The sequence below is a fragment of the Centruroides vittatus genome, unplaced genomic scaffold (genome assembly GCF_030686945.1).
Source record: "Centruroides vittatus isolate TY-2023 unplaced genomic scaffold, ASM3068694v2 scaffold_1015, whole genome shotgun sequence".
Taxonomy (NCBI): domain Eukaryota; kingdom Metazoa; phylum Arthropoda; class Arachnida; order Scorpiones; family Buthidae; genus Centruroides; species Centruroides vittatus.
Genome location: NW_027122666.1, coordinates 2,701,393 through 2,830,952, shown reverse-complemented (window position 1 = coordinate 2,830,952; position 129,560 = coordinate 2,701,393). Strand labels below are relative to the sequence as shown.

At 27.4% G+C, this 129,560-nt stretch overlaps 7 protein-coding genes and 1 long non-coding RNA gene across 11 annotated transcripts; 4 read left to right on the top strand and 4 right to left on the bottom strand.

Moving 5' to 3' along the window:
• The first annotated feature begins 23,597 nt into the window (after positions 1–23,597).
• On the top strand, positions 23,598–31,357 carry LOC136986224 (sarcoplasmic calcium-binding protein 1-like). Of its 2 annotated transcripts, none has more exons than XM_067283715.1 (7): positions 23,598–23,725; positions 26,207–26,301; positions 28,679–28,731; positions 28,821–28,934; positions 30,516–30,645; positions 30,792–30,895; positions 30,969–31,357. In XM_067283715.1, the coding sequence occupies exons 2-7, from the start codon at positions 26,247–26,249 to the stop codon at positions 31,098–31,100; spliced, it is 588 nt and encodes a 195-aa protein (XP_067139816.1). In that variant the 5' UTR covers positions 23,598–23,725; positions 26,207–26,246; the 3' UTR covers positions 31,101–31,357. The 2 variants fall into 2 exon arrangements, with proteins under 2 accessions (XP_067139816.1, XP_067139814.1); XM_067283713.1 differs by having other exon boundaries at positions 23,603–23,725; positions 30,516–30,663.
• An 8,822-nt stretch (positions 31,358–40,179) lies between these two features.
• Syn2 (Syntrophin-like 2) lies at positions 40,180–79,833 on the top strand. Of its 2 annotated transcripts, XM_067283893.1 has the most exons (16): positions 40,180–40,473; positions 52,608–52,760; positions 55,312–55,368; positions 55,460–55,517; positions 63,542–63,585; positions 68,600–68,726; positions 69,894–69,961; positions 70,826–70,956; positions 71,035–71,164; positions 73,416–73,454; positions 73,727–73,843; positions 76,790–76,861; positions 76,927–77,079; positions 77,758–77,850; positions 78,041–78,151; positions 78,222–79,833. In XM_067283893.1, exons 1-16 carry the CDS (start codon positions 40,450–40,452, stop codon positions 78,321–78,323), a joined length of 1,479 nt encoding a protein of 492 aa, XP_067139994.1. In that variant the 5' UTR covers positions 40,180–40,449; the 3' UTR covers positions 78,324–79,833. The 2 variants fall into 2 exon arrangements, with proteins under 2 accessions (XP_067139994.1, XP_067139995.1); XM_067283894.1 differs by lacking the exon at positions 52,608–52,760.
• Positions 79,834–82,065: 2,232 nt separating this feature from the next.
• On the top strand, positions 82,066–85,532 carry LOC136986247 (probable glutamate receptor). Its single transcript, XM_067283744.1, has 8 exons — positions 82,066–82,505; positions 83,617–83,720; positions 83,784–83,874; positions 83,941–84,102; positions 84,172–84,325; positions 84,391–84,608; positions 84,677–84,960; positions 85,027–85,532. The coding sequence occupies exons 2-8, from the start codon at positions 83,629–83,631 to the stop codon at positions 85,289–85,291; spliced, it is 1,266 nt and encodes a 421-aa protein (XP_067139845.1). The 5' UTR covers positions 82,066–82,505; positions 83,617–83,628; the 3' UTR covers positions 85,292–85,532.
• Positions 85,533–85,799: 267 nt separating this feature from the next.
• On the top strand, positions 85,800–88,396 carry LOC136986281 (probable glutamate receptor). Its single transcript, XM_067283776.1, has 8 exons — positions 85,800–85,859; positions 85,932–86,035; positions 86,138–86,228; positions 86,315–86,476; positions 86,992–87,145; positions 87,213–87,430; positions 87,494–87,780; positions 88,147–88,396. Exons 1-8 carry the CDS (start codon positions 85,800–85,802, stop codon positions 88,394–88,396), a joined length of 1,326 nt encoding a protein of 441 aa, XP_067139877.1.
• Positions 88,397–88,904: 508 nt separating this feature from the next.
• Positions 88,905–91,008, bottom strand: LOC136986214 (transmembrane protein 205). The gene is made up of 4 exons (XM_067283700.1): positions 90,594–91,008; positions 90,314–90,498; positions 90,069–90,232; positions 88,905–89,788 (listed from the first exon to the last, which is right to left on the bottom strand). Exons 1-4 carry the CDS (start codon positions 90,662–90,664, stop codon positions 89,495–89,497), a joined length of 714 nt encoding a protein of 237 aa, XP_067139801.1. The 5' UTR covers positions 90,665–91,008; the 3' UTR covers positions 88,905–89,494.
• Positions 91,009–98,013: 7,005 nt separating this feature from the next.
• LOC136986212 (uncharacterized) lies at positions 98,014–98,685 on the bottom strand. The gene is made up of 4 exons (XR_010882441.1): positions 98,566–98,685; positions 98,373–98,480; positions 98,250–98,294; positions 98,014–98,178 (listed from the first exon to the last, which is right to left on the bottom strand). It is a non-coding gene; the product is annotated as an uncharacterized lncRNA (long non-coding RNA).
• A 1,628-nt stretch (positions 98,686–100,313) lies between these two features.
• LOC136986185 (uncharacterized) lies at positions 100,314–101,328 on the bottom strand. The gene is made up of 4 exons (XM_067283663.1): positions 101,177–101,328; positions 100,668–100,903; positions 100,548–100,592; positions 100,314–100,473 (listed from the first exon to the last, which is right to left on the bottom strand). The coding sequence occupies exons 2-4, from the start codon at positions 100,895–100,897 to the stop codon at positions 100,407–100,409; spliced, it is 342 nt and encodes a 113-aa protein (XP_067139764.1). The 5' UTR covers positions 100,898–100,903; positions 101,177–101,328; the 3' UTR covers positions 100,314–100,406.
• Positions 101,329–103,930: 2,602 nt separating this feature from the next.
• On the bottom strand, positions 103,931–106,595 carry LOC136986297 (uncharacterized). Of its 2 annotated transcripts, none has more exons than XM_067283794.1 (4): positions 106,509–106,595; positions 105,831–106,228; positions 105,709–105,759; positions 103,931–104,234 (listed from the first exon to the last, which is right to left on the bottom strand). In XM_067283794.1, the coding sequence occupies exons 2-4, from the start codon at positions 106,220–106,222 to the stop codon at positions 104,105–104,107; spliced, it is 573 nt and encodes a 190-aa protein (XP_067139895.1). In that variant the 5' UTR covers positions 106,223–106,228; positions 106,509–106,595; the 3' UTR covers positions 103,931–104,104. The 2 variants fall into 2 exon arrangements, with proteins under 2 accessions (XP_067139895.1, XP_067139894.1); XM_067283793.1 differs by lacking the exon at positions 106,509–106,595 and adding an exon at positions 106,302–106,369.
• Positions 106,596–129,560: the final 22,965 nt, after the last annotated feature.

The window sequence follows — 129,560 nt, the reverse complement described above, 5'->3', positions numbered from 1 at the left end:
TGCTGCAGTAGCATTTAGAAGTATTAAGGTATTGATAGAAATTAAATGATGATAACAGTAATCAATCTCGGAAAACTTGATCCTCAAAGCTTTATTTATGTCATATTCGACATATATGACAGATGAATCGATCAATCGTTGCAACTTGTGTTTTTCTTTTCTCAACATGTCACACAATCTCTGTTAATTATCATTTTGGAGATGAATTTACTCTCTGGAGGATAAAATTATAGTTAGATAACAATTAAAAACGGAATTGAGATTGTAATTTAATATTTAATTACAATTTTTAAACTGATTAAGCACTTTAGAAAATTCTAAATTAAACTTTATTATTAATTTATAAAAACCTTAATTTAATTTCTTCGAAAGAATGGAAAAATTTATGAAAACAAATTAAATAAAAACATATTTTTGTTTTTACCTTTATAAATATTCATTGTTTAATGTAGAACGTCTTGGAATTATATTTTATTTTTTATTTTTTAGTAGTTGAAGAGTCGAATCGAACGCATTTTTGTAAGATTAATAGATAGGCAGGTATAGTCTGCTAACTGTTTTCCCTAAGGAAATAAGTCTAAAAATACTAAAAAAATAAAAATGTTCTGCATACTTTTAATGCAAACTGTCATTAAACTTTCTAGTCTGGTGATAAATGTCCCATAAAGGTGATCAATTTTATTGTCCCATAAGGCTATTCACACTAAGGTCAATATGGGGAATGTGTTACAAGTGTGCAACAATTTCTCCATCACAATATCTTTTCAGATATAAAAGAATAGCTTAAATCAATCACAAACTTCGAAAATTTTACTTTGTAAAATTAATATTTTCGTTCAGAATTACTCCCGTATTTACATGTATTACTGTTTTAATCAGGAGATAAATTGTAGTGTTTATTAAATCAGATGATACATTAACATATTATGGGTTTGAACATTTGACATTAAGGCTATTATCTATCGTTTAACTATACACTGTTATTGTCATCGTGCAATTTATATGATAAAGACCCATCGTTTAAATATTTTTCTGGTATATTACTATAATTATTCATAATAATGAACATAAATATCACTTGTTATGAAACAACATTATGTACCATCATCTGCCAGGATTATTTATTCGTTAATATTAGTTACATTCAACTTTTTTACATTGATAACAGCATCATCAGACGTAAATTATGAGAGAGAAGATTAATTTCTGATGAATTTAGTTATTAATAATCTAACATTACCATAAATCTGCAATTCATGTGGATAAAAACTGCAGTTTTTTATGTAAGAATTATATTTTTAAAGCATTTTAATATTTAAAAAATTGCTCGCATTATTGTTAATAATATGATAAGCCACAACTAATCAATGTATTTATTTAAATCTTTAAGAGAATATGCTATTGTTTTAAAGAGTTTTAACATAAAATATGTTCAAATTATTGCTTACAAAATGCTAAAAATGAAAAAATTTTATGATTTCGTTATAAAAAAAAAACTTTATAGAATGATTATCTGAAGCTTGTAGAATCCATAAAAACGAGAAAAAATACTTTAAAAGTATTTTAATATAGAAAAACAGCCATAAAAATATGATAATATCACTAATAAACGACATATTTTCTTGATGTAACCGTGCTATTATATCAGAAACAATGCAAGTAAGATGCTGCCATAACATCACACTTTTCCCCTAATATTCTCATCTGTAGATGACTAACCCCTTCAATAAGGAATCGTAATGCCCCACTTTACTCAAGGACAATCCCTACACCAAACAGAAATTTTGATCTACTGTAGGAAAAAAAATTATATAATTGAAGATTTATATGGGGGTTATGTATAATAGAAATGAATAAATTTAAATTCCGTTCGAACAAATCCGTGATGAATTATAATTGTCAACTGTTAGTGAGTTAATTAATTTCTGTTAAAATTGGTTTCGATTATAACAGATTAATTTAGAATAAGAGATTGTTTAAATAAGTAGAATTATGTTGTCCAGTTTAACAATCAATATTCAAGTATGTTGTAATTTGCTTGTATCAATATCGAGACAGTGTATCTATATTGTTACGTGCAGAGTTGCACAGATTCCAGTCTGAAGATAAGAATTAATGAAAGTGAAAATGTTAAATCATCTCATTAATCCTGGAAGATGAGGATTTATAAAGCGATTTAACAGATAAGCTTAAGCTTTTATATGAAAAAAGATATTTTTCTGCCCGTTTTTTAATTTAAACTTATACGTTAAATTAATCATCATTAATTTTAATCTTTAGCGCTATTTTCTAAAAAAGATAATTAAATTCATTGAAATTAAACAAAAATTTTAATATGATAAAAGTTAATTTATTTAAAAATAACGAATTTTTTGCAAATTTTAATCTTTAATATTTGTTAAAGACGGCGAAACTACAAAAAATCGTAAATATAAACATAGGTAGTTTTCTGCGTATCACGTAAGTTAAAATATATTTTAAAAACTCTTAAGAATTAGCTGTCAAGTCAGTTACTTAAAGAACGATTGGTTGATGAAATTGAAATATTAATAATTTTTATTTCTTTAACCAATTGTCATTAAGTTAGTTTCATTTCGAGCCAATCATCGTTCAAATCTTTTACTTTCGTCAATTTTAACTCTGTCTCGAAAGAATATTGTATACGTCGTAGGTTTTTACTTAGAAATAATACATTTTCTAAATATTAATTTTTAAAAAGTTATAAACATGACTAAACTATAAAAATTGCATCTATAAAAATAGATCGTACTCTTCGTATCATATAAAGTACAGGCCTATAAAAAAATTTTAAGAAGGATTGGCTAGAGAATCATTTGCTTGACGACGATTAGTTCAGGAAATTAAAATAGAAATTTTTTATATATTTTTTAACCAATTGTTGTTAAGTTAGTCACATTTTCAACCAATCTTCGTTCAAATCTTCCACGCTTGATAACTCATCTCCATTATAGGAAAACTCATATAAAGTTATTTATAAATGTTTTTTTTTAAATAAATTTAATTATATATCCTTCATTTATTTGCTTGTGTTTTATTTTACATATTATTTTTAAAAATTTAATATAAGTTCTATTTAAAGTTTATATATTAAAATCCATTAAGCGATGTCTTACTAGAGATGTTATGTGAAAAAAAATATATATTTTTTTTAAATAAAGAAATACTTGTGTTAAGTGAAAGATTTCCATTCGTGCATTAAAACTTCCTAAAAAATAATAAAAAAAAAGACTAAATTTTTCTTAGATTCTGAATACGGAATTGCATCAATGAAACACGAAAACCTTAGATGAAGGAAACATTCTCACACAACGGATTTTTCAATAAAGGAACAAATGAAAAATTCTTCTCTGAATTTATGTATAAATATATACAATTTTATCTGCTGAATCATGCAATTTTTAATATATATATATATATATATATATATATTATCAGTAAACTAAAATTTTCACACTCAACCTGACTCACATTAATCAAAATTTTAGAAAAAAATTCATCACTGCATCACTCCTTTTCTTATTACTTGTGATGGAGAGCAACCTTCATGATGAGATTTGACATCCACGAATGAATTTTTTTATTTATTTATTTTTGGGAGGAATAGAATATATATATAATCCGATTGAAAAAAGCATTGAATTTTCAGTCAATCCAACTATTTCCGACTCCATTAATAGTTAGGATTTAAGTCGTCACCCCGTTAAATTTAATTCTTTCGACCCTCTTATGGCAAGAAATGAAGAGATGAGGAGGAACAAGAACTAAAATCAATTTATTTCTAGTAAAATGCGGTGCAAGTACGATTTTAGAGAAGCACTTAGAAATTTTTCTAGTGCAGAGTGGCGTGAATTTGCCTACTTATTTAATCAGAAATTTTACTTTTTTCCGTCCTTGAAGTAAGATTTAGCAAGGGGAAAAAATTGTAAATTGATTATAAACGTCCATAGATGAGTTCTCTAACTAAACTGAAGCTGGTTCGATTTGTTAAACTCTGTTTTATTGTAATAAAAACAAGCGAAGTACAAGCCTCTCTAAATTGCTTTGGATGGAAACGTGGTTAGAATTCCCTGATATGGGGAAAAAACGAAAAAATCCTTAAGAGGACAAACTGCACGGTCAATCATAAAAAGGACTAAAGTTGGTCTACCTCTTCCACAATAAAGAAATACCCGAAACTAAAATACGACGTCATAAAATTGCACAGCGTGTCCTTACATCTAAAATACCTTACTGCTTGTTGAGATAAAGAGTTTGGAAACTAAATTCGCTTCTATAAATGCCACTTAAATTTTAAAAAAGGCCACAAAAAATTCGTTAATTTAATAAATTTTTAAGATCATTTCGGTTAAAGAATGATACTTGTCTGGTTCTGGTGAGGCACAATATATAAAAGTCAGGATAACTTTAGATACTCTAACTCACTAATTGAATCCTGACCTTTCTTCCTGATTGAAGTTGGATGAGTTTCTAGTCTATTGGGCTGTCTCTCGACACAATTACTCATACAAACACCCACAATACTCGATCGAACTTGTTTAAAGACCAATCAAAAAATCCGATTTAATGAGGCATAAAAATTAAGTGACCAATTCATTTATGTAAGTTTTATTCGTCATTGATTATTTATGATGTATTATTTTGGTTTTAATAGTAAAATTTATAAGAAATTTTCTATATAATGTAATGTAATTTAATATTCTTATCACGGTTATTTGTAACTTTAAGTAAGTCCCATGATATTTTTACTTTCTCGCTATGTATAATAGAGGGAAAGTTTCGCGATCGGTCAACAAATTCCCATCAAGATTTTTATATATATTGGGCTCAGGGAATCATCAAACGTCGAAATCTGCAAAAAATTTGGGGATTTTTCTATATGTAGGGATGTTTATGTGTGGAGGGGTTACGATTCTGTTCACCCAATTTGAAGCTTAATAATTCCTATGCCTTTTGCCGAAAATTTCTAAAATTTTGCAGGAAGATTTGTGTATTAGGGAAATTGATGCTATTAAAATTTAGTGGTTAGAGGTCAAAAGGATGGGGAGATAGAGAGAGTCACGTGTCGAATCTCGAGTGGGGTCGGACTTAATGAAGATTATACTCGTTATACGAAGATTATACTAGCATTTACAATTTTTTTAATATAAAACTCACCTCTATCCTCAAAATTAAGCTGTTTGCCACTTTATACTAATTAATAATATAAAAAATTTTTATATGCCGTACACAATTTCAACTTTTTTTGCCGGGAAAGTTACACAACTCATTGCTAGAGTTTTTTACATAGAAATGTTATAAAAACAGTGAAATTACATAAATTCAAACAAAAATTTAAAAACGTTATACACAGTTTATGCAGGTAAAACTTTATTTAAAACAATTTTAACGTAATTAAGTTAATTACGTTATTTTTTTAAAAGTATTTCTCACCTTTTACTAACTTCTTATTTCTCTAGCAAGTGTAATCAAGCCATATTCCCTTTATGAGATAATCTGAGAGTTCACCTTTATATCCCAGAACCTTCTAAACTCATCCAAGCTAACATTAATACTATTATCTGTTTCGGAAGATTGTTACTGTTATACAAATTTCATAAAAGGAAGCGGAACTTTCTCTCATTAAACACTACATTCTTCTGCATCTTTAACGCATAAACGAATAAAACTTCTTCAAATTAATGAGTTTCAAACTTACGCATCCTTTAATTTGCTATATAATTTAATCTTTTTTTAAAATATTTTTTTAGTAAAAAATCATGAAATTTTGCTTACTGATAACAGTATTTTCTATACTTCACACGAATGTAACATTAAAGATACAATTTTTTTCGAAGGAGAAGGGGGAAAAAATGAATAATTCAATCTTACATTTTGACAATTCTTGCAAAAAATGCTGTGATTAGAGTTTATTCCGAATTGAATTTTCGAATTTTTTACAAATAAATTTACAATTTTTGTATAAAAATACGAAAAAATGCCATTAAAATCAATAGTAAAAATACAGGCGACAAAAACTCCGTTTTTTTAAACGTATTAATTAAGAAATAAAGTTAAATTTACAAAAATTGTCAATTATATTTAATAAATAATTCATTAGACAATTTATTTCTTTGAATTAAATTAATAATTTCTGTATATAAAGGTTCTTCAGAATGTTGTCTTCGTTATGATTAATTGAAATTATCTTTGAGGAAAGAAGGGAACTTACAACGAATAATACATGAATATTTTAATAATTTTTTATATTTATTCTGTAGAAAATAAATACAAAAAAAAATAATAAAGAAAGTATATTTGTTATTTAAATTGGATTTATCTCATTCTGATAAAGATAATGCTGTTATTAGTGATACAGTAAAGATAGCAATAATCATCATAAATGTAATTACATCTCCAAATATTTTTTGTTTTCTTTGATCGAATATAATAAAAATATGCACCAAACCTTTACGCATAAATAGATTATTTGTTTATTTACTTATTTTTTGTGATTATAATTGCTTAATTTAGTTTTAAATATTAAAATCCAGCCCTCATCAACGCTCTTACACGAGTAAGGTTTTGGTTTGTTTTTATATAAGATATGTAAATTTTTAACGAATTTATGAATATTTACTTAATATTTACTATATTATTCGTAAATATTTATACATAAATTGATAAAGTTAATAATTTTTATACAGTCGACTCTTTAATAACGGACACCTCTAAACGGCGGCCATTTTTTTCAGGGACGTTACCTTTTGAAATTCGTACGAAACAGCCTGCAAACAACGGCCATTTTTTATGTTCTCGTCAGTGGCCGTCGTTTACAGGTTTTACTGTAGATATACTTTCTAAAAATTATATTATTTTATTATTGTTGTTAATTTTGCAACCAATAGTATATTTGGCCAAACTATTCGGCTTGATTAATGCACGTACAAAAATTGGGTCGCAAACCGCATTATGGAGAGGATCGCGCACCCTGCTATCTATTGGCCCGCTGTTACTACGCTTCGCCAATCAGGTTAATTCTTGACAGTTGTAGCGGACAGACATGAGCGTCATGGCAGTATGTGATAAGTGATGATATCAAATGTGGATAACAATGAAATGACCTACACGTGTAAATAACGGGAAAAGAACAGAGAAGGACCACGAAGTGAAAATGTGAAAATAAATATGAAATTGAGTTGATAACATAATCGAACAAGTCGAGGCAGCTTATTGGCGCGAAATTCGAGCCCGTCAATGCCAAATAATTGTTCTCGTAGACTTCGGAAAGCTAAATGCTTGTAATGAAAGTCACTTAGCGTGCACGGACGAAAGCCTGAGGCCGTTCAGGCTATCTAGTTGTCTCGAATCTGCAAGATCATAACTGTGACTTATACCGACGTCCTATCTGTCTCTTTTCTCCTTTATCACCAGGCTAGGAGTCACGTAATTGTAAAATGGGAAATCTTTTCTTAGCACGCCTAAACTTTACAAAAGGAACATACCCTCAAATTTTTAAGTTTCTAGCACCAGTAGTTTTGGCTCTGCGTTAATTATCCTCTCAGGACTTGTTCTTTTATATACGAGTATATAGATGACTAAACTACATAATAAGTAGGTAGTTTTCATTTGATTTGTTACCTTTTTTTGATCTCTTAAAAAAATAACTTAGTTATATTACTTTTCCTTTGATCTTTTAGATAAATAAGCAAAAAATTGCGCTTTCTCGAACTTGAAATGTTTGTTCAGCATTAATAAAAGTTACCAAAATGATTAATTTACTGTGTTTTTGTTATTTCTTACTCCTGTTTTTAGGTATTTGGTATTCGGCCGAATAGTCCGAGTACCGAATAGTAACCAAATATTCATTGCATAACTAATTATTGTGTCATTTAAGCAATATCAAAATACTGTTAAAAGAGTTAGGTCATTGTTGTTTTCAGCAATTTTTTAAGGAGTAAAAGTAAAGTTTAATTGGATATAATTAAATTTATTTAACTTTTTTCCGTATAATTAATGATTTTTAATATACAGGTTGGCCTAAAAGATGTATAAACATTGCTTTTAGCCTATAATCTTGTTACATGTTTTGTTTTTCAGATAAAAATTAGTCTTACAAATGGAAAATATAACATTATTCTAACATTTACTGTAAATTATTAAATTAAAATTAACGAAAAAACTTATTAATAACCAAAGTGTGTAATATCCTGTATAATTTTTATTACTAACTTTGAAATTCACTCCCTATCGATGATCTTGTAACAGTAAGGTAATTATTGTCTTTAGCTTATATTGTAAATAAAAATTTACTTGAAACTTTTGCAAAATAACCTCTAAACAACGGACATCGCTAAACGGAGACCAATTTTTAGGCTTGTTACATCTTGAATACGTACAAAATAACTTTTAAACAACGTCCAATTTTCAGGAACTTTTTCTTGAATGCATGCGAAATAACCTGCAAACAACGGACATTTCTAAACTAAACTATGACCAATTTTCAGCAACGTCTCTATTTTTATACGTATTTCTTTTTTTTTTTTTACGAATTAATTTTTAAAGTTCAAGTCTCCATCGATACACTTGTACAGTATAGTACGAGTTGAGGTTTTTTATCATTTCTATTTTTATTATTAGTATTTTCCTTTTTATAAAAATAATGCAAAGAGTTTTTTAAGAATAAATAGAAACAAGAAGAAGGAAGAAAAATAACAAAGCTAAAATATTTTTAGACAAAAGAAAAGGAACAAAAGCGAGTTTCCAATTTCGTTTTCTTGAATTCTGACTTGGATGCGACATTGTTTGTTTCAAGTGTCGAATTACAATTTGTAAAGCATCTTAGATAATTGGCATTTTTAGAAAAAAAAAAGAAAAAAAAGAGAATAAAAGTTTAAAAAATAAACACTGCTATGTTTGTTATATAAAATAGCATAAATAGATAGTTAGGAAAATATTTGCATTCTGTTGTAAACTGTTGTTTTTACAGTTAAACATGTAAACAACGGCCATCTCTAAACGGCGACCAGTTTTTAGCCGCGTTTCTTCTTGAATGCGTATACAAATTAACTTCGAAACAACGGTCACCTGTAAATTACGGACAATTTTCAGGAACGTTTCTTTTTGAATGCAAACAAAAGTAACTTCCAAACAACAACCACCTTTAAACGACGAACAGTTTTTAGCAACGTTTAGCACTGTACAAATTAACCTCCAAAGAACGACCACCTCTAAATTACGACCAATTTTCAGCAACGTCTCCATTTAAATGCATACAAAATAACCTCTAAACTGGGATCAATTTTCAAGAACGTTTCCTTCTGAAATGAATAAAAAATAACCTGTAAACAACGTCCACTTCCAAACGGCGACCAGTTTTCAGGATCATTTCTCTTTGAATATCTACAAAACAAACTCCAAATAACGTTCCTTTCACTGTCCGTCGTTCAGAGGTTAGGCTATAACGTTTCAAAATAAATTTTAAATTAAATTACCCATGAAAGAAGATAAACAATTAATTTATATTTTTTAAAAACTAAACGTTTGCCAGAATCTTAATTTTTTAGTTCAATATTTGTATAAGTCAACAAATAAAAATTTATGTTTAAAGCAATGAATTTGCTTTAATTCTTTCTTTATTTGTTTATATAAAATAAAATAAAATAAAATAAATTTTTAACTTTAAAATAAACTTGGAATTTATTTCAATTTATTTAAATTTAATATATAAATATATGCGCAAATTTATTAGCAGAATATTTAAGTGAAATTTCCTCTAGTTTGAATGATAATATATATATATATATATATATATACATATACATGTAGTCTACGGTGCTGTACACATATATATATTATTATTTTATTGCTTCAAGAAACTTTATGCATGAATAAATAATATCAAGTATTTTTTTTTATAGATTTTATTTCCTATAAGTTATACACGAGCTCCAAAAATCTATACTTTTGAGAAGAGGCCAATTCGCTGTACACTTGTACGCTAAAGTAAATAATTTATATATATATATATATTTTTTTTTTTCTTTTCCCTTCAGAAAAATCCTGCAAATTCCCAAATTAGCATGACACGAAGCATCTCGAAATTTTTGCTCCTCATCCTCTCTGCCAAACCCCGAAGGGTGATGTAGGATGTGTGTCGCCATCGACGTCACCGGAGTTGCCATGGTAACGGATGCTGCACCCCGTTTATGAAATAGTTGTGATCTAAAGTGTAGGAGAGGGGGAGAGGGGGAGGGGCGAATTAATGAAAGGACATAACTAATGACGTATTGAGGCATAGGTGAACGTTCTCTGCCCCCTAAGCATTTATATATGAATATACATATGCAAGAATTTTGCTTAATGTTTTGCAAAATTATTTTCTTAGATTAATATTTCTTTCTTATTTGAATAATTAAAGTATTAAATTTCTTTGATTTATTAAAGGAAAACTTTTTTTAATGTTAAATTATTATTATTGACTGCTAGAGAAATGACAATCGTTCCTGTCCGGATTAGACAGGTTTTAAAGTGCGCATGCGGTAAAACCTGTCCAAAACGAAATTCGTATAACACGAAAACCCGCGTAAACCGTAAAAATTCTTCGAAACAGAACGATTTAGTGTTAGAAAGACCTTTGTTCAAAGACATTGAAAATACATTCGGTGCCGCGCAATTCCGGCTTACACAGGTTTTACTGTATATTAACTGCTTATCGAAGGGTATAGATGGTCTTTTTTTGCAGTTAAAATCCTTTAACAGGGGCAGGAGATTTGTTGCAGATAAAAATAATAATAAAAATAAAATAAAAAAGTTCTTGTTAATAGAAGAAGAGGGAGAATTTATCGAAAATCTATACTCTGATCATTTAAACCTTCAAAAGCGAATTTATGCAAGGGAAAAAGTGAAAGTAGAAGAAGGAGGATGGAAAAATATCTTTTAACTTGTTACAAACGATTTATTAATCTGTTCTTCACGAATTTAAAAATTTGAGGAGATTAAATATGGAATTATAACTGTAATTATTATTAATTTTTAGTTAATTTAACAGTAATCAAAGGAGGATTTATACCTTAAAAAAAGTCAAAATAAAATTCTTTATCGATTTAATATGATGAAAAAATATTTAAGGAAGTGTTTAAAGAAAATTTACTTTGTTTCCGGAGCTTAAAATATGTAAAAATTGCGCTTGAAGTGGTTTAAAAATTGCATTTTTTTAACATGAATTGTACGGTTTGACTGTAAAAATTGCATTCTTTTTTTATTTAAATTGTATGATTTAACTGCTAAAAATAATACAAATATAATTATCTATTAAATTTTGGAGTGTTTTAAATAGTATATAAAGTTAAAATATTTGAATTGTGTACGAAAAAACGTGTATAAAGTTAGGATCAGACAAAATTACATTGTTTTTAACGCTTAAAATATACATAAAAACTAACGAAATTATTTAAGAATTTTCAATTTTATAAAAAATTATACTGTATAATTATACAAAAAAATTAAGTTTTAGAGTGTTTTAAACAGTTTATAAGGTTAAAAATGTTCAATTTACATGAGAAAACAGCATTATAAACTAGAAATTTACAAGTATAATATGCAAACCGGTCCAAAAGTTGTGTTTTTATATAAATATACACGTTCTAATTATGTAAAGAATTGATTTTTATCTTTTTAAATTAATTTCTGGGGATTTTAAACAGTTTATAACGTAAAATTTTTTATTTTACTTTACAGAAAATGTATAAGATTAGGCGTTGTATATAAATCTTATCTCTGGTCACGGACGGTGTATACAGTAATTGACGTCGGATCAACTTCAATTGCTGTTGGGAGTGTAACATAACCAATACTAAAACCATGGAAAAAGTTATCTAACAGAAGGGATACGTAGGTAATATATCATCTAGTTTTTTCTTTATTTATGCATATAAACAAGGGTGTAAATTTATCCTATATAAACCTACCATAAGTTGAATTATTTAAGTCTTTCCTATACAGAATTTCACCTCATTCACTTAAAAATTTATAATTTAATTACAATTTATGTAAATTAATCTTCCTCAGGAAGCTTCCTTGCACATCCTTACTTCCTTATAAACATATAAACAGGCTTGCAAATTTATAATATACAAACCTAGCATTCGTTACAGGAAGCTCATTGCTTCTCATATTAAGGTTACTTCCTTATAAATGTGTAAACAAGTATGTAAATTTACCCTACGTAAACCATTAGTTAATGGCTTCCTGTAGAGAATTTGAACTTATTTACTAAATTACAATTTAAGTAAATTAAGCTGCATAAGGAAGCTTCTCATATTAAGATTGCTTCCTTATAAACATATAAACAAGTATACAAATTTACCCTACACAAACCACCCATTACATAAAGATTTCCTATACAGAATTTAACCTTATTTGCTTAAAAATTTACACTTACATTTAAGTAAATTAATCAGATAAACATATTAATAAAACCCTATAATTTCTGGCATTTGACATTTGAGAAGACCTTTTGGTTGCAGCATTCCTACTTAAATTTTGTTTTTTTTTAATATATATATATTTATATACTTTATAATATAATTTTTTATATATTTTTTAAGTTATCTGGGACATGGGAATTTGATTTTATTTCGAAATTGCATCAGAAACTTATATTTCAAATATATACAAACAAGCTTTTATCAGGTCAATAAGAGAAGTACAAGTAAGGATGCAGCATGATGAAAGTTTATATTATTAAATATTTATATAAAATATATAAAAATATATTTAAAAAACAATCATTTCTTATAAATTTTCTTATATTACATCGAGTTATATCTGTTGTTTACGAAGCATCCCTCTCTATACGAGTCAATAAAGCATTTTTGTCTTCATCCCATTTATCATTTGCTTCCGACCCCATTTTCTTTCATCTTTATTTTTATTTTTATTTTTAATAAAAATAATAAATACTTTACACGAATCATAAAATAATATTATATTTTTAAAATTTTTAACGGATTTTATTAAATAAAATTCAAGTTTCTGTAAATTATTAATTTTTTAAAATTTATTTATTAAAGTTTTTTCCTGGTCATTTGATACACTAAATTAGAAAATATTATCCTTTCTTACAAGCTAAAGTAATTTTCTGAAAGGTAAAAAGTCTGCTTTTCTTTGCTTCTAAATTGATTTACTGGGCCTTAAATAAGATAAAATACAGTATGTAGGAGCTGTGTATCTGAAAACCTGTCTAAAACGGAACCTGAATGAAACGGAAACTTACATAAATGGGAAATATTCTTCCATACGGAGCGATTTTGCGTGCTTAAAAGACCCTGTAGGTTGTATGCATAAAACCTGCGTAAGCCGGAATCACACGACACCGAATATTTTTTCTAATTTGGCAGGTTCCTGTTTAATTCAGGTTCCATTTCGAACAGGTTTTACTGTATTTGTGACTCTTCTCCAGTTCCAAACTAATTTACTAACCTTAAAGAATATAAAGTACTGTACAGTATATAGGCTCTATATAGCCTACTGTATACGCTGTATACTGTAAAAACCTGTGTAAACCGGAATCGCATGGCACCGAATATTCTTTGATCCGTTTTGGCAGGTTTCCGTTTTGAACAGGTTCCGTTTCTGACAGATTTTACTGTATATATGACTTAAAAGCATCAAATAAAACTAAATTTAATAAATTAATTGTTTTTAGAGAATTTAATGTATATATTCTGTAATAAAATTTAAAAAAAAAATTATTTTATAAAATAATTTAAAAAATCTTTTTAAATAAAAATATCTGAAATAAATTTATTTAAATTTAAAATTTTTTTAAAAACTTGTTTAATTATTTTAAGAATTTTATTTTATTTTTTTAAAAGTCTTTATGATTTAAATTTAAATAATTAATAAAATTATTTAATAATAATACTAATAATGAAAACAAAATATATATATATTTTTTATTTTAGTATATTAAAATGTAAATTATAAATATATATTTATTAAAAGTAATTTAATATAATTTTTTCCCCTTTTAAAATTTTATAAAATATTATATTAAAATATAAAAGATAATTTTAATTGCTTTAAGGATAAATTATTTTTTAATTATTTAACCATTCTCTAAACTTTAATTATAGTAAAATTGCGGATTAATACAGTGGAACCTGTGTAAACAGGACTCGAACAACACTAAATATTTTTTATGTTTACACAGGTTTTCGTTTTAGACACGTTTTAATGTACGCTTAAAGAAAAAAAAAAACAGAAAAGAGTTGTATAACTTTCCCGGCCTAAAAAGTTAAAATTGCGTTTGGCCCCTCTGTTATGCGATTGTTTTATTTAAAAGTCTTTTTATATTGTTAAATATTAGCTTAATTTTGAGGGTAGACTTGAGTTTTATAAATTGTAAAGGTTAATGACGTGTATTTAGTCCGACTCCTCTCGAGATGCGACACGTGACCTTCTTGCAACTCCCCACCCTCTCGACTTTTAACCTCCAAAATATAGTAGCATTAATGCCCTTAATCCCCAAACCTCCACGCAAGATTTCAGAAAATTTTCGACAGAAGGCACGGAAATTATTAAGCTTCGAAGTAGGTGAACAAAATCGTGACCCTATCCCTAAATACAGGGGGAAAAAAATCTAAATTTTTTGAATTTTTCGAACTCTTGAGTCCAAAAATGTAAAATCTTTGGGGGTCAATTTTTGACTGGTCGTTATACTTTCCCTTTGTTGTACAGTACATAACATCAGGGGGAAAAAATGTATTTAATAATGTAAATACAGTAAAACCTGTCCAAAACGGAACCTGCATAAAACGAAAATTTACTTAAAGGGAAAAAATTCTTCAAAACGGAGCGATTTTGCGTGTTAAAAAAAACCCTGTTCGGAACGGAAAAAATATTCGTGGCATGCTTGTCCGCTTTACACAGTTTTTACTGTATTAGAAAATTTGATTGAATTATTCGAAAATTAATGAATAATTTTATAAAAGATTAAATGTCTTGTGTTTATTGATCTTTGTAAATCTGTCATCTTTGAATTCGGTTTATATCAAAGTCAAGGGAATTATTCATGGATTATTAATCCAGGATTATTCAAAATTTCAGATTCCTTTATAAGATCAAATGCTAAATTAGTGAATAATTTATAATGAATAATATTAAAATGCAGAAGAGATGAAGCTCTCAAAAAGTGACCCCACATAATTTTTACATTTTTGGAAGGCTCGTGGGATCTTGAAACGTAAAGAAATTCAGAAAATTTGGGTTTTTTTTTTCTTTATGTAGGAATATTTGTGTGTATGGGATAGGATTTTGTAGGGATTTTTCTGTATTTATAGAGGCTTGTGGGAACACAATGTTATAAGGATTTTTCTATATGTATGAAGGTTAATGTGTGTGGGAGTTACGATTTTGTAGGGATTTTTCTGCATGTATGGGGGCACGATTTTGTTTACCCACTTTGAAACTTAATAGCTCCTGTGCTTTTTGTCGAAAATTTCTGAAATTTTGCATGGAGGTTTGTATATTAAGGGCATCAATGCTATTAAATTTTGGAGGTTAAAGATTCAGGGGTTGGAAAGTTACAGGGGTTCACGTATCATATCTCGAGTGGGGTCGGATTTAACGAAGATTTTACTCGTTATTAGTATTTACAATTTATAAAACTCATCTCTACCCTTAAAACTAAGCTAATATTTAACAATATAAAACGATTTTTAAATAAAACAATCGCATAACAGATGGCGCCACACGCAATTTTAACTTTTTTTGCCGTGAAAGTTACTCAACCCTTTACTAGATTTTCTAAAATAAAGGCATAAAAAATCTAATGTTTTAATGCAGACTTACATTCATTTTCTTTCTCTTTTTATAAAGAAATGATGATATATAAGAAAAAAAAAGGAGAGAACTTTTTCCATTTGTGATAATTAAATGAGTTAAGAGAAATGACAGTGTTTGTCATGCAGAATAATTTATTATAGCTTAATTGAAGCATTTAATTTATGTTGACAGTTAATTACAGAAGATAAAGAATCTTTCTTGCAGTCGAAGAAAGTAGTAATAATAACATTGCCATGAAATCATGAGTTATTTTCACTAGAGAACCTTAAGAAAATATGTGCACGAGCTTTTCCTCATCCTTATAAAAGTGCTATTTTTTTTAATAATTACAGAAAATTTCTTAAAAATTATAAATAAATCAGTTTAAAATTAGCATGTTTAATAAATAAGCATGGAGATGACGTAGCCAAGTTAATTCTGTGATGTGTAATTTCTCTTTATAATCAAAACAACAGTTATTTTGATAACCATAAATATTTATAGTTATTATGATGAGAAGTAATATTGTAGATGATTTAACAAATCGGTTTTAGTCTGCGAGTGATTCATAGAACATAATTTATTTGATTTATGTCCACCATTTGCAGGATTTATCCGAGTTAAGTCTCTTCAGCAATGGAATCTACAATCGAATTTTCACTCGTATTTTTTTAATTTTCGAATATAAATAATGATTTTTTTACATTAAATATCGATGTAATTTATTTTTAGGAGTGTTAAAAAAGAGATTAAAAAGTCAAAAAAAATCAATTGTTTGGCTCCAGATTTATTTATTTTTTAATCTTCTTTTTTTTTAAATCTGAATTTAATCTTTTTATTTGATTTTAATTTCTCTAATCCTAGATGTACAAAATATAAAATTCTAAAAGAAAAATTCTGTAATGCTACGTTGCAAATAAAACCCCCGAAGGATTGATTTTCCCTCTTCATCTCATCCGCTGATATAAAAATATATCAACATCCATCACACATGCGCATTACATCGATTTACATTCAATTTATCCTCATCACTGATAGAAAATTATGGGGGGAGAAACCAATCTAAAAACTTGAATATTATAAAATTCCGTATGATTTTTATCATCTCATCATCTTTCTATCATCAATCATCAAAATATTTAATATATTCATACATTTTAAATGCAATTTTTATGTCTCGATGGTAATCGCATGATATAATCTAGTTTATATTAATAGTGATTATTTTATTATAAAAACTGAATTAATTCCTCTTTTAAGGGTCTTATTTTATGTAATATATTTTACAGACTGATCCTTGTTTAAATTTATATTAATAATCTTTATAAATCTTATGTCCTAAGAGAGTAGAGAAGACATTTTACTCTAAACATTCTCCCAAATCCTTCTGTTCTATAGAAGTTTACATTTTTTTTTTTATCTTGAAAACAAGATTTTTTAAAGTTGTCTTTTATTGAACTGTATATAAATCGGTTTAGAAAAAGTTAAACTTTATAAAATAGATTATTTCTTGATTCGTATGATTATTTTTCCTCTTTTTCTCTTTATTTTCTGAACTACAGACGATGCTTGTGTGTAAGCTTAATACTTACAACTATATTTTCAATATGTATCGTGAAAATATCTCTAATGTGAGGAGTTTAAAAATAAATATTCGATTTTTTTTATAGAAAAAACATTTCCTTTGCTAGAGCAAAACATCTAGAGCAAATGTGTGAGTCAGTATGCTCAATTTAACTTCTCCTCATATAGAACGTCTTAATAATCAAATTTATAGAATATCTGCATAAATTTATGGAAAATTCTATAAATATTTTTATTAATTCTGTAACTCTTTGCCATTCAACTAAAATAAGAATTACATTTAACTTATCTTAAACTAAAGAAGCATTCTTTTCAGATAGCTTACAATTAGGTAATTTACATTTGATCTCGCGCTCCATTATATATTACAGCATCCTATTAGCATTCTATCTTTTCTCTAAGCTATAATTACTAGATATATCCTTACAATATTTTAATATTATCATAAAAAATGGCATCCTTCACACGCTACTCAACTTATGCTTACACAAAACACACATTTAACATATGTTAGATAATTAGAGAGATACCTTAACCTGATTTAATTAAAATTCATTGTTAAATGGCTATCTAAAAACGATTATTGATTATTATTATTAAGCAGAATGTAATCAAATTATTCTTAAGAATAAAATATATATATATATCATGTGTATATGTATCAAGCTTTAATCTAGGATGATACCTATTATTTTAAGCTGGTTTAACTTAGTAAAATAAGATATTAAAACGATAGCAATTTTTCTCTAGTTTGACAGACATAGAAATGGCACATTGCCAAAACAGTAGAACTTTACTAAATTCAGTTCCTCAATTCAAAAATATGAAAAATTTAAACTCCAGAATCTCTTGACTAAAACAGTAACTCGCTGGTTGTTGTGCCAGAAAAATAAAAAAATAATAATAATAAGTAAAAAATAAAGGAAGTAATATATATATATATATATAATTTTATTTGTTACATATTATACTCCAAAGTTTTCATAACGAAGTTATAAAGGTAATGTAAGAGAGAAAATTCAACTATTATTCTTATTCTATCTTATGTTACTATTATTGTGAAGGAGTGTGATCATCTCTAGGGAGGTGGTTTGTCATTTGGTACTGTTGTACAACTATCTCATGATTTTCCCATTTATCCTGATGGATACGAAATGTTCCCTCCTTGGAAATGAAATGGTAAAAATGTCATTTTAAAAAGTCACAGGAAAAAAAATTAATTTCTTTGCCATCTTTTAAATTATGAAAACCAAAAAAAAAAATAAGAATGGAGCTCAACATAATTTTCACAAAATTAAATTACTTTGACCTCTTATTTTCTATATATTAATTTACTTTTAATGCATTTTCTATTTTCCACGTTACTTTAATTTTTTTTCCTCCCTTCCTCTTCATCTTTATCTTTATTTTATATATCGTTAATCTGCTTTAGAATAAGGTTCTACATCTTTAAAAATTCCCATTTATGCAGGGATATTATTAATCAGTTTTTTTATTATTTAATAATAAAAAAAATATCGACGTTAAAAATTGATTTATTTGAAATTTAGTAATATATTTTATAAATTTTTAAATATATAAAAACTATTTAAATTTATGAGCATAGAATAACAAGAATGATGTATTATATTTTCAAAATTTAAGTCATAAAACCTTAATTTTAGATGATTTAAAGCATAGGTAAGCTGCATAAGAAGCTCATTTTTTATGTAAAATAATATATATATGTGTGTGTGTGGGTACGTATATATAAAATTCCCTCCCCCTTTCTAAGGATTTTAAAGAGGGGGAAAACTGGATAATATGCTAAAGAGATGCATCTGTAATCGTTTGAATCATTCTGAAATGTTTCAGCCTTTCATATTCGACATCAGTTTTCGCATTTGCAAGTAGAAAATGCTAAAATAAGAAGAGAAAATGGATGTATGCCTCAGATAAAAATTTATTTAAGTGAAATTTATGTATTAAAAACGTTTAACTATGTAAATGATTGCTTCCTATAACATTTTAATGGATTAAAACATTTTTTGTTTTTAATGTTATAACTTAAATAAGTATATTTTAAGCTTAGAAATAATAATCAAATTTTAATAAATGTAATATATATAAAGAAAGAATACAATAAAAACTTTAATTTATGGAGTAAAAATATAAAAAATGGATAAAATTATCCTTTAAAATATTTAATTATTTTTAAGCTTATCGGCCCTTTCATAAATATTTAAATAATTTCTTACAAAAATATTTAAAAATTAATTGTGATACAACAAATTCGATAGCATCGCTCTCACTTTTAAAACTAGAGCAATGCATTTTTTATATTATAATAATTTCTAAATATTTATTATATACATATATAACTAATTACATAATTAATATTTAATAAATATATATATATAATTTTTAAAAAGTAAATTAAATTAAACATAATTTTACGGCTACAATTATCATTAAAACAATTATCCTTCTCCATACTGGCAGAAATCCCCCAACATTACATTCAATGAACGTTTCCTTGAAGTAAACTTCACTTCATAACATAAATTAATGCAGTGAAGATGTCATCTAGGAGAATACTTTGAAAATTTTCCTGACAATTAAGCATTAGAATAATTAGCATACCTAGAATAAATTTTGTTATCCGAGTGAATATTATCATTTCGGTTTATCTAAATAGTTTATTTATTTAAATAAAGTCTTTACTTCCAAGCAAATGCTATCGATATTAGGAGAATCAAAGCTTTGGCTAAACAACAAAGCAATGAGTAGATTTAACGCTCGTCTTTTCATTTTCTGTTAGATTGTGAAGGCAGACCAGGGATTTTACAATATACTACAAGTAAAGAATGAGGTTTGTACTTACCATTTGGCAACGACGATTATCCTATAGTCACATCCTCTATGTAAATATTAGTGTCTTTGTTAGAAGACGATGTTCACACAACCAGCACATTATCACATCACACCAGCCTCTGTGGCTGCACTGCCACGTGGGGATGTCTGATCTTCGCGACCTCTGCATCCTATCGTCAATGCTAGTCTATTGATCAATAGTATCTCCTTCTCTTCCACTTTTTTATTTTTCTTTTTACTGTTTACATCATTCTTACACAAATTATGACAGTTTAATAAGAAGTACAAACATATGTAGGACTCAGATACTTAAAATTATAACGTAAAAATCATGTGATGATATTTTAAATAGGGGGGAAAATTATACGATTTTGAAATATACTAAAATTATCTCGATCAATTTTGTCATTAATTGTAATTTAATTATTTTTAAAATTTAATTGCCATTAAGGTCAATAGAACGCATTTAATTCTTTAATTTTTTAAAGCTATTTTCACTTTTATTTTTTTATATCGATATAAATTCAAAAAATATTTTATATATTTAGTAAACTGCTAGCTCCATCTCTTGGATTTTAAAGTATATTTTTATTTTACTAAATTATTAAATTTTTAATTTATTTTTACACGTTATATTAATAATAAAAAAGGGTAAAAATTAATTTTTAAAAATATAATAGTTATACATTAAATAAAATAATAATAATATTTTATTTAAAAATGTTAAATTATGAAATTATTATGTAATATTAGAAACAAGTATATATATATATATATATATATATATATATATATAAATGTAATATTAGAAACAAGTATAATTTAACATTTATTAGTTGTCAATGTATAAATATCTTGAATTCATTCTAATTATGAAATAGGAAATTCGCCTGTAAATCACGTTTCTCCACATTACATCAGAAGCTATGCAGTGAAGCATCTCTCAACGTTCTCTGTTCATTAGCTCGAATCGAACTTAAATAATACATAAAATTATGTTGTATAAATTAAAAAAATACTAAACCTTTTAATTTATTATAAATAATAGTTTATAGAATTTTAAGAAAAATAAATAAATTGTAACACCATTTTATATAGTTTTGAAAGCATTTTAACTCTACGTAACGCAGGTAGAACAATAATTAATTAATGATTTGATGTTATATTGAAACAAAATTCAACATAAAATACTTCATTAGATATTTGAAGGAGTACCCTTGTTTACTAATTATGTATTTAATATTTAAATAAAAGTTGTTTCCATTTATTTCATCCCTAGACAAACATACGTTTTCAATTCCATAATTTAACATCAAATCGGTGCTCTTAATTAGCTCTTTTCGTATTATTTCCATCACGATCTAAAACGATATTAAAGCATAATCTTTACATATTCAAGCAGCAGAATTTATTATATTTTATTATATAGCTACCACTCAATTGCCTTAATAACTATTTCTTTGGCAGTCTTTATGACTGGATTATTATCATTAATTTTACCATGAAAATACATCCCTAACAGTTCTTCAATAAAATCAACAAATGACACATTTCACACACTAACTACCTATCTTTCTTAAGCAATTTTATCTCTTCAGCTCATTAGCTTGTACTTGGCTTATCATGTTACGAGTGCTTAGTCTTATCATCTATGACTTCTGTCACAGCCATCCAACCTTTCCTTAATTACCAATTTTCTATATAAAAAAATAAATAAATATATAAAAATGTTCATAAATTCCAATTGTCACTTTTTGTGACAAATTTTCTAAGTTAATTTAAAAAAATACATATATTAATTTTTTAAATAAATAATTTTATTTTGTTTATCTCTTGTTGTTATTTTCATAATGTTAAATAATTCAATTATAAATTTATAAGTTTGAATAGTTGGAAATGGAAATAGTTACGTTTTAGTCCACCAGATGACAGGACAGGCGTTTTGTGTGCTTAAAAATAAGAATATTTACGAAATTCTTAAAAATATTAAAATGTTTAAATGCAAATAATTATTTTTAGGAAATTTAAATACTTTTTATTATACATTTTTAAAATGATTATTTAATTTAAAAATTCCTACTTAAAATTTAAAATTTTTTTTAAATTTACGTAACGTTCTTTTGACGTAATAATTACACAATGACGTATTTTAAATAGTCCAATAAATTTTCGTCAAATTAAATTTTAAAAAAAGAAAACTGAAATTGACATTTTAACGTATTTTTTTGTAGCACGTGGTTTTTTGTGGGGAAAAATACGAGATTATAAATAATAGAAAAAAAAAAGATACACTCGTAACCGGAAATTTAGTTTTTTTTCTTTTATTTAAAGAATGAAGTTTAAATAATTAAATATGTTTTCACAAAATGCCTTTTTATCTTATTAAATAAGTTAAAAATGCGATTGATTGGTAGAAGATGCTATTTTTTAAAGCGTAAATTTTAAACAAAATACATTAAAGCAATATAAAAATATTCATTTCTTTAGCTGTTTAATTATGCATTAGATGGATATTCTTTTTATTTTAAAAGAAAGAGAAGATAATTTTTTTATAATGTAAATCCTTACTAAATGAGATTTCTTCCATCTTCTCCCTTCTTAAAAATATAAACATCATTTTAACAAGATTGAGTGTACAGGTAATTGCTTTAGAAATACTCACCTGCTGATCAATCTCTAATGGTATTTCTTCGTTAAATTAGCATTAATTTCACTAGAAAATTGATAATTTTTAAATCCTGTATACCCACATCTATACACTTATTAAAAAATAAAAGAAAAAATAAAAAAGCGTTAGGGTGATAGATAAATCCGTCTGTCGACTGTCTGACATAGTTTTATTTATTTATTTTCTGCCGTGTTTAATATGCACGGATGGGTAAATACTAATAAAAATTGAAGCTTGTTTTATTGAAGATGCCAAAGATAAATTGAGAACTTTACACCTGTCGCAGGAAGAGTGGAAGCTGCATTAGTAATTTCTTCTCGAGATGTCCATGTTGTCATAGCAACAGTGATTACATCGATAGAAATGTCATTTGTAAAACAATAATGTAAATAAGATGTAGTTGTCGTCTTGTTAGAGCTTGCTTCGTTTGCTGATGATTAATGGCATTTTAATGATATAATAAGGTTTTAATTTTAATTAAAACTGTAATTTCTTCTTTATGTATTTTTATTTTATTTTTTTTAGGTTCATTTCTCTCGTCTCACAGGATTATATTTGGAGTGGTGAGAGTTGAAAAACGTGTGAAGAAAATCGAATATTTTTTTACAGTTAGGTAAGTGTTGGAAGGGTTTTTTCAATAGGTAAGAAAATTGTAGACTAAATCCACCTGTTGAAATGAACCGGGCGCAGGTGTAACAGCGCAGAATCCAGGTGAACCTGTTTTCCTAGCAACACATTGGAGGAATTGCTAGAAATTGGTAGAAGTCTCTCATCTCACCATTCTATCTTTATCAGGTAGGTTATTCAATTTTATACCTTAGCAACTCTACAGAAATTTTATGGTAATTTTTCTATTTTTAATCAATAAAAAAAACTTTTAAAAATTTTATTAATTAATAAAAATCAATTTAAGAGATTTATTGCCTTGTTAAACATGTCAATTAATATCTACTTTAATTATCTTCAAGCATTTTAGTAACTCCACTAGAAATTATCCTTAGAAATAATTTAAAAAATTATGTACTGTATATATCTTTAATAATATAATATAAATTTTAATTTTATTAAAAAATTTGATGAATAAAATTTAATTACTTTCCTACCTTGAAGTGATTTTAGTGGATTTTCTTGTGTAAAAACGTGTAATTAAACTTTCATTTTAATTTTCGAAAGAAGTTTTACTGGATTTTTTTTTAATTAAATTATACATTTACCTTTTCTCGAAGTGTAAATGTACAGTACCTGTAAAGCTTTTTAAGCAGAATAAATTGTAAAAATTCTAAGGTGTATTTGGATAATCAGGTTATTATCATAAAAGATTTGAAGCCCTCTTCTTCTCGGTTGCAGAGTAAGTAAGGAGAAGGATTAGAGACCACAATGGGATTCCCAATGTTTTATCAAGGAAGCTGATAAGATCCCAAACAAGCTATTTTAGAGCAGATAGCATCATGACAAATAAGCTGATAGAATGGATAGATTACTTCCATGATCAAATAGCTTTATACTTCATTTAATTCTTTAAAAAAAATAAACTACTTTACAGTAAAATTCTTGAATTCTATTTACAATTTTTAAAGATTTTATTGAGAAAACACATCATTAATTGATCATGCAGATCATGCAGATAATTATCCACTTATCAATACGAGATATGGAAACTGAGGAATGAAAAATATATATATTGTATTTTTTTTAAAAAAAATTCAATATAATTTCGTCTGACGTTTACAGTATCAAAATAAATTTTATCTGTCATTCAAATGTCAGATGTGTTTACGATCAAAGCAGCTTCCGGACGTTGTTTTCTAGTAATTCCGTATAAATTTAAACTTAATTTTTTTTTAAGTTTCTTCAGTTTAGAGAATATTAAGAAAGTATTACGATCGGGACTTCTATTATACGCTGCGCTATAACGCAATAAAATGGATCGTCTCTCAATTTTCTGCATTGTGTAAGTAGGGATTCATCATAAAGAATCGATTACTGAAACATTATTTTCTATCTTGCAAATGACGTAAATAAAAATATATCATATCTGACGTCATCTGTACACTTCCCCTGTTTATAGTACCATATCAATATCCCCCCAAAAAAAATATATATATATATATAATAAAAATCAAATTATATGCAACAATATGCAACAATATTTTATTCAACATATTCGTGTATTGCTTTAACATGTAAATAAATCTACTTGATTAAACAGTACTAGAATTTTACTATTGGAAGAATTTGTCTGTATGTATTCCTATGGGAAACAGCCTTGCAGCCTTGTTTGTATTCTCAATGAAGAACATTCATACAAAGTAAATAAAGTAGGCGATAAGTAGGAATTACACTCCTTTATGTAGAGGATAACATGATCAAATGAATTTTTTTTTCTAGAATTTTTTTTACTGTAAAACAAATATGTTTCTCGTTGTTTACTTAAAGCAAGAATTGAAAACATCCTGAAAAATTAAAGGAAAAAAAAAATATATATATATATATCTGTGTATATACACAAGTAGATTCTCAAGAGGATTAATATGATGAGATTTTTTTAAACAGCGCCATGCTTTAAGGGATAAAAAGCGATGAAGGTCGTTAAATATGTAAAAAATGGCGTGTTTTTATATAAATTCCCGCAACTAGAGTGACGTATTTCTTATTTATGCCACGTGATAAATTCAGATTTCTCCGCATTTGCATAGAACCGTTGCATATGGAAGCCATCGCAGACCTTTCCTACCCTATTTCCCCTTGAAAAACTCTGTTGAGCGAGTTCTTTTTTATAATGCAATCCTTAAATTAAAACTCTACGTTAAAGTCTGCACCGCTCCCAAAGCTCTTAAAGTATTAAAAAATAAAATAAAATATAAAAAGAAAAAGCATTCCGGAATTCGAGAGATGCGCGTGTAGCCTTAAAAATAAAATTTTAAAAAATTGTTTTTGGCTTTTTTTTTATTAAAAATTCCGGATTATTTTCCTAATTTTCGGAAATTAATATTACGAAAAAAATATTTTTTAAAAGAAAATGAAAATTTCTTCTATGGTTATATTTAAAATGAAGTAGAAAAGTAAGGGAAAAAAGATCAGATTCTGGAGACAGTCGCTATGGCAACGGATGAACATTTTTGTTCTCTGACGTCATTCTGTGATAAGTCGAGACATCTGCTATTGAAACTGTACGTGGTCAATTTTATTTTAAATAATTTAGTGTATAAATTATGAGCTTGGTCATGAACATTTTATTTTACTTATTTTTTTATTTATTTTTTTGTATACTTGCAGCTGATGTGAATAAAGTTTTTTTTTTATTTATCCTCCGGAAATGGAAGCGTATCAATGGAAAAATCGTGTAAAATTCATCACTAAGTACATGTTTGGTAAGTTAAAAAATGAAAAGATGCAAATAAAATTTATTTTTTTTTAGATTTAATTGTTATAAATCATGCATTTTCTCATAAATTAAGTGAGAGAGATGGTCGAGTTGGTAAGGCATCTGCCGACTGTATTGGGAATAAGGGTTCGAGTCCTAGTAATTAGGAACCTTTATTAGGAACAGTTTGACACCTCATCTAGCCGTGGGCCTGAAAAAGTCCGTTTCAGTGTCCAGAGAAGGAAAGGAACTTAAAAAATATTTATAAAGATTAAAATTCGATTCGAATTTTTATTGTTGTTGTATTTATTTTTATGTTTTCATGACAATTTTTTTTCAAAAATATAAAAAATATTACGTTTTATGGTAATTCTTTTTCGTAAAAATCATCAATCTGACCTTTAAAAGTGTTTACTTTTAACGAAAAAATTTTATCGCTTCGTCGTTTATGTCGCCATTTTGTTATGATTTATTATTTACAAATAAAATAAAGTAAATATTTTTCACTCCGAATTTTTTTAATGATAAATAAACAAAAATTTACACGATAAAAAATAAATTTCTTTCTCCTCTCCTCTTCTTTTTGTTGCTCCTCCTGATTCTCCTGTTCTTATTCCTCCTGTTGTTCCCCCTGCTCATTATGTTTCTGCTATCCTGCTTCTCCTCTTCTTCCTCCTGTTGTTCCTCCCTGTTTCTCTTCCTGCTTCTCCTGATCCTGATTCTCCTGCAACTCTTCCTCCTGTTGTTTCCATTATCTCTCCGGTGCCTCTTCCTCCTCTTCCTCCTGTTGTCCCTGCTCCTCCTGCTTTTCTTACTCCTCTTCTTCCGCTTCCTCCTGTTGTTCCTCTTGCTCCTCCTCTTAAACCTCTTTTTATTATTATTATGTTTTAAAATTTTGTGTAAATACCTAAGCTGTTAATTCTATATTTTTACGAAGACTGGCGACTTTTCTATGAAGTAAAATTCAATAAAAAAGAAAAGTAAAGGAGTTTAGCTAAAAAAGCTTTGTCAACAATAATAACGTGACATTTCTGGACCTATTAAAGAGACAATTAGAGGGAAAAAAGTCAACATATTGAAGGGATAAAAAACATCATTTTTTATCAATTAGAGTAGCTATCTCTTTGATAGAAAACATAAAGATCTATACAATATACAATCCACATTTTCTTCTTTTCAGTTAAAATTAATAAAAGTGATCTGAAAAATTATATTTTTAACTTTAAAAAATTATTATTTTACTACTTATCTTTGAAGTATCATTAAGAATGATGCTGTCATCGAAGTTTAGTAAGTTTAATTCCGACTTTGTCGAGTGTCTTTGAATTTTTTTACCTTTATTTTTATAATTTTTAATATAATTTCTTCCATGTTTTTATTGACTTCCTCGAGTTTAACTATATTTAAATTTGTTATAAAGCTTTATAAAAACCAAAACACGATAAAGTGAGTGCTTACCCATGTTAGAGAAGATCGTAGCACTTCTAAAAATAGAATTTCTTGCATTATCTTTGAGGAAGTTTAATTAATGTGAGGTTTATTATGTAAACTTGCAAAATATCGTAACTAGATCTAAATAATATTCATAAAATTCCGCATATATTACATGTGTTTTAAAATACCATTTTACTTTTTACACCGTATAATTTTTAATGCACGATTAAAACTTACTTAAAACTAAAATTATATATTAATATTTTGCTAAATTTTCTTAAAATAAATATTTTTAAAACATATTTTTATGGAATATATAAGAAAATTTACATATTCTATAATAGCTCTCCATTTCTCCGCATCCTCTTGTGAGGAAAGAGGATGAAGAGCAAAGCATCTTCTTGTGATGGTAAGAGGATGCAAAGCAAAGGAAAACGAATCAAAAATGTTAATTTATTAACTCTTAAATAGTAAAAAAAAGTTTCAGAACTCAAAATTTCCAATTTACATTCAAAAAAAATCATATCTTTTTAAAGTAATGATGCGGGAATGTTTGCATCGCTGCATCTTTCATGAGGCCATATACAAAACAGTGTAATCTATACTAAACTTGAGAGGGAAAAATGTATCTTTACGTTTAGAATTATGTTACGAGCAACCTCATAAACCTTTTTAATGATGATTTATCTGTTTTGGAGGAGCCTAAATCCGACCAGTTGCGTTTAAATAAATAAAATAGACAACGTGCTAACCTCAAGTCGCCATCTTTCTAACTTACTGCCATCTTTGTCATCACGTATAACGCCTTTAAACTCTAAATTTTCCAATATTTATCAAGTAAATTAATCGATATTAATGCTAGTTTTATTCCCCGTTAATCGTGATTAAATTTATAATTTAATTACGAAGATAATTAACATATTAATTGCACTAATCCTTTTATCTTTAAGACATAGATAATAATGGTTACTTGGACCTGTACGACTTCGAATGCTTGGCTTTGGTGAGTTTAAGTGTTAAATTTAATTATTTTAGATTATTTAAAATAAATTTTGATCGTATTTTTTAAAAAATTGAATAAAATACCCGCAGCGATATACAGTTTTAGGAGGGAAAGGCTCCTACGATCCGAAAATTCACGAGAAAAATAAGGTAATCATGATCAATTTCTGGAACGAAATGGCCGAATTAGGTAATTTTAATAAGGTAAGTTTAATTTTAAATTAAAATTAATTCAGTTTTATGAGAATTTTAAGCGTTAATTAAGTTATAAATTAATTTAATTGCCATTTAAGTGGCACGAGTTACGTAAAATTCACTCCAGGAAGGGAAGTTTTGAGAATTTTTATAATATTACAATTGCTATTTAAGTATAGTAAAAAGAATTCGATCGATGTTTTAGAACAATATTTTCTTCTTTTTTTGAGCTTAAGTATTTAAAATCCAATATTTTTTGACCTTTACAGTGATATTACATATGTCTCTTTTCTTTCTTTGTACGTTAATATAGTTTAAATTATTAATAAAAATTGATAGTGAAGCGTGCTTAATATTTAGAAAATGGAAAGATTTCTTTTTATCGAAATAATTTACTATAATGTGTTCTGTAATAATGTGAAGTACTGTTAAACCTGTGAACAACGGACACAGGCGAGAACGTAAAGATTGGCTGTTGTTCGGAGGTTATTTTGTATGCATTTCTATTTGAAAAACGTTCGTTGTTCGGAGGTTATTTTGTATATTGCATTTAATAAACGTTCTTGAAATGGCCGTTGTTCGGAGGTGGCCTTCATTACAGGTTCTACAGAAGAGAATGGCAATTTTTTAATGATGGAAATTATTTTTTTTACTTATACATTAAATCGATAATTTGTCATTTTTCATGTTCTCAGAACAATTATCAAACAAGCCGAGTAAATGAATCTCGCTCGAAAAAACACTTCTAAATATAATGCTCACGGAGATAGAAGTTAATAATTGCAGGTATAGAATAACAATAACAATTATGTTACTATAATGGAAAGTTATTGTTAGTCGTTCCTCGGTTTGTACGAGATAATGACGCGCTTTCTACGTGAAAATTCGATATTTTAAAGGTTTATCTTGTAAGAATCATAATAAATTATTGAAAATTTTAATTAATTGATTAAAATTTACAAATTTTTAACAGTTTATTATGATTTTAGACAGATTAAATTGATTAAAATAAGATTTAAAATAGTGCGCATTATACGTGAATAACTGACATTTTAAAGGTTTATCCAGTGAAAATTATAATAAATTATCGAATATTTCGGTTAATTGATTAAAATTTCCATAATTTATTCTGATTTTAAACTAAATGACTACGTGAAGATTGATTAGAATTTGTAAATTTTCAGCAATAAACACCTAAACGTCGGTCTTTCACGCATAAAAGCATCGTTTTAAACTGTATTTTAATCAATTAAAACTTATTATAATTATAAACGTCAATAAAAAACTAACTAAAGAATTTGTTTACGTCACACAAAGGGTGGCCCGAAAATTAGTTAATTGCTGTAAAAGACTAAATTTTGCCAACGCATTCAGGATTGTTTAAACTCAATCCTCCTTGGAAACATTTCCACAAATTGCAAATTATTCACAAAATACTCGGCAAACTAACTCTTGGGCCACCCCGTACGTAGTTAAATTAGAAAAAAATTATTAAAATTAAGCATCAAATAAATTAATTGAAGCGATAATTCCGGTAAATCTTCAGTGGTGATTTGCAAGAAATTCATGCAAATTTAATGCTAATTTTAGGGTGGACAAGTGTCTATAGACGATTTTACACAAGGATTACAGAATGCATGCGTTGGAAAGAAATTTTCTGGCCTACCAAATTCCCTGCAAGACGTCATCACTTGTAAATTTAACACTATTGATCTGGATGGTAAAAATTCTTCCACCAGTATGTGACTTTGTTTTAAACGCTTATATACAATACTCACGCGCTCATAAATGTAATGTAAGTAAGATAATTTGCTGTGGAAACAATCTAAATATATAAATCCTTTTTATATATATATATAAATCTAGGTGATGGCCTGATTACGTTGGAGGAATATCGCTTGGATTGCATTTGTTGGTGTGCCTACAAGGATATAAGTGCGATAGATGATTGCTTTAATAAATTATTAAGCGTAAGTTTATTCAGGAAATTTAATTAAAATAAAGAAGATAATTGTAATTAGTATTCTTTTTTTATATAATTAGGAGGAGGATAAGATGGTAGAGGGCATCTCTCTCAAACGTTATCAGGAATTATACGCTCAATTCTTAGGATGCCCTGGCACAGACAAAGCAGGTGTTTACTTATTTGGTCCAATATCGATTTTGGGAAATTAAATATTTAATATATATAAATATATACATATAAATTTTCTCTTTAAAAATTATCAATGCTCAGTTAGCACTTTCACTCATTTCTGCACCATTATCCCCCTGTTTATAACGACGTCGATTGGTTTAAACCGAGGGATATTTTTTTGGCTAATTATCCGATAAATTAGCTTGTTGAAATCGTTTTAAGAGCCTTAAAGTTATAAAAATTCGGTAATTTTAATGAATTTTTGATGTTATTTATCCTTATTTTCTTCTCTGGAGTCGAGCTTCATCAGTTGTTTAAGTGATATTTGTGTTGTCTTATTGATATGGTGTGTTGATATTTATCTCAATTTTTCCATCGTTATATGTTAATGAAATGCTGAATAATTTGTTGAATTCTCAACAGAAAATATCAAATTTCACTGCCTAAAAAAATACAGGAGTTAGAATAATAATATATAATAATAATATAATTTAAAAAATAATAAATTCCTCTCACCGAATTATATACACTTGAGAAAAAACAACAACAATATGGCGTCGATTATCCGCTAGAAAATTAGGATTTTTATGGAGAAAAATTAGTAAAAAATTGTAAAAATTATAAAAAAAATCAATCATTTATATTTTATAACAAATTAATATTAAAAAAATATATTTTACTACATAAAGGATCGTAGTTTAACCATAGACGAGTATAGTGGATAGCATAACATATATATATATTTAGTATAAATATGCGGTGTTAAATGTTATATTTACTGAAAGAAAATGGTTTTAAAGTTTAAAAAATCGCAATAAATTATGTGAAAAAATTTAAAAAAAAAGGAAGAAATTGGAAGAGGATATCTATTTTTTCAGATGAGTGAGTGATGTAGAATATGGGTTATGTGTATATTTTTGTAACGTAATCAAAGTTTCGAGTTACTCTAAACAGAGTAGAATGTTTCGTGTATAAAAATAGCACGCAAGCAATCAATTTTTTTTCTTTATATATACATATATAGAGAGGAAGGAAGAGGGGAATAATTTGCAAGTAGAATACAGAGGGGTGCAAAAGTAGAAACAGTGAAACTTATCAAAAATGGGGAAATTCTATGAAATGGACCGATTTTCTGTGTTTAAAAAACCTGTTCAGAAAGGAAACTTGTCTAGAAGAGAAAAATTATTCGAAACTGACCGATTTTCTGTGTTAAAAAAGACCTGTTCAAACGGAAACCTGTCTTAATGAGTAAAGTCCTTCCTCGAAACGAAGCGATTTTCTACGTTAAATAAACCTGTTTGAAGCGGAAACCTGTCTAAACGAGAAATATTCTTCGAAACCGAGCGATTTTCTATGTTAAATAAACCTGTCTAAACCGGAAAAATTCTTCGAAATAGACCGATTTTATGTTAAAGAAACCTTTTCAAGTCAGAAAAACATTCGGTACCGCGTGATTCCGATTTTCACAGGTTTTACTATATACAATTGTTATTACAGTAAAACATAAAAAATAATTTAAAAAAATAAAAAAAAACATTTATTTTACATATAAATTAAATCACAAATAAGGAATACAAAATAATAAGAAATAAATAAAAGAAAAATAATAATGAACCAAGTATCTGTACTTCACAACTGTATACCTACTTCTGCACCCCGTCGTATAACAAAAAATAGAAAAAATTAAACTTCTGACCTTTGTACAAATAATTTATATTATAAATTATCATATAAATATATAAATTTATTTATTTTTTATTAAAATTTTATTGGATAATCGACGTTTCCATTTTTTTGGGACCATCCATAAGGATCATTTATCATCATGGCTGCTGCTGCTGCTGCTGCTGCTGCTGCTGCAATAATAAATTCTGAAGAAAATAAGTTTAAAATAAATTTAATATTTGGGGGAAAAATAAATAAATAATAATAATATATATTGGAAATTACGATGGATAATATTACGTTTAAATAATTAATTAATTAATTAAATATTATTGTTGATTATTATTGTAAGTGTATGACGTATGATGTATACAAGCACTGCACCAAAATTGAAAATAAAAATTGTTGATTGAAAATTAAAAGTTGTATTTTATTTATTTTATTTTAAATTACAAGCGCAAAAATTAATTAATATTCTTATTTAAAATACAGGGCGGACTAAAAATCGAGTTAACCGCCCTGAATAAAATAATTTTAAAAACGAAGAAAAATTATACATAATTTACTCCAGAATGAATTAAAATTTTAAATATTAGGCCTATCTACACTTACATACTTTCAGTTACGCGTTATAACTTCATGGGGCCCAGGCGTATATGAATTAGGGGGCCCCACGTACAATACAGTGTTGACTTCAAGCATTTTTCTACTTGGGGGAATAGTTTATCATAAAAGATTGGTTTAGGCCCCCTGTTGGTAAGGCCCCCAGGCAATTGCCCACGGGATAAGGCGCCGCTGTATATTTTATACAAATAAATTTATAACGCGTGTTGACAGTTGCTAGACCTTAAAAAAAGAAAAGAAAATGAATTAAACATTACTGTAAAGTAGCCTTTAAAATGTAAAATTAATTGATTACAAATATGCCTTTATTCATATATTTTTATGGCTGGCAGAGAGGGATAAGGCCGCAGATGTGTAACTACAGTAGAGCGTCGATAAGTGGAACCAATTGGAGACTGGGGTCCTTCCAGTTAATGATTTGTTCCAGTTTCCGACTTTGTACGAAAAAATACATTAACCTGTCCGATGTTCAAATTTTCCTCCGTTGCGTATCGCTTTCTGTTGAATTTTTCTCCGTTGCGTGTCGCTTCGTGTTGAATTTTCGTCGATTTTAAGCCTAACGAAAATTTTTATAATAATCATCGAGGCTATCGTATCGTTAAAAATTATTTCTGCATTTTGTACAAACAAAAGAAATATATTAAAGAATATAAAAAACATGAAAATTATACTTTAGAAGTAAATTTAGTATCAAAAACATTCGATTCAGCACGACAGTCCGACTGAAAATCGTTCCACTTTCCGGCCATTCCACTTACCGACGTTCCACTTATCGACTCTCTACTGTAATCTGCGCCTCATGTCACTTTTCTCAATGACTTTTGTTTTTATATATAAACTAGCTGCGTGTGCCTGCGTTGCTCGGGCTTACGTTAAGATGGGGTGGGGCCCTCACAGTATTTTTTTTTTTTTTTTTTAGGGTGACGAAGAATATTCGTGACAAATTTGGTGAGGATACTTTGAACGGTATAGAAGCCTTCATTTATACATATTTTGATTTTTATATATATAGATGATTGAAAATAAAACCGTAGAATTAGATTGAGAGATATGATAAGACTTCCTATCATTTATTAAATCCTGTATTTTCCCCTACTTTCCTGAAGTTTTTATTGCATTTTTTTAAAACTAAAAAAGAAAAAGAAAGAAAAATGCTTATAAAAATCTATCAATTATTGTACTTGGATAAAGGTAAGAGTTTTAGACAAAGGAAATTGGATTAAATTATATTTTTATTCGTAAAAGTAGTCAGATTTTTTATGGCGTATTCGTGAAATAAAAATTGTAATTTAATAAAGAATTGGATTTAAAAAGTATATATACTTTTGCTGTAAAAAATATATTAAACTGAAACTTTAGATTGATTAAAAAAACTGAATATAGGCTATCTATATACGGCTATATATATATATATATATCCATCTATAGGCTCGTGTATATAATCTGAAAGAAGTGAAATGGGGCCCTAGTCAGGCCTCACGGAAGTCTGCTGCGAGTCACAGCTCCTTAGAAGGCCTTCTAATCGAGGGTGCGAGGGCTTGGAAGTTGAAACCTTATAATTAAGTCCCTAAGGAATGTCGGAAGTTTCTATTCTACGCCTCACTCAATAATACCTAGTAGTACGCGAGCTGTGGGATAGATAATTTTAATCAATTATTATGATAGTTTAAGTATTTATATCTCTTTGACCGCTGTTGGAAATGCTGCAGCTGAAGCTCGTGCCAGGCCTGTTAATCAGAGCCAGATTTAGTTTTTACCCTACGCTTGTTAGTTTTTACCCTACGCTACAATATTCAAGAGGCCTTCCTACTTCACCAAATAATAATGAGCAACATTTATAAACTCTCTTCGAGAACAGAATGAGGCCTAACGTGTTGTCCTAAGCTATAGCTTGTTTGGATTGTAAATAAATCCAGCTTCGCTAGCAACCCTACATGTTTATCTGTAGGGTTATCAGATCCAAATCTCCTCCTTTTGGATACCATACAAAGGACGTGCCCTCCATTTTGACTTTAAAAAAAGTCCCCTTTCTAATCAAACACGCCCGTAAATGTCCTCATTTTCAAAGCAATTTGTCTTCCATTCATAATTTTTTATCTGATAAGTCTTCAGATGTGTGACCTCACCGCTCTCGAAAAGCCATAAAACGCATGAATAAAATCAATGAAACAAATAAAAATACGTCATCCATGTCAGATACGCTTCCTTTATCTGTACAAATTCATGTGCCTGGCATGTGATAATATATAACTTAAATGAGCCTCGTAATTTCCATTTAATTGTAATTGCAAACATGAATTACAACTCTGCTAAAGCTTGTATTATTTTTATTTGTTTCATATGCTAAACATATGTAACAACAAACCGACATTAGGTCCTGCACTAGAACGGGCAGGCCTTAAATCTGCATTTACCCCTTTACTAATGTGGATGAAGAGTAAACTCTTAAACATTGTGCAGTACAGTACATGCATGTGTATAAGCGAGTCTATTACATTCACGTACAGTAACTTATTCATTTATTTACAAAGGTAAGAAGGCCGCAGGGCCTTCCTGGTTACGCTGTTGGTAACAATTTATAAAAGGTTTATTTAACAGTATATTATTTTGAAAACATTATTCTAGCACACATTAAACACTAAATCATAAAAATGGGACGATTATTCTCAGTCATAATCGGCTTACAAGTAATTTTTTTTCCTCTAAGAAATCTCTACTTTCCTCTCTTCTCCCTTAGAGAAATATCTTAATTAATCCGAAAGATCAATATGGAAAATTTCGGATTATGAGGCCACTTCAGTAGAAGTGGCTTCATAATTCTACACAGATATATATTAGTTAAAATTTACATCTGACCTCATTAATCAAAAATATCGTCGTACATCATGAATTTTTAATTATTTGAAAGGATTTAATTGATTTGAATATAATAATTTAAATATTTATAGATAAATTCAATAATAATCTTTAGATTAAGTAATATTTTTATAGTTTTATTATTAAATAAAATACATATAGTATTGCATAGTAAAACAGTATGTGCACAGTAAACTACGTAGTAAATACATAGTAAACTACATAGTATTAATAAATACACAGTAAAATATACACAATTTTTAATTTTTAAAATATCCATTTTAACATTAGTTTGACTTCTTTATCTTCTTTTTTATAGCAAAAAAGAAAAAAAAGGAAAAAAAATGCTTAATATTTGAAGAGGGGGAAGCATTTTTAGCATCCCTTTCTTCAAATTTAGGAAATCCATCATTTATCATATTTATTCACTTCTAAAAAGGCTCCATGTCAGAGGTTATATGAGGATATATAAATAAACTTTCGTGAAAAAAAGAAGAAAAATATGATATATTACAGCCAAGTAGAACTAAAAACCTTAAGATCTGATACAACATGTCGATAAATGGCGAAAATTCGATTAGAGTTAATCCAGCTTAAAATCATAATAATTTTAGAATTATATAATAAATATCTTAGTTTTAAGAACCTATTTATATATAAAAACGCGTATAATATCACTAAAAATTAGTGAAAAATAAATATATAAACTGCAGCTTAGGGCCACGCGTTATGACTCTATAGCTTAGGGCCTCATATTTTTAAATGTATCATTATTTGATGGAAGGGAAGAGCCTTTTATGTGTTATAGTTTAGGGCCACTACAAGCTAATTATATATACTTTAAAATTAGGGCCTGTCAGACAGGTTTGAGGCCCCAAATATTAAAAACTACAAAATAGTGTTAAAATTCAAGAAAAATAAAGAGAATCGTACCTTTAATACACAAGAAAATTCAATAGAACGAATAATTTCAAATATTTTTTGAGGTTTCTGGAACTTGCCAAAAGGCCCTCCTGTGATAGGACCTGCTTTAAAGCTGACATTTACAGAGTTTTCAATATAATTTGGTCAAATTATATAAAAAAATCAATAAAACTAATTTAAAATCTTTCTTCTGATTATAATAATGATAATTGAAAGAAGATAAAGAATGATAAAAGATATTCTCCATTATAAATATTTAAAATTAAATGCATCGTGGCCATTTAATCAGCTAATTTCTAATAACAGTTAAGCTTAACAACAATAAAAATTTATACGTTGAAACCTATGTAAGCCGGACCGACGTTTCTTCCGTTTAAACCGGTTTCCGTCTTACCAGGTTCCGTTTCAGACAGGTTTTCACAGTATTAAGTAATTATATTTTTGAAAGATGGACAATTTAAATGTTAAGTGAGCAAAATTAAATTCATATTAAATAATAATTTTGGAAATGAATTTTTATTAAAATACAAGAAATTAATTAAATTTAAAAATTTGTTAATTATTTTTAAAGCCTCTAAAGCAATTTTTCTTATTACTAAACCGTTTTACGGACAGACCGACAGTAAAATATAATCTTTAACTTACTGTTGATTCAATAAAAACATCATAAAATTAATAATAGAAATTCTGAGGTTAAATTCTATTGATTTTTGTAATTTTCCTGCAAGAGTTTGTTACATTTATTTTTAATTCCTCCTTTATTATGTAAGAGAAGTGGGAATAAATATGTAATAAACTTGAATATCCTATCCTTACTCCACTTATTCTGCAGCAGAATAAGTGTTTTTGGGAAAGTGCTGCTAGATATTAACATGCCTACATAAAAAAATATATACTACATAACATTAACTTTATAATAAAATATCCCTATAAATTGTTCTTAATTTATTTTAAGAATAAAATTGCAAACTATTAATATTAAACAATTGGATTTTTACTATCATTTAGGAAGTAAACACATGTTTAGTGTCCACCAGGGAAATTTTGGCGTTAATTTAATGTTTTAGGTGCCCCTGTTAAATTTTCTAAAAAGCAAGTTAATGTAATTAATGCATTCTTCTATATGAAAGAACAAAGAGAAAGCGATTTATCATAGTCTCATAAATGCCCAATGTGTTCGGTTTGGATCGATGAGTGTCAAGCCGAGAAAAACTTACAACCGTGTCCTGTATAATAACCTTTATTACTAAGAATTATATTATTGTTCGATCAAATTTCTTGTAAATTATATAAATATATAAATTGAGTTTTTACTGTAGATTCATTATGTAGACTATAAACTAAGTGCATATGTAAAAAAAATAAATAAAATTTTTTATTTCAACTTCATGCATTTTGATATAAATCATTCACAAGGAAAGAACTATGAGATCTCAAACGTGATGTAATATATGAATTATTTAGTGTCTGATTTCTCACAGGATAATATTACAATATTCTCTACTTTACTATTCTTCTTTATATTAGAATAATTCTGAATTTCTTAAGGCTACATCATTACTCAAGACCAGTGCCTAATTCACTGTAAACATAAAAGCTTATTATTTTCATTTAAGTTGATTTAAGTTCATTTAAGTTTCAATCATACTTACAGAGTAATTTTTATGTGTAAATGTTAACATATCTTATATACTTCATATTTTATAGAGTAAACTTAAATATTCTATAAAAGTTTTAACAATAACTGCTATAGGAAATAAATCTTTTATATACTAACTTTCAGTTATATACAATAATAAACTATATATATATATATATATATATTATAATTTAGAATCTGTTTTATTTATTCTTGATTTAAAATTCTATACATCTTATTTTCTAATATTTTTGTAGGGATAATTACTATATTATTGTATAATTTCTAATTCTAAAAATTATTATTTATTATTGTTAACAGTATCAATAATTTTAGCTTTAAAAACATTAAAGTTTTTCTATTATTAATTGAGAAAAATGTTGAGTTTATATACAGATTAATGAGAATACATAATATATTTTCAGGTACAGTACACAATATGTAAATAAAGATAATACATACAATTATGCATAGATGTGTAACATAAACTTATGTTTATAATTATAACATGAACAAGCTGTGGACACAGCTGTGTAATGAGATAGTTGTGTTATAATTATGATTTGCAATTAATGATTTGCATAATTATAGCTTTTAACTATACGTGCTTGATTGCCTATTATCTATTTTCATATAGGTTTATGATAAATTTTGCCTTGTTTAAATGGAAATTGTACCCGAATCGTTTCAGAAAAATGTCACCTTCAATTCTGTATCTAATTAATTGTCCTATTATTTGTTATAAAGAATTAATGCAAAACTTATGCCAAGTATATGTTTTATAATATTTTGTTATACTATAGCTAATTATGTTGTAGCATATATGTAAATTATAAATATAATACACGGAATGCTGAAGGTACAGTACAGTACTTCTAATTGATGCACAGTATAATTACGTTAGAAATGATGATAAAAAATGGAATAATGTTGATATTTGTACAGAAATTACGAAAATAATTGTAAATTGTAAGTAATTCTGACATGTTTTTTTTTATGCTTTTATAAAATAATTAATTGATTGTACTGTACGTGTAAAGAATTATGAGACCAAGAGAATGTTGAATTATTATATACTGTATCTACTGCAGTTAAAATATTGATAACACCAAGAATAATTTTTAGATGGCTTTTCGTTAGCTTGTGATATTTAGTTAATTATATGGCTTATGATTCGCATTTGATATTAGATCTTTGACCAATAATACGTTAACCAAACTGGTAAACTGTAATTGGTATCTTTATTCGACTAAATATATTAAATAATATCGATTAATTCGTAAATATTATTACTACTTATAAAATTTAATAAAATTTAATATATTTTAACGCGCATATTGTTTATTTAAGAGGGATAAAACAAACGAAAACGTATTTTTATTAACGATGTCTATGAGAGGTCGCTACTCCCCTCTGGTGAGGAAGAAACGAGTTACAATGTGGATGATGTGGGAGATGTTCCAGACACATCCCGGTATCAAGCGTTGTTATGTGATACTCCCCATTGATTTATCTATGAATATAAGAAAAAATGATACCCCTCTTGCGTTACATTGAAACGTAATATAGTTAAGTAAAGGCAGAATGAGTGTAAGTTGGTTTGCATTGAATTCAATATAGTAAATTGCCAAAAAATAAAATAATAATAAGAAATAAACAAAGCAGAAAATGAAAGTTGCATGAAATCAAACATCATGGCTCAGGTTAGTACTTTGAATTTTATTTATTAAATCATTTATAAATATTTTGATATTCTTTAATTAATCTTTTACTTATTTAGTAGCTTCATCACTTATATAATAAACATATTCAGCAAACAAGTTCTTTTAATTGAAATCTTGCTGCTGATTATGTATTAAATATTGCACAGTTTTATTTTGCAGACTTCTTCCTTTAATACAGTAAATTATACTTTAAAATATAAACAAGAAACAAGTTTAAAGTAGTAATGGATTAATATACAAGGCTGACTGTAACATTTGCAATCCAACATTTCAGAATCAGTGAAAATAGGGTCTAAAACTGGTTATTTTTAAAAATTTATTTATTTATTGATCTATAAATTAGTGATATTACATTACGTGTTAATCAAATTGCTCTATTTGAAGATTCTTCAATCAAATATTAAAAACAGGAAAAACCAGGAGTCACCCAGAAATCCTGGATATAATAGCATTTTGTGTATACCCATTAAAAGCTCTCGTTTACGAAATTTTAGATAAATGCATTATTGATAATTACGATTTGCCTTTTAGAATTTTGTTAATATTTCTAATCGATTAACTTGTAGATATGCTTACTAATCCTACTTATCCTATGTTTGGTTTGTAAACAAATGTATTTGGCATTTATCGCTGTTTAAATATGATGACAAATTCTGTACAAAATAATAATAATAATAATAATATAGTTTTGTTTATAAAAGCTACTTATATAGAAAATGTTTTGCAGCTGAAAAGTTAATGATAATCACTTGTTATGAAAGCTCCTCAGTTATATAAAACGATTGAAACACTTTAGTTGTAAAAAAATTGCTTTAAATTAAAACAGACTTTTCTAGACTGGAGCAAAACAGTTTGCTTCAAGATTTTTGATTTGGATGTTAAAGGAGGAGAGTAAATGTAATTTTTTAAGTGGGAATTAAATTTAGAAATACATTTAAAAATAATATAATTAAACATGATTTACAATATCACGTATTATTAGAGAAAGACATGTTACTACTGTATATGGAATCAATCTACTGTACTGTACGATGATATCCTGGTGGTCCTAGATTCCTAATTGAGAAAATAAATATGGTTTCATTTAGCCATTTATCAATTTCCTATTTTTTATTTAAGTTATTTTTTTTTAATGAATATAAAATATATTATTGAAATTATATATTTAGTAATTTTGATAAATTTATTATTTTTTTTAATGAAAGTTATTTCATGTGTTAATTTTACTAACCAAACTACTGATTATTTATATTTGAACTATAAAAAATTATAAACTGGCAAATTGAAAATTTTACAGTTTATTAATGAGGGAAAATATTAAGCTATAAATTTCTTATTTTTAGTTTGTTACATTTAGTGTTTAGTATTAAAATATCTATAATTTATATATTTTGATAGAAGTCAGGTTTCATTTTAATTTTAATATGTTTATATGTAATATATTTATCCACTGTTATTTTATAACAAGTATTTATTTTATTTAATGCAGCAGTTACAATTAACCAAAGCTACAAAATCAATCACCATGTATAATTAGCAAAAGTAATTTGATTAGTAAAATGGCTTCAAAATTTTTATACTTTTTTCCATAAAGTATGGTTTCTATCTAAAATAAAGAAAATTTAATCAAGTAGAATTAATTAAACTATCAATTAAATGTAGTAACAGAGTTTTGTAAGTTCCAGAAAAAAATATGCAAAATTGTAAAAAAGTTTATAATTACATAAAAACTTACATAGAGTTTATGGTAGATCTGTAAATAAATTATCAGAATAAAGATTAGACAAAGCTTAATTTGTTTTAGGCATTAAAAATAGAATAAAGATGTAATATTAATTCTTAGATGAAGATTTAAAGTTAGTTTTTAAAATACTCTCCTAATTTAAAAATTCTGAAGAAAAACGAATTAAAAAATTGAAGGAATTAAGATTGAAAGATTAAATTTTTGTGCTGAACTAAATTTATATAATGAAAAATTATATAAAATTTTTTTGACAGTTATTTTAAAAAGTAAAATGTAACTTACTGGATTTTAACAGCAAATTATGGTACTTTCCAATTTTCGGAATAGAAGCAATAATGATTATTTTTATTTATTTGATTTTGTAATTTAATTTTGAAAGCTTAAAACTTTTCAACTTTAAAAACTATAAGGAATAAAAATAGATTACTTTAGTTGTTTCACTAGTTTCATTTTTAATACAGAATTAATTATATATTCTTGAGAACATTTGTTTTTTGCAAATTAGTACCTCTGAATAAAGAGGAAACTTCTTAGAATTTGTTAAATTATTTAAAAATCTAAAGTAATTTTTTAATTATTTTAAAGTTCTATTCATAATTATTTGGTCTTTTAATATTTTCAGATATATTCTATGATTTTTTTTCTGTCTGTCTTTAACTTTTGAGGATAATATTAGTTTTGAATTTTATGCCATTGTTTCAACAATAAATAATGGCAGAAGTCCAAATCAATATTCTCACTACAAAAAAATGTAAAAAAGAATCTCTGAATGCTTTCTATATGTAAGACACTTCTTTAGGCAAAATTGGATAATAATTCAAAAATACATCAAATATTAAAAAAAAAATGAAATTGTTTATTTTTGAAACAGCGGCAATAATTTACAATTATTTATTAACATATTTTATATATTCTATTAAAAGTAATTATTAAAATTGCCAAGTTTTATAATTAATTATTTAAAACAATTACAATTAAATAATTATAAAATATGTTATAATATTCAGCTTGTGTGTCTCCCTTCCATTGATTGTGTTCATAATACTAAAGTGTTTGGAGTTGATTACATAATAGAAAAGCATGAATTTATAAATTTTTTATATAATAGAAAATTTAATATTTTTAATGGAATATTTTATGTTAACAAGAATTTGTTAATAAATCAATATTACTAATTATATCTTTAAAAAATTGGAATTATTTTTAATAAATAAATGAGTAATAATTTATAGTAAGCAAGTGATTTTATATTTTATTCTTAAAAAATTAATTAGGTTTGCAAATTTTCATAATTATAAGATTTATATAATAGTTGGTAAGTGAATGAAAATATCAATCAAGAGTAATGTGTAATCATTTTAATTTATGGTTTGTTTATATATCTAAGTATATATCAATTGATCTATAGTATACATCTAGAAATATCAACAGATCATAAGCTAAATGTACACATTTCATGATTGATTTTTTCACTTGTGTAACAAGCTGTCATATAAATCTTATAATTATGGACAGTCCTCACTATTATTAAAGTTTATATCAATTGATTTTTCTCTTGATGTCGTTTGTTAAAGCTAGGTTAACTAAGATTGTTCTTTGTAATTAAATTAGATTAATATATAAATATAAATTTGAGTAAGAATATTTTGGAAAGCTATGAAACTAATATTAGGAATTTTAGAATTCATTCATTTCTGTAGAATATGGTATCAACTTGATATAATATTTTATTTATTTAGAATAAATTATATTAAAATTTTAAAAAATGAGATTGTACTAAAATAAAATGAAGTGAAATTGATAAAATATTTATTTTTGTAAATCAATATTTTATAAATTTCATTTTTTTGGAAAATATTACTATAATTTCTTATGGAAAATTATAATTGTTCTTTTAAGCATGAAACTTGATTACATGTAAAAATTTTTGTTTAGTATTTATAAATTTCTCTGTTTAATATTCAGAATAAAAATGATTTTTTTTAATATGAGAAATTTTTCATTTTACAGTTTTTTACAAAAAATACACCAAAAATCCATCTAATATTTGACTTTTGTTATTTTTATTATTAAATACTAATTATTCAAATTATAATGAATTGTTGTAATAAATTTAAATTTTTGATGATAGCTAACATTCTCCAGTTCACTAAAGTAATACAAAAACTTATGATACATTGTCGTATCATTAAATATATCTCAATAAAAAAAAATAATATGAATGTATATAATAGCAAAGCATCATCGTATCTCAATCTAAAAATAATAGTTTTTTAGTAAATTGATAAAATATGAATAATCTAAAAATAAATTTACTATTGTGTGTTTCACAAAGCTCTGATTAGGATGATTATAATTTAATCTTACATACTGTACAATACTTCTTATATAAGATACTATATATTATATATATACTTTTTGAGATTGTAGAAATATACAGTTTAGTTATAGAATATGATATAGAACTTACAAGAAAAGATTAAATTTAGAATAAAATTTCTAGATTAAATGTTATAGTTAAGATTTATGAAAGAAGAATATCAGTTTCTACAGACATTTCAACAAGTTAGAAACTTATTTCTGTGCATTTATACTAATCTACAGAGATATCTATATAATAATATTTTTTTCATATTTTGAAATAATAATAATAAAATTTATAATGATAACTTCCTGATTTATTTTTAAAAATTGTCTAAGCATGAATTTTTATAAATGTCGGGATTAATAAAACTGTTTGCCAGAATTCATTGTTCATTGTTAAGGTAAAACACAATTCAAGGTGGAATACATTTATTATTTTGTTTTTAAAACAAAAGTAATTGAAAGATTGTATTTTATAGCTTAGGGAAAGAAAAACTAAATTGTATATGTTATATATAAAAAATGAATATTTGTGGCACCATTGCTCATTATAAAATTATGAGATAACTACAGTATAATGGAGTACACAATGCATTAGAAAGATTAGGTTTATAAACTAACTAATCTGAATCAATAGTGTTTATTATTCTTTGCAGAAATGTTATAATCATAAATATAAATTAGTTTAATAATAATGAAGGAAATTTTATGTAGTTTTCATCATTTCAGTAGTTTTAGGAATTAAATTGAATATAATGTTGTTAGGGAAATACACATTTACTTTAAATTGCATAATAAATCATTTTTAAATAAAAATTCTTAGAAGAATTTAGATTTATGCTTTAAAATATTCATTTCAATTTTAGTGGATATACAAGAAAGTATTTTATTAATAATTACATCTGAAAATAAATTATTAAATATTATTTATGAATCACTACATCCTTCTCCAGGAAAGTGTATTTTTATTATGATTAGATTTTTATTTACTTAATGTTCTAAAAAAATTTTTTTTCAGTTGTTTTCTTAAAGATATTGAAAATAAATATTGATAAAGTGGTTCCAGTTATAGCAAATTATATCTTATAAATAATAACTGATTATACAACTATTTTATTTAATTTTAATGGTTAAAAGCAAATAAAAAGATTAAAGTAAAATTAATTATTTCAATAAAATTTTTGTTATTTCAATTAACTTTATTTATTATTAGAACTTATTAAGTTCTGTGCCATTGTATGTATTTATCATTTTGTTAAAAGAAAGTGTTGGCAATTGATAAAGTTCTGATTAAAGTTGAAGGTTTTTATTGTTAATAACTTCTAAGTTAAAATTAGGTTTTATTTTAAGCTTAATTTTAAAAGTAGAAATTAATGTGTAATTTAATAAAAGAAAATAATTAACTTATTTATTATATTATTCACTAATTTCTTGTCTGATAATTGAATTTACTGATGAATATGAGAGTCATTAAAGGATTCAAATTACATAATAAAAATAAAGATCAAACTAAGTTCAAGGATTATCAAACTAAATATGAGAAATATCAGTTGCATTATTTTAATTAATTGAAACTGCAATAGCAGGTGGTAAATATCTCTTCAGTAGCATTTTAAATAGTTTTTATTATTATTGTAAAAATTATTTTAATTGAAAAGTTTTTTAACATTTATATTTAAAAAATATAGAAAAATTTAAATAATTTTTTCACTTTAAACTATAAATGTTTGATAGAATTTGATTTATGTTTTATTTATTTTTTTTCAATTTGATGTTTGTCATAACATTTAAAAAAATTGTTTATATTTTAAATTCAAAGAATTTTTTGTTTATTCCCTGAAGACTTTATTTTTAAAAAAATTTGTAATGTAACATGATTAAAAAAGAAAGGAAAGTTTTACAGAAACAAAAAATATTTGTTCTTATTACTTGAAAATTTGTACATGAACTTTTTGTTTTTTTTTTTTTTGTTTAAACATAATCAAATAAAAAAATATATTGAATTATTATAAATTTTAGGTATAATTGATTATCTAAGATTTGATTGTTTTGCATAATATTTATATATGTATGCAAATGAGTGACAAATTTTACACCTTTTTTTTTTTTTGAAACTAAGTTTACTGTTTTTTCTATTGTATAACCTTTAAATTTGAAATGTTCTTGTATAAGATATCTATAGAGCTTGAATGGAAAATTTTAAACTTTTTCTCATAACAAATCTTAACAATTAAATGTCAGAATTATTCAAGGTAAAAATTACATAAACAATTTATAACATATTACTTTAAAACAGGAAGTATAATACAGAATTTTAAGCATTTTTAAAATTTTTTATTGCAATTTTTAATATAATTTTATGTAAAATGCAACAGTAATATGTAGAAATATGATTTCATGATTTAGAACTTCTATAAATTTCTAATTGAATAATTATGTCCATTTTACTATTAGAAATTTTGTTGCATAAAATACATTAAGAAATATTTTACAAGAAATGAAACATTTAATATTTCACTTCTATAATTTTGTTTTTAAAATTAGAATATCTTAGTAATGAAAACTTAATAAACCATTTTTTTAGTAATGGAAAAATTTTATTAGTTGTAAATAGAATTAAAATATATGTCTCTACACTCAAAGCTAGAACTACTTAAAATAAGTAAGACCAAAAAAACCTTTCACACTTTGTTTCTAGCAGTTTAATCACTAAGAACTGCTAGAAACAGTGTGTGAAAGGTTTTTTGTCTTACTTATAAAATATATAAGGCTTACAAATCATTTAGGAAGTATTTTTAAAATAATAAGCATTCTGAGAAAATTTGTCTGAATGTTTAATATTTTTTAAAACATAGTACTTCCTAAATGTTTTGTAACCTTTATATTTTGTTGTCATATTAATTTTCTAAAATATATAAGTAAAATGTTTCAATGTATATTGTGTTTCCTCAACTCTAATACACTTTTTTTTTATTTTTTGAACTTTTCTGGTCTAAAAAGTTGGTGTGCACATAAAAATCAGGCACAAAATTAACTTAATACAGCCTCATATGTGTTGTTTGTCTTCACTCTGCTTAGAAATTTGTGTGTATTATATTAGTTCTCCTAGTACTTTAGTTTTAATTTTACTTTGGTTTTGGAACAGTTTAGTAGTCTTTAGAACTACAGCAAGCAGAGTGAATCATGTCCAGCAGACAAATCTCGTATAAAACTGTGTTTAAGCAGAGAGTTATCTATTAGGCTGAAGAACATGTATATAGATATTTTAGTTGATACTGTTTATCTGGTAAATTTTGATAATGGAGCTATAAATGAATACATTCAAAAAATGGACATTGTGAAGCACTGTAAATATGAAAATAAAATGCTTTTCAAAAGATGTGCTAATTACTGTTTAAATGCATTTGTTATTTGCAGCTGCATTTTTAATATAAGGTGTTCATTATATTTGCAAGGTAAGTTTTTTTGGGTTTGACATCAAAAATTGGTTGTGCGTTAGACCTTATGACACATTGGAATTGAGAAAACATAGTATATATAAATGATATGTAATTGCAATTCACATAATTAATAAATTATTTATAATTAATTAATAATTATAATTATAATTATAATTATTAATTATAATTAATAAATTAAAGTTTACTTCAGTATCAGTAAGTTTAATTAATTATATATTTTTGAAAATTTATTATTTAAATAAGGTGTTAAGAATTCTTATTAACAGTAGAAATTAATAAAATAGAATATTTATTTAAGTAAATTAGTATGAATGTTGCTAGCAGATTAACAGTTAAATTATGATAAAGTTTTCATATTAAATATTATAATAATATTAATTAGTCAATATTTAATATTGGCTAATTAATAATTAAATAGACTAAAATAAAAATCAAACTTTTAAGTTATAAAACAAATTTTAGGTATTTTGTCTGTAATTGATTTATAATGTAGGAAAATATCTTTTAATATTTACATATTAATTAATTAGTATTCTTACAGTTTAAACATATGTGTAATTTAATATAATGTATAAAATAGTATATATTATTCTATATATTAAAATATATCATTGTATATTATAATATAAATCTTTAGTCTTCAGTATGGTTTTACATTTAAATGTAAATATTGATAAATTTTAAACAGTTTTTAACTTTTATTATAATATGTTGAAGTGCATAATATTCTATATTTTTTCAATATAAAACAGAAAAATCTAATAATTGTATGTAAAAAAATATTTGATTAGTTGTATAAAAATTTTTGATTAGTTTTTCTTTTTCTAATTTGCAGCTTTAGTTTGACAGTAAAAAATTAAAGTATAAATTCAATTTTAAATTAAATTTTATTAAGATATTATATTTCGTAATTGTTTAAGTAAAAAAAGCTTTGATTTTGCCTAAAAATTTTTATAAATTAGTCAAAATGTCATTTCTTGTTAGTCTAATTTGTCATCTTATTAAATTTACAAAAAGCAAAGTTTCATATTCAATTAAAAAGTAATATTAATAATAACAACAACAACAAAATAAATTATTATATAAAATTATTTTTTCCAACATTACAAAAATGACTTATTTATATGGATGTAAGTATGGTGTAAATAATGTTAAAAATAAAAATCTTTTGGATCATACTTATTAACATAGTTTTTTTTATTTGATGTTACTGTCAACTGAAGGTCAGTCAAACTGATCAAAAATGTTCTTAATTTTAATAAATACATTTCTAGGATTATGAAGGTGATTTTTATTCGTGCCAACACTTTTCCTAGTTATGTACCACCATACACACTCAGAACACCTTGTAAAAGTGCAGCTGTATTTATTACCAAATTCGAATGTTTGTATAGTTATTAAGAAATGCAGTCTATGAAGAGATTACATACCACCATTTTGGATATTAATATACAGTACATGAAATCATAAATAAAGGATCTACTTGCTTCCAAATTGTTGAAACATTTCCAAAGATTTAATTTCTCATCATCAGCAACCACAAAAAACATTTAATTAGAACAATTTATTTTTGAACATTTTCAGTTCTTTAAAATAGTATTAAGTTTGTTCTCTCTTCTCTTGCTTTCTTGACTGTAGGGTTTCCTTACCCTATAAATGTATACTTGTTCCATTGTTCTTTATATTTATATTTTCTTGGCTTTTGTACAGTAATCTATTGAGTTTTTGATATATCTTTGAGTCAGCATGATGAATTTGTTCTCTTTCCATGTGGCAAACTTAAATTATGAATTGACGAACAAGAATCATGCTGACAAATTACTGGAAGTATGGAATGCTATAATGATGACACAGTCCTAAAAACAGTTTAGTGGATATGGGATAAATAAGAAACTGGGCCTGTAAGAATGAAATCATATGTTTATTTTAAGATGATTATGTAAGAAGAATGAGTCTAAAGATGTGCAATGGGAGTGAGAAACCCTAAAATTAAGAAAGCAAGAGAAGAGGGAATGAATATACAGTAGAGCGTCGATAAGTGGAACGTCGGTAAGTGGAACGATTTTCAGTCGGACTGTGTCGTGCTGAATCGAATGTTTTTGATACTAAATTTACTAAGTATAATTTTCATGTTTTTTATATTCTTTAATATATTTATTTTGTTTGTACAAAATGCAGAAATAATTTTTAACGATACGATAGCCTCGATGATTATTATAAAAATTTTCGTTAGGCTTAAAATCGACGAAAATTCAACACGAAGCGACACGCAACGGAGAAAAATTCAACAGGAAGCGATACGCAACGGAGAAAAATTTGAACATCGGACAGGTTAATGTATTTTTTCGTACAAAGTCGGAAACTGGAACAAATCATTAACTGGAAGGACCCCAGTCCCCAATTGGTTCCACTTATCGACGCTCTACTGTAATATATATATATAATTTTTTAAATTTGAATATGTTTGAAAAAATAAGTTGCTACAATTAGAATATTTACTGTAAATTATCAGCAATGACAAGAATCTAGTTGGAAATGTTTTGACAATTATAAGCAAGTAATTCCTTGATTTAAGGTTTGATGTATGTTAAAGGTACAGTACATGACATAACTTTGTTTTTATATGTAGGATACTTATGGATATTTTACTATTTGATTAGTTTGGAGGCTTAATATGTAGAATCAAAAAATCATTTATTTGCTTTTGTTTTTAAATTAATGATTTTCCTCTACAAATATTTGATTTGTAAAAAAAAAAGTTAAATTTGATCTATATTCAAATTAATATGATTTTTATGTAGATACTTTACAATATTATTTATAAATTATTGCTGTGGTATTAAAATTTCTAATATAAGTTTCTAAAAGTTTTTAATAAAATAATTCTTAATATATTAACAAAGAGAAAAATAATTTAAAAATTAAAACAATATTTAACCTTTTTGTGTTTTTTAAATTGAATATTGCAATTGATTGCAAATTATTTATTAGAATATGTATATTTTTTGTTAAAATTTGGAAATTAGAAAAATGTCAGCAGTTTGTATTTGTTTAGTGAATATCTCAAACACTTATTAAAATCTGCTTTGAAATTGAAAGAACGTAGCTTTAGATGATCAAATGGTGCCTCAAATTAAATTTAGTAAGAATCAAACCAAACCAAGTGATGTACAGAATTTTAAAAAAAAATCCAAAATAGTCATTCAAAATTTCATTTTATTGGAAATTTCAAACCTTAAAATTATTTTAATTCTAAAAACATTTTCAAATATTAAAATTGCTGTCAGCAATTTATGCATATCGACCTTTTTTATCATCATTTTATTGGAATATATTTTATTTAATTTAAAAATTTTTATTTAAACAATTATTATCATTCAATTATTACTATTGTGTATCTGTTAAAGTTTCATTAAGTATAAATTTTTAAAAATATTCTAATTTTTACATTCTTTATTTCATAATTAAAGCTTTAATTAATTTTTAATACAGTAGAATATGCTTAATGTAACTTTGGATTTGCCTATACTAATAATAACAACTGCTGATAACATTAAGCAGAGTAAATAAGTAATGCTATAATTAGTAGAAATTGTGATTTTATTGACTTTTACAGTTAAAGAACATGTTAAAATAATTAAAAAATGTAAAACTTAGCTTTATTAACTGAAATTATTATTATTATTATTATTAATTTATTTAGCTTATAATTGAGTAAGATATGACAGCAATTTAAATTACTGTACTAAGAACAAATAAAGATAAAAAAAAATAATGTTTAAAAACATTGATTAATATTGATAACTGATAATGTGCAATCATTATCAGTCGTGTGTTGAGGTTTATAGTGCAAAAATACAGCTGAAAATGCATATTTACATGAAGAAGTTGATGACAATAAATGAATTACAGTTGATTTGTAATATGTGAAGTTTTGTATATTTTAACTTAAATGTTTTGAATTTGGAAATTCTGATGATGATAAATAATAACAATGTCTATGATTACAATAAGCAGATTCTATTATAATAAAGTTAAAAATCTGTACCAGCTGGTACGTAGAATGTTTTTGGCCTCTTTTTGGGGCCTGTATCAAGTGTTGAACTGTATGCATGTATTTTTGTACTATGCACATGCCTGTATCTTGTCATAATAATTTTGTTTAATTTTTATTGTATAATAATAATAATAATTTGTAGAGTATATTTAAAATGTAACATGTGCACGTTAAATATTCAAAAATGAATTGATGTAATAAAGAAAACAATTTAAAAAAATATTTTTAAAATAGAATCTCAAACATTCTATAAGTTTGATACTTGATGCAGCCACTAAAAGAGGCTGAAAATGTTCTGTTTTGTATTTAATTCAAATCCATATTATTTACTGGAAGATTATATTCATAGTATGTAGTGTTTAATATAATAAAGTTTGAGTGAAATATGGAAATTATTTTTTTCACTGTTAAACAATTTTTTTCTTTCTATTGAGAATTAAATCTTGAAGATTTTGTTTAATGATTTAGTAAATAAAAATATTTTCAGGTAAAAGTTGGAATGGTTATGGTCAGTGATGGGAAGAGTCGTCCTCAACCGATGCGACTTCAGTTATGTGAAAATATGTTATTGCTACAGAAAGAAGAAATTGTGAATAGTAATATTACTATTTGTCATCAAGAACCTCCAGGCGATTCTAGAGTAGGAATGTTTTATAATTAATAATGTAATAATTAATATTATGTAAAGAATAAAATATTAATTAAATAATAAATTTTAAATGTGAAGCAAGGATTTTTTTTCTGTTTGACATTTTATTTTTCTGAATGTGTTTGGATAACTAAAGTTATCAAGAAGTAGAAAAATCTAAATGTCACTGCAAAATGTCAGCCATTGGATACAGACTTTTAAATATTTGTTTATATTCAACTAAAGTTTGTTAACATGTTTTTAACATATCTACTGTTTATACTTTACTTACTATTTATATATTATTTAAACATTTCTTGAATTCTGATGTAAATACATTACTTTAAATGCATATAAGTATTTGTGTGTGTATAAACTTTAATGCATAAGAAACAAGATATATGAATGTAAGATGAATGGATTAAATATGTAATAATGGTAATAAAATATAAACTTTAAAATAATTTATAAACTAAATTTAAAATTTGTATTTAGATCTATCATTTAAAATCCAGCAAAATAATTTTACATGATGATAAATAATTTTGAGTTTTTAAAACCATATTCAAGTTACACTTCTTTCAATTAATTAAAATTCATTCTATAAATTAATTATATATAAAATTTTCTTGCTGAATTTTAAAAGACTTTTTATAATTTTCTACAATTTTAGTAGTAATTGTTAAATATGAAAAAATAAAATTGATTCAAAATTTTAAATTATATAGTAATGTTGCCTAAAAACAGAAAATTCCTCTGATTTCAGCACTGGGGTGAAAACTATATTATCCAGAACCTATAACCAGTGCATAACACGTATATACTATATAATATACTATATTATATAGTATATATGTGTTATGCATCGGTTATAGGTTCTGGATAATACAATGTTGCCTAAATATTATTATAAAAATTTTACCACTATATTGATTTATTTATGTAAAAGACTTTTTATTAAGAAAATTACAAAATTGTTTATTTAAAATGTAATAGAGGAGACTACAAAACCTCTAGTAGTCTCTCTTATATTTTTAATTATTAAATTTTAATGATTAGTGTTTTTGAATTAAAAGTAGTTTAATTTATTGTTTTATACAATTTATTTTATTGAGCTTACACACACACACAGAGAGATGTTATATACAAAAATACATCTGGTAGGGTAAATAGTACAGTTATTGGCCATCAGACAATAATTAGCTGTTTTGAATTTAAACCTCTAATAAGAGTTTTGAAAATATTGCATGGCAGTATTAATACAAGTTTCACCTGTCAGTAGATAGCATGAAATCCTACAGGTTTTACTGTTTACTGGCAGAATTACCAGGAAGAAAAATAAGCAGCTGCTTAGGTTCTCACATTGAGAGGGGTCTCAAGCCTTTATTATTACTTAAATTGTTTTTATAAGCTCAACATGAAAATGTAATTTTTGTTGAAAAGCATCATGCAACTATTTTTAATGTTACCAATTACAAACTGTTCAGATGAAAGGTCCTTCAGCACACTGAAGCATGTAAAATGTATTTGTATATAATATTAAAGCCAGAGAAACTGTCAGCTTAAGCATTATGTTTATTGAGAATGATAAATTTGCAGAAATTATCTTATGATGATGTGATTGAACAGTTTGCAAATGAGAAGATTTGGAAGTTGTAATATACATGATAAACTATGTAATAAACTACATATTAATGATAAATGAGTTTAATTTTTCCTTCAATTTCTGCCATTCTTCTGATTTCCTTCTCCATTTTTAGTTGCAAGAGGTCTGAAAAATGTAAATTGCTCGGGGCTTCTTCAAAGCTAAATCCAGCACAGTTTCTGTTTTTGTGTGTGGCCAATAACTGTACAATTTTGCATTTTCATATAACAAAGCACATTTAGGATTAAACAATTGGCATTTGGGTTTTCTAGATGTTTACAGTAGAAAGTCTATAAACAAAATTTATTAGCAAGTTTAGTTTCCAATTTAATCTTTATCATAGAAATATATACACACACTCAAATCAAATTTATAAACTAAAAACCTTACTATGTATAATTATATATGTTATATAAAAATCATGAATCTTTTAGATTACATTTCTGTTTATATACTATCTACTTGGACCTCAATTATTAGTAGGACTTATTATACTGGTGTAGTTTCTGATCAGATAAAAATAAAGATATTTTGTTTAGACTTTTGACTAAGATCTCCTTTATTTGCTAATCAGAACATACATCAGTATAATAAGTTTTATTAATAAACACGGTCCGAGTAGACAATATATAAACAGAAATGTAAAACAGTATTTAAGGACATAGATGTAAAAACAATTAATATTTTAGATTGTTTAAAATATGTTATGCTTGTGTCCACTTTGGACATTCTTGTGAACTAGGACTTGGTGTTTCTCTTCCCTCAGTATAACATTTCCAATTAAGATATATTTATTGTAATGTAATCTTGTTCACTATTACAAAATTTAAAAGTTCTTATTGACATTTAAATATTTATCTTTGTTTTTTGTTCAGTCAAAATTTCGGAATCATAAATGGATATATTTTTAATTTTCAGGAACGTATTGTTAAAGTAGTTCGTCAAAAAATAGGTGGATTAGGACTGAGTATTAAGGTAGGAACAGTTATACTTGAAAAAGAAAAATATGTTATACAATAAATATAATTTGCAATGTAATTATTTCAAGGAATATCTCCATTTTTAGGGAGGGGCAGAAAATAAATTACCTATTTTAATTTCTAGAATATTTAGAGATCAAGCAGGTGAGATTTATAAAATAATTATTTAATATATTTTTAAATACAATTTTTTACAATTTTATTAAATGAAATATATTCAATATTAGTTTGAAAATATTTTAAAGTAAGTATGAATTTTGAATTTTAGCTAAATGTAAATTATATAAAGTACAAAAATAACTTTTATTTTAGGCTAATTAAATTAGTATTATCAAAATAAAATAAAATGAAATTTTGAAAATTAATTTCATATTTTCAAATTAATATTTGAATTTAATGAAGATAATTCTTTAGATATAATAATGATTACTTTTGAATGATTTAATGATGCACATTATTTTTGAAAGGATTAGACTTGATTAGTAGTCATTAGAAATATTTAGTAGATGGCTTTTATTAAGAGACAGCTTGAATTACTTTTTCTTCAGTTAAGATTAAATGATCATGTTTTGAAATCATATGTAAATTAAAGAGTCATGAAATGATTCAAAATGGTTGAAACTAATTTATAACAATTTATTTTCAATTTAATAGTACTAAAACAATATTATTTTATTACTTTGAAACAGTATTGAAATGCTTATATTTGTTTATAACTTGTTTTCAAAATGTTAGTTTCATTATATTTTTTTTCAGAATTGCAATTTATAACTCTTTTTAATATTTAAGCATGGTTTTATTGCATGTGAAAATGTATTGTAAAAATTTCCATAAATTCTTTATGCTTTTAAAATGCTTTTGTCTTACATATTTTTATAAATTGTTACAATTAATTTGACTTTCTATTTTTATAAATTTATGTGAAAATGTTTTAAATTAAAAATTTCATATGTAACAATTAAATCATTTATATTAAACTAGCAGATAAGCTTGGCATTGCCTGGGAAAAATAAAGTATAAACATTAAGATTATTAGATTATTTTGTACTTCTAATCCTTCTATTATATTATATTATAGTATTTGATTTATATAACTACAAAGGTTATCTTACATAAGGGTTTATCACACCAAGCGACCAATCTAACACATTTAACCTTTGTAGTTATATAAATCAAATGCTATGATATAACAAATATTAAATTGAAAACCATATAAAGAGTTTGGTTATTTTAGCCTATCAATGTCATGTTTATTGTATTGCAATACTCAGATGGTACAAAATGGCACAATTTTATTGGTCAAGTAGACACAAATCGATAATACAATATCGTAAAAAATTTAAGATATCGTATATTTTTCTGATGTTAGCACTAACAAACTGTTTCATTCACAAGCAAATATCAAATGGTTATCTGCCAACGAATCAAATTTTGCAAAAAATGGACCTAATATTTAAACTAAGCACCCTTGAAAAAAACTTAAATCATGTTTAATGCAGGCTGGTAATCTCTTATTATGTAATTTTCCTATTCAAATGCCACCATACTGGTGGATCCAACAGAAAGAAGACTGTTGCAGATGGATGTTGAAGTTAATTCAACCAAAAGTAGTAGTAGTATTCCTTCTTGGATAGAGAATGGTCTAGTCCAGAGAGATCAGTTGTGGAAATTGTAAGAGAAAGAGAACCAGATTAACTATATAAGAACTTCCAATTTGCACCGCCAGTCATGTTATTTCAATTCAAAAATTTTTCCCTGAATGCAGTTAGATACATAACCAGCACTACTCTATTGCTTATAGGAAAAGTATGATGTACAGGGGCAAAACACTACTTAGCACATAGCACTTGCCTACAGTGCTATGTGCTATCTGTCACAGTAATGGTGCATCTATTTTGTGCTATATTGTCGTTGCAGTAATTCAGTGAATATCTTTTAAAGTTCTATCCTTTTTAGTAAGAATTATATTTAGTTAATTATTTTGTTAAATTTTTTCCAATAGATTGTACCTACATGTAAAGCCAGCAATCAAATGTAGACAGAAATTAATCAATATATAGAAATCCAATTAATAATTTGGGGTGGGATATACAGCATTATCTAAGTTGGGCGTATTTGAATGTAACTGCTGAGTTTTGTAGCAATTGGTCAAACAATCTATGCATGCATAGCAAGCAAACAAATGTACATCCTCATTTATACATGTAGATTACCAAATAATTAATCAAAAAATTTATTTGCAAGGAATAGACTTTGTAATGCTTGAAGTAGGTATGTAATTACCATGTTATGAAACCCCAAAATGAGGACACCCTTAACCAACCCCAATATGCACATAACTTCAAACCATATGCTAAATGATGATTTAATGTTTTTTTTCTGATTCTTTAATTATTTTTTTTCTGTATATTATATTGTAATCAGTAGGATTTTATTTCTGCTTACATAGTAAAATGATTTAAGCAAGCAATTGCTTTGATAAATCCAGATGGGTAAGCTTATAGATTATTGTAAACAGTAAACATAATAATTTCTACAATCTATCCACATATGACCCTGAAAAGCTCATAAGTGGAAGGTATCTGTTCATGAAGATTGAAACTGAAAAAAAAAGAAATCAGAAAGATAAAATGAAAACACTATTCAGTTGTTGATATAATTGGTTGGGTAGTCAACTTATGAATTCTAAGTTTAATGCTACATGCTATCAACAAAGAAAATCTGTCCTTTTATGTGGGGTACCACCAGAGTTAAGAAAAAAGCATACAATCACTGGAAATGCGAACAAAATAAAATTCACAAGTGTGTGTAGACAGTAATTTTTACCACCCTAAATGAGGCTCTCTCTGCATAAGAGAATGTATGATAATCTTACCAGTTAGCACCTGACATGCTATTGATTTATTTAGTTTTAGATGTTACCCTTCAAGTCAAATTAATGTCTTTTTGATTCATTGATTTAGAAAATATTTAAGAATTTTTGCATGCCAGTGAAGTAGTTGGCTGAAAAATTTATGAAAAATTGTAATTTTTTTGAGTGATTTCTTATCATTTTCTGATGAGTAAAACATCCAACCAATGAGAACTGTAATGATCTTTAGGGAAGGAAAGAAAGTGTAGAGTTTTTTGGAATATATCTCATAAGGTGCCACAGATTGTCTTTAACTAACAATCTTTTGTAAAAAAATCCCATGAAAAAAAAATGGTATGGCATTGCTACCGTCCAATAGCCAAACACACTGTTTGAATGTATTCATTTTGTAACAGTTGATATTTTACATGCCACTACTTTTAAATTATTCTATATTTAGCATGCAGATGACCTTTAAAAAGTTGACAATGTTTACTAATGTTAATTAAAGTAGTATTTTTTTTTAGAGTGCTGATTGTATAAAGATATAGTTGGCATTTATACATAATATTCATAAGGATTACTGTCATCTTTATTATATATATTTATAAATTTATGAGTATTTGTATAATGTGAAAAAAAATACAAATATTAGAATATGTTATCATGAAGAATGAAGTTTTAATCTAGTTATTGAAAAAGTTTTGTTTAACGAAGTTAGTGAATTTATATAATACTGTCAAATTCCATACTGATATTTAATGAAACAAGAAAAAAATATTGTAGAAACATTTATTGCTATAACAAGTTTATGACATATCTTCTTTCTTATTTTATTTTATCCGACTGCAAATAGTGTTATTTCTACAAAGTTAAACAATGTTAGAGCAGACGAACATATAGTATTATTAGGCATATTATTAACAAAAACTTTAGGTTCTAAAACACCAAAATCATGCTAAATATGGCAACCTGCACTCATCTGTACTGATGCCTAGTGACTGCAGGTAAGTTTGTGCTGGAATCACTATATTAAGAGTATTATATTTTGATACTAAAAATGAGCAATTAATTAAAATTTAATTTACTGCATTATTATTGTTGTAGAGAAAGAAAGTACTAGGCCTTGTATGTACTGCTAAGCAGAGATTTATCACATGATATTCATTTGGGAGAAGTTTTATGTTATAGTGTCCTATACAATTTGTATTAGCATATTTCCTATCATTGTGAAAGTATTTATCATTACATCGATAACCACTGTACCGAGATTTGACTGTAATTTAATAATACACAAGTAAATAAAAAAGGAATGTATGTAATTAAATAGATAATAAATTTTAAATTGTAATACAAGCAAAACGGCAAAGCCATTTTTGGTACAAGACTATGTCTTGACTGTGCACTGTTTTTTAAGGAAAAGAGAAAAATGAGCACTCTCCAATGAGGAAAAGCTGACACCGGTACTTGGGGTCCTGGCATAGATTACGGCAGGCTTCGTTGCTGCCGTGGTTATGACAGGTTGCGTTGTCATGGGCCTGTTCTTGGCTACGGTAAGCGGGATCACTTTGACACTCATTCTCCAATCTTTTTTGGTATCGCTGGTTTTGAGCATGATTGTTCAAACTTTGCCAGCCTTGGCCAAGGCCACAACCACGAGGTTGTCCACGAGGCATTTTTGGTGAAATTAATGATCAAAGGGATCTGAATGCAATGTCAGCGACACACAAGAAAATCTAAACAATGAGAGCAAGAGAATACACGCATAACATGTGTCATAGATTTGTCAAAATTCAATTTCACAACGTTCACATTTTGAACTTCACAATGAGCAATGCATGCACAAATCTCGCATATTTTGTTTAAACATCAACATTAAATTTTATTTATGTTTTTTAAAAACTTTCAGATATTCTCTTTGTTATGAAAATATAAAATAATCAGAAACAATGATTCTTATATTTTTTATGCCCTTTTTAAAAATCCTGGTCAAAACAACCATGAGTGACCCATGAATTATTTATTTTGCACGACACCTTGCTTATTAAGATTAAGCTTTAAATAATTGTTTTAATTTATATGAATTATTTGAATATTAATGAGAATGAAAACTTTTTAACATATTATTTAGAATTGATATTATGTTAATTTAAAATGCATATTAATTGAAACAGTTGTGAAACCATTCAGATAAATAATAGAAGGAATTAGCTAACTATTGTTATTCATTATAAAATATAGTTTATCTAGTTTTAGACTACAATGTTTTTCATGCTTAATTTTTATAATGGTATTATCTCACAAAAACTGTACAAGACACTAAAGGTATAGACACCAAACAGCCTTGATTTGGTTCCATAAACAGGTATACTTCATCAAAAACAAATATTTTCAGTCTTCTAAGGTCTGCTTTAGGTGTTTAGAACATGTATTATACTTGAAGCGGATCTTAAAAGGTTGAAAATGTTCATTATTGATGATTTGTTTGCTGGACTAAATCAAGTTTGTTTGTATCTATGCCTTAATTTTTATTTTAGAAGAGATTATTTACATTTCTTATATCTTATAGTGCTCATCACAGTTATATATTAAATTCTATTTTAAAATTTAATGCTTAATTAATTTTTATAATTTTATTTATATAATTAAAAACTTTGAAACATAATAGAATTCACTGAATAAAAGCCTTGAGGTTTAATCTTAGTTTAGTCAATATAAAAAATTTTATTGTATTTTATTTATATGTTTGTCTGTTATGATAAACAAGTATGAAGTTAGCAAAGAAAACACGGTTGATTATTGGAAGTAGCAGTTTACAGAAATAAAGAAATTTTTACATTGTAAGATTTTAGCAAGCCATTCATGTTGCAATGTATCAATGTTCATCAAAATATGGACATTGATATATTGCAGACGCAGGTTACCTGTAAGATATTGAAGGAGCTAGGAAATAAACAGACTCATAGATTATATGATTATGTTTATATGAACTGACATTCTTCAGAAAATCTGATCTAGATGATGGATGCTAAAAGTCTGTTTAATGGAATTTGCATCTTGTATTGACCTTTTTGGAAGGAATAGAAAAGTTGGATTGGTATCAAAGGCGACCTCTTTCAACCTTGAGACAAATGTGCATTTTGAAATGATCACCAAAACAAAAGCATGAGTGTCTTTAAACTACCATCAAAATGCTAACCTATGGGATTTAGAAGTGATGTTTGGAAGACAGACATTGCAAATAAATTACTTAACTTACATTCCTCCATTATACTTTACAAAGAATATTCCATTGCTATTATATCTGGATTACTCATTTCTTGAAAAATGTAATAATTAATTAATTATGATTCTGTAATAAAATAAACTACAGTAGAACTCTGATTAACTAGGTTCTGCATTTTCTGAGGAAAACCTGTAAGTGAATTTATTACTTTTCTTATACTGTAATTAATGAAAGAAAGTTCAAAACCAGTATAACATATATTACAAAATGATTTTTGTTTTACCTATTATTATTTCAGCTTCTATGTGAGACAAATTATTGATATTTAAATGTAACTTCAGTAATTTGCATTTTTATTCTTAAAACTATTGTGCATATTAGCTATATAATAATTGATTATAAAAATTATCCTTATGTATAACTAAATTCATTAAGGTATAAAAAAGAGGCTTAAAAGTAATACACCAGATAAATCTTTTATATTCATAATTTTTGATCTGAAATAGCTGTTTGCTTTATCTGAGTTTTCAGTTATCCAAGATTGCATTGGTTCACATTACCTTAGATAATTGGGATTCAATTGGGAAATTCAATTAAATAAATCAGTATTTAATTAAAACATATACTCTACGGAATCAAACAATTGTTAGTACTGTAGTAATGTTTTGTCTGAATAAAAAATGATCTGTGATACTGAAAATATTCTTAGTTTATATATCATTGAAAAAGTTGGAGAGAAGAATAATAAATATCTTCTTATGAATTCAAATGAAAATTCTTAAAATACTTTTATTACTAAGAAATAAAATTACAGAAAAACATAAGCTGAATATGAAAAATTATTTAATTAATATGAAATGTATTTATTGATCTGCAGACTGCTTAAATTCAATTGTAGATAAACTGCAGACTACCTATAATTCTATTTCTTATCCTGTAAATATCCTTTAGATAATGATTGATTGTGTGCCAGAATATTTTGTCTATTTGATAACCTAATGTAAGAGAGGTGTGATGTGTGTTTAAATGTTCTTTTCTCTCACTAAACAACACTGGAATTTCAATTTGGCAAAATGACTACTCAGTCTGCAGACCACCTGGTGCATGCTCATGGACCACCAGTGGTTCAAAGACCATACTTTGAGAACCACTACTATAGACAAATTAAAAGTTATTTGCATTTTAGTAATCATTAATTTTCCCTGTTACGTCTGTGGTCAAACATGTTTAATTCTGTTAAAGTCTATCTGGTTATGATTATTTTAAAATAATTTTAATTAGTGATATAATTAATGATTATGATTATCTGTTTTTGGCACTTCACGTAGATGTGCCATATTTCTTAAACTTATAATGGTAATCTGAAGTTGACATTATAAGTAATTAGCCAAGATTATTTTGAAATAATTACATTACTTAATAAATTCTGATAGTATTAATAAGTCAAATATATAAAGTCTTAAAGTTATATTCTATTTAATTAATATGGAATATAAATTGATTTGTACCACATTTTAAGTGTTACTGTCATTTTTTTTTTTTTTTTTTTTTTTTTTTTTTTTTTAAAGTTTAGTAATATTAATACAGAAATATTATTTGTAATGAAGTTTCAATTATTTAACAAATTGATAAATGTATTTATTAATGTTTATGAACACTGTAAGCATTTCACATTAGATTATAGTCTTCCAATTATATTTTAATGCAGGTATTAATGCGTTTTGATTTTGGTTTATCTGATTTGAGAATTAATGAGAAGTTTGATTCTTAGGCTGTCTGAAAATTTCATCAAATTTTAATTAATTAAATAATCTGACTGTTTATTATAACAATATAGAAATTATTCATTGAATTAACTAACTAATAAATTATATGGCATGTGATAATTGTGTGTATTTTTAAAAATATTTTGTTATGTAGAAGATATTTTATTAGCATCATTAAATTGTTTAAAATAATAATACATAAATTGAAACAAGATGGTTAATTCAAGAATTTTGATTTAATCAATTTAAAAATGTATTCATTAGAATATTTTAATAAAAATATTAAATTATTTTCTATAAGTGATATATTACAAATATTTTATAGCTGATCAAACAGGACAATTATTTGTTGGCGATGCAATAATTAAGGTAAATTTTTAATCTTTTTAAAATATTTTTATTTAAAAAAGAACTTGAAAATGTGTTTATAAATTAAATGTTTATTTTTGTTTGAAATTAATTTACATTATTTGTTTTTGTTTAAGAAAAAAATATGGTGATTTACAGATTGAAATGGAAAATTATTTATTTTTTAACCAATACTTTCTAGCTTTTTAATGTACAAATTACATTATGCATATCCTATTACTGGTAACAAGACATGATTTATGGTTTTGTCTCATCTTACTTGACTGTAAAAGAATCTTTTTATTACATGATTTGTTCATACTGGCATTCATGATTCATAAGAAAGTAGAGAATTGACTTTCTTAAGAAAATTTATGACTAGGAAACATTTTCTTTTAGTTTTTAATTTAGAATGTTTAAGGCTAAAATAGTTCTTTTTTGTTTATTTTTATAAATAAAACAAAGTTTGTTTATATATTTTAATTGAATTTTTTTTCTAAAGTAAATGCTTTAAAAAATTTTTAATTATATTTATCTGCTAATATTTATTTAGCAAAATAATAATGTGAGAGCTATATTACAATTTAAAATATTATTAATACGTTTCAAAGTAATACTACATTTTTTAAATTAAATTATTTAATTAAATAATAGTGTGCCATTATTCTTGTTATTACATTATTATAACCTAGAATATTTAAATATATATTGTCTTTCCCAGAATAAAAATTGAACTGATGTTCATTAGTCTGTATATGCAAAGGAAAATAGTTTCATATTCATTACAGAACGTAATATATACAGAAGATACATTACGAATTTAAAAAATATGTTTAAACTGTTATAATTTATTTCATATTTCTGATATTTTTTTAAGAAATTGGAGATTAAAAAAGAAAACAAGTGTTACAGAATGTTATATGATGTGATATTAGAATTTTTCAAGTTTTTATCAACAAGGTTGAATAAAATAGAACAGCATTGTTGCTTAGTTACAGCAGTAGAGTGATACACATTTAAGATTTAGCACATCAGCTCCATTGCTATTCTGGGAAATACTATAAAATGATGAAAAGTTGAGTAAGTCGACGATGGAAATGAATTATTAAGTTACTAAAATAATCTCTAAATGTATAAAAGAAGTTGAAACAAAACTTTTTATTCATTTAACTTTTTAAATGTAAAAATGCCATAAACACAAAAATGATGAAAGTTTTATTCACCAAAAAATGAATGAATAATGATTTTGAATACCTTATTTCAAATTGTTATTTTTATTAAATTTGCTATTATAACTTGAATAGAAATTAAGTCTCTAATGTACAGTGGTAATTTGAAATAAAAGATAAATGATTCCAACTTCTGAAATAAAGATTATAGCTTGAGATAAATTTTAAATGAATTATATTTATTTAAAATTTAAATTAGATGACAGTTTTGGATGTCTTCCAGAAAATTTTAATAATTTCTAGCTTTATTAATTAAAATTATGCTTATTAAATATTGTTTATAGGATTAAATAAATATAAAGTTTTGCCCAAAATTTTTTAGCATAATTTTTCCTGTCTTTATCAATTTTTAATATCCAATATATAGGATTTGTTTAATAATTGTTTTTTAAGTTATTATGGAAGTAATGTTTACATATGTAATGTTTTAAGTGCATCGACTTATTTCTGTTATTAATTCTGAAAAATTTATTTTCTGTGTACATGAAAATGACTGTTTATATTTTGCTAAATTTGTTATAATTTTTTTTTTCCAATTTAAGCTGTTAAATTTCTCTCCTGTTATTACCTATGTGTGTAGCAGTGATTTGTGTTATATAACCTTTTGTATTTGTATTGTGTAGCAATGCTTCATGTTATATAACCTTTGTATTATTTTTCTAACAAATAAACGGCCATGATGTGGTGTCTCTATCAAGCCTGCCACTTTTTGGTTCAGTATGACTTTGAAACGGACCAAAGTAGTCATGTATGATTTTATATTTACTTGTAAGGTATCCTATCCACTATCTGTGAACACATAACTTGCAACAGTGATATATTTAACAGGTTATGGCCCAGACACAGGTATTTACTGAGTGAATAGTGAGACAAAGTTTTATTTTACATAATGGGTTTATTTAGCGTATGTGTACAAGAACAAAGACAAGATGGCCGATAGTGTGAAAACAGTCATCACAAAGTTGAACAGGAATAATTATCCAGCCTGGAGGTTTAAAATGGAGCTGCTACTATTGACAGTGACTTATGGGATGTATGCAATCCACCACCTGAGCCACAGATGAATGAATGGAAACTAAAAGATGGAAAAGCAAGAAGTAAAATCGATCTCATGGTAGAAGATTCGCAATCACAGCTCATCAGAAAAGCAAAAACTTCAAAAGAAATGTGGTAATCTTTAGAAAAACATCATCGAAGATCAACACTTACACAGAAAGTAAGTCTGCATAAGAAATTATTTTACTTAAAGTATGAAGAGGGGCAGGATATGGAAAGACATTTAAATAGTATAGAGGATTTAGTAGATGAGTTAACTGCTTCAGGAGAACAAACGAGTGACAGACTCATGGGAATACTTATGTTGGGAAGTTTGCCTGATAATTATAATACATTAATGACTGCTCTTGAGGCAAGAGCAGATACAGACCTCACTCTTAAATTCATAAAGATTAAGATCATGGAAGAGTATGAGAAGCAATCAAGAGGATCGCTTGGAGATACCATGAATACAGATGAAGCCACAGCTTGAAAACAATGGTCCATAAACAGAAAACTGGATGTTACTATTGTGGGGGTCCCCATTGAAAAGGGATTGTCCTGAATTGGGCAGAGGAAAGAAAAAGAAAGAACACAAGGTAAAATTAACTGAAGTCCAGAAAGAGTCTGATCTATTGGACAATGATGAAACACACGAATGCCACTCTGCATGTGTGAGCACACAAAATATGCCATTAAGTATGAATCAATGTCTTGCTGGGAAGACTACAAGGGATTGATATGTTGATTCAGCAGCAACAGCTGACATGACAAACAACAGGAACTTCTTCAGAAAATTGAACAATAACAGCAGTGAAATTGTTCGTGTGGCTGATGGAAGAGACCTTTCCTGCAAGCAGAGTTGGACATGGTGAACTAGTTTGTGATGAAGGTAGTTCAAATGGCAAGTTAAAATTAGATAATGTGTTATATGTACTACAACTAAATGGGAATTTATTGTCAGTCTTAAAAATGATGCAAAGAGGTTATGATGTATATTTCGACAGCAAAACAATGCAGTGCTACATAAAACAAGATGGCAAGACACATGCAAAGGCTAAGCTTCAGGGATTGCTATTTGTGTTGAGCCAACACGATACCTTACAAGTATTATATCCATGCCCAAGAAACAGTGTGTACATCTGTGGCAATTGAGGTGTGGCCACTGTGATCCATCTGTAATACGTTATGGCTGCCAAATGTGTCAAGGGTGTGACAATTAATGAGTGTGGGTACACTGTGGGATGCAAAAGTTGCATGAAAAATAAAATGCCACGGAAACCATTTCCAAAAGAATCTGTGAATAGAAGTAGTACAAAGCTTGAGCTATTGCACAGCGACTTGTGTGGACCCATGCAAGTGAGAACCCCTTGTGGAAATAGATATTACATAATGATTATAGATGATTATACTGGTTTTACCAAAGTTTTCTGTTGAAGCACAAGTCTGAGGCTAATGTAAAAATAAAGGAATATGTAAACTATGTTGAAACACAAATGGGATCCAAGGTGAAAAAGTTCCAATCTGATAGAGGGACTGAGTACATGAATGAAGACCTGTGTAAATTTTTTAATGAACATGGTATTAAAGTTCAGACCACAGCACCAGATTGCCCTTAACAGAATGGCAAGGCAGAATGGAAAAATCACTCTCTTTGTGAGATGGTAAGAATAGTGTTGCATGACGCAGAATGCAGGAAAATGCTACTGGGGTGAGGCATTAATGATGGCAAATCTTATCCAGAACAGATTACCATCGAAAAAGGACCCAATGACACCAATGAGATTTGGCAAGGTAAGAAGCCAAATATTGAGTACTTCTGCCATTTTGGACATATTGCTTACACAAGAATTCCTTTTGGAGTAAGAAAGAAACTGGATGTAAAGGCAACTGAAACAAGATTTGTGGGATATGAAAGTGGCAGCAAGGCATATCGATTGCTGGATATCGTAACCAAGAAAATCAAGATAAGTCGTGATGTTGTCTTCATAGAAGGGGATCCGCATGACGACATGGACTCGACCAACAATTCATCTCTCCCACACTACCTCAGTGAAGATGACAGCAAAAGTGAAGTGGAAGTTAACCTAAATGAAAGGTCCATCTTTAACAAGCAATCTGAGGACAATCTCATTGCGTCGCTCTACGAGAAACAACAAAGGTCGTTCCCAATTTATTCATATTATTCAATTTATTGAAACAAAGTTTACTTAATTATTTTGATTCCAACTTCATATTATTGATGATGGTGATGATAAATGATTGGGACTGCCAAGAACTGATATGGGGCCTGGATAGAATGGGCCTTTTTAGCCTTTTGTTTTTCTTGAACAAATGAATTATGTAGAATGTTTCGTTATTAATAAACAAAAATCTTAAAGATTTTATTTTCTGTTAGTAAAAATAATAATAATCTGTAGGGTTTGCAATCACTTCAGGCTACTAATTGTCTTTGAGCCTGGAGAAAAATTTCCAGCTTGACAGTCCTCTGAAAATCTGAAATTCCCAGCTTGAATATCTCCTCTTTGACAGTCCTGTAAATGATAGGAATGAGGATGAGTTTATTTGGGAAATCCTGTATAGTTTGAGCTTTCAATTAGTTTTCTAACTTTTTTTGTTGTTGTTTTCAAATTTTTATATATTTATTGTAAATAATTAATAGAATAATTGTTGCTTAAATTTTTTTGTTTATAGTTTCTTTTACATTTTTTTATTTTATCAAATATCTTAGTTGAGTTCAGAATTAATATTTTTCGACAAAACTATTTTAGGTAAATAACATTAATGTTGAAAAAGTAAATCATGATGATGCAGTGAATATTTTGAGAACAGCAGGTGATGAAGTAATTTTATCAGTCAGGCATTATAGAGCAGCCACTCCATTTCTTTCAAAGAGCTGTAAGTATTAATTGATGATCAATGTTCATTTTATAATTCTTTTTTGTGCTACTGATTTTTTGAAATTAACTTGTTTATGTTTCTTCTTATGAATTTTTCTAACATTAGTAATTAAAATTAGATGTAAAAAGGGAATTATAATATATACCAAATGTAAAAATCAAAATAATTGAAGAATAAATGTAGGATAGTTCAATAAAACTTATCAGTATACATTATTATATAAATATGATAGTATGGTCCTCAATTAATGAACTTATTGATTCAATAATTTTTAACGTAAACTGTGTGCATCCATTCCAATTATTTCAGTGTTGGAGAGAAGTAAAGATTATTTATTTATGTTGAGTGTACATTCCAGTTTGTTTTGTAAGTTTGGACTTCTCTAAATACACAAGAATTTAGAAATATCATTAATTATTAATTAATATCGTATGATTTACTATATAATTATTTTTCATCAGGTATTTGAGAAAATATGAGTTTAGAAATTTGTTTAATGTAACTCATAAAAACTCAACTGAAATGCAAATTTTATTATCTCTTCTACATTATTGTAGTATTTTTTTATTTTTAAAGAATTTTGTAAGTATTAAGTTTGTCAATAAAAAGCCCTATATCTAACTAAAATAATGAATTAATATGATTATATGTTAACACAGAAGTGTATCCAGGAATGATGTATTTATTATTGGAACATCTCTTTAAAAAAGTAGTCAAGTTTTTTACTTTACACTACTAGATATGTACTGTTACATAAGATATCAAGATAACAGCATTGATTAGAGTCTCATTATCCAATTTAATCTAATTTAACTGTTCCATCAAATGTTCTAATTCATATAAATCTGTTTGGTTTCATATTAAATATTCCAACAAACAGACTTGTAACTGCATTCACTTCTGCAGAATTCTAGATATGCCTTTGTAAATTTATTAGTATAATTTCTACCAGCTTATTTACAATGATTTGTTTAGTCATTATACTGATTTTTACAATCACCATGATATTACTAGTATATAATTAAATAAATTTATTTATACTGATTTTTATATTTGGTATATTGATTTCTGAATACATATTTGCTACTTTAATGATTTAATGATTTTATGAATTATTTAACTAATTATAATCAAATATATTTAATTTTAAAAATTATATTTTAGTACAACGTTGTAGAAATCCTCCTCCAGAAGAACCCCCAAATAGAGCAAAGGATGATGATTTATGGAGGGTGAGAAATATGTAGTTATGTACATTTTTAAAATACACAGTAAAACCTTGTTAAGTCAAAGTTTAAAGGGGTACCAAAATCCTGACTTTGAGTTAAAATTTAAAGTTAAGAAATTTAATACCCAATTTTGTCAAATTTTTCTGACCGTAAAATTTCCAGATATTAAGCCATTTCTGAAGAATGTGTTCACGGAATGATTATAAAACTGTTTGCAGTTTATGGTGCTTTTGAGGATGTTTTCCTTGTGTCCCAGTCAGAACATTGTCAACACCTGAATCAGCAAAAGGATATTGACATGAGGTTGTAATTGCATGGGGTTGTGTTTGGCATGGAGCTGTACATGTTGGCATGTTTGTTTATCTTAAGTTCATCTTAAGTTTGTTTATCTACAGTTCATCTGAGTTCATATGGAACATAAAAGAAAATGAAGATCATGGACCTATCAAAGAATGGAAGGTATGCAGGAAGAGAGATTCAAGTTAAAAGTACTGGCAATTTCGACTTAACAAGATCATGTGTTGGTGAGAGTATCAGGACACTCTCCTAGGGACATTCCAGATGATGTCTAGACTTTGTTTATATAACTACATTCTTGTACTTCATACCTTATCTCCCTTTGTTTTTGGTATGTGTAGTATATACAGCTTAGATTAAACTTTGTGTTCAAACCAATCAGTTGCTTTTTCACTTTACTCCACTGTTACTCCCTGCATTTATCACATCATCACGTTATATGGAAAATTCTATATACTGTGCTTCGGAGCTGTTGACAGCTTTGAGTTAATGCAGTTTGACTTAGCAAGGTTTTACTATATTCCTATTAAAATTAAACTTAATATATATTTTTTAATTATCTGTTTCTAGGTTCCAAAAAGTCCACATACACCTCAGGCATCAGTTCCAATTAGACTGGAAAGAAAATGGGTTGATGTAATGACAATACAACTGCTAATGGCTTACCTCACACGTTACATGTTAGATACAGATAAACTCAGGTAGGAAAAGTTTATAATTGAGAAAAATTATATATTTGTAATTTCATTATTCATATTTAATATACTTTGACTTAATAGGCCAAATGCTTTTGAAATAAAATCACAGGATGGAAAACCTTCAGCAGTGGTACATTGTGACGATGCTAGTATGTTATCTGAATGGATCAAACATATTTCTAATAATATTCTCCAAATTACAACTCAGCATGTAAGAGAGTAGAATTTAAGATTTGATAAATACTATGTGAAATATTGAAAATAACTTGCTAAGTTTATTTTGTTATGATTTATTATTAAAGAAAGAACATTCAGAATGTAATCTATTGTAGTAGATAAATCACAAATCCAACCAGAGGAAGAAAGCAAAAGTCAGGTGGAAAATTGGTTACAAAAGATATATTTAGTTATCATTCAACATCAAATACTTTCTTTGGATGGAAATGTGGTTTACTGAATATATATATATATATATATATATATAAAGGGTTTAATTATTAGTGTTTATATAATAAATATGCACTAAATTAATTTCCATAAACTCCAATATTCTAATTTTTGTTATTCAAATTAAATATATTAAAAATGAAGTTTTATTATTATTGGTACTTAGATATTATGAATTATACCTGTATTAAATTTAAATTAGATAAATATTCCAATTTGCTTTTTATGTATTTGCATACTTCATAAAATTCATAAAGTTTTGTGGGATTCAACAATGAAAAGATTACACACAAATTCAGACAGCTTCATTTGACTTTTTAATTTGCCTGATGACAGAAGTGAAAACCGTCAAAAATACTAGAGTAAAATTTTAATTGTTTCTATTTTAAGTTCATTAACATTGGTAAATAGAGTTACTTATTATGTTTTTGAAATGCATTTTGAGTATACCAAAAACTATCAACTAGTTCACAAAAGTATATCAACACATTGTAAATCTTGTCTAAGTGTAATTGTTTGACACTTACCACATTCACATGAAAAAATAATACAACTTCTCAACAACTCCTAAATCCATTCAGAAAAACTTTCTTTTTGTATATACATATCAACTATACTCAATAATCTCCAGTGGTTGATGGAAACAAGGCCATTTTTTGAGAAGGCATATATGTGGTGGGCACCAAAAGTTTCCAGCCTAATTATGTTTTAGATGTTAGAGGTTAAAACAATGATGTCATTTTTTAGTATAGCCTCCTTGCAGTTCAACATCATGGAATTAGCATTTCAATATCCTTGAAAAAAATAGCCTGCTGTTTTGTCTGCAAAATGCTCATAAACTGCCTCCTCCAACTCTTCATCACTTTTTTTGATGGTCTTTTTTGAGTTTTGGAAACACAAAAATAATCACTGGAGCTAGGTCTGGGCTGTAGGGTGAATGGTCAAGCTCCTCGAATCCACACTCCTTCACAGCAGCCTTGACAATGGCAGCTGTGTGCACTGTTGTCCTGCAAAAGGCAAACATGATGCAAATTAATGCAACAAGTCTAACTAAAATGAATGTTTCCAAGCGACTAATGCAAATCGGCAGGAAAAATTGTTTTATTAGTCAACATACGGATGGTGCTGTCTGATACTATCATTAATTTATTCCTATCATATCTAAAATATAATTAGACCAGAAACTTTTGGCACCTACCATGTATATATTTTTTGGTATACTCAAGATTCATTTTTATAAATTAAACAAATATATAAGCAGTAGCTTTATCCTCTGGAAAACTTTAGAAATATTTTATGCATAATTTAAATTTAATCAAAGTTACTAAATTTGTTTATTCTTTGGATGTCTAAGAAAATTGATTCTAATAATATTTATATATTATTTATATTAGTCTTTTTTTTCTGTTGAATATTTGCATATTATTTATTTATCATTTCCAACCAGAGTTTTTTGAAATATTAATGACATGAAATCATGTGCTATTGATTAATTTAATCCTTTTTCAGACACAAAAATTTTAAACGAAAAAAGTTATGTTTTATTTATTAGCAATATGCAATCAAAAATCATTCACAAAATAAATTTGTTTATAGAACTTCAAATTAAATAATCAGAAAATAGAGTAATGATATAGAAATCATTTACAATTATTTTCTCTAGCAAAGAATTGAGATTTAATTTAGTCCAGACAATAATTTCTCTTGTAAAAATGCAGAAATACTTTTTAATTGTCTGAATTTTCCTCACAGATACAATTTGTTTTTTGTATATTTGTCTGTAGAACTAGAATTGCAGTCCAAGTTGGATTTAGTTTCAGCTCCCTATCAAATATAAGTTAGCATTACAGGTTACAACATACATTGTTAGCATAGAAAATAAGTTAGCGTACAGTTTTTTTAATTTATCATCATTTATCTGTTTATATTTCATGCATACAAACAAAATGTGTATAATAATAATAATATAAAATATTTTTCAGTTTTGATTAATTTTGGAAATACTTTTCTTCTAGATAAAGTCTCTTAACAAATCATTATCACCTTCAGACCAGGTTAGTAACGTTGATATGAATATAATTATATAAATTAGATGATATAAGTTTTATATTCATAATTTAATAATTAAATTTCAGAATAATTTTAAAGGATAAAGGTAGAAATTTGATTTTGTTTTTAAAGGAATTATGGTATTTTTCATCTATTTTATACAACAAAATAGCAAGATTTAAAAAAAATATCATGTAGTTAAATTTTCAATATTTTTTTTTGCTTTTTAATAATAAATTAAATGTTTTTGCATTATTACAAGATTTGAATTTTACAGATACTGTATCTTGGTTGGGTAAATGAAGGTACTTTAGCTCCTCAACCATGGTATAAATGGCATCAGAGGTGTTTAGCACTTAAAGGAGCCGAGTTTTATTTGTATAGTACTCCACCTGTAAGTAATTTTTAAATTTGGTTCTATTGATATGTTAAATTTTATATAACACAGTATATACTTAGATATTTTTATAAAACTTGTTTTTTTAAGTTTTTTAAAGGTACATAAGATGGGTTAGTGATTGATTAATTACTTCTCCCTGCTGAGTATGATTTAGATTAATAAATTGAAAACAAATGTTTTTAATTTTTATATATTCTGCTTTTTTCTGTGGCGTAGCGAAGGGGGTGCAAGGGGGTGTATCATGCACCGGGCGCCACTCTGCAGAGGGGCACCCAAATGGTCTTTAAGACAAACTGTGTGTGTTTCTGGAGGGAGGAGAGGGGTGCCAATAAAGTGTGGGTGCCAGTTATGCCCCAGGCGCCAGTTATGTTTGCTACGGCACTGGCTTTTTTTAACATCTTTCAAAGTAGATTTTTAAACTCTACTGCCCTCTGGGTCCTAAGAGGGCTTTTTTTTTCTCATGCCATTATGGATTTGGCCAATTCCAAGGAAAAAAAATGAGTTGCTTAATTTTCCTGGCAACATTTGGTGGTGCCATCTGTTATCATATTTTATTATTAGAAACTTTTTATAGTTTTAACTATTATAAAATGGCAAAAATTTTGAGGGTATTCCTACCCTCAAAATGGGTTTCATAAAAATTGTAAATGCTAATAATGAGTGAAATTCTTATTAAGTCTGGAGATACACACGACCCCTTTTATTTCCAAACCCCAACCCCCTTGACCTTTAATCACCAAAATTTAATAGCATCAATCTCCCTAATAAACAAACCTCCCTTTAGTAATTTTTGTAAAAACCCACAGGAGTTAAGCTTCAAAGAGGGTGAACAAAATTGTGCCCAAACATCCATACATAACAGAAAAATAACCTTTGTTATATATAGGGTGTCCATAAAGTCCATGTGCAATTATAAATTTTTAAACTTTATTAGTATTTGTGATAGAGAAATTATGTACAATGCATTGGAAATAAGATTTATATATTTTTTTATTGTTGTATTGTATTTTATTAAGCTTCTACATGTCCACCATCATTAGTAATACATAGGGTAATATGATTTTGTAGTTCTCTAAAAACATTTGTCAATTGATTTACAGTAATGCTTGAAATCACATTAGTTATTTTAGCTTTCAAGTCTTCTAACGATTGAGGTTTGGTTGCATACACTATTGTTTTCACATGCCCCATAAAAAAAATTAATGAAGTCGAGTATGGCACCAGGAAAATTGTCTCCCTCCTCTAACCCATTAGTAAATAATTTTACTTAAAACTACATTAAGCTATCTAATGCTTTTTACAGATTTTTTTCTATCACAAATACTAATAAAGTTAAATTGTACATTGACTTTATGGACATCCTGTATAACAAAGGGAAAATAAAAAGTAATTCACTTTTCTCTGTGTTACATTTAACTTCAGTTTTCAATAAACAAAGCTTGTTCAAACATTACATAATATAAATAAATAAAGTAAATTTTATTAAGAGAAATTTCATAAATCTATACTTTTGTAATGGATTAAATTTCTTAACATGTAATAAATAAATTACTTTTTCCCTTTTGGAAGATAATTTTTTTGTTGTTAGTCAAAGTTAGCCATCAGTTTCATAACAGAGATGACACTTTTATAGAATGTTTTTAGATGCTAGTTTAGAAAATGCCAAAAATATATGAAAATGTCAATAAAAATTTTTTAGCAAAGAAGCAATAACTTACATTTGTTTCAAAAAGTTGGCCAGTGTATATCATATGTGAAAAAAATGAAAAAGTGTGATAATTTATTAAATATAAAAAAGAAACTAATAAAATAACAATAATAATTTCTGTACTTAAATATTATTAATGAATTACACAAAGATCAAATTAATTCATACTCACATTTTCTGTAACTGATATACAATAATTTATCATTAATTATTTTTTTCAAAATATACTAATTTCATAAGTTTAAAGATTATATTCGTTAAATAACTGTTGAAGAATATTCAAACTTACACTAAGAGTTTCAGTATTCCTAACTGGGTTTTAATATATTTTTAATCTTGATTTGGGCAAAATGTTTTTATTGGATTTTAATGAAGGTTATTGTTTGACAGAACTTTTATAGCTGATATTACTTATGTTATACTTATTATTAATCAGCACTTTTTATTTTTGTTTTTACAACAGTTTATATTAGAGAAGCTAATTAAAATAGAATATCCATCAGAATTGCTTTTTTTTTAAATTCAAAATTCTTTTATCTATGCCAAAATACTCTCTGATCATTCCTTTTTATAAAGGCCCAATGCAGGCATCAGGGCATGCTAAATTACAAATAAAAAATAATAATATACTGAATATTATACTGTAAAAATATAAAATAATTTATATTATGTTAATATAATTTAATATATTTTAATTTAAACGGTATGCCAAAAAAATTTCTTTGTCATGGTATGCCAAAAATGGCCACTAGGGCCATTTTTGGCATACCATGACAGAAAGAAAGAGACTGTCCATTTTTTCAGCTTTATATAGTAGATTTAATTTATCTGATCTACATTTGTTTGTCCTGTTTTTTGGCTCACTTTTTTTAATTGAATGAAATTAGCAAAACAAATAGGGTACATTCTTGTAATTTTGTCACAACTAAGTTTAATTGTTTCAAATTAATACAGAACAAGCTGTCCATAAATGACATTCACACTGGAAGGGAGGGAGAGGGTTACCACAAGTCAGACAAGAGGGAAAGAGGGTTGAGCTTCAGCAGATGTCCATTTATTTCATTGAGATAGCCCCGCCTCTGATGCCATGACAAAAATGAATTAATTTGAGAATTTAGAGATACTATATGTTGTATAGTATTTAATTTATATTTGTAATAATCAGTCAAAATTATTATTTGAAGTCGTGGTCTTACACTTTAATTGATCATACTTTTTATTTCTTATCATAGCAAACACTTCAAGATTTTACAAATTGCTCTTCTGTGTATAAAGTATATCAGTCCATGTTTAGGTGTTTAAAAGTAAGTAGATTACTTTAAAAATGATTAATTTATGCAATATACTAATTAAGATTTTATTATTAAAGGAATCAGAATTTGTTGATGAGCGACAGAACTGTTTTATGATCCAAACTGGAACATCTGAAACTCATTATTTGTGTGCAGAAACAAAAGCCGATCTTCTCAGGATAGAAACCGCCTGGCATCGAGCAACTTATAATGCTGTAACTAAATTAGGTGTAAGTTATTTTAAATATGTATGAAAATTTTTTATGTAGAATTAATAATTAAATTATTCAAGGAATAGTAGAACAACTCCTGTTTAAATATGCCATTGAATTGCCAAAATTTTAATTTTAGTATTTTTCTTAAAAAAATTCTCTATAGACATAAAATAGGTGTTTTACAATGTAAAACTAGCTTTCAATCTAACTAGTTAATCTTACATTTAATGTAAGGTTATATAATCAATATTACAAGTGAAAGAGGATAATTTATTGTCACCTATATAATTAACATAATTTACATAAAAGAATCAGAGCATTCATTTTCCATTAGATAATATTTACTGTTTGCTTTTTGATATTGATTAAAAGTTAAAACTGTTTACTTAAATTTTTTAATATTATAGAATTATTTTCAGTTGTTAAAGCTATTGCATTATTACTTCAAACATCATTTGCTTTGGTTAGTAACTAATTTATAATCTCATTATTCAAACACAAACTTGTCATCACCAATCTCTTGATTAATTGGAGAGATTTCCAAATTAACTACATCCCTTCCAATAATGACAGATCATCAATAATTTGTAATTGCTTAGACATATATTTATGTAGATGAATACTGATCTTTTTATTCTTGCTTTATTTTTTATAATAATTATTATTATTATAATATAAACTTTTTTATTTCAGAGTAAAACATTTTCTGTAATATATAAAGGCAAAACAGGTGGTCTCACTTTAGACTGGAATATGGGATTTGCTCTTTATGATACCGAAGCAAAGGTGCATTTTTTTATGATTAAATATTTAATTTATGCAAAATTAATTGTATTTAATGTTTAAAAATTCTTTTATTAATTGTAACAGAACGATTTAACTTTAATGAAAGTATAGAATTTTGAAGTTAAGATTTGTTCCCTGATTTTTAAATTCAGTACTACTTATTAATAAAAAAATTAATTTTTTTTTATAGTGTTATGCTTGGAGTTACCGATTCTCTCAATTAAAAGGTTCTTCAGATGATGGGAAAACAAAATTAAATTTGCATTTCCAGAATTTAGAAACAAAAGTAATTGAATCAAAAGTATGTGAATTATTTTTTTATGTAATATTTATACTGAATATTTGATTTAAAAAAATGAAATTTCTTTTAGGAATTAGAATGTCCAGCCTTGCAGAGCCTTCTATATTGCATGCATGCCTTTCTCACTGCCAAAGTTGCCTCCGTGGATCCATCATTTCTTCGTGGCATGTGACAAATCCATGCAGAACGTCAATCACTGATAACTTACATAAGCACAAAATATGGCCAAAAATGTCACTGTTCAAATACTCAGATAATCTTGAAACTCAGGTTTTTAGTTGCAATGAATTATGAAATTATTATGAATTTATAACTTTATTTGAAAGATAAAACATATTTATTATATGTAGAAATTTATATGATATGTAACCGATTATATATTAACTTTAAAGAAGCAGAAGTGTTTGTCTTCAGTTTCTTTTTCTGAAAAGTATTATTTTAGTCAATGTGCTTAACAGAGTATTGATGATAAATATACACTAATTATATTTTCAGGTTTTTAAATATATTCAAAATTTATTCTAATTGTGGAGTATTATGTAAATAGGTTGCTAGGCACAGAATGTAAACAATGATACTGTGTAAACCATGATTGTCATTTGCACAAATGTCTTTTGACAATGAATATTGCAGATTGTGTGTTACTTAGTTTGCACGTCGGTATTCTTGCCTTCTTTTTTAACCAAGATATAATTATTTATATGGAAATATACGGGATAACGCGCCAAAGATTTCCTAAACTTTTAACATACATTCTAATTGAGTGTTACGTATAAAATGTATTAAATGTATACTGGTAATTGTTTGATAATGGACAGTTTGAAACTATGATAAGGAGTAAGTTTCTTTTTATACTTGAGTACCGTTTATATGCTTAGCAAAGTTGGCATACTTAAATATATATGAAATAAGCCATTTTGAAAGAATCGGCACGATCGACCTTCCACGGACCAATTAAGCTATGGGTTTCTTTTATGCTGCCGATATATTTATATACATAAATGTATATTGCAAATATAGTTTTGTTGTGGTTGCCTAAAATTTACAACAAAAATATTTTTGAATATGATTTTTTTGTATCATTCTTAGCTTTTTCGATAACACAAAATCAATTTTTATGCAATGAAAAGTATATTCTATGCAGCTTTTTTGATAATGACATAAAGTTTATTTGGTATTGTGCTTTCTTTAATTAAATGTTAATAATATCAAAGAGTTATATATTAAAACTTTAATTAAAATTTATAAAAAAGAATTTTATAACTACAGAAACAAAAAAAGAAAACAACTGGATGTAGTCAGTAATAATTAAACTTAGATATAAGGCATCAAGTATATTTAGAATTCTTAAATAAAAATTGAAGTATAGTTTAAGCCGATGCAAAATATTAGTCAGAAGTGTATGTTAGGAGTGAAATAGCTGATCGTCCGATGCTCAAGTTGTTCAAACAGCAGAATATTAGCATTTTACGTTCTGCACACGTCCGACAGATTTTATAGAATTGTTTACGAAGATGTTAAGCAGAAGTACAAAAAAAAAAAATGTAGAATTGGAATGTTATGATGTTTTTTCACAAGTTATATACAGCAATGAGATATATTGTTGAAAAATTATACTTTATCTTGTATGATTTATGACTTCAATAAACTGCTGGCTGGCCAGCAAAACTTTTGTTTAGTTATATTGTGTGTTTTTTAGGTTTAATAATTACTTGGCAGTATATAATATGGGTTATATATTTTTTAAGCAAGAAATAAAAATTAATTTGTAGAATATATTTTAAATTCTATATTTATGTAACAGTTGATCTATTCTCTAGTTTTTTTTTATTTGATTAACAAAATAAATTAAAAATTTAACATAAACGAAAATTTATTATTTTAACAATAAATTTTTTCAAAAATAACTATCTGAATATTTCATGACATTTATGTATAGTTTATTCAACTTTTAAGTAAAGAAATATGCATTTACTCAATCAAATTGGTTAATCATAAATCTAAAATCTTATCAAATTGTTAAAAATATCAGTTTTGAAATTTACAGAATGTTTCATCATCAGTTTCAACATCATGAAATTATTTCTATTATTAATTGTGTGCACATTATAAATCAAAATATCATTTGCAATCTACAATTCTGCTGTTATTATACATTGATTTATTTAAAGTTTTAAAATTAAATTTTTGTTATAAACAAGTAGCTAATGGAATTAATGAGTGGATTGTATGGTACAGTGGTTTTAGTACAGCTGGATAAGCAAACCATGGACTAAGTCAAATGTCTTGCTTATCCAGTTGTGTTATAGCTGCTTTACTTAGGCAACATGCCCAAAATTTGTTAAATAATTATATCCAATCATTAACATATGATATTAATTAGTGATTTAGTTAGAAATATTCAATGACAATACTAATTTGAAAACAATTTAAATATTCCAAATAAATTAAATATTCCAAAATTGATTTATTTAAAAAAACAAAAAAAAAATGTTTATAAATACTGTATGTTCTTTATTATTTTCATGATTATTACAAAATGATTAATTAAAGTTGCAAAATTCATGTAAATGTGTTGAAAACTTGTTTTTAACATTTAATATTAGTTAACTTATCTAGAAAACATTATAAATAAAATTTTAAAAATTGTTCAATATTAAAGAAATCATTAATAATCTTTTAATTAATTTAATTATCAATAAATTTAAACTATTAGATATCAAAATGGAAAAATAACTTGATGATTTTGACATGCTGTTAATAGATATTACTATTTTGTTTGGTTTTTGAGCAAAGTAATTAAATTAAGACTATTAAATCAACAGAATCTTTCAATATTTATAACTGTTGAATGGAATTTTAAATGGAATCTTTCATCATCCAAAAGAGGATTCAGAGCAAATCTTGTGAGATGGCAGTATATTCAGTTCATTAATAGTTTTATGAAGGTTAATAATAATCTAAAATATACTGTATAAAACAACATAAAAATAATAAAATTGAAACAAATAAATAAATAAATAGAAACATTTTAAACAATAAAAAAGCCTGGGGCAGTAATACTCTGTAGCCTTCTCTAAAACCCTGACATATACAATAAAATTTGCCTTCTGAAAGTTAGTCACAGCTTTCCTAATCCTTTCTATAGGATAATTATGTTTTTCAAAGGATTCTTTGGATATTTAAATATGAAATAAATAGAATGTAGTATACAATATGAGAACAATTAAACAATACAGTATAGATTAGCAATTTTCCCTAATAAAATCATAGCAAGGAAAACAATTTAGATTGAAAGAAAAACTATGTACAGTAACAGATCTTTTGAGGCCATTTATAAAAATTTTTTATATATACATAGACAATAAAATCCTTAAATAATAATTTTTATAATATACACTTTTTAAGTGTTCACTAAAATTTTAGAGGCATGTTATCTTTTTGCTCAAAAATATAATTTTGAGGCCTTGGCACCTTGTCTGGAGGTGGTATCTGCCACTGTGTATGCCTGTATACAGGTAAGTTTTGTATATGATAAAGCAACTGTAAACAAATTCAGTTTCCTTTAAAGTTTTCTTTAAGAATACTACAGAAAAATTTATGTAATAATTTACAATTTTAGGTCTCAAGCATTTGTTACAAATTATTTGCTGCACTGCATTTTTCATTTATAAAAACAAATATTTTTATCAAATTTTATTATTTAAAAAATAACACACGTTTTAACGTTAGTTTTTTCTATTGGAAGTTTCAAAAAAGGTGAGTGGCCTGTGCCTCCTCTCTGAGGGGTCCTAATCTACGCTTTAGTAATAATTTAATATAGCCTATTTATAATTTGATACTTCAAAAATTTTCATCATTTTATATTACTGGTACCAGTTGTTACAGATACCTCAAACTAGAATTGAATTAAGTATAAGCCTTATGAAATCAAAATCTTAAATAATATCAGGAGAGAAGCTGTAATTAAATTTAAGAAAAGGAAAAAAATCTATAAAAAGTTTTTTAAAAATACCAAATGCATATTTTCCCATAAGATTTTTCTCATAAATAATGGCTGCTTCAATAGAAAATTCAATTTTACTCCAGTAAATTGAATTTATTAATAGTTATTCAATAAAAAGAAGTGGGCTAGTCAATATCATCTGTGTATTTATATAAGAGTAAATTCAATTTGAGCCATTATTATATAAAGATGTTACACTTGAACTGGACAAAGTATATTGTATACAACCCATTACATTTCTGAGATTTCATTGTTGAGACACTTAATTTTCCTTTCTTATTCTATAGGAAAGCTCTCTCCGATTTTTATCAAGATGGAAGATTGCATTTGAGAGTATCTGTTGCACAAGTAAGTGGGATAAATGTGTTTTCTTTTCTTTTTCTGAAGCTCTTTGTGTGAAAGCTTTAAAATATTTATATCATTTAATGTTTAAATAAATAGATACTGAATAGATATACTTTTAAGGGTAAAAATATATTAAGACACAGTTTTTGTTTTTTCTAATAGTTTTACTGTAAATAGTTATGTAAAGCATAGAAAAAGTTTTTAATGAAAAAGTAAGAAACGTATTGTGATCAACAATGGTCGAATGGATAAAATTACTGAATCACTGGTTCTACTGAGGTCGCAGGTTCTTGCCTCACCAAATAGCTGGCCACGTGAAGTTTTCTGAATTTTCTCTACGTGTCTAACACCTAAATAGAGTTTCCTATAGAAAGTCCTACCGGGAGGCATTCCTCCTTGGTGTTGCCTTAGCCTTTCACTTCGTTCATTCCATTACATACTGTAATAAATTAAATATTGATATAATAACAACTTGTAAATTAACCTTAAAATTACAAAAAAATGTCATTAATTCAACTAATTTTTATAAGTTAACGAAAGCTTATTGCTTAATCCTTACCTCTGCTGATTGAATCTATGTAGGTTTGATCCTTCTGTAATGGCTGCACTTGCACTTCAGGTCCAGCAGAATATTTGGGTCAGGTCTCACATTTACGGGAGCTTATTTCATCGAATTTCTTGCATATTGAGAAAAGAATCTTTAATTCTGGAAAAATTTATTATTTAAAAAAGACCCGGGATGACTTTTAATGGGAAATAGAAACAAATTTCCGTGAAGAAAAAACCCAGAAAGAAGAAATCCCGGTAAACTCCACGTGGCCCGCCCGTTGGTGAAAAGCGAACCTATGACACTAACTACCAGTGTTCGGTGGTTTTATCCATTCGGCCACTGGTAGACAATATCTGAAAAATCTCGCGTAAATGGATGTAATTGAGGCCATAGTTCTTAATTTTTAGTTGAACTATGGCCATCGAGAGGGAGGGGAACTGGGGATTTTCCCCTAACTCGGAGAAAATGTAGGGGCGTAATGATTCCAACCCTTACAAAATATTTTTACTAACAAGAAATAAAATCTTTACTATGGAAACATTCTACATATTTAATTATTTTTAGTGGTTTCCATGGATGGGAATTCATGTGAAACGTAATAAGGTCCAAGGAATTTACGGCCATTTATCAGAAATGTTAAACATTTTGTCTACTGTTATGAATTTCAGGTAAACATTTTTAGTAGATAAGTGATAATTCTAACAATTATTAAACACATTACTCTATTGAAGTTACTCGCTAGTTACACCTGCTGATCGTCAATGGGGTGCTCCTGTTGGAGACGGAAATTGGACTGGAATGATTGGTATGCTTCAGCGTGATGTAAGTACAAATAATCGACATTCAGTCATTAATGCCGTTTAAATATGAACATTATTATTGTTACAGGAAGCTGACATAGCTATGGGTCCATTCGCAATTACATATTTTCGTGCTCAAGTAGTAGACTACACTCATCTCTTCACTAGTAATTATTTAGCTGTAATGGCAGGAAGATTAAAAGATCACCATCCTAGTTTCTTCAGTTATATATTAACTTTTGGATGGGAGGTGGGAAGAATAATATCATGATTCTTTGTTTAATGGATTATTTTTTGAACTTAATAATGATTTTTATAGATCTGGTTTGGAATTTTCTTATCTTGGATAACATTATCATTGGGCATGACTGCTGTTGACATGGTACATAATATTAAATGGAGATCATGGGAGAAGGCTAAATCGAGATATATGTACCACTTTTGGGTGTACTTCAGCAATTTATTTTGCGAGTGTAAGGTATTTTTAAATTTTTTTTCCTGCTTACTACAGTAAATTAAATTTGAAAAATATTTACAGCATCTCCCACCACTCCAACTCGGACATCTGCTAAGCTTTTAGTTCTGGTATGGTGGATAGCAATCATTGTTCTGATGAATGGATTTAGTGGAAATTTGAAAGCAAAGATGATGACTGAAGAAGAAATACCACGAATTGAATCAATTAGAGATGTTCTTGTAAGGAAAGAAATTCAACCTTATATAATGAGAGGATCTGCATATGAAACTTACATACAGGTATATAGAAATACAGTACTGAATTTCTATAGATATTTATCAATCGTACACTGTGCAAATTTTTATAGCATACACATACTGAAGAGTTTCAGCTATTTTGGAGGAGGATAGTCAGCACGAATGGTCGAGTTTTAGAAGAAATGTACAGTTACGAAACGTTGAAACGGGTGCTAAGAACCGAAGTAGTTGTAGTCAATGATTACTGGTCCATGCAAGACGCATTAGCTAGAAAATGTTCCGATTTATCTGAAGGACTGTTTTATTTTGGCAATCAGCACTTCTTTCCACATCCATTTGCAATGGCTCTAAATAAGAGATTACCTAAAGAACTTGGAAGAGAAATTAGTAAGAGGTTAGTATTTCAAGTTTTTCCCGTATTTTTGTACAGAAATATATTAATTTAACATCTGAATTTCAGGGTTAATTGGGTAATGCAAAGCAACATTGTAAGCAGATGGGCGGCTCGTACCAATTACAATTGGACCAAGTGCACCCAACAAGATGCCAACCAAGAAGAAAAACCTTTAACTTTAGTTGATTTAGAAGGGTTTTTTATATTATATCTCTTGTTATCTGCTTTTTGTTTTATTGCGTTAATATTGGAGAATATTAGAAATATAATTCGATTCTCTAAGAGGGCTTTTAACAGAATAAAACGCATTTATACTAAATTTTCGAAATAATCATTAAAACATTGCTGCAGATATATACATCAGGAAGAATATCGATAAATTGATGTTTAAATGCTCCTAAAACGGTATAGTAGAAAAATTCGATAAATTGATGTCTAAATTCTCCATTAATTGCGTGTATTGAAACATCTGTGACTTTCCTGTGTGGAGTTTTAAAAGTGTAATTATTGTGCTTTAAATAAAAAGAAAGTAGTAAAAGTCTGTTATCAAACTTTCTAAGAGCTCAATATATTTTTCTGGAACACTTTTAACATCCTTTAGCAATAATTTTAAAGTGACAAATTGAAAAATCACAACTTGCATCTTCCATGAGATATAATGCATCATGATCAATCATCATCATGTCATAGAAGAGATTGATTATCGCGAGACGAAAAACCCTCCCATTTTTCAAATATATTTATATAAAAGAACTCGGTAAATAAGCTTTAAATTATTTAATCGTTTCGTTTATGTTCTGTCAATCATGAAATTTATCATATTTATATCTATGTTTGGCATGGCAAAACTTGAGAGTTCTGACAAACCGTTCTATAATCTGAGAGTTGCTTTCAATGAAGTTAATATATTTTGGCTTTTGTTTAATAGTTTGTAAGTTCTTACATAGTTAATGTTTTCCTTCTATCTTTAGTGGTTACCGTGGACAGATGCATATTATCAAGGAGAGAAAGTTTACATCAAAGGAGGATACATGAAGAAAGTTTTAGATATAATGTCTCAATATGCTCGCTTTAAGTATGGTTTTCTTTAGAGATAACTCGACTTTGCACTGAAATTTTTGTGGAATTCTACAGCCATAAATTTATAATTTCTCAAATTTCTACGATTTTTTTCCAGTTATACAATGCTTATTCCTGCTGATAAACAATGGGGAACGCTTCTACCCAATGGAAGTTTTACAGGATTGATTGGCATGCTGAGTAGAAATGTAAATAGATTGGGTATTCTTTTAGTTGAGTACATTTAAAGATTTTAAATTAAAATTTAACACCTTTTTCTCCCTCCTTTTTCTAGGAAACAGATATAGCTTTAGGACCTCTTACTAGAACTTACGAAAGGCGAAAAGTTGCTAATTTTTCTAAACTTTTTCGAATGATGCACCTTACTATTTTGGGTGGCAACACGAAAGAGTCGCGTGAGAATGTTTTTGGATACATTCTCACCTTCGATTGGAAAGTAAAATCAATATTTTCTTTGATTTTTTAAAAATATAAATTTAATTAAATTTGGCATTGGCCTTAAAATATATAAAACCTATAGGGAAAATTGGTGGAAGCCTTAATTATTGAAGTATCTGTTCATTAGAGGATTTTTAAATATTGTGTTTAAAAGTAAAAAAAAAAAATGTGATAATATTGCTAAACAATTAGCTTATTCTTATGAATTTCTTAAACTCTTTCTTTTTTAAAGCCTTTCATGCACCCACCAGTGACTAATTGGATAAAATCATTGAATACTGGTGGTTGGTCGTGGGTTCGCGCCTAATATAAGGGAATTTTCCGAGTCTTCAAGTGTATAACACCTAAATAGGAACCAGTTTTCCCAGGAAGCATCCCTCTTGGCAGATCGCCCATGTGTTACATTTGTCTCATTCCACCACTCCATTCCATGCCTCTGATGGATTTTCTATAATTTTAAAGATAAACAGAATTCCTACTCTGTAAAGTTTTAATTAATGTTTTATCTTGCAGGTTTGGTTATTATTTCTTATTTCTTTAATTGTAACAATAATCGTTTCGAGCTTTATGGAATTTCTACTAGAGTGCCGAAGTAAAAGAATGATCACCTTAAAATCAAGATTGATAAGATACTTTTGGGCCTATCTGGGTACTGTATTTTGTGAAAGTAAGATATATAACGAAGGTAAAATTACTTACCTTAAATAATTGATTTAATGAAAGTCTCTATACAGGTATGCCCACGGTTCCTACTTACATTTCGGTTCGCATAGTTTTAATAATATGGTGGATGGCTGTTATAGTATTAATGAATGGATTCAGTAGTAACATGAAAGCACAGATGTTGCTTCGTCCTGAATCTGAGAGGATCGATTCTGTTCAAGATCTTATCGACAGGCCTTACATACGTCCTATAATAATGAAAGGCACAGCTTATGAGACATATCTCAAGGTAATTTAGTTAATTACAAGTAAATTAAATAATTTTAACTGAATAATTAACATGTTTATTTAGAGTTCTAGTAGCGAGACCATTCAGAAGCTGTGGGAAATTATAAAAAAGAAAAATGGTCTTATTTTCTCCAATGAAATGTACTCTAAGGCAGTATTGAAAGAAGTAGCATTGGGAAAATCTGTATATTTGGCTGATCCAGTTACTTTAAAATATTTTATTGGAAAAAACTGTAAAGATATGGGTGGAGCAACCTTCTATTTTTCTAGAGAAACCGTCTATCCTCATGTATTTACCGTGGCTTACAGAAAAGATCTTACTCAAGATATAGTAAAGTATATTAATTTAGGGTAAGTTACACTTAATTAAATCTGATGAAATCGTATAAACGACAACTCATTTAACTTAAGAATTAATTTACATGGTTTAAGCACGCCTCAAACTAAATTATAATCGTCAAGGTATTGAGAACAGCTTTCTATTTATTCTAGGAATTTCGTTTAAAAGTTCTAGAATTATTCACGAATAATTAATTAATTCCTATTCATTTTCATTTTGCGGTTTATAATTTCTGAAATTAATTTCTGGTGTTATAAACTAGTTTTCTAAGAAATTTACTTGTGATTTAACACGAATATAGTTTAATATTAAAGAAAAATGAATAATTTATAAGTTATTTACTTATATTTATTTCAAATTAGTTATTTTATTTACAGAATAAGCAAGCTTTTCGAAGGTGGAGTATTTTACAAAATGGCCGATCGAATAAATTACGAATTTAATAAATGTACCGATGACGAAACTCAACAAGGAGAAAAAAGTTTATATCTAGAAGATCTATTAGGAATTTTTCTGCTATTTTTCATGTGTAGTGGAGTTTCTATCATCGCTTTCTTATTAGAATACTTTATAAAAAGGAAAAGAAAAAAGAAAAACCGAATTAAAATTAAAAATAAGTATATATAATTACTTTAGAATAATTAAAAATTAAATATAATATATATTAAATTTTAAAAATAGTTTTATATATAGCCTATATAAAAAACAGCGTAGAAAAAATATATTTTTAGCGTAAGATATAAATCTAACTGTGACAGAAGTTGAATTATAAATATAAATTCCACCTTGTACAATTGAATGGAAGTGTGCCAAGAGAGGGGGAGGAAAGTTTAAAAGAGTTTGTTTTCCAATTTTGTTCCATTAAATACTTCCTTCGAATAATATTGTTTTTAAGATCAGTTTTTTTTCTTTATATTAACGGTTTGAAGCGCGTTATAATGGGAAAGTATTTTAAAATTCTTCAAAAAAAACAAAAAAAAACAAAGGAAAAACGTTTATGAAACTCGCACTCTACTACAGTAAGATAATGGTTGAAAAAATAAACAGTAATTAACCTTACTAGTCGTTGTGCTCTGTACAAGGACAAGGAATACGTGTAGATCCTTGACTACGTCATTGACATTTGTCAGAAGTGTTTTTCTTCATTGTAAATTATATTGATCAATTGACAAACTTTCGGATTATGAGGTTTCTCCACTTCTCAAATTACTCTTACATTCAAAATATTTCTCGGAAGTGTAATTTGATAAGCCACTCCTCCTTTTTTTATGGGATCTAATTAAGAAATGATAGTCTACAACAAATTGCTAGCTACTCATCTTCATTTGCTTTAAAATATGATGATTTAACTAGTAAAATATCGATTTTTTAAAAAAATTTAACTTATTTGATACTTGCTAAGGTGATTAATTTCATAATATTGTTTATGTTGTGTCTATCTCTGCGTAAATAATTAATGTAAAATAATATTAAACATTGAAATGATAGTAGATATTTTATTTTAAATGTGTTTAATCATCAAATATACAAAAAAAACTATGGTTTTAAGTAACGTACATAATAATAAATGTTTATACATGATAAATAAATTATACATTATATACAGAAAAACATGCGCGGATTGAAAAATAAATAAATATTTATCTTTTCTGTGAGGTTCTTACTTTAATTTGGTCCCTGATTAACTTTGTAAATAGTTTCTTAAGGGTTATTTCGAGGAGGTTTTTAAGTTAGTGCAGTGCATAGCCTGACTGCTAAATAGTACATATGGATGGCGTTACATCCCATAGAAATAATATTAGCTACTGCACATGTTCCATGTAATTTTCTAAATGTCCTGTGAAGCTTCATGTATCTCGGGCATCTTCTTAGAGGGCCTGGATCGTGATGTCCGACCTCCATCCCTACTCCAGCTTCCTTTTCCAGGGCGTTTCTCTTCTCCATTACTGATAACATGATTGGCACCACGTACAATCTCACCATAAGTTCCGATAAGAAACATATACCCAAGGCCCACATCTGGAACATAGAAATTTAATTGATATAATCGATAATGATTTATGTTTTCGATGATTAGTTATTATAAATAGTAATCAAGGTCTAAGAGATTTATCTAGACTTTGAACCGCGATGCGTATGAACGGAGATTTAAAATAACTTTAATGATGGGATTTTTGGCAGTTGTTATGATGGAACTTTACCAAAATTGTTTGTAAACTATTCTAGTTTCGGTTGTTTTTCTTGTTTTTTCAATTATTTGGAAATTTAAAGGAGTTTTTTGGTGAATGTAATTACTCACCTGTACTTTGTGATCCGCTTGATTTCCCTTAAGAGGTCGATGGAAAACGTAGATTATGAATGTCACGAAACCCAAAATCGAATTTAAGAAGAAGTATTTTGGAAATAGCTGCTTTTGCACTTGTCCAAAAACAGTTCTTGGAAGATTAAAAAAGAGGACCAGACCTAGAAAAACGGTAACAAATACGACTTTAAAATATTTTCTGAAATTATATTTTCGCAATTTTTAAGAAATATCGTGCTTACCAGATATAAATGTCATCCAAATTTGGGTGCCAAAATGCGTGGCGAACGTACTTATGTATATAAAACTACTCCAAGGGGATGGTTCCCACGAATCTCGTGGTTTATGTGGCAATAAGATAAACGCCAAGTATAGGACAATTAAGAGAGTTAAGATGTGTGCGGGCTGAGAAAACTTAAATAAGATCCTGTAAAAAGAAAAAAATAATAATTTAAAAGCATTATTTAAGTTGGCAAATTTTAAATATTGTACTTTAAACATATTTAAAGCACGCATACTTACGAGAGATCGAGCTTTCTGGTTAATTTCATCATTTTCATCTGGTGATGGGCCGGCTTCTGCCACATCATCATGTTGAACGAATTACTACTTATTATCGCTTATGAGATAAGATGACTAACTGTTTCCATACGGTTTTTAGCATTTCTTAATATACCGCACCTCTGCTGACGTCACGCTATTCATATGTTACATCATCCGTGACGAAGAGGGGGCTGCGCGTTAGCGACGAAGCGATTGGTTGAACGTCGGGCTACCATCGAGAGGTCAAAGTAACATTACCCCGATTACGTGATTTTAGACTCGTTCTACTACAGTGTCATTGTGGGTCCTGGCAGCCATGCCTTTGTTCACGCGACGTGTCAAAAGTCGAGGTGCGAGCCGTGCAAGGACGACTGCCAACGTTAAAAGTAATAGAAATCCTTTGTTAGACATCAGAATTAAATTTTTAGATACGTATCCCGTGCCGTTTGGCTGTACAGCGTAGGCCTAACACGTCTAAAGTATCGTATTATAAATTGTACAATGTACAGGTTTCTATAGGAGGAGTTTTTACATTAAGTCAGCGAATTCCTAACGTGGCGGATAAATTTTTTTATAAGTGTTTTCAATGGAAATGTTTTTCTAAAATCGATAACAACACAATGATGTAACTAGATAATTGGATAATTGTTGAAACATACGATTACTGGTCTTCAAAATTGGTTAGTAAGGTTAAACGTTGTGTTTTGATAGATTTGTGGAATATCTACACAATGAATAGCAAGATGTATAGATTTTAAAACCATACACAACCTTAAAAACGTGTTTTTAAGTTATAAAAAACGCTCTTTAAGCTGTTATAAGAAGTAAAATTTGGATTAAAAACTGTAATATTGCTCCTATAAGGCTATATAAAACGTTAAGGAAACGTTTTCAGGCCTAAAATACGTTTAAAAAGCGCTTTTTAAGGTGTTATAAGAAGTAAAATTTGATATAGAAGCAATATTTCTAAAAGGCTATATAAAACGTTAAACAAGCATATTTATCCCTTAAAAAACGTTATATAAGAGCTTTTTAAACTATAAAAAAACATTATAAGAAGTACAATTTTTAATTTAGAAACTATAACACTGCTCCTGTAAAGCGATATAAAACATTTTTTAAACCCTAAAAACGTTTTAGATTTATAAATAAAAACGTTGTAAAAAACAAGAACTGAACTAGAACAAAATAATATTAAGACAATATGAAACCTTAAAAAACGTTTATAAAGCTCTCAAACGTTTAAAAAACTTGCAAAACGTGATGAGAAATCTTACAATTTGCCATCTCAATTACAAGATCCCAGATAATTAAAGAAATGTCCATTTAATGAAACCATTAAAAATAATAATAATAATTTAATCAAAGGTAAACTTTTATTAAATTCACTGCAGCAGTTAAGGTTAATGTCCTTCCATAAAACACGAACGGTAATTTTAATTATAATGATGATTATCATCATTTTATCCAGTTCGAGATTTTGTCTACAGTGCATAAACCGACCGGATGCATAAAAATGATTGATGCTGTGCCAAAAACAACAAAAGTAAAGTTCAAAATTTTATTTTGGTAAATTCTTAAAGGTTAAATATTAATCCTGCAACTCTCATCTTACAAAATGGAGTGTACAAATATATATATATATATATATTAATTAAAACGTGTATATGAGCGGTTATTTATGGGCGTATCCTCATAGTAGGCCACAAGCACGCGCTAAAAAATCCTTGTTAATAAAAATATGCGCGTATATTTTTTATATGTAAATTTATACACGCATAAATAATCGTGTTTATAAGCACGTAAGCATCTTTATATTGATATTTTGTTGATATGAGACGTTGTTTCCATTTTACATTGTTTATTTTAAATAAAATTTCTAGGTGAGCACGTATCCTATCGTTATAGAATGATAATTTCACTTATTTAGACTTTATAAATTTATTATCATTAAAAAGAAGTACTCACAGTCCGCACCATCTTTCGTCTTTCTTCACATGTTTCGAAACACGTGGCGTCATTATCGATTAATGATTTAGTGACGTGTTTAATGATAGTGACGTCACTCATTCATTCGACGATAGTAAAGCGCATTAATTTCGTATTTAAAAAAAATATTTTTAACGATTCTAGTTATTGTAATACATTTTTTTTTTCAATTAACTCTCCCGTTACATCATTAGTATATATATATATATACTAATATATTTCTTAATGTGTGATTAGTTCAAATAGTTTTTTAATGTAAGGCTGCCTACGTAATTTTATATTTAAAAAAAAATAATATATATATATATATATATATATTTAACTTAACAAATGAGGAGACAATTCTTAAAATTTATTTAGAATGCAATTTAAATTTTTTCCTTTATATTTATATGTAATAAGGATATAAAATATTTTATGGCCTGTATATAAATATATTTATATTTTTAAAATGATGTTTTTAACGTTTAAAATATATATATTTCCCCATTAAAATTAGGTTTCTTGAATATTTTTCTGTGAATTTTATATGATTTTTATATGAAAATTTTTGTAAATTACTCACATTTTAATGCAAAATTTATTTATTTATTTTTAAATATTTAATTTAAATGTAAGATAATCAATCTTTTCTACTTATTGGCTAATATATGTATATATATATTTTTTTCCTTCAAAGTTTTGAATTTAAAATAAGATGATATTTTATTCATAAATAATTTTTATTGATTAAATATGAGTAAAAGAAAATGGAGACATCAAATTTAATTATAAGAATATTATAGAGATAGCACTGTTCAGTATCATCAAGAACATAATTATCATAAAGTATCAAGTTTTCATTGACATAAATTTTATTAAGTGACCTATTTTGAATAATTAATTTCATTCCTGAACCAAAAAACAACTGATTTACAAATATTTAAATTAAAAAAAATAATAATAAACAATGTTTTTGATTGGTTAATTTTGAACTTATGACATAAAAATGTAACAACGTTTTTTTCTCAAATTTTTAAAAAAGAATTTAATTTTTTTAAATAAAATATTTGTAAAATTATTAAATATTATTAATATAAATCGATGAGTAGGAAAATAATTCTGTAATATGAAATCGGTTATGATCACGTGACTTAATTCGATGTATTGAATTTAATACGAATCACGTGACAGTATTCACTCTTACTATAATATATTTTATTAAACTAATTTATATAAATGTTTTATAGTATAATTTTTTCAATTATTAAATTCGTTATAACTATTATATTTTCATTTATAAGTAGTAAATCATTTTATATTTAAAATATTAATTATTTACCAATTCGAAACTAGATGGCAGTACAAAATTTAAAAAAATTGTAACAAAATTCAATTTTTTTAAAAGAATTTAATTAATTTCACTTAAGTGTTAATTAAAGTACAATATTTTAAAAATAAACATAAATATAAAATATAATTAAATTTATGTATTAATTACAAGTTACTGGCGTATTTAAATGTCAGTCTAATTAAACGAAAATAGATTTTGTTTTGTATTTGAAATTATTTAATTTAAATGAAAAAGATTTTTCTTTTATTTATTTATAATTATAATCATAAAAGTTTTGAAGTGTTTTAATATTAAAAATGTAAATTTACCTAATTTTTTAAAATCTTAAATAGAATAAGAGGGCGCTACTGCTAGAATCGCCACGAAAAAATTGCGACAGCGCCCTCATTGATAAATCAAGAAAGTAATATAATGTAATTTAATAAATCGTTTGTAGCATTAAATATTTAACAATTTAAGACCGATTTAATCGATTTAAATGATAATATATATTGCAGGAAAGAGATTTTAAAAAGTATACACCATAAAAACGACGTATTAATAAATAAAAATTATTTACATATTTGAATTATAGCGAAAATGTGGTGGTGATATTTATAAAATTAACATTTAGATATCTAAATATTATCTTACTTGAAATGAGAGCATCTGTCATCTAAATCACCGATTCTCAGCTTTTTTTTTTTTTTTTCCAGTCGACCTCTTCAAAATTAGATTTAATTTGCAGATTCCTTTCATACCGATACAAAGAATAATTTACCAACAGGAATTAATAATGTTTTACATTGAATATAAAATACAATATGGTATTTTACTTTATACACTATTGATCCCTCAAACGATTCCTTAATAATTTATCGATTCCCAGATAAATCAATCGTACCCCCCCTCGAAGGACGATAGTGACCAGGTTAGAAACATCTAGATTATTAACTGAAATAATTGAAAAAAAAACATAAATAAAAGCAGTAATAGTAATATTTGCACCTTTCCCCCCTCTCGTTTTTGGCTTTTTATGCGCTGTGGATTTTAAGAGGGTTTTTTTTCCATACTCGTCGTTAGTTCGACTAGGCACACAGGCAGGCAACCGAGTCTGAAAAACGAAGCCCAACATGAAAACTTCCTGGAAAATTGCTTTCCCAGATTCGATCCCGGATTCCCAGAGCAATAAACTAATGCCTGAATCGCCTCGGCCGTCCGGCTTTCTTGTATAGGGTCATTCACTCGGGATCGAACACTTATTATGTGGAATTTCTTCATATAAAGTGTAAAAATGATTATGAAACACGAACAAAACATAATGTAAAACATAAAATGTCATAAAATATTCTGTTATTCAAGGTGGTTGAGCAATCATGAGGTGTTGAGCAGTGTTCAGTCCCGAATGAATCATCCTGCTCTTCGTAGCTACTTACCGTATTTAAAAAGCAAAATATTAATGTGTTTCTAGACATAACGCCAACATTATACAATTTAATGCCTCTAATGAGATATATCACTGTTAAGTATTATGAAATTCTTAATTTCACTGGTAGTTGGTCGCGGGTGCGCGCCTGATAAATGGGCTAGCCACGTGGAGTTTTCCACATTTTCATCACGTTTCTGACGCCAAAATAGAGATCAGTATCCCATAAAAACCGAAGACATGCCCTCTTAGCAGATCGCCCCATGCGTTACCTTATTCCATCAATCCTTCATTTAAAATAAGGATTTCTTAATATTTTGAGTGAAACGCCGTTGATTTTCTCCATTTTAAATAAGAGAGAAATAATTTCTCTACGATCTTTCATGTATTATAAAGATATTTAATATTTAAAAAAGAAGAAAATATAAATACAGGTATAAAGCAGATTTCAAAATGCTGTTAATCTATATATATATCAGGGAGTTTTGAAACTTATTTCAAAGCTTTACTCTAAATGGCTTATTTTGGTGCACGTGACACACCTGATAACCAATAATTTAAGTTCCAATAAATAAATTAGATTTCTGAGAATCTTGTGACACTAAAAGCTTTGTTGCAACACCCTAGAGTGTCATGAAGGCCAGGTTGACGACCACTATCTTATATTTTAACATAATGACTCAAAGTTTAACAATCTCTACGGATACAAGGAAAATTTTTAATGATGAAGCTTCCAATGATACTTTTAGAAGTATTATTTTAACATTTTCTCAAGTTTAATAAAAATTTTGCCAGTGAACATGAATAAGTCGAATTTTATAATACGGTCGAACCTCCAACGGCCACCTCTAAACGGAGGCCATTTTTTTTTTTTAGTTTATAACAGTTTATAGGAACTTGTTTATAAAATGCGTACAAAATACACTCAAAAGAATAACCATTTTTTATGTTTCCCGTCAGTGGCCGTTATTACGAACTTTATTGATTTGATGGAATACGGCAACGCAACACGTGTGAGATTTGCCTACGGAGTTACCTCCCAGGAGGGTTTTCTATAGAAAATTAACCCCTATCTAGGTGTTAGACATGTGAAGAGACCCGGAAAACTCCACGTGGCTAGCCCGTTGGCGAGGCGCGAACCCATGTTCAGTGGTTTATCCATTCCATCCTGCAATTGTATTAGCTTTCTTGATCTTTCAGTGCACTTGTGTGACTGTTTTGTCTATGGAAAGAATCAACTTGGATGATAACCAATGAGCATCAGCCATTGATCGCTTAGTTGTGTCAAGTTACTTCCTGTTTCTTCCTCATTTGTTAAATATGTTGCTACCATTATAAACAGTGTTATGGATGCTTCACGTTCTGGTATTGGAGTACCATACCACCATAGTAATTATTAAGTGCATGCTATAAAAAATTAACACAATTAACGGAAAAGTTCTGCCGTCTAGTGAGAGAAAATAAAATAAAATTTATATATTGCCCGTCATCATTGGAAATGTGCTGATTGGGAATTGCCCGGCATCATTAAGGAATGAAGTGACATCACGCGTGACGTTACTCTCAAGTCGATTTTTTTCCTAGACAGACTATAGAATTATACAAGCTTCATATGTATCTTAAACACACAACAGTGTCCAGTATACATTTTAAAAATATATTTATATTTATACAAGTAAATATAATTAAGAAATATATAAATTTTAATCAAATTAATACAAAAAATTTTCAAAAATTTACAAGAGATAATGATTAATTTAGCTATTAATTGGCCTACTATAGTCATTTCTGTGTAAAAATCATAATTTAAAAAAAATTATGTACCTCGAAATTGTTAAATCTGCACAAATAAGAATAATAAGTTGTTAGCATATAAGGAAATAAGAATAAGGAAATTATTAGAGAGAATTAAATTAGAAAATGGAATTCGAAAGACAAACAAATAAAATAATATTGAGATTGTCTTGTTTTTCATATTCGATCGTCATCGCTGCACTAATTGTATGTAACCAACCGTAGGACTATTAAAGTCCTATCAAGTTATTTTTAGCATGGAACTATCTCTGAATACTTTAATAAAAAAGAAATGAGCCTACAATTCTTATTTTGGAAGTAATAGAATTTTTTGTTAATTAGATCGTTTTATCTTAAATTACGAGAAAATCCAATTAACGACGACTAATTATGGGGTAGCCCAAAACTCGGTTAACTGCGTTGCAATTCAGCAATTTTTGAGTATGTTACGAAACGAGACCCTTCTTGTTTAAGTAATTATTTGAATTTATCGTTTAAAACAATCAACAGACTCTTGGGACACGCTGTATGCTCTTATTTTTAATCGCCTATATATATTTATATAACGCGCTTTTCTATGGTTATTCTTACTTTGGTAGTAATAAAACAGTTTTATTCTAAAAGAAATCCTTTTTATGTTATGAGGAAAATACAATTTTTCGTAGTATGGAGTGGTCAAAAAGTCGTTAACCGTATTTTTTCTTCGGACAATTCAGCAATTTGTGGGAGTGTTGATCAAAATATACTCACATTTTGAAGCAAATTAAGCGTTTGAATCTAGAGCTTACATCGATTAACTGACTTTTAGACAACCTTGTATAATGTTTAAATTTACTATATTTAATACCTTAATATAATTAAAATAAACAAAAAACAAATAACGAATTTAAAAGAAAACATTTATTAAAATACAAAAATAACTTGTTTTTTTCGAAAGATTAAACAAAAACGTTTACAGAATTGAGGAAATGTGCCAAAAAAAAAATGGCTATCGATTTCGAACTCCAACATTAACGAATCGTTTCAATACATCGACATTTAATCTAAAAAAATTTTAAAATTTGTTAATTATAATTAAATGAGTGTAGGGATATTTTCGAAATGATTAACTTACTTGTTACTCTTTCCGGTTTTGCTATGAGTATACGAAAAAATTTCCCTGTAAAATTTAAAGAAATTATTACTAAAAATTAATAATAACTTAATAAGAAAAAATTTTAATTACAAATTAACTTACGGTATGTCGATTTTTAAATCGAAAGGATCTTGAGAAGATGCAAATTGGAGCAAGAAGCAGATAAGAATTAAAGCTGTCCACTTCATTTTCGTAGAAAATTCTTATATTCTACAAGAGGAAAATAGCTATTAATTTCTCTTCTTTTAGCTAAAAATAATGCTTAATATCGCAATTTATTAGCCATAAATCTTACCTTATATTAAGTGCAGCTCTTTGTTAACGAAGGAGGAAAGATTAAGGAGAGAGAGCTTAAATAGTAGATGTGACGTCAAGAAAATCGAAAGATTTACGCAGAAATTAATGAATTAGAAGGCCGACAGCAAAGTAATTAATTGGAGATTGAAATCTAAATTTCAAAAAAAGAAAATATTTATTGTTTGTCTTCATTTTTAAGTCTACTTTCCTCAAGTTTTAGCAGTTTAACTTGTTTTAACGGCTCCGAAATAATATGATTCATCAAAGAATTTGTGAAGGTCAAAGTCGTAACAATAATTTAAGGAAAAATAAAATTTTTAAATAGCAAAAATTCTTTTTATTGGTCTGTTAACGAGCGCCATTTTGTAATAAGCCTATGACGCGATCACAAGTTCTATGCGTTGTATCAAAATAAATAGAATATTTAAATGTTTATTTATTTTTGCGTTTGTTTGAATTATAGATAAAGAAATTTATGAATTTTTCATAGAACAATCACGTGATGGCCTATTTAGTAGGAAGTAATCTATCACGCGCCAGCAACTTATACTCATCAATATCCACTAGACTAAAATAAAAATGGCGTCATGGATGTGAAGTTAGGCAATTTAGTAGCCGTTAATTCAATTTTTGCTAATAAAAAGTTCTATTAATTCACTACTAAGAAGAACACACCAGTGGCCGAGTGGATAAAACCACTGAACTCTGGTAGTTGGTGGCGGGTGGCGCTTGACCACGTGGAGTTTTCCGCGTTTTTTCACGTGTCTAACATCTAAATAGGGCTACTTTCATATATAAAATTCTCCCCTTCTTGGCAGATTGCCCGTGGCATATCCTATTAAGCCATTACTAAGATTTTGATGATGATAAATATGTATTATTCAAAGAAATTTCGCAATTTCTAGGATTTTTTTTTTTTAATATTTACGAAATGATTTATTTCAAGAAATTTATTAAATTTCTCTCTCTCTCTCTCTCTCTTTTTTTTTTTTTTTTTTAATGGAGAAGGTAATATTTGTTAGGCTACACCTTGCACATGGTTTGAAGGTTTGAATTGGCGCTAGCGTATGGTGGCACGCAGCTAAGCAAGCCAATTACAGAGTCCGTTTGATATGAAACGAACGATGTCATTGGCTCGCTGATTTGGCAGCTTGCCACCTAGACACATCTATATAAATATGTTTCTGTGTACTTATACAATCAGTTTAATTTTTCATAATTAAAATTAGCGATTTTCACAATGATCCAATGCTGAAAAACTAAATTATAGATTATTTGCATATTGTAGAATTTATGGAGAATATTCTCTTCACATTGAATTATTACTAAGTATCAATAGGATATATATATATATTTTTTTAAGGAAAAACATTGAATACTTGTGAAAACGAAAATCTTAATATTTATTTCGCCTACGCCATTGAATAAATTTCAATTTTTTAAACATAATACTTGAATTTTCCTATAGAATTGTAGCTGTAGAACGATCATAATAGTTTAATATAACTATTACGATCGTTCTACAGCTGCAATTCTATAAGAAGATTCAGATGTTCTATATCATAGGATTTAATGATTTTATAGGAAGATTTAAATATAAAAATAATTGAATCTTCCTATAGAATTAAATATTTTACAAGATTTAAGGATTCTATAGAACGATTTAAAGTTTCTACAGGAAGATTCAATTTTACTTATAGAAGCACTTATTGCTTCTACTTCTATGAGTTCAACAAATACATCTGGTTTTATTACAATAAAACTTTATTAAAAACTAATATAATTTTAATACATAAAAACAAGCAAGAGATCCATATTTTATCTTGATTTAATTTATAATTAATTCTTTTCTTTCTCTTTAATGATTGTTACGGGTTTAAAACCTGGAAAAACGCCAATTCCGAGACTGGAAAGTTGACAAAATTTTTATTAAATATTCATTAAAACTTAATTATTTAACTAAATATAATGTGTCCTTACCTATGCCCGTCTCTTCCTGTTAACAATTTGAGATCAAAAAATGGTCTAGAAGAAAATTAAACAGTGTTTTAAAATCCTGTCAACCATTTTATAAAGAAGAAAATATGTCAATTGACTCACGGTATGTCAATGTGAAGATTGAAAGGTCTTTGGTTTACAACAACACGTTTCTCTACAACAGTGTGGTCTGGTATATCATCTTTATCAAAAGCATCATCATCATCTTCAACTGCATCAACTTTTTGATCATCTGTTTTCTTCGACTCGATCTCCGTCGCTTCTTCTTCAACAGGTTTGCAGAAAGAAGGAAGAACAATTGCCAAAAACATTAACAGGAGCACCAACTTCATTTTTTTCTATATTAAAAAAAAATAAAATACAGTAATAAAATAAAAAATAAAATAAAAAACTTTAAAAAAAATTTCTATAAAGTTTCTACATTTAAAACTGCCAAAAAATTTTATCTAGAAAAGGCTTTTTTATGTGTAAACGTGTGTAAAATTTTAAGTGTAGATGAACGAGCGAGCATTTTACTGATAGACAACAATAAAATCTTTGTATTTCTCGTAAGTTTTCCTATTGTATAAAGTTGTAAAGCAAATATTCTATATAAAATACAGGAAACTTACCAGAATACGTATTGTAGAAAGTACGACGTAATACTATAAAGCTGCAGGCAAGTGTGTTTGTCTTCAATACTCCAAGGACGTTTGTCGATTGTTATACTTTACGTCAAGAGAGAGAACTGCACCCCAATGCGACAAGTAAAACACTTTTATTTGTTTGTAACCCCCCTTGGAAGAGGAAATTATACCTGAAGGACATGTTCAACGTTACTAAGAAGCATCATATGATTGATAAAAATCATAATTGCAACACGATTTTTCTATAGAATTTGTGAGACACCATATTCTTGGGAATTTTTTAAGCGGTTAATTCATATTATATCTGCAAGATGTTTTTTTTATTCTAATAATTAATTGAGGCCTGCAGCTAAAATATTGTAATTATTATATCTTAAAATACATCAATAAATAAATAAATAAATAAATATATATATATATTAAATATATATTATAAAAAACATTATAATATTATATATATATATATATAATGTTTTTTTCCGTATAGAAAATAACCTCGCGCTGTTTATGACGTCGATATTGTGTTGAACTGGGTTGAAGTTTAATTAAATTAGTTTATTTTACGTCTTCATTTACGTCGAAACAGTTTTAAACTGTATTTATTATGATTCAATTGAAGCGTAAAATCGACTTTTGTGTGCTTAAATTTTATATAAATTCTCTAAGGTTAATTAAACTTAAGTTTGCTCGACCATTAAGCGATTCCTTTAAGCCTTGAAGGAGGTGTAAGTTAATTTTATGATTTCTTTTATTGTTAATTTAATGGTAAAATTTATTTAAAAAATCATTTAAGTATATATTGACTTATGTGACAGGATCGGAGTTAGGCTAAACTGTAATATATGAGACTCTTCTTCATCCACCCTAAATAAAAGCGAGGCCCTAAACTAGTCTCGTATTCTGAGGCCCTAAACTGCAGCTCCTTTAACTTATGAGTAAATTAGGTGATACAACTCCTTTAGTTTATGAGCAAATTAGGCCCTATAGATGATACTACAGACTATCATAAACTTTTAAAATGTTCATTTATATGATACAACGACTTGGATGTTTTAAATGCTTAAAGTTAATGAAATTTATTTTCATAAATTAAGCTATTTAAAGAACTGATTTTATATATTTTCAAAATTTAGCAGTAATTTAAAAAATTCGTTATAATAATTCGAAATATTCTCTAAGCAAGGATTTCTAAACCATAATCCCATCCAGCACACAGACTGTTCTTTTACGAAGGCCTTCTCTGTCTGTACCTTGACCAAATTCTGAATTTAGATAATAAAAGTACGCAGAAATATATGTTTTTTACTTATTTTAAGTTGATATATATTTAAATTATAACCTTGGAAACTATAATATAAATTTTAGTTTCCAAGGTTTCGTTCGGTAGTCCACACTTAGTTGCTGACTAGTTCTTACTTTGGCAATTATGTTTACACGAGGAAATACTTAAAATTTTACAAAATTTATGTTTCTTTAATATACTAAACACACTTATATTTAGAAAAGATATGTATATATGTCACAATTAATATAAAAATTCGAATAATAATTTAAATTACTTAAGCAAGGAGAAGACAGCTAAGTGGATAAAACACTGGGTCGTAGGTTCGCACCTGACCACTGTCTGACCACGTGCAATTTTTAGGGGTTTTTTTTTACGTTTTTAACACTTAAATAGGGGTCAATTTCTCATAGAAAGTCCTCCCTCCTTGACAGATCTCTCACGTGCTACACGTGAGAATCCCCCCTTGTTTAGACCAAGGGGGGTAGATAACATATCTATAATTGTCTTACTCTTAATGAATCATAGAATTTCAACTTATATTGAAATCATAATTCTACAGTTAAGTACAGGAAGTTGAATTACGTTTAATGACAATATACTAATTGTATTTTGATACTATAATATATATATATATATATATATATATCACGAATGAAAATGAGAACGATTTGTTTTCATTATATATTGAGTTCTATCTTTATAAATCTGTCTTTTGTCTGTCCAAAGCTGGATTTAAGCACGTAGCCATAAGCTATGACATACAGGAGGCACTATATTATACATTAATTAACACTGGAACATACATATTAATTCTATTTTTGCACATTTAAGAATTTATAATAAAGAATTCTGGCGCTATATAGGAGGACGTTACATCGAGGTTTTAATGCAGTTGTATTTTTAAAGAAGGGTAATGGTAGCTTATGAAGTGAAATAAATAAAGAAATAAATTCCAAACATGTTAAAATCATGTCTTAATATCTCATCCGTCTTTATGTCTGTCCGTTCATCTTTGACGAAATAATTTCATGATTTACTCTGATCAATTAAATATTTTTATAGCCATTAGAAAATAATTAAATTCAATTATATTTATTATCTAAGTAACTGTCATTAAGATAAAAATTAATTTTAAACATGTTTATACGACCGGAAAATCTTATAAAATGTAATTGGTAAAATTTAGATTGTGAAGAACGATAAATTTCCTTACATTTTGATAAAAATCAAGGAAAATTTCTGCTGTATTTATCATATAAATATTCTTAAAATAATCTGTGTAAACATTTCTCGAGAAATAAGAAAAAACAAACGAAACATGTTTAAGTGCAAATAATCGATTTCTGTTTATTTACATCATTATTTTACCGTAAATATAGTAAGTTATATATTTTATATATAATATATATATATTTATTTATTTATTTATCAACACTTGATGCTGGTCGCAATAATATAAAAATCTATAAATAAAAAAATAGCTATAATCTGCATAATTCGTTCTACGAGATTAAGATGTTTGCAGTGATATACGTGTCTTTTAACTGATCGTATCTATCAAATAATAGTAAAAAAATCCCTGTTTCTTTCGAATGATGATGTTGATTACGGGATTTTTCTTTTCTTATTTAAATATCCTTCTTGTCCTTGACATCCTCCTCTTTCTCGATGTCGTCTTTCCTTTCTTTAGCTTCTTCTTGTTTTTTCTTTCTTCTGATATTTAAATCTAGCAGTGGACGTAACACGGATATGGCCAACCTAAATTTTTAAAAATTCTTTTAGATTTTTTTAAATACTCGATAGTTACGGGGTGGTCCAAACGTCGGGTAACCGCTGTAAAGATTAATTTTGGTGTTTTATTCGAGCACTTTTTGCATGTATTTTTAATTAATAAGTAATAAACTGCTGACTTGTGGGCCGTTTTGTGTATTAATAATTTTTAATAGAAAAGGGAGGTGCTCTTGTTTTAAGATGCGGGCCTAATTAAAATAGAATGGAGTAAAATATTTATCTTCAAATTAATGTGTGGGAAATGCATGTACAGTACTTCAAATGGAATCGTAAAGTGTATATGATACTATATTATTTGGAGGTTTGTACCTGTAGGCTTGCAGGATGTCACTGCAAGTCTACAGGTGAACCATAAGAGTTGTGTTAATTTTATGTTAATTCTTTTATAGGTAAAGCGTAAAGTTGGGCAAGGAGGAACCATTTCTAGTTATTTTGATGATGGAGATTCACAGTCAAAAGGGTTTAACAAGCTGCATTCAGACTTCCCATCTATGACATATAGCGATCTGGATGCAGCCTGTTAAACCCTTCAGCAACTTCTTGCTGACTTTGGGTCCTCACCTTTAAAATAACTTGAATTGGTTCCTCCTTACTTAACGCTGTTTTACCTGTAAAAAAATTAAACGAAGATTAACGTCACTCTTACGGTTCCTGACTTATGTGACACGTCGTTTTATAGAATCAAGAATACTTATTATCGTATGAGAAAATGATCAATATTATAAAGAAAATATTAGAAAAGTAAGCAATTATTTAGAATATTTAGCAAATAAACAATATACTTTCATTACTAAATAATAAGGGTGAATATAGCAAACAACTAATTAGAATTGTCCATAAAATTTAGAACATTTACTAAATGTAAAATTGATATCGCATTTTATAACTCGGCAAATCAAATTTTTCTGGTTGATATCAATGTAAGAGAGATCCTTTTTGAAGAGAAGAGATTCGACTCTTTTTTGCTTCGTAAAGAATAGAAAGAAAAGAAAAGAAAGGACGTCAATAGGACTTTCAACATCGACTATTTATGAGTCTTTTCCATCTTGTAAATCGCCATAGATTTTACTTGTGAGTGTTGCAACGAGTTGGCAACAGACACGGTGAAGCAGTGCTGTAGCCGTTAAAGATATACATCAATTTTGTCATTGTGTTGTCGTTGCAGGTCGCCTGAGGTTTATCCTCTGGCAATTTTTCTTCTCCTCAACTGTCACTAAAATCTGTAAACTATGCTCTTGGCTATGTTTTGATTCCTTGGTTTACCTTACCAAAGAATAACTCTAATTTTATTCTCTCCTCTTCAAGTTTAGCAACGTTGTTGTTATACATTAATTAAACAATTAGAAATATTGAAACCTTTATAAATTAAATTCTACATTACCGTTTTAAATAAATTATATCGTGTTAAATTAAATGCTAACGTTAAAGTCAATGTTCTTACCTTCCTCCTTCTTTAGAATCTCTTGAACCGAGTTTTAAGGAAAAAATGTGTCTGTAAATTAAGTACAGTTAAATAAATGAATATTTTAATATATATTAATTAAAATATGAGGTTATAATTACGGTATATTTATGTCTAAAGCAAAAGGTTTCTTCTTTTTATCATCATCATCAGATTTCGGAGCTGGTAGAAGAGTTGTTAGAGTCTTCCATCCAGTTCTCACTCTTTCACCTAAAGAGTGTAGTGTGTCCGAAGATTCAGGAGATTTTATTGTATCTACAACCTTCTTCACCCCTCCGTCTACTCTATCTGCCAGCTTCATTAAGGAATTATTCTTTGGTAGTTTATTAACGGCCTCTCTTAGACTATCACCCACCTTTTCCACCAATTTTGATAAATTGGCAGTGTTGGGAAGTCGAGACACTAGACGTTTCAGTAGAGATTCATCTTCCTTTTCCTTATCTTCTGCACTCGCTAGTAGTAAAACACCGATCAGCAGTGCTAAGCGCAACATATCTAACTGTAAAAATCGATGATTGAGCATTGTTCCGATTTAAAACGTAACGTAACAATGTTACGCTTATGAAACTTACTTGTTACCTATTTAAAAATCGCTTAAACTCTTAGTAACTTAACCTACTGAAGAACTTTTCAAGTGAACAACACAGAAGTTAGCTTCCTGATTTGTATTTTTCCTCCAAACAATTTTACAAATTTACAAATATAATTACATAATAATAAGCAAAATTCTGTAATGGTCTATAAAAAATAATAATAATAAGTAAATAAAACTCTCTTACCTATTTAATTACGAATAAAAGTAATCCTTCGAAATAGGTTATGCGAAGAAGAAAACAAAATGGTGTCTTATCCAATTTTAAACTGTTGCAGCTCGTGTGTAAGATGTGTTTAAGCGGAGTTACGTGAAGATAAATGCAATTTTACAATAGATTAGAAGAGAATATTTACCTTTTTCTATGGCGTAAAGCCATTTCGTAAAAGGTAATTTTATTATTTCCAACACCCAAGATACTTTTGGAAATCAGGTCACCATAACGGGTCAACGAACTCAAAAAAAGTTTTAGTTTTCAGATTATGATCTTACCTATCAAGTAGAAGTATTTCCTGTCTAAGAAGACATACTTTTATCCGTTTAATCAGTTACAATTTATCACATTATCTTCCAAACACAGGACCGGATTTTCAAATAGTCTCGCTTTATAAGTCTATAGCTTATGGTCTCGAATATTTACGCGTGATTTTGTTATAGGGAAGGGCCTCTTATGTGTTATAGCTTAGAGCCACTCAAGTCTATACCCAGCTATTTCGCATAGTTTCTATGTCAAGAGTTTAATCAGTTTCATTTGCCCAATAGGCAAGATCTGTATGGCCTGATTACAGTTATGTACAGTATGGAAGCGTGGATGTGTACAGAAAATTATTATTTTTTAAAATATTCCTGCTTAAAATTTTAATAGAAGATATATTAAATAAAAATATGTAATATTTTTTAATGGGTAGTAAATTATTTCAGGAAATTTTATGATGAAAACAAAATAATATAGATAAAGAAATGCTTAATAATATCCTAAGTTATAATTATAATAATTTTTTAAAATTACTTTTCTTGTTATTATTTTATTTTATTTTATTTCATTCTTAAAATGTAAGAATTCGTAAAATCATATATACTTCTGTATGTATTAAATTTATATCATTATTTAATTTAACAAGGAAATAATAATAATAATATTTTTAATTTAAAGGAAAAAGCTATATTGGTAAAAATTAATGTTAATAAAGCATTGTAATTTATACGTAGATTAGCCCAAAAGTCATTTAGCCACTGTAAAGCCTTGCACTTATTTCAGCACTTTATTACTTTTCCGGCTGTTTTATAAAATAGAGGGAAAGGCCCAAACATGGCCCTCCAAAATTTTTACATTTTGGAAACGTCGAGAAATGCAAAGAAATTCGGGGTGTTTGCTGTATGTATGGAGGTTAGTGTGTGTGATTTTGTTCACCCTCATTGAAGCTTAATAACTCTTGTCGAAAATTTCTGAAATTTTACGGGGAGTTTTGTTTGTTTTATTTAGTTAAGTTATGGCAACGCAACACTTGGGCGATCTGCCTAAGGAGCTGCCTTCCGGGAGGACTTTTTAAAGGTAACTGGCCCCCATTCAGGCGTTACAGACGTGGAGAAAACCCTAAAAACTCCACGTGGCCAGACCGTCCTGGCGAAGCGTGAACCCACGACAGAACTCTGTGTTCAGGGAATGGAACCGCTTGACTACTGGTGGAGTCCCGGAGTTTTGCGTATTAGGAGCATTGATGATATTAAACTTTGGTGGTTAAAGGTCGGAGGGATTGGAAGACAGAGGGGGGGATCACGTGTCACATCTCGAGTACAGTTAGACTTAATGATTTTACTCATTATTAGCATTTACAGTTTATAATCATTATTAGCATTTACAATAATTAATAATATAAAATTATTTAAAATAAAATCTCGCAACAGATGGCGCCACACACAATTTTAACTCTTGCAGGGAAAGTTACCCAACTCGTCACTGAATTTTCTTTTTTTTTCTTACAAACTTTACAAAAATTGTTCAATACAGCATTTTTCTAAGTTCGACTGTTCATAACTGTACTTGTATATACAATAAATAAATAAATAAAACGCAGTGAACTGCCTTTTGGGTCTTGTTGCGAATAAAATCAGTAATTTTTTACAAAGAAACAATTGAATTATGGCTTACAATAGCAAATTCCATGTATTAATCAATCATAAATTGTATAGAAAAAAATAAATTTAACAATAACTAATTTGATTTCTGTATGATTTTGCAGTTATGTTTAGATCTATATTCTCGGTTCTGTTAAATGTAAGCCAACCAAACAAATTTATTCTTTATAAATAAAATTACAAAGAATTAGAATTAAATTTGAGCATAATATTGTTTAAATAAGATTTGTAAGAAGATAATCGATAATAATATGTATTATATAGGACGGTTCATAAGTCAGTTTTATAATATATATAATAAAAAAACCGAAATTTAAAAAAAACCCCTACAATAACGGCCACCTCCGAACAACGGCCATTTTTTATGTTGAAGTCAGTGGCCGTTATTTAAGAGGTTTGATTGCATAAGTAATAAATATCATTAAAATGGAGGTATTTAAACTGTCAACTAAGTTGCAAGATCATAAAATAAATCTTTCTAAACGAAGGAGAAGAATTATTTGAAGATTTATTTTGTAAACAGCATAAATTACCAATTTAAAAAAATTATTATCGATTCGAAATAGTTTTCTCTCTTACGTTATTTATATTATGAAGAAAACGACAAGGAAGAGTTACGCGTAACATGGAAAGACATAAAGGAAACTGCAATATAATAAATGACAGGAAAAGATAAAGTAGATGTTTCGATAGAAGAATTTTCTATCCGGTAACACTTTAAGTGCTTAAAATGTTCTGTTCCGATTAGCTGTAGGAAATAGGAAATTGAGATTCTGAGAAGTTTTGTTCTTAAATACTCTGCCCCAGAAGTCAGTTAATCCTGATTTTTTTTACAAGCAATTTAGCAAATTTTTTCTTTCCTCCCCAGGAAAGTCGATGACGATTTTGCGAAAGTGTGTCAAAGCGTTGTAATTTGAAGGGCCTCATTTTTGAGCAATTTTCGTAAGTTCTGTGTGTGAATAACAGCTACTTCGTCCTTTATAATGGTTACGTATAATTTTTAACCTGGAATCGTAAAGGAACTTTGAAACTTTTTATGCTTGTTTTATAATAAATTTTAACGAATTCGTTAATTCAATAAGAAAAATTGAAGGACATTCTTAAAGGGCATTTTACTTTCCCGGCTATTATATATATAACAGAGAAAAAGTTGAGCGATCGGTCAAAAATTAACCCCCCTCGAAGATTATTACATTTTTGGACTCAGATGAAATTAAAACGTCGAGAAATTTATAAAAAAAATGAGTTTTTTTGGATGTTAGTGTGCGGGGAAGCTCGATTTTTTCCTCATCTACTTTTAAGCTTAATAACTCCTGTGCTTTTTGTCGAAATTTTCTGAAATTTTGCAGGGAGGTTTGTGTATTAGGAGAAAATTTTATAAAAATTTTCTGGAAAATCGGACCGTTGGTTGGTCAGATATGGTCTTCATCCCCTTAATATCCCATGAACCAATCTGGAGAATTATAAAGGTAATGGTAGTAATTATTAGGGATGAAAACTAATTAAAAATGCCGAGAAAGTCTAGCAACAACGTTGCCAGCTTGTTTAAATATGCGTATCAGAATAAAGCATAAATTATGAAGGAATTATCTTAAAAGTTTTCTTTGAGTTTACACAAGATCCTATTATAAACGTATGTTTTATTTATTTATAATAAAATCTTCTCTAAACTCATGAAATTTTTAAAATGGATCTCTTTTATCTTTCTTACTATCCTTCGACAGAAACAACAGATATAAAGACCTGAGATAGCGCACTAAAAAAGAAAAATGTAAAAAAAAATTATATATATTTTTGGGCTGCTGAAAAATAATAAAGATATGGTGAATGATAGAAAAAGAAGAAGTAAAATACAGCTAAATTTACACGTGTATTTACACGATGGCACCTAATCAAAATTCATTTTGATTAGGTGCCATCGTTCATTAAAGCTTACTTGACCTCTAACATTGGGTAATTCAATATTTTAGATTGAGGTAAAGAGTATGAATTACAGATTTAGGGGGTGTGCAGGGCGCAAATTCATCCTCTTCTGAGGGTTACCAGTAAAATTTAAGGCGTATTATTTCCGTTTTTCACCCCCTCCAAAAATTTCCGGATACTCTATTGATTATTGAGGATAATAGAAATAATACCCACAGCTGTGAAAAGGGCCTTACGTTAATTACGTGTACAGTGTTTGATCCACCTTTGACCCCTCCCTTTAGTTACGTGTAATAGTTTGTAATCTCCCTGACATTGAATAAATGACTAAAAAGTTTTACAAATGTATTCTAACTGATAGTTTATTCATAAAACTAGTATAGGCTGGTATGCCACTAAAAATCCACGTAGACAATACCTCCACCCCACTCAAACTGCATACGTTAATTAACGGACTTCACCAAAGTTTTGCCTTTACGAGCAAATTTAAATTTAGCGAGTTCTTATTGATGTACTCTGAGTTTTCAGCTCACAAATATCGGTTCTGAAGAATTTAAATTTAAATTTGAACTTTTAAAAAAATGAGCCAATGATGATAACTGTAGGACCATATCTGCCATCTGTTGGCGATTATATGAAATAAAACTATTAAACCCAGTTTATTTTGATTCTTTCTTGATAAAATATTATTTTAAATGTTGTTTATAAATTCTTATTACAAGAATTTTATTGCCTTTTCGTCCCTAATTCTAATTTGGTAATTTTAGCTTAAGATTTGCTTCATTAAGGTATGAGTTAATCTAATGCTGTCACCATCAACATGATAAGTAAAGTGACACTATATTTAACAAGAATTTAATATAGAAAAATTCGTGTTTATATGTATTTTTCTATAAAATTTTTATCAAAATAAATTTGATTTTAAAAACTATAAATTGAAATTTGGAACAATTTAAGCGAAGTTTATGCACGACCGAGTACGAAGCATAACCAGAGAAACAGGGCCCGGGGCCCCTTATCTTTCTAGATGAAAAATAAAATAATAAAAATCATAGAAAAAGATTTAAACAAGACAAATACACTCATACAACATTTAAAAATATAAGGGTTTACTTTTTATTCGCAGTACATGAGTGAGTGTAGATTTGCACGTTCTAATTTGGTCCCCCATTCCGCTCTTCGTTCATTGTACGTGGGTGAATGCAGGTTTGCACGTTCTAATTCGTCCCCCCTATTTATCAGTTCTACTTAAGCTACTGTTAGCGACGCATCGCTAAGTAAATTGACTAAGTTTTATTCCTCATACTACGCCCAAATAAAACTTTCTGATATAACTTATTTCTATATATCAAAATATTGTGGAAAAGTCATATTTTTTTCAAAGAAAGTATATATCTTCATGAGGAAATTTTGAAGTTTCGCGTAGAGATCGGCAGCAACACGAAGAGAATTATTGATTACAATATATCATAAATGATTTTTCCGGCAGAGTTGATATCTTTTTTCTTCAGCCATAAGGGAATATATATATATATATATATATATATATTTTAAAAAAAGGTAACAGAACGTTTCTCTGAAAACAAATTTTACAATTATGGGCGAACCTCCAATAACGGCCACTTCCTAACAACGTCCACTTCTAAACGGCGGCCATTTTTTTCGGGAACGATGAACAAAAACGTGTACAAAATAACCTCCAAACAACGGCCATTTTTTAATGTTTCCATCAGTGTCCGCTGTTCAGAGGTTTGACTGTATTTTGATATTTAATTACCATAAAGAAAACAGTAAAAATATATATCTGTTTTACTTCGATATCATTTTGATTAATTATTAATTTTAGAAAAATAGTAATTGCATGCTGTAAAATAATTAAAATTATATTTATATTTTTAACGTAAAAAGCTTACGTTTTGCTTTCATGTCAGACGTGTTTTAAAAATGTTCCACGAAAAATCTTTAAATAACATTTTCCTTATTAAAAAATGATTAAAAAAAATATAGTCTAATATTTTTTCTATATTTCATATTAATTAAAAAGTGTGCTGTTTTAGTATTTAATCTCTTAATGTTTTCATACAAGCGCACTCTTTAAAGGTAATTATTTTTAATTTATTAATTTTTAAAATAAAATATAATAAAAACATAATTAATTATGAATTATTCATAGGATTAGATTTTTAAAAAAAATTAAATTTACTCCGAAAAACTGGAAAATGAGGCGTTTAATCACAAGTCTCACGGCCAACGAGATTTGTACAATTCAAGATGGCGCCCACATTCGAAACGACATTGACGAATGCTGTGAAAACTCGCTGTTGCATTCGCAGTAAAACTTAAACCGAATAAAGTCACATAATAATGCATTTCTGGATGCATTGAAAGGGTAATATATTCCTGATCATACGCCTGATTACATAACCAATAACTGATCCAGAAATCTCTAGAGAGGGATGCAGAAAGGAAATAATATGCCTTATAAAATTTTTTACTACCCGAAACACCCGGATTTACTCGGAAAAAATCCTATAGAAGGGGATGCAGCTACGTTCCGCGCCCCCCAAATCCGCTCCTGGAGATAAATATGGCGTCGGATCGTTTTCGTTGTAAATTACTAGAGAAGAACTCTTTTTATTTATTTATTTTTTAACAAATTGGTCCCTCGGAGAGCAAACATCTTTCATAATGGATTTTATATCTTTTCCTTATCGTTTTACCGAAGTACAGCTAATTATATAATTATAATTTAATTAATAATTAAGCATATTTATCCGTTTACATTCACGGACTTAAATTTGGAGTTGTATATTAATAAGAACTTTAAAATAGCCAAAACCGTTAATAACGGCCACCTCCAAACAACGGCCATTTTTTAAATGTTTCTGTTAGTGTCCGTTATTCAGAGGTTTGATTATATTTTGGAAATTATTCATTAGCAAAGAAATGAATATTAATAATAATTTTTAAAATAAAATAAGAATAATTAGCAGTTGGATAAAAATTCCTTAGGAGTTCTTTAATTTTTCCTACATTTAAAAAAAAATAATTTAATTGTTATGAGTTTATTATCTTGTATTCTAAAGAATAAATTGCATAAGGAAGCAACGAAATTATGTTTCTTTTTTTTTTTTTTTTTTTTTTTTTTTTTTGTTATAAAGTTCATTTCTGTGAGGATAATTCCCGATCAACCCTGTGATATGAATGCGTTACATGAAAACACAGGAGCACGTGACGAATCTGTATTGTCTCTAATTGGTTTTCAATTGTTAGAAAACGACATATGGTGTTTTTATTCGCCGCTATGAGGCCGGAAAAAGATTTTAAAAAACGTTGAAACGTGCACCAATTCTGTCTGAATGAAAGGAATTGTATAATAGAAAACGAAAAAAAAGGATCCTAACTAGATCCAAATATTATTAAGTTAAGCTCAAAATTACAACGTAATTTATCCATAAATTTAATTCTAAAATTTCTCACGAGAACGTCCTCTGTTTGTATGTAAAGTATTGAATCAATTGTTTATACATTTTATATAATTGACCTATTTATAGAAGTCCTATATGATAATGAAGCGTACGAACAATTTTTCAATTTCACAATTCAAATTTAAATCGGCCAATGGCAAATAAAAGGGTTACGTATGACTTACGGGATATTTTTTTATTTTCAATCTACTGACGTTCCATATTGAGTGTTCTGTAAATTCTAGAATATTTTATCTGTTTCTTAAGTAAATTTATGCGTTTATCGATCACTCGAGCCGGAATCTAATCGATTTGGTGGAGTTATCCTTATAAGCGTGAACCACATCACGTAGGCATTTTAAATGTTCTTTTCCTTGAAAGGTTTTTTGTAGATAATACCATTTCTACGTTAAGCTTCGTAGTGAAAATGATTGTTAACTTGTAAAGCTCTTGAGTAATTGTCGAGTTTTTTCACGTCACGTATTAGGTACCAATGTAATCAAATTCTAAATCGTATAAAAGAAAATCTATCATTTACTTGATTAATTTGACTAAAATAAGATTTAAATACATCTAAAATGTGACAGGTTTATATGAAGGAACTCTGTAGGGCCCGGGGGCCTTTACATAAAGAAATACAGTAAGCTGTATTTATACTGTATAAATTTAGAGTAGAAAATGCTATTTCTTTACAGATTTTTCTGATATTTTACATATAATTATATAATTTTTTAATTAAATTTATAGATTTAGTTTTTATTTGCTCGAGCTCTAGTCGATACAAGAGGCAAATAATGCCCTGGGGCCCACATAAATAAACCCGTCTCTGTATCTAAAACATTAAAAACTATTTTAACATTTTTATTAAAATAAAATAAAATGGATTAATTATCTCAAAATTATTATATATTTTATGATTTATGTCTTTATAACCGATTAAAATAGAGAAAAAAATAATAAACATAAACCCAATATTTTTTCCAAGGTTTATTGTTTAATTGCTATAAATAAAACATAAAATACATTTTGGTACATAGTTATTTTGGAATGAAGTCTGTACTGAGATTTTATTTATAAATTTAAGTGCATTTAATATGCATTAAAGCAAAAATTATAATTCCAAATAAATGACCTTCAATGCAAAAATCAAGTTCAATGGCTTTAGAGTATGACAAGTGTAGTTACCTATTTATAAGTTTTAAACTGTACCGGTTTAAGTTCACGAGCATAAAAAAAAAGAAAAAATTGTTCATTTAAATACATCTCGACGGTATTTTTTATGTTAATAAATATAAAAATTTATTAAGCTTATAATTATTTTTAAAAATTGAAAGAAAAAAATGAATTCTTACAACATTTTTCACTGTAAAAATATAGATTCACATGTATAACATATCTATATAATTTAGGCATTGCTATATACAAAATGCTAAGAGCTGACACGTAAATAATTACACGAATAATGATCGTAATGTATATTTACAATAGTTTTTTTTTTTTTTTTTTATAGGTATAGTCTGGGATTTTCTTTTACTCATCATTGGCTCTTTTCAGGTTGTCTCCATATTCGGATGGTTCGTAGTCACTGCTGGAAAATGATCTAGAAAGATTTTTGGGAGTTAAAATTGGCATTTTATACAGAAAATAGAATTAGAAACTTACTGTGTATTAGAAGCTAACGGGAAGTCTCCACCAGTATATTCTCCACTGTCGAAGCTATCTGTATTAAAATTGCTGACTGATACTGGGGAATTCAGAGTTTCTGATGATAGATGGCCAAAGCCACCGGGACCAAAAGATCCACCGGGACCAAAAGATCCACCAGAACCAAATGATCCACCGAATCCAGAAGGTGCCAAAGAACTGACAAAACCTGGGGGAGCGCCGAAACTTGGACCACCAAACGCAATAGGTCCTCCGATTCCGGGTGGTCCGAAAGCACGAACGGGTGCTCCGAACGATCCAGCTGGAATTGGACCTGAAAATCCACCAGGAAATCCAAATCCACTGGGTCTAAATGGTAATCCGTAAGGAGAAGGTCCACCTCCTCCTCCTCTGTTGAAACCCAGAATGCTTCCTAGTGTACTTATTCCCAAAGGACTTATCTGCGAATTAACCTGAGATGCAAGAAGCAAGCACGCAAGAACGAATATCTTCATTGTTGTATAGTAGAAATTTCTGTCAAGAGAAAAGAAATTTTACTTAATGAATGATTTCAAGTAAATGTAAAAATATAAACGACATATTTACCAGAGGAACGAGGAGAGACGAGTGCTCAGTGAGTGATAGAGGAAAGAATAAAGTAACCTCTATTACCACGGATCCTTATATGTGTGATGAGGGGAGCGACAAAAATCTAGAGCAAGTTGGTGGGTCGTTGAGTTGTGTGACCTTATTGCTGTTATTTTCATCTTGGGGTTGTCTGTTCCTCGTTTAGTCATCGCATGAGTCTTGGACATCTTTACATATCGTGATTACACTTTACTGTCATTGCTCCAAGAGAAAGGGGTGAATAATCCGATAACTGTAAAAATTTCTCGCAGAGATTAATTTCCTCTTTCTTTGTCTGTTAATTTTATTAAATTTTCTTATCGGACGTGGTTTCATTATTATTATATAAAAATTCCTCGATAAGTGGTTAGAGACAGTTTTAGGTAAAGGCTAATCAAGTGTAACGATTAATCAACTTAATTAGTACATAAAAATGTCAATGTCCGTCCTGTTTCAAGTGCAGACGGGAGTTTTATAATTAAAATGTTAAGAAAAAGTTATCTATAATTTAAATTTCTTTTTTTTTAAATATCGGCTGATAAGATTTATATATTTTTATTTTACAATTTAACCACTTTTTCTCGTTACAGTTGATATCCTGAAGGTGGAAGAAATCCAGTTTAAGCTTGGTTAAAATGCCTATTGTTTACACTGCAACGATCTAGGAGATTTAACGTGATAATGTCGAAAGGATATACAGTATTATCCAGCTTAATACACCCCATTCATTGATTCGTTAATGTATCAGTTAATATTTTCTGGCGCGTTTTAGCAATGGTTATGCATTTTGACCTGAAATTTAGCAATTGCAAGGTCACTGGAACGTCTAAAGTAGTTCACCTGAGATTCACTCCAGGGTCTGTTCTGAAGTTTTGAGTTCATCAACCTTCACACTCGTTACAAGACTTTATTTATGGGTATTCTTTTATTTTGAATTTTGAAAGGGGCAGTTTTATGCATGTGGTTAGTGTGTAAACAGGATTATTTTCATTAATGACTTTATTTTGAGAGAATGTTTCTCTTTTATAGAATATACAGGAAAGTTTTCTAATTTTTTTTTCTTCTCTTTTACCTAAATCATAACGAGAGCATGTGGAAATCCCAGACTTAATGTACTCACTTACCATTTCAAGAATGAAAATATCATTACCAAACTAGGAAATATCGTTCTTTTATTGTTTAGGATGTGTAACCATCTGTAAATAAAATTATTTTTGGATATTTATTACACGGAAAATACGGCCAAAAGATAGATTTATTTTAATTAAGTTTCTTCTCCTATTTATACTATTTTTATATATTTAACCAGTTAATTATAATAACAATAAAGTCAAGTCTTTTTCCCAAGTCGTAAACGTAATTAATTGTTATAGTTTTAAATACACAAGTGCTAAGTTAATAAGAGAAAATTTTTCGTGGTAAAAGTGCAACTATTAATGGTTTAAAAAAAATTATATTTTTATTACTTTTTAAATAAAATTTTAAAATAAAACACTAGAATATTTGTCATTTTAATTAAAAAAATGTATTTTTAAATGTTTTAATTAGGAAAAATCGATTAAAAAATTGAGATAACAGGTCTACGTCCTTTCTACGAGGAATAACACATTTATTCGTGTTTTATCTATATTATGGGTAAGATGTCATCAAAAATATCCTTAAAATTAAAAATTGTATAGATTTTAAATGATCATTCGATAGATAATTTACGAAAAATGCGGAAATCAATTGAAGAATGTTTTCTTTGTTGAAATCAAACGACCTTGATATCCAGTAAAGACTAAAGATTTGATTTTAAGATTGCAATACGCCTTTAAGAATATAATATTTTATGATATTATTAAATATTTAGGTCATTTTTTATTTCTTATATTATATATATATATATATAATATAATATTAACTATTAAATATTATTATTAATTCATTTTTACTTTTAAACTTCTTTTATTATTGCTGTAGAAATTTTCATTAAGGCAAGAATTTTATAAATTAATTTAATAAGTTTTTGAAATTTTGGAATTCTTGACTTTTAATGTTAAAAAATATTTATTTTTAGTATAATTAAATTCGTGAATTAATGATTTTTAACGGTTTAATGGATGCTCGTTTTGCTGCAGGCATGTGTTCTGTGATGTAAATTATGTTTAAATTTCTTTAGGCTACAATTCTGCGAATAAATTCTGTAGAATTTGCATGTTTTTCTGGTTTTAATTCTAAATTTTCGCTATAATTTCTTTCTTTTTATAAATATTATTTCAAAAATGAAAAAAAAATCAGATATCTTCTATGAAAATTGTATATTTTGCCATTACAATTTTGAAAAATTTAACGATAAAATCTAGGATATTAGCGAATTTATTAGTCTAAATATTTTCTATAATTTTATAGAAAATTAAAATATTTTATTATTATTATTATTATTATTATCATCATTATTATTATCATCATCATCATCATCATCAGTGCTTGATTTCCTACTAGGCACACGAGCACGAGGGGGCCCCACGCTCTCAGAGGCCCCAAAACTGGAAAAATAAAGAAATTTTACTGTTTTCTTTTATCATAATTTATAATTAATTCTATAGACGTTATAAACACACAGATACATACAATAAAAATGCACTTTTATTGTACATTTTTATTGTATGTATCTGTGTGTTTATAACACACGAAACGACAATACAAATACACAGATACATGTAATAACAATAAATAAATAAGAATAATCTAAAATTATGTAGAAGGGCCCTCCAATCTTTTGTGCCTAAAGGCCTCAAAGGTTTTAATCTTCCACTGGTTATTATATCAAATTTTAAATATGATTACACAACTCTATGCCTTGCAATTTTCCAAGAGAAGTAAATTTTTGGAAAATATATTGTAAGATTATTTTCATAATTCGGACTTGTTCGAAATGAAAAATTTAATGTAATTTACATACAAATTGGCATATTTTAAATTTAAAAAATGATTAAAAATATATGTAAAGTACTGAGGCGTTGTGAGGTAGGAACCTCATGAGAGGCCACGTGCCTGTGTTTGTTCATATGTATATAATGCTTTTAGATTGTATTTTATTTATGTTTTTCTTATGTTTAATAACCATTATTTATTTATGTTTTTCTTATGTTTAATAACCATTTGATCAGGTTCTGGAGTCCCGAAATTGAATACAAAAGTAACATATGTATCAATACAGTCAAACCTTTAAATAACGGCCACATTTAAAAATGGCCGCTATTTAGTGTCCGTCATTGAAGTTTAACTATACATAAAATAACTTAAAATTTACATTATAAGTAGTAAAAAAGATCAGTATTTATTTGTTGTATTAATTTTGTTCACATATTTTTATGGATATAAAAGAAGAGTGGAAACCAATTTATAATTCCAATTCTACATAGGCCTATATGTATTAAAATAAATATAATGCAGCTGTATTGTGTATATTTTTAGAAGGGTGGGGGTCTTATTTGTGCGTGTAGGTCCTGTATATAAATATAAAATATACATTTACATTTATATACAGGACTACAGACACGAATAAGATCCCACACGTCTCGTAAAGAAACATAAAGATAACATTTTCTTTAACATTCTGTAGGACATGTTTATAAATTTTACAGATGAGGTTGTATTTTATTCAATTTTTAAGATGTTTGTGAGTGAAATATTTGTCTGTTTACACTCATTTTGAACAAATAATACACATAAAAATATTAATTTTCAAGCGTTTTTATGGACCATATTTTATTATTTTTTACGGAGTTTGTACCAAAAATATTATTATAATTATTATTTAAATTTAAATATATAATATTTACTAAATTAATATTAAAGCTGTGCAATATTAAAACACTAAAGCCACGTTATACAGCATTTTTTTCTAAGTTAACCAAGCAGAAATCTAACTTTCCTGATGGTTTTTTGATGGTGTTTTTAAGCAGAATTTTCTAAAAATAAATAAAACGAGAATAAAAAAAAAGTGAAGGTGTTAACCATTAAACGCCCGTATACAAAAAAAAACAATTACATGAGTATATTCAACTCGAGCCAAGTAAGTTTCGTATAAACAAATATAACCTCATTTTTAATTATCTAATTTTAAATACATGATAAAGAACTGTATAATATATAACTTTATAGTATCTTAATGATGTTTTTGTTATGTTAATTATTAATTATCTACGGTCCTATATAGAATACATTATCTACAGTTCGATTATAACAATTATGTATTGACGTTTAAGTTAAATTACAACCGATCTTTTCGTGTAAGACATCATCTAATGTCGATAATCAGCAGATAAATGGGGGTTTTAATGACGAAGTTAAACGAAATTAAGAGGAGGATTGGATAGGAATCGTATCACAATGATGACACATTTCCTTAAGAATCTAATTAACCTCTCGTGCAAAAGTTTTTCCTTAAAATCGACATCCTATTTCGAAGTATATTTTCGCACCAGGAAAATATCCTTTAACGTGATAAAACTTTTAAAAAAGAAATCCCTTTCCGTTCATTGTCAAGTGCGATAGAAGATATATTTTTCATGTAATTCGGTTGTTAGAAAATCAATTTTTTTGTTTGTATATTTAAAATATTTACACGAGTAAATTAATTCGTATGCATTATCTAGTTCAGCAATGAGGATAAAATTTACTTCAGAGATCGTAAGGTTAAGGTTGAGGTCGAAAATGTTAGAAAAAAAAACTAAGTTAGGGTCAGGTTGGTTTCGGGAGATAACGTGTTTTATTTATTTATTTTATTTTTTAACTCTATATTTTTGGGGCATTTAGTTGATGATTCGAATTTAGTTTATTTCTTAAGTGTTTTATGTACTTTTTTTCTGTTTTTCCTTAAAAAGTATCCTGAAAAACTCGCTACGTGCTCGTGTAGCGATTATTTTCGAAGCAGTGGGTTAAGAAATTTATATTTTCAAATAAAAATTGAAAGCAGTAAATAAATCTTCCTGTTGATTTTCATTTAAAATTATAAAATCTATTCGATTTTGTATACATAAATACGTACAATGTGCAGTAAGTTATGCACACAGGATACATTACACAATGTAGATCTACACGTATGTAATGTATTGTTCGCTATGTGCAGTGTTTTATCTGAATAGAACACAAAATAATAATAATATATTTAATATTATAAACATAATTTTTCGTATTATTATTATTTAAAATACTAGAAAAGTCTTTACTTGAAGGTAGATTATTGCAAAGATCAAAGTATATAACTCATTCAGATGTGTTAATTGGGTTGTATGAATTAAATTGATGTATTACTCTGCACTCTATAGTTTTACTTGCACTACACGATTATGTATATGAATATAATTATCTTAAATTACTAAATAGTAAGGTAATTTGTGTATATGTATGTGGGAGGGGGTATGTAATTATCTAATTATAATAATTATTTTTACTTAAACTGATAGTTCTCTAGGAAAGAGATTTATAAATATACGTAGATTATACATATATTAATTAGTTTATCCCTTTAAGGTATACATACCTCTGTAAGGGGAAAACAAAATAAAATCTTATTTAACAAACGAAATAATATATTATATACACGTACTGTACATAGTTATAATACATTCATAATACATTATATTTAATTTATCTTTTTATATGTAGATTTATGTACAGTATGTATATAAATCTAAATAAATATTTTTGATTTAGGTATGATTTTTTCCAAAATTTTTAAAACTTTCATTATATTATACATAATTTAATACGTTTATTTTAATAGAAATAGCTGTTTAAAGACGTTAAAAGTGAATTTAAATATAAAATTTCATTATTAGTTTAGCGCTTTTAAATTCCTTTGTGTAATAGATAAGAAGAATGCTTTAATGTGGAAAGGATTATTTCCATATTAAAGGATTCTTATTTATTACAGAAAACGATGTACTATTCACAATACTTTGGGTCGAAAATGATGAATTTTTAATAATAAACCGAATTAAAAGACAAACCAATTCCCTATTCAAGTTTTTCTAGAAAATTAAACGGGATTAAGTAGGAAATTAGAAAAATAAGACAAATAAACATACTCAGATAAAATCGTAATTTAAGAAAAAAATTATTCTTTAGAATATAGATAGGCTAATTTTCAAACGTTTACCTTTCGTAAAAGCTATCGAGGAAACAATCAAATAATATCCTAATTACAAAATCCGGAATAAAGGACATCTGTATCCTTTACAAAATAAAGCCCGAAGGCTTAAGAATTTCATACATGGTCCGAAAAAAATAAATAAATAAATTTCCTCTAACATAAATTTTAACAAATCTCCATTAGTGAGATCTTCAAACGCATTTAAGATACTACAAGTTGATAGTTAAAGTAGGTCAAGTTGTTTCTTTAATGGAAATCGAAGCACTCGAGACACCCGAAAGTCCATCATTACAGTTCACTCAGTTTAGCTGTGTAATGATTATAATTCAAATCAAATGTAATATATATATTCATATAATTCAAATGTAAGATTATAATTCAAATCTCGTAGAGAAAATAATAATTTATTAATCAAGAAAAATTATACTTGTAAACGAGACTATGAGGAAGTTAATCGTCTCGAAGAAATGGTAAGAGAAATTTCAGAGAAAGCGAGGAAATTCGAACGTGTCTGCCTCGTTTTTAGTGTTGATGGACTTAGATTTCGGTAATGAAATCATGTCACGAGTGTGCTGAACAGTACCCTTTTTTTTCTTCTTCTTCTTTTGCTATTTACTTAATAAAAATATTTGAAGATCAAGGTCACTGGAGTATTTTAAAAGTGAATGTCTCCACGTTCCTTCCATCTCAGCGTGAGAAAAACACATAAAACTAGATTTTCTTGATGTTTTAATTAAATATTTCAATTTTTAATGATTAAATTAACGAAAAATATCAAAAAATATGTAGGTAAAGTTATAATGAACACTATTCCTTCGACCGAAATTCATTTTTTAAATCATTTTTACGTCATATAAGCCAACAAATATTAATCATCTAATTATTAAAATATAAAAGTAACTTATATTCAAAATACAAGATGATCTGAGGGTTTGATTTTATATACGAGTGCCATTTAACTGAATACACAAGTCAATTCTTCTCTCTTATTTTTGGCCAATGCATTGTTAACACGTCTGACGTTACATGCACGCACGCATGCATGTTGAGAATACGTGCAAACACGCATCTTATAATGCGTGTCTGCACGTAATCTCAACATGTCTGCAGTGTGTCCAGAAACCAGAGTAACACCAGACATAACAACGTTGTGTTCCTCGGGTAGTTTGTGTTTTGTATGGAAACTTTTGACTGTATATATATACGTATATATCATTTGTCTTACTCGTTTTACATGCCTCACGAAACAATTAATCATGTAAAATAAGAAAAAAAACAATATATATATATATTCGTAACTAGTTTATTATCAATCTTCAAACAGGAACATAAATCTAAATTTTTTGAGTATAATCAGTTTGGCACAAGTACAACATTTGTGCCATCTTGCGTGTTTTTGCGTGCTTCAGAGCAATAAAATGTAAAGGTTTGATGACAAAAATCTAGTTTAAAAAATTTATACGATGTTTTTTTCTCAGAAAGTTTATTTTTTTTTTCCTTCGTACTGTACATTTCATACAGAAAAATCGAATTTTCCTTTCCCTCTTATCTTCCTTTTAAGTACAGTGGCACCGCTGCAATTTTAGAACAATGTGAAACATTCCTGTTCAACCACGGTACAATAATCATCAAATTTTTTATTTATTTATTTTTTACTTTTAATCTTTTCGATAATTGATTTTTTCCGTTTAAATATAAACTTTCTATACAAATATTGAAAGAGAGATTTTTCCTGTACAATAATTGTTTTATTATAAGTTAATGTTTACTTATTTATTACGAAATTTCCTTAATAGTTTGTTATATAAATCTTGAAATTCAAGAGATTAACAAATGTAATTGTGATTAATATATATTTTTATTGTCGTATTCGAGGAGTGAAGAGGTCAGTGGACTGGGGTTCAGACCAGTTATAAATGTGGGTGGTTATAATTCCACGCCCAGTGCGGGGTTAGGAAATTTCGAGCCCCAGGCGAAACTTCAGTTCCGGGTCCCCCAAAATCAATCATTTTTATTATATTTACCTCTGACCGTATTGGAAAAGCTGAGTACTGTAGCGGATTAAGACCATTCGGACCCCTGGGCACACAAGATTGGGAGCCTTCTACATAATTTTACGATGTCGTAAACTATTAACATTTAATTATATCTATAAAATTTTATGTATAAATTATTATATACAGTTATAATGGTAAAAATTGTTTTATTTTTTTTCAGTTTCGAAGCCTCGAGACCCGGCTCCTCTAGGCAATGTGCCTCACGTGCATGGTGGGAAATCCGGCACTGGTTGCGAATTGTTACTATTTTCACATTGTTCTCTAGATACTTAAAATTTTATTTACTTGTATGTGAGTTTACAAATTGATTTATCTCTGTCAGATACAGGCCTGAGGCAATTGCCTAATTTGCCTAGGTCTAAATCCGGCTCTGCCTACGCCCTCGAGAAGCCATAAATTTCAAGATCCATAACACAAAAAAAAAACACGGATTTTTCTCCATTTATTAACAGAAATTTTAATTTATGTCGATATTTTTTTTTACGTTAAAGTATAAATTTTGGGGTTCTGTATTTAGAACACGAACCAAATGACCCTGTGGTTCCCCCTTCTATCCGGGCTTGGCCAAGTGTTTACATTCATTTTATTTAATGAAATTAAACTTTATATGTAAGATATTAGTATAAATTATTAAATTTTTATAAAGTAAAACGATTAAATCTATCCAAAATACGTTTACGGTGATTTTAAGTTATTATACTTGATCTATTTATTTTCCTGAAGTCAACAAGTTTGTTAAACTTTATAAACCTTTCTTCTGTAACAATTTTTTCATAAACTATTATTGTCATGAATTATTATACAAAGTTTATAAAAAAAATTGAATAATCTCACATCGGATTATACGAGCTCTAGCGACGTTTGAGGCTATTCTAGTACATTGTTCTAGCAGCACTTACCTCTGAGGAAACGACTATTTGTACTAATTTTCATTATCATAATCGTTCATTAAGCTACTTAAGGCCTTCTAGATGCAATTTTATCTCTACAATTGATTAAATTGGAAAATAAAGCAATCTTTCATGATTTTCAGTGACGTAAAAAAACGTGAGGAAATAAAAGTTTATCGTATAAATTTACATCATTTATATTCCTCAGCATATATATATTTTTTTAATCTGATAAAAGGAGTATATTTATCATATAACACTCTTACTGATATCTAAATATATGTCAGATATGAAAATTAAGCATTCGTGATAATTTATTCAGTTTAAACTTGAAAGAATAAGGAAATAATACGAAATTTTTCAAATTTATTGGATCTATTCGTGAGTAAATTATATTAATTTATAATTATTTCAACTTCACAAAAATAGATCTGTGCTTGTTCTAACATAAAGGATAGCTCAAAACTCGGTTAGCAGTGTTTTAAGCACTTCAGCAATTAGTAAGTGTGTAAAACGAGAAGAATCTCATTTTAAATAATTGTGTATTCGAATAAGACAATAATTTTCGGGCTACCCTATAGAATTGTTTCCGGGAGACACGCTAAAGAATTTCTCATTTTTGATGCCCGTCATCATCGTTCATCATTCTCATTCTAATGCCGAGCACACCTTAATCGATGGAATCACGTTTAGAATGACGTCAATGAGGCGATTGCCATATTAATTAATAATCGAACGTATTTTTAATTTAACGCACGTCTCACGAGACGGATTTCCTTGCAAATTTAACTAGTTTGTGCTTATCTTAACCTTCTTGTATCTTTTAAAATTATAATTAATCCTATTAATTGTATCTCTGCATAATAATAACTCATACACAGAATGGGTAAGCCTCTTAATGTTATCGATCTATTTCGAGATTATCAAAATTACACATTCCATGCAAATATGTTTGCGTGCATATGTAATAATTTCGATTCAATTATGAATTAATTACGTTAATTTTATTTACATTTAATTAATTTATATCAAAATCAAAGTTATTATACAACCAAACCTGTGAACAACGGTCACTGACGGAAGCGTAAAAAATGTCCGTCGTTCGGAGGTGTTTGGAGGTTATTTTGTATGCATTTTTATTTTAAAAAAGTTCCTGAAAAGTGGTCGTTGTTTAGAGGTGTCCGTTATTGGAGGTTCGACGGGGATTCCCACTCTGTTTTTCTTAGCTACTCCTTCTCAAAACTAGATTTATTTATGATTAAAATAGGCAAGCGTTGGAGTGCATTTTTTATTAAATATAAATCAAAATTCAAAATCTTATTGATTTATTTGATTAAAATTTAAAGGCGCGCCAATTATTATTATATTTTTAAATACGATAAAAATAAATTTGTCCATCGACCCCCAAATGATCCTAGTCATCTATCGACCCGCAGACGCATCGATTGACCTCTAGAGGGTGGCTAACATCTAGGTTGACAACCCCCTAACATATTAGATAAATAAGAAATAAATATTTCTTATTATACTTAATTTATAACAAAAAAAGAAGACAGCATTCTTGAAAAATTTGGTCAAATTGTTATTACCCTCTTTTTTAGCCATGCATATCGGACTCGCCTCTTATCTTCTCTTGTTATCTATTATGCATTTAAAGTTCCATCTCTTCGACCATTTGCATATAATTTATTATAAATGCAAACATAATAAAAAATAAGCTTATTACATTCGTCACGAAACGAAACTCGTGCTATCGACTTCACAGTTAATTTCGAGTTCAAATTTTATGCAATTTACACTAAAAATTATGCAAATATCTAACAAGGTCTACGCATTCATGAATACAGCGAGTTTAAACTCGTGTTACGCGGCAGTAAGCATCATTTCATAACAAGTTTACATCTTTTTAAACTCCAGCTGAGATAATGCCGGTTGCTGTATATTTTAAATGAAAGTGTTTAACGTTAGAAATTTAGAATTCCGCTTGTTAAATGAACGAAAACATCAAAATGACAAATAAATTATAATGAAATGTAAGCTAAGAAATTTTTATTCTAAAAAACAAAAGAAAAAAAAATTCAAGCCCCGGAGCCATTTTTTTGGAGTTTTCCTTAAATGCTATTGGCCCTGGAGACCGACATTACAAAAACTATTGAAGGAAGATTTAAATGAGATGTGTTAAGTATTTTCTTCTAATTATGCGAATAAAAAAATGAAGGCCAATAGCAATCTTGCTGAAGTGTTACAAGCGAATGTAACATCATTACCACCATTTTCTTTTTTTTTTCTTGGAAGGTGATTTAAAGTAATCGATTACACTATTGCATGCAACGTACATTATTTACATTGTACAGTACAAATATATACAATGTACTGTAAATTGCGCTGATTTACTTATTATAAATATAATAATTGGGTTATTGTTTATTATAATTGTTATATACGGTTAAACCTGTCTAAAAAGGAACCTTAATAAAACGGAAAAAAATTCTTAGAAACAGAGCGATTTTCTGTGTTTAAAGAAATAAACCTCTTCAAAACGGAAACCTGCCAAACCGGAAAAAATATTCGATCCCGTACGAGTCCGGTTTACACAAGTTTCACTGTATTTGCTTCATAATTACTTTAATTGTAATTTATTTAAAGTGAATTGCATACTAAGAAAATCTTTTAAAATTAATAGAAATTTAGACTGCTTAGTTTTTAACTTTACTAGCGTAGAGTGTAATAAAGCAACATAACACATTGGCGATCTGCCGAGGGGGATGCCTCCCTGGAGGGCATTCTATAGGAAACTGGCCTTTATTTAGGTGTCAAACACGTGAATAAAACGTGAAAAACTCCACCACCACTTTGTTCGGGTACAAACCAAGAGGTCTGGTCATTGTCATGGGTTTTGTCCACTTAGCCACCAGCTGGCCAATTATTCTTGGATTTAAAATATAATCTTTATTATTTTTTTGCATCTAAACAACGAACTCAAATATTTATCTTTATTTAGTTATTTAAAGTTTAGTTTAGTATAAATTCTCTGATCTTCTTACTTAAATCAATTTAATTTTTCCTCCCCCTTTTTTTACAGCTAAATCTTTTTGTGTCATTGGGTTAAAATCTATTATTTTAATAGATAGAAACATCATTACTCTTTTTTACATAGAATATGCGTAATAATTTTTATATTTATTTTCTATTAATTATTATTTTAACTTATACTTTGCTCTTATTTAACTCTTTATAGTTCTTGTTAGATACAACTGATCTGTTTTTTAATAGCAACCTGTATAAAACAATAAAGTCTTCTTGTTAATTATTATAACACTTAAATAAAATAATGTCACATATCCGTACCGAATGTAGAAGGGAGTCTTTGATTCATTAAAAATACATTGACTACATTAGAGATAACTAGCTGATAGAATAACAATAAGAACTTAGAATATAAATGTAAGTTGCACTATTAACATAGAAAACCATTTGTAAATGTCACATGCCATAATGCACCGTAAGAACTGAGATATTTTCTTCATAATTTCCTTAGAGATTTTAGTCTTAGTACAATCGTAATCATCGAAAATATGCTAATGAAGATACTTAATTACATTAACTATTGAAACGACTATGAAGATATAATGCCGATACCAAAACCCGGTTAGATAGAACCAAAAAAAGATGTTTATCTTTCTAAGGCAAAATAGAAATTTTGTATAAATACGACCTTAGTTTTGTAGATAAGGCAAAGGAAACGTGAGAATATTTTGAGGTAATTCAATATATATTCAAGTCTAGGATGTACCTTTATTAAAGGATGGGTTATTCAAAGACTTCTTTACAATAAAAATATTCATTAACGTTGAACATTCGTGTGAAATGTTTATATTTCCTCTTGAACTAGAAAATTGAAATTCTGCACAAATATACAGTTCTATTTATGTAGTTAATAGGAAAAAAACCAAACACGCCCGAATTTTTCCTGCATTTTTTTATTTTGTAAACTTGCTTTTATTTCTTTAATTTTTGATACTTTATTTGCCACGTAAATGATTACCCGAACAGCCAGACATTCAAATCTCGAATATCGATGAAATATTATTGATTCTTTTGTCATGTTTTTATTACGAATATATTCCTTATTTTATTCTAAGTTTTTAAATTTTCATTTTCTATATATAACAGGGTTAGTCAAACCTTGTCTTTACAGGAGCCATACATCTCCTATCAGAAATACAAGAGCATCATACTCTATTGAAACTGTTTTTTAATATAATGGTTATGTATTCCCGTATATTTAATTTTTATAATTTAAAAATAACAAATAAATATAGATTAAAAATTATTTTATATATAGTTTTTTAT

Excerpts from the sequence above, each read along its gene's own strand:
- LOC136986214 (XM_067283700.1), bottom strand. The coding sequence starts at position 90,664 with ATGATGATGTGGCAGAAGCCGGCCCATCACCAGATGAAAATGATGAAA. Across the intron at positions 90,233-90,313 it reads TTGGATGACATTTATATCTG|GTCTGGTCCTCTTTTTTAAT; the intron begins GTAAGCACGATA and ends CCGTTTTTCTAG. Across the intron at positions 89,789-90,068 it reads AAGCGGATCACAAAGTACAG|ATGTGGGCCTTGGGTATATG; the intron begins GTGAGTAATTAC and ends TCTATGTTCCAG.
- LOC136986247 (XM_067283744.1), top strand. The coding sequence starts at position 83,629 with ATGGGAATTCATGTGAAACGTAATAAGGTCCAAGGAATTTACGGCCAT. Across the intron at positions 83,721-83,783 it reads TCTACTGTTATGAATTTCAG|TTACTCGCTAGTTACACCTG; the intron begins GTAAACATTTTT and ends ACTCTATTGAAG. Across the intron at positions 83,875-83,940 it reads TTGGTATGCTTCAGCGTGAT|GAAGCTGACATAGCTATGGG; the intron begins GTAAGTACAAAT and ends TTATTGTTACAG.
- LOC136986297 (XM_067283794.1), bottom strand. The coding sequence starts at position 106,222 with ATGTTGCGCTTAGCACTGCTGATCGGTGTTTTACTACTAGCGAGTGCA. Across the intron at positions 105,760-105,830 it reads GCTTTAGACATAAATATACC|ACACATTTTTTCCTTAAAAC; the intron begins GTAATTATAACC and ends CTTAATTTACAG. Across the intron at positions 104,235-105,708 it reads GATTCTAAAGAAGGAGGAAG|GTTGGCCATATCCGTGTTAC; the intron begins GTAAGAACATTG and ends TTAAAAATTTAG.
- Syn2 (XM_067283893.1), top strand. The coding sequence starts at position 40,450 with ATGAAATCAAACATCATGGCTCAG. Across the intron at positions 55,518-63,541 it reads AATATTTAGAGATCAAGCAG|CTGATCAAACAGGACAATTA; the intron begins GTGAGATTTATA and ends AATATTTTATAG. Across the intron at positions 70,957-71,034 it reads TTAGATACAGATAAACTCAG|GCCAAATGCTTTTGAAATAA; the intron begins GTAGGAAAAGTT and ends TTGACTTAATAG.
- LOC136986281 (XM_067283776.1), top strand. The coding sequence starts at position 85,800 with ATGGCAAAACTTGAGAGTTCTGACAAACCGTTCTATAATCTGAGAGTT. Across the intron at positions 86,036-86,137 it reads TCTCAATATGCTCGCTTTAA|TTATACAATGCTTATTCCTG; the intron begins GTATGGTTTTCT and ends ATTTTTTTCCAG. Across the intron at positions 87,781-88,146 it reads GTAAAGTATATTAATTTAGG|AATAAGCAAGCTTTTCGAAG; the intron begins GTAAGTTACACT and ends TTTTATTTACAG.
- LOC136986224 (XM_067283713.1), top strand. The coding sequence starts at position 26,247 with ATGGAAGCGTATCAATGGAAAAATCGTGTAAAATTCATCACTAAGTAC. Across the intron at positions 28,935-30,515 it reads AATTAGGTAATTTTAATAAG|GGTGGACAAGTGTCTATAGA; the intron begins GTAAGTTTAATT and ends TGCTAATTTTAG. Across the intron at positions 30,896-30,968 it reads GCTTTAATAAATTATTAAGC|GAGGAGGATAAGATGGTAGA; the intron begins GTAAGTTTATTC and ends TTATATAATTAG.
- LOC136986185 (XM_067283663.1), bottom strand. The coding sequence starts at position 100,897 with ATGAAGTTGGTGCTCCTGTTAATGTTTTTGGCAATTGTTCTTCCTTCT. Across the intron at positions 100,593-100,667 it reads AATCTTCACATTGACATACC|ACCATTTTTTGATCTCAAAT; the intron begins GTGAGTCAATTG and ends ATTTTCTTCTAG. Across the intron at positions 100,474-100,547 it reads ACAGGAAGAGACGGGCATAG|TCTCGGAATTGGCGTTTTTC; the intron begins GTAAGGACACAT and ends TCAACTTTCCAG.